This window comes from Moschus berezovskii, chromosome 6, assembly GCF_049115385.1.
Source record: "Moschus berezovskii isolate FMDL1 chromosome 6, NW_MosBer_1.0, whole genome shotgun sequence".
NCBI classification, from domain to species: Eukaryota; Metazoa; Chordata; class Mammalia; order Artiodactyla; family Moschidae; genus Moschus; species Moschus berezovskii.
In genome coordinates, this window is record NC_142465.1 from 109,178,009 (window position 1) to 109,293,238 (window position 115,230).

At 45.4% G+C, this 115,230-nt stretch overlaps 3 protein-coding genes across 5 annotated transcripts; 1 reads left to right on the plus strand and 2 right to left on the minus strand.

The window, feature by feature from the left end:
* Window positions 1–25,127: 25,127 nt before the first annotated feature.
* Window positions 25,128–46,547, minus strand: NDUFA9 (NADH:ubiquinone oxidoreductase subunit A9). 2 transcript variants are annotated; one of them, XM_055395259.2, is made up of 11 exons: window positions 46,403–46,547; window positions 39,684–39,833; window positions 38,710–38,807; window positions 37,269–37,360; window positions 35,890–36,031; window positions 33,424–33,526; window positions 33,033–33,100; window positions 31,782–31,858; window positions 30,003–30,098; window positions 28,034–28,100; window positions 25,128–25,419 (listed from the first exon to the last, which is right to left on the minus strand). In XM_055395259.2, the coding sequence occupies exons 1-11, from the start codon at window positions 46,449–46,451 to the stop codon at window positions 25,240–25,242; spliced, it is 1,122 nt and encodes a 373-aa protein (XP_055251234.1). In that variant the 5' UTR covers window positions 46,452–46,547; the 3' UTR covers window positions 25,128–25,239. The 2 variants fall into 2 exon arrangements, with proteins under 2 accessions (XP_055251234.1, XP_055251233.1); XM_055395258.2 differs by having other exon boundaries at window positions 39,684–39,854.
* Window positions 46,548–46,594: 47 nt separating this feature from the next.
* On the plus strand, window positions 46,595–73,246 carry AKAP3 (A-kinase anchoring protein 3). Of its 2 annotated transcripts, none has more exons than XM_055395255.2 (4): window positions 46,595–47,868; window positions 57,974–58,069; window positions 63,514–65,853; window positions 72,913–73,246. In XM_055395255.2, the coding sequence occupies exons 2-4, from the start codon at window positions 57,974–57,976 to the stop codon at window positions 73,066–73,068; spliced, it is 2,592 nt and encodes an 863-aa protein (XP_055251230.1). In that variant the 5' UTR covers window positions 46,595–47,868; the 3' UTR covers window positions 73,069–73,246. The 2 variants fall into 2 exon arrangements, with proteins under 2 accessions (XP_055251230.1, XP_055251232.1); XM_055395257.2 differs by having other exon boundaries at window positions 63,541–65,853.
* Window positions 73,247–76,710: 3,464 nt separating this feature from the next.
* On the minus strand, window positions 76,711–111,237 carry DYRK4 (dual specificity tyrosine phosphorylation regulated kinase 4). Its single transcript, XM_088836754.1, has 13 exons — window positions 111,148–111,237; window positions 99,636–99,752; window positions 98,202–98,343; window positions 96,528–96,691; window positions 94,594–94,730; window positions 93,751–93,891; window positions 92,469–92,607; window positions 90,613–90,694; window positions 86,394–86,566; window positions 84,237–84,297; window positions 80,455–80,584; window positions 78,227–78,402; window positions 76,711–77,065 (listed from the first exon to the last, which is right to left on the minus strand). Exons 1-13 carry the CDS (start codon window positions 111,232–111,234, stop codon window positions 76,821–76,823), a joined length of 1,794 nt encoding a protein of 597 aa, XP_088692880.1. The 5' UTR covers window positions 111,235–111,237; the 3' UTR covers window positions 76,711–76,820.
* Between the last annotated feature and the right edge of the window lie 3,993 nt (window positions 111,238–115,230).

A 115,230-nucleotide genomic window follows, 5' to 3' on the forward strand; every position in this document is an offset into this window, starting at 1 on the left:
ACGATCAGTAAAAGATAGTATGCCCTAAATAGGTTAAACTGTACTTTTTCTTTACCAGTTACAAGTATCTGCATAATTTCACAGGATTCATTCATTTGACAAGGAATAAGGTTGATGACAGTGGCTAAGAAAAAGCTGATTTGTGGATTGTGAGCATGTGTTGGAAGGAAAGAGAAAATAAATATCTCGTAAGCACCTTCTATGGACCAGCCAGTGGTAGGCACTGGATGCATGTGATCTCATCTGGTCTTCATAATCACCCTGTGATGGGAGGACTATTACTCCATATCCCAGATAAGGAAACAAAATCAAAAGGTTAAGCACTATGGATCAGGTTGTGTTTGTTTCAGTTTTTTAATCATACTTTTTATGCTGTGGGGCTTCCCCTGTGGCTCAGCTGGTAAAGAATCGCCTGCAATGTAGGAGACCTTGGTTCAATCCCTGGGTTGGGAAGATCCCCTGGAGAAGGGAAAGGCTATCCACTCCAGTATTCTGGCCTAGAGAATTCCAAGGACTTGTAGTCCATGGGGTTGCAAAGAGTCGGACATGACTGAGCGACTTTCACTTTCACTTTTTATGCTGTAGTTTTGGGGATTAGTACAGATAAACTGCAGAGTTCTTCTTTTGCACAGATATCCATGTTTTAATGTCCTTCCTGACCTCCTGTACTGGTTTACTGGTTACCTATATATTTGTCATTATGGTAAAGTGTATGTATGATGCAGAAACAAGAGTTCCAAGGCAAGAGTTTTTCACTTCAGCTGCTCAGCCAGGAGTGGGACTATAAGATCATAAGATGCCTCCCCTTCCCATCCCCAAATCATAAGGTGAACAACATTGTTGAGTAAGAAACTCACTTTAAAGATGGCCTTTCCCATTGATAATCAAGAAGCTTAGACAAGTTTTTCCACCAGAACAACAGAGGAAAGAAAATCACACTGCAGAATTAGCACTGTAAAATCTAATGCATTTGTACATAATTAGGAAGAGCCAATGGTGTAATCAATACAATTGATAAACATTTAACTTTGAGAAATAGTAAAGCAACAGGATTCCTTGTGATTAGTTCATCAGTTCTGAGTGCTTATCAAAGAATAGAGTTTGGCCAAGGGAAAAAAAATGGCTTGAAAAATGGACCAATATAGATTGCAAAGCAACACAAAGAAGAGAGGATCTGTACTCACAACCAAAACATGTCTGGCTTTTTTCTTTGTTTTTTTTCTCACACCTGGTTGTGAGTTTCATCAGAGACCTAGCAAGAAAGTCTTGGCCATTATCATCAGAACTAGAGTAGATGTAAGGTTTATGCAGCCCAGACTTGTCCATGTAATTCACTTTCATAAACCTTTAAACTCAGTTCTTCAAATGTTATCTGATGGATGATATTTGAAGCACTATCTTAGTTACCAGCTGCCACCTGCCAGCAACAGCTCAGCTTCTGTTTCGTTTAGGCATTCCAGTGAGACTTTAAATAATTCAAGGTGAAACCATCCATTTGAAAAAAAATGGAAGAAGCACTTAGGAAAAGATATTCAGGAATTTTAGGCAAGTGCTGGTTAGTTTGTTAGGTTTGAGAAAGCAGTATCTCTACCTTACATTGAATTTACTGAAGATTCGGCTGAAAACAAGGGCTTCCCAGGTGGTTCAGTGGTAAAGCATCCACCTGCCAATGCAGGAGACAAAGATATGTGGGTTGGATTCCTGGGTCAGGAAGATCCCCTGGAATAGGAAATGACAACCCACTCCAGTATTCCTGCCTGGAAAATTCCATGGATAGAGGAGTTTGACAGGCTACAGTCCATAAGGTCGCAAAGAGTCAGACCCAACTGAGCACACACATGCAGTTGAAAACATATAAGAAAACACCACAATGCTTTAAAAAAAAAAAAATTCTGGAATCAATGTCTGCTTCCAGCTATGATGGAATATTTGGAATCAGATTGTCCCTCTTGACAAGACTATAAAACTGAACAAAATATATGAGACACTGAGATTCAGGCTGTAGGCAACAATTAACTGTGATCCCTAAGAGAACGGAAACATGAAATGAGCCCTACATTTACCCCATCTCTCAATCTGTAGATAATTTTGCAACCATGGCGTAGAATGGTAAGCCCCAAGCAGAATCAGAGAGCAGAGTTTGGGAGGTGCTAAAGCATCTGTAAATTTCAGGGCATGGAACCAAAAAGTCAAAGGAGCTACATAGAAAGAGGGAGATTTCTGAGGAGTCCCTCCAGATTCCCAGACAATGGAATGAGCCCAGGGAGAAACTTCACAAGGTCTAGTTAGCAAACTGCTACAGGCTTGAGGCATAACAAAGATACAAGAGATCACACAGTCTTGGTAGATACAGGAATTCTGGCTGAGTCACAAGGGAGACATCTTAGTAAAAACAGCCTGAGTATTCTGCTAAGACAGTAGGAAAACCACTGCTTACATGTAAGAACCATGCCCAAGGATAAAGGACACTCTAATCCCATCACTTCATGGCAAATAGATGGGAAAACAGTGGAAACAGTAGCTTACTTTATTTTGGGAAGCTCCAAAATCACTGCAGATGGTGATTGCAGTCATGAAATTAAAAGACGCTTATTCCTTGGAAGGAAAGTTATGACCAACCTAGACAACATATTAAAAAGCAGAGACATTGCTTTTTCAACAAAGGTCTATCTAGTCAAGGCTATGGTTTTTCCAGTGGTCATGTATGGATGTGAGAGTTGGACTATACAGAAAGCTGATCGCTGAAGAATTGATGCTTTTGAACTGTGGTGCTGGAGAAGACTCTTGAGAGTCCCTTGGACTGCAAGGAGATCCAACCAGTCCATCCTAAAGGAGACCAGTCCTGGGTTCATTGGAAGGACTGATGATGAAGCTGAAATTCCAATACTTTGGCCACCTGATGCAAAGAACTGACTCATCTGAGAAGACCCTGATGCTGGGAAAGATTGAGGGCAGGAGGAGAAGGGGACAACAGGGGATGAGATGGTTGGATGGCATCACCAACTTAATGGACATAAGTTTGGGTAAACTCCAGGAGTTGGTGATGGACAGGGAGGCCTGGTGTGCTGCAGTTCATGGGGTCGCAAAGAGTCAGACACGACTGAGCAACTGAACTGAACTGAAAACCCACTCTAACAGAGACCAAAACAAGTCTCAACAGTATCAAGGTAAGTTTCCAGTATATTGATAGCCAGAACAAAACTCAACATTCTTTAAAGGAAAACAACACAAATAAGATGTTTTTCAAGGATTCATTCACAATGTCAAGGATACAACTGCAAATTTACTGGACATATGGAGAAGAAGAAAAATGTGACCGATTGAAACACAAGTCAATAGAAACCAACAGAAGATGACTCAGATGTGGTCATTCAAACACTAAGACTTAAAAATGGCTATTATAAAAATGTCCAAGAACTTAAAGAAAGAGATGAGCATATGAATGAAGAGGTAGTGAACTCTCAATGAAAAAAATAGAAACTCTAAAAAAGAACCAAATGAGAATTCTAGAATTGAAATTTATTAAGTATCTGAAATTAAAAATTTACCAGGTGGACTTAATAGCAGACTGGCAACTTCAGACAAAAAGGTCATAAATTTCCAGACCTATCAATAGAATTAATTCAACGTGAAGAATAAAGAGATAAAATATGATTTTTTACATCATTTTCTTGAGCTGCAGTCTCTTCTTTCTTGTTTCATCTCCTTTCATGCATCTCTTTGGCTTGTCTCTCTTTCCTTTGAATGTCCAGCTCAGCAGAGAGCTTTCTGGTCTACGGTAGACCGCTTATTAGAACATCTTGGCATCATTCTCCTCCACATTTGTAGGTTTTTCTTCCTTCTTTAATTGCCCTTTTCAATCTTTCACTGTGTGTTCCATGTATTATTTTCCTGCCTGAATTATATGCGGGGTCCTTGCCTTATTCTCCTGATCCAGTTGTTGTTGCTAGTTGTTTAGTCGCTAAGTCATGTCCAAACTCTTTGCAACCCCATGGACTATAGTCCACCAGGCTCCTCTGTCCATGGGATTCTCCAGGTAAGAATACTGGAATGGGTTGCCAGTTCCTTCTCTGGGGGATCTTCCCCACTCAGGGATCAAACTAGGGTCTCCCACACTGAAGGCTTTTCTCATTTGGATTTGTTCTTCATTTAAGTCTTGGATGGCTTTATCACCATCTAGGAGGGCCTGTTTTGTGAAATTAGTCAAGGCCTCTACTTTAATCATAATACCCGTTGTCCCTATAGAAGGTACGAATAAGGCAGCAATATACTCATACCATTGAAACATAGACCTTATCCACCTAGTATGTAAGTAAGGTAGATTTACCAGGGCTTGTTGTGGGTTAGGCTTTATGTGCCATGGGCAAAAGTGAATCCCAGTATGCAGCGGCCTACCCAGCCAATTGGTAACCAAGGCCAAAGGTTAGGCCCAAAAAGCCATTGGGTTCCATTGAGCGCCACCCAGCGGATTCCAGGGTTATATTTCCAATCAGAGCCTGGCCAATGGATGGACTGGTTGGGGTGGCATGTGACCTCAAATGTTCGTTTACATTGTTCAGGGGATAGGTACGCCGTATATTTTAGTTCTTTTGGGTCTAATGGACAGTCACCAAACCCTACCCTTTGTTTTTTGTTCCCAGCATATAACTGTGGGAGTAATTAATTGACCCTTTTCTGGGGTCATCCAGAAATATTCATCCCAGACTTGGAAGAATTGTTCAACATACTTAGAGGCTTGTCCTCCCTTGCCAGTCAGGGAGCTTTTTTCTTTTTTGTTCTTTAAATATGTGGTATAGGCTTTAGCTACTCCTATGAAACTTGTGTTTACATCAAATGTCACCCCATGACCCGAGTCTATTGACTGTAGGTCAGGCTTACGCCAAGAGAGCAGGGCAAGATTATGATTGACAAGAGGAAGGAAAGTCTCTTTTTGTCGTTCCAGGAAAGAGCAGAGTGGTTTAAAATCTCCTTGGCGGAGCAGTGACACCCACCAAGGAAGTCCATCCATCACAGACAGAGGCATAGCCCCACACACCCAGCAGTTGGAGGTGTTGGTGGAAGTCTGCGTAGAAATGTGCCCATGAGATGAAAACATTGTCCACAGTTGAAACAGAAGTTAAATTCAAAATCACGTTGATGAGGCCAAGAAGCAGGAGTTGATTATGTGGCTTCTTCCTGAAGGGGCTTGTCCAGGATCTTCTTTTCCTTCTTCTTCTTAAGGATGATCTTAGTCTCCCAAGGGTCAGTGGGGTTCCTCTGCACAGTCCACTCAGCGTTTTTTGGGTCTGCGTGGTATGTTCTCTTCACCCTCGTGTGTTGAATCCATGGAGTGACACCTGCAACTTTAACTGCCATAGGGGTCGCTTGAACAACAGTGCCTGGACCTTTCCACTGTGGGGCCAAGGAGTCATGTTTCTACTCCTTGACCCACACCTGATCCCCAGGCACAAATTCATGAATCTGTTCCCTAAGGGGGAACGGCACCCTTTCTTGTTCAAAGTTAGTTACCTGATTTATTACCTTACCCAGTTGTTCCATCTGCTGCGAAATCTCATCTCCCCTTACCTGAGGCAAATTTGTTGACACCTGTTTTATTATGGGAGGGGGCCTCCCATAATAAATACACAGTTTCATACGGAGAAGAGCCATGGGACCGTGGGGTCATCTTGAGTCTGAGCAGAGCCGTCGGAAACAAGTCCCCCCCACAGTCAGTCTCTATGACCCACTTGAGGAGTGTCTCTTTAAGTGCCCGGTTGGTTCCTTCTACCATCCCAGAACTCTGGGGCCTATATGCTGTATGTAATTTCCACTTAATGTTTGAAGTTTTGCTTACTTGTTGTACTAAATCAGCTATGAAAGCCAGGCCATTGTGCAATCCAATGCTGGCTCAGTTCAGTTCAGTCGTTCAGTTGTGTCCAACTCTTTGCGACCCCATGAATCACAGCACACCAGGCCACCCTGTCCATCACCAACTCCCGGAGATCACTCAAACTCATGTCCATTGAGTCGGTGATGCCATCCAGCCATCTCTTTCTCTGTCATCCCCGTCTCCTCCTTCTCCCAATCCCTCCAGGCATCAGAGTCTTTTCCAGTGAGTCAACTCTTCGCATGAGGTGGCCAAAGTACTGGAGTTTCAGCTTTAGCATCAGTCCTTCCAATGAACACCCAGGACTGATCTCCCTTAGAATGGACTGGTTGGATCTCCTTGCAGTCCAAGGGACTCTCAAGTCTTCCCCAACACCACAGTTCAAAAACATCAATTCTTCAGCACTCAGCTTTCTTCACAGTCCAACTCTCACATCCATACATTACCAAGGGAAAAACCATTGCCTTGACTAGACAGACCTTGGTTGGCAAAGTAATGTCTCTGCTTTTTAATATGCTATCTAGGTTGGTCATAACTTTCCTTCCAAGGAGTAAGCGTCTTTTAATTTCATGGCTGCAATCAGCATCTGCAGTGATTTGGGAGTCCAAAAAAATAAAGTCTGACACTGTTTCCACTGTTTCTCCATCTATTTCCCATGAAGTGATAGGACCAGATGCCATGATCTTAGTTTTCTGAATGTTGAGCTTCAAGCCAACTTTTTCACTCTCCTTTCACTTTCATCAAGAGGCTTTTTAGTTCCTCTTCACTTTCTGCCATAAGGGCCAATGCCGGTAGGAGATCCAAATCTGGGAACTATCTCCCTAAGCAGGCACCAGGCTACTTCTGATGCTCTTTCAGTCCGGGTAGGAAAATCTTCTACCCATCCTGAGAAGGTGCATACCATGACCAGCAGGTAACGGTAGTGTCGGTGAGGTTTCATTTCAGTGAAGTCCACTCCCAGGTGTTCAAGGGGCAGCGTGCCTTTTAGCTGAATCCCCGGAGGTTTCTGTCTGTGCCAAGAGGCAGCATTGACCTGTGAACAGGCAGTGCAGTTCTGAGATTCTGTCCTGCATAGGGAAGAGAGGTGGGGAACCAAGAAATATTTTTGAATTAGCTCTTCCAGTTTATCATGGCCTAGGTGGGTTGCTTGGTGTGTTTGGCTTACCAGAGTGGGTGCCAGCTCCTCTGGTACCAATAATTTGCTACTTGGCAATTCCCACCATCCCTTTTTAGTTTTGATGGCCCCTTCCACTTTGGCTAGTTGGTTTTGGGCTTCAGTGTATTTTGGAGAGTCCAGTGTTAGCTCAGGCAGCTCCGCCAATACGAGAGCTTTAATCGGGGCTCCACTTGTCACCCCCAAGCCCTTGGCTGCTTATTTAGCGGTCTTATCTGCCAGTCTGTTTCCCCAGTCCCTGGGGGGTATCTTCTTTTTGATGTCCTTGGCAGTATATGACTACAACACTTTCTGGTTCCCAGGCAGCATCTAGTAGGGTCTTAATTTCTTCCTTATTTTTAATACCTTTTTCATTAACTGTCAAAAGGCCTCTCTCCTTATACAGAGCCCTGTGTACATGCAGTGTGGCAAAAGCATACCTGGAGTCTGTATAAATGTTTGTCTTCTTACCTTTTGACAGCTGGAGGGCCTGGATTAGAGCATAGAGTTCGGCCTGTTGAGCAGGCCAGTGTGATGGCAGAGAGCTAGCCTCAACGACGGTTTCTTCCAGGACTACTGCATATCCCAACAGTCTTCGTCCTTGTTTCCCCAGGCTGGTGCCACTGGTGTACAGGACCAAATCTGGGTCTGGGATTGGCTGGCCTCTCAAGTCAGGTCTGCGGGCATACTTCCTTGTAATCATGTGAGAGCCCACCTTCTCCCACAGGAAGGAGAGTGGCCGGATTCAGGGCCTGACAAGGCTCAGTAGTAACATGGGGATTCTCACATAATAGTCCCTGGTATTGAGTAATCCAGGATGTTGACAGCCATTTATGGGGGTGTCCTCTTAGGAGAGTGTTGACCTTATGTGGGACTTTTACGATCAAATCTTGGCCCAAAGTCATCTTGGTTGCCTCCCGGACCAGTAAGGCAACTGCAGCAACTACCCGTAAGCATCCCAGACACCCTGTGGCAACATGGTGCAGGGGTTTTGGGAGATGAGCCACGAGTCCATCCCATGGTCCCATAGCCTGGGAAAACATTCCCAGGGCCATCTTGTCCTTTTCAGTCACGAAAAGAATAAACAGCTTAGCAAGGTCTGGCAGGCCCAAGGCGGGTGCTGGCATAATTGTACTGGGTTTGAGTTCTGTTAGCATTGAGACTTGTTTTGCAAGCCTGGGGGGTTGTCTTCCGCCCAGACCTCAGGGAATTGTTGAGTTAACTCTCTCAACTGTTTAGCCCGTCTGGTTTCCCTTCCGGGAGACGGGGCAACCTCCATTTATCTTGAGGGGTTACTGAGAGGAAGAGTGAATAGGTGGCTGAGCCCACTCTGGAAAGGTCACTTGTGCCCCCAATTTAGACAGCAAGTCTCTTCCCAACAAAAGTACTGGACATTCAGGGATGTATAAAAATTCATGAGTCACTTGGTGTCCCCTCATCTGACATTTTCGGGGTAGGCTTGAGACACAAAGGCTGCATTTATCACCATCTGAGACCCAGCAGCCTCTGGATCCATTGGCATATAAAGTCTACAGGCCTCAAACAGTCTTTCGTGGAACTCAGAGGGTGATTTGCTTTCCCTTTGAATCACTTTGGAGGGCTTTGCCCCACTTACCGGTTTTCAGGCCCAGCTCTGGAAACCTGTAAGTGTAAAATAGCCTCCGGACACCTCTCCAGGTGGCCCCGCCAGTTCCTCTGTGTTACAGTCTCGGCTGGGCCTCTCTTCGGGCGTGGCTAGTTCTGCCCCCCGCTGAGGGTTTGCAGTACCCTCAGCTGCCATTTCTCTTAACCATTTTCTGGCCTAGGTTAGGGTCCTGTGTCTTTCCTCAGTGCTGAAAAGGGAGACCAGTAGTTGGATTATGTCATCCCATGGAGGGCAGTGGGTTCGAAAAATAGTCTCCATTAAATGGCAACCCACTCCAGTGTTCTTGCCTGGAGAATCCCAGGGACGGGGAAGCCTGGTGGGCTGCCGTCTGTGGGGTCGCATAGAGTCGGACACGACTGAGGTGACTTAGCAACAGCAGCAGCCTAATCATGGCTTGTGGCTCCCCCGAGTACGGCGGAGCGCGTCTCTGTCAGTTTAATGCATCCATAGAGGAAAATGGCTGGTAATAATAGGCTACAGGGGGCTGATGGTAGTGCCCCATGCATCCTGAACCAGAGGCTGCTGAAGCTCTCTGAGGGGCATCCGTACTGGGGTTCTTTCCCCCTGTTCCTTGGTGGAGCACAGCCTCTAAGTCCTGTGTTTTCTTTCCCTGCCCATCACTACTCACCAGGAGAGGTGGATACAGTTGAGGAGGTCTGGCTGAGGTGGAATCCTGGGGGCATTGACCAGACGTCTCCATCGCTGGGATCGGAGCCTGCTGAAACGGTGGCTCTACGATCTCTGGGAGAGCTAGTGGAAGAGCAGCGGCTGCTGCAGGAACTTCACCTGGCCCTGGGTCGGGCATTAAGGCGGCCCCCGGTCCTGGTGGAGCACTGGGAGGCAGGCGTGTCATTATTCAGTATGGGGGAGGGGTCAGGTCGTCCCGTCCGAATCCTGTAGAATTTCCTTTTTTATCGTCAGTTAATTTTTGTGCCATTAATATTTTTCCCTTTCCCTTCTGGATACAGAACCTTATCCAAGTAGGAGGGTCTTGAGCTAACCCTAGCCATGAGTCAATATATGGCTATTGATCCGGGTGTCCTGGCTCTCCTGTGACTACTGTATAGACTGCTTCCACTATTTTTAAGTTCATGGTGTTCTCCAGTGGCCATGCTACTCCCACTCGACCTCACAGAGTATGTGGAGGCGGTTAGGCGTCATCTTCGCCCCATAGTCTCCTCCAAATCCCGTCTTTAAATTTTTAATCATGCACTCCAGTACAGTTGCCTTAGACTCACTTCCCCCACCTTGTTTACCTTCTCAGACCTTCTTCTACTTTTCCTTTTCATTCTGTCTACAAAGTTCTCGGTCCCCTATGTACTTCTGGTATTTCCACTCAGTGACACTTAAACTGCCATTCTGCCTCCTTGATAATCGGAGTGAGAAGAGCCTTACCTGCCAGATCCCAGAGGGAGAAGGGGGATCGGCGTGTCTTCACCTGCCGGTCAGCACAGCCGAACCAGAACACCACGTGGTCCAAGACTGTTTCTCCCTTAACTTTTAAAGTCCGTTCTGCCTTGGTGGATGAAAACACAGATGGGTTAACTATCCCACGTCCCAGGCCATCTCCGGAAAAGCCAATTCGTACTCACTTACGTATCCCCCCCCTTCCAACCTGACAATTTTGAGGGGGGTCAAGAATTTCACAGCAGATGGGACACCTCCTTGGCGAGGGCAGAATTCAAGCACACAAAGACCAAGTTTCTTCTCCTAACAACCCCTGGCGATTGCTTGGTAATAATTTTCCCCAAGGCGGCGTGGACACTACCTCCTGAGTAACATTCACAAATTCCCTTCCTAAGCCCTAGCACGCTCTTCGACCTGGGTACCAAGCAATCGCCGCCTTCCTGTTCCAGGCGCCTGTGGGTCCCCGCCCCTTCTAGTCCCTCCCAGGGGGGTGCTCAGGCCCCCTTCCCCCCTGCCGGGGGGGCTCCTCCTCACCTGAGCGCTCAGTTCCCCTGCTCCAGTCCACCACCTGCTAACGTGAAAGGTCCGGGCGTTGAGAAGCAGAATCCTTCCAGAAGGGAGAGGCGCCTTCCCCCATCTAGAAGATTCAAGCCGCAAGGCCTTGGAGTAGTCCCAAATGGGACTTGTCTCCCCAAAGTGAGAAGTTTCCCGGCCTGTGAACCAAATGTTGTAGCCACGCGTTCCGGGAAACAAACTCACTCAGAAGGACAGTGCAGATAGTGGAGTGCAGTTTATTACACCGGCGGACCCAAGGCAGAGTCTCCTCTTAGCCAAGTTTTGGTGAAAACCTTATATACCCTAAGATTACGTGCTCAAACCCATCTCCCCAAATTCTCTGAAACTAGTCGGAACAAAGGAAAAGAAAGATACAATCAAAGTTAACCTGTGATTCATATGCCTTAAGCCTAGGTAGTTAACAGTGGACAATTATCAATAGGCCTCTGGTCATACCGCAATAAGCATAATAGAATTTATGCTTCTATTCAGTTACACAGATAATTAGGGTAATTTTTTAGGCGACGGACAGTCTAGGTATGAGCCCTGGGGCTCTTCCATGGCAGGGGTGGTCTGATTTTCCAGTTTGTATGTCGTTTCCATGGATACAGGGAATATAGCTCGAAGTCCACAGTCCGGCCGAAGATGGAGTCCTGCTTTCAAGATGGAACCTGTTCTGTCTGTTTCCTCTTTCAGAAGGACTCCACGGGTTTGTGGTGGTGGTGGTGTGCGTGACCTCCTGTGTGATGGAATGAGTGGACATTGTTATTGAAACCGGGCAGGACCCTCCGGTGCCTTCCGCAGGACCAAAGCCCCTCTGGGTCCCGTTTCTTGTTTGTGGAAAAAGGCTTTAGTCTCCTAAGCCTTTTCTGAGTTCCAGAGAGCAGTCTCAAGCAGTTACTGATTAGGGAAGTGAGGGGGACACGGAAAGAAAGGGAAAGCAGTTAAGCAAGAAAAGTAATGAGAGCCTAAACAATAATTCAAGGATAGAACAGAGCCCTAGTGCCTTCTCAAGAGATGTACATAGCCACTTGATACCTATCTTTGAGTTGTCCTACTGAACCTGAGACTGCTGCCCCCCACCCAGGTGGAAGATGCTGACTACATGTGGACCACCAGCACGGCAATCCCAGATTGGCTGGGACCAGACATCTGATGATTAAGATTCTCAAAACGTCACCTTGTCAACTCTCCAGCAACCAATCAGAAGAAAGACCGCAAGCTGCAACTCTCACCCAAAATAATGCCTTTAAAAACCCTTCGCTGAGGACTTCCCTGGTGGCCCAGTGGTTAAGACTCTGTGCTCCCAAGAAGGCAATGGCAAGCCACTCCAGTACTATTGCCTAGAAAATCCCATGGATGGAGGAGCCTGGTAGGCTGCAGTCCGCGGGGTCGCTAAGGTTCGGACACGACTGAGCGACTTCACTTTCACTTTTCACACGTTGGAGAAGGAAATGGCAACCCACTCCAGTGTTCTTGCCTGGAGAATCCCAGGGATGGGGGAGCCTAGTGGGCTTCCGTCTATGGGGTCACACAGAGTTGGACACGACTGAAGTGACGCAGCAGCAGCAGCAGCAGCTCCCAAGGCAGGGGGCATGAGTTTGATCCCTGGTCAGGGTACTAAGATCCCACATGCCTCTTGGTGTGCCCAACAAATTAACTGATTAAAAGAAACCCACCTCTGAAAGCCATCAGGGACTTTGGGTCTTTTGAGCATGAGTTGCCCATTCTGCTTGCTTGGTGCCTACAGTAAACACTGTTTTTTCCTTCACCCCAACCCAGTGTCAGTAGATTGACTTTACTGCATTGCGGTCAAGGAGACCCCAATCCAGGTTTGGTAACACTGTTTCCACGACTGGTGGAAGGCAGCCTGGCTGTCGAATGCTTCTGGAACGGCTATTGCTAATGATTATTAACTATTGTTGTGATTTCTCTAAGCCATCTTTAATGTTGCCATGATGGGATTATTCTTGGTGGGAGGGGGCAGGTGGGGGGAAGATAGGCAATGTTTGAAAAAACTTTATTAGGGATTTTGTCCCATTTCTAGTTCTTTAGGAATAGACTCTCCCTCCATTTCTCAGGAGCTACAAAATAGAACTTTTCTCATACCTGGATTTCGCTGGTGGTCCAGTGGTTAAGAATCAGTCTGCCCACGCAGGGGACACAGATTCTATCCCTGGTCTGGGGAGATTCCAAATGCTTCGGGGCAACAAAGCCCATGCACCACAACTATTGAGCCTGTGCTTTTGAGCCCATGAGCCCTAGAGTCCATGCTCTGCAGCAAAAGAAGCCACCTCAATGAGAAGCCAGAGCACCATGGCTAAAGAGTAGCCCCCACTCGCCACAACCAGAGAAAGTCCACGGCAACGAAGATCCAACACAGCCAAAGATAAATAAATAAATAATTTTTAAAAGGAGCTCCTCTCCTTTAAAAACCTCTTTTTTTGTTTTTTTCTCACGCCTTTTGAGGAAGGCAGCATGATTCAAAGTAGAAGACGGGGTGCACATATCTCAGTTGTCTGTATGCCAATGATTGTCATCTTGGCTGGTTTAGTGCAGGTTCTAAATCTGGCTGATTTCTTCTGCAAGTGATGGCATGACTTTCAAACTGGTAGAGTGGCTCTTTGAGAGGCTCCAAGCTTCAGGGCAGCAGTGGGTCCTGGGAAATCGCTTGGTTCCCCTTCCCTGTGTGTCTCTTCTCTCTCCCCTCCGCTGTGATGAAGTCCTTCTCGCCTGCTCTGCCTGGTCTGGGCAGTCTGCTATCATCTCACTCTCCTCCCACCTACTCAGGCTAGTTTTACCTTTCCAGGAGCATGGATTTGTTAACCCTATAGCTCTACAGGGTTTTTCCCACTATCCTCTGAGAAGCCCAGGGACCCCATATAGATGCATTCAGGGCTGATTGTAAGACCAGAAGAGGGACAGCAGGCTTGCAGAGGCCCTGACCTTCTATCCCCTTCATCACCTCCTGCCTTTGCAAAGTATGTTTTGCTTTTTGTTGTTGTTTAGTCACTAAGTCATGTCCCACTCTTTTGTGACCCCATGTGCTGTAGCCCGCCAGGCTCCTCTGTCCATGGGATTTTCCCAACAAGAATACTGGAGAGGGTTGCCATTTCCTTCTCCAGGGGATCTTCCTGACCCAGGGATCGAACCCGAATCTCCTGCATTGGCAGGCAGTTTCTTTACCGCTGAGCCACCAGGGAAGCATCTTGATTTTACCTGTTTCATATATTAGCAGCCAGAGAAGGAAGATTTCTATTGAAGAAAGTGTTACAGTTCTCCAAAAGGAGATATTGAAACCAATAACATTCTAATGTTGGAAGATGGTCTTCCTAGAATAATTGTGATGAAAACCATATTTCCAGAAACTTCTGCTTATTTCTCCAACCATATTGTTTCTCTACTTGTTTAAAGAATATTTACTTATTTATTCTTACTTAGGAAGGTCCCCTGGAGGAGAAAATGGCAACCCACTCCAGTACTCTTACCTGGGAAATCCCATGGACAGAGGAGCCTGGTGAGCTCAGTCCAAGAGTTGAAGAGTCTGACATGACTGAACTGACTTAGCACACACTTACTCTTGGGCATAAATATTTGATCCTTATCTGAGGAAGAACTTTTGATTAAAGCTTTCTTGTATAAAATACACAAATGTATATATACATAAAAGCAAAAAATTGTTTATCATTTCAATCAAGGGATTTCCATGGTGGTCTAGTGGTTAGGACTCCTAACCCCAGTTTTCACTGCTGGGGCTTTGGCTCCATCCCTGGTGGGGGAACCAAACTTCTGAAAGTCCCACAGAGTGGCCAAAACCAGAGCAAACCAATCTCAGTCAAATGACAAGCCTTGTCCTCGTGCTTCAGGCTGGTCCTTCCATTTTCAGTTTACCTGGCCCACACTGGCAACAGTGTTTAAATACCATCATGCCCTGGCAGTGTTCTTTAAAAATAACTAAGACAGCTTTTTGCAATTAATTTATTTGCTATTATTCATTAGTTTTATTTTTATCAAAATCAGATATGCTCATTGCCAAAATCTTATAAAATAGAGAGAAAGAAAGTGAAGTCTCTCAGTCGTGTCTGACTCTTTGTGACCCCGTGGACTGTAGCCCACCAGGCTCCTCCGTCCATGGGATTCTCCAGGCAAAAATACTGGAGTGGGTTGCCATTTCCTTCTCCAGGGGATCTTCCCGACCCAGGGATCAAACCCAGGTCTCCCGCATTGCAGGCAGACGCTTTAACCTCTGAGCCACCAGGGAAGCCCTAAAGAGAGAAGCTAAATTTAAAAAAAAAGACTTTAAGACATCTGTAATCCCAACACCTAGTGAGAACCAGTGAGGACATTTTGATTACATCCTTGCAGTCATTTAATAATAAAAATGGGATCATGTGAAGTTTTAACTTGCTTTTCTTTTTCAATTTAATGATATATTTGCATATCTTTCGATTTAGCACTCTTCAGAAACCTTATTTTGAATAGCAGAATGTGATTTTACCACAGCCACTCATTCAATCCTTGAGAGTTGCAATTGTTTCCAATTTTCTACAACTATGAACAATGCAACAATAAATGTCTTTGAAGCACAATTTAATTTTTTGCCTACATCCAAGATTATTTCCCCAAGGTAAATTCTTTGCAGTGTTATTTTCGTACATATTCCCAAACTGCTCTTCATTTCATTTTGTGTACCATCATCCTGCTCTTCCAGCAGTATAGAGAAGTACCCATATCACTGCTCTGTGCCAATTTTGTATAACCATAATAATGCTTATTATTATTTACTGATACAGTACACAGGAAATATATTATTGCCATTTACACTTGTATTTCTTTGTTTACTAAGTATATTGCCCTTTTTCATAGACTAACAAGTCATGAGTGTGTGTGCGCACATGTGTGTGTTAACACTTTCCACGTGTTGGAGCTGGGGAGGTTTGGTATTAACTACCTGATGACCATCAGCACACAGCCCCAGGCCTCCTGGAGCCTAAGGACTGATAATGTTTACCCCTGTGACACCACCTACTGCCTCACCATTGGCCCATTACTTTGCCGTCTAGTCAAAGCTATGGTTTTTCTAGTAGTCATATGTGGTTGTGAGAGTTGGACCATAAAGAAAGCTGAGCACTGAAGAATGGATGCTTTTGAACTGTGGTGTTAGAGAAGACTCTTGAGAGTCCCTCGGACAGCAATGAGATCCAACCAGTCAATCCTAAAGGAAATCAACCCTGAATATTCATTGGAAGGACTGATGCTGAAGCTGAAGCTCCAATACTTTGGCCAGCTGATGAGAAGAGCTGACTCATTAGAAAAGACCCTGATGCTGGGGAGGGTTGAAGGCAGGAGAGAAGGGGACAACAGAGGATGAGATGGTTGGATGGCATCACCAGCTCAATGGACACGAGTTTGAACAGACTTTGGGAGTTGGTGATGGACAGGGAAGCCTGGCGTGCTGCAGTCCATGGGGTCGCAAAGAGTTGGGTATGACTGAGTGACTGAGCTGAGGGACTTCAGAGAAGAGCCGGAGAAGAGGATGTAGGGAGGCCTTTTCCCCCCTCAAAGGCCCCATGGGTCCTGCTCAGGTACAGTTCCCCCCTTTTCTTTGATACTCCTCAATCTTAGGGCATCTCTGGTTGCTCAAATGGTAAATATGTCTGCAATGCAGGAGACCAGGGTTCGATCCCTGGGTTGGGAAGATCCCCTGGAGAAGGGAAAGGCTACCCACTCCAGTATTCTGGCCTGAAGAATTCCATGGACAGAGCATCCTGGCAGGCTACAGTCCATGGGGTCACAAAGACCCCAATCTTAAGAAGAACAAGTTTTGAACAAGGAAAGGAATAAAGATTCAGATAAGGAGGTTGACAGAGGTACCCACAGGGTCATGCTTGGTTACATTATTTTGCATTGATAAATGGAATATTGCCTGCCATGTCAGTGAAAAAAAGGGATATCACTTTTCACGATTCCAGTCGTAGCAAATGGTAAACTTGTGAGCTCTGAAGAAACTAAAGAAGAAAAGAATAGCTGCAAGATAGCAACAGGTTGGATGGCATCATCAATTCAATGCACATGAGTTTGAGCAAACTCCTGACATAGTGAAGGACAGGGAGGCCTGGCGTGCTGCAGTCCATGGGGTCTCTAAGAGTCGGACAAGACTAATTGACTGAACAACAGCAGCCATCAGATTGCTTCTACTCCCCACAGTGAACCCTGAGAAAAGCAGGATGTGAAAACACAGGAGACTGGCCCAGGATAGTTGAGGTGCATATGAAAGGAATGATTTCAAAGACCCCAGACTCTTGCATTTTCCCATACAGAGAAAAGCACTGAATTCCTTGAGATATCTAGTTTTCTCTTATTAACAGCAATCCTTTGCTCCGACTGCCTGCCCCTTTGTTGCAAAACTCCCATATTTCCTAGCTCCCCCTTCACCTCCTTGGAGCAGTTCTCTCAGGGTCACTTGAGATGCTGTTTCCCAGGCTTGAAGTCCTAAAAATTCCGGCCTAATAAAACATAACTGTCAACTTTTATGCTGTGAATATATGTTTTTATGGAGTAGGAAATGGCAACCCACTCCAGTGTCCTTGCCTGGAAAATTACATGGACCAAGGAGCCTGGCAGGCTACAGCCCATAGAGTCGCAAAGAGTCAGACGTGACTGAGCAAGCACGTGTATGTTTTTCATTGACAGCATTGCTGTTGGTTATCTACAGCTTACAGAGTTGCAAAGCAGCTCCCTGGAGTTAGAATCAGCAAAACTGGACCTGTGTGTGCTCATCCAGTCCAAAGTCCAGAAAATGCAGCTTTCCACAGAAGCACAGAATTCCCCACACCCTTCTGCTTCCCCTTGTCCTGTTTGGTCTGCCTGGTCCCAGAAGCGTTTGTCCACCCAGATCGTCTAGAGCTGTCATTTCTCTTGCTTTTACTCAATTTCTTCAGTGATAGAAGATCAGACTAGATAATCTCTAAATTATTTTACAACTCTTTAATGCAAATTTCTTAGTGCAGCTTCCACCCAACACCCTCCAACACACATTACCTACATAAATTATTCATCCTTATTCACTTCCTTATCAGTGAGCAGGAGCTGCCTTCATTAGTGCTAAGGCATTAATGGGTGATGTTTCATTAATATGATACTTATCTCTGGCTTTCCTGCTGGCTTAGATGGTAAAGACTCTGACTGCCATGCAGGAGACTTGGGTTTGATCCCTGGGTTTGGAAGATCCCCTGGAGAAGGAAATGGCAACCGACTCTAGTGTTCTTGCCTGGAGAATCCTATGGACGGAGGGGCCTGGTGGGCTAGAGTTCATGGGGTCGCAAAGAGTCAGACATGACTGAGCGACTAAGCACACATGAGCATGCTCACGTAGGTGCCTAGACCTGTCTTCAACTTTCCCTTCTGTCCCCTCCGCCTCCCACTCACCACACAACCTTCTAGAACGTAGATCTGGGCCTGTGTTTCTCCCGAGAATCCATAAGATTTTCCTAGAAGGTCAGAACCAGCTCAACTACTTGCTAATTGTATAAGGTACTATCATTAAGCTAGTCTTTCCATCATTTGAAAAATAGGGACACTCCCTCCCACAAGAAAGGCGGCTGTTTGTTCAGGAGATGAATGTGTGAACTCAGACATGGCATCGCTCCTTAAAGGATTAGAGCTCGCACTTACTTAGAGTCTCCTGTGGGCCAGGCTCAGCATTTCAGACCCGTTATCTCATTTAATTCCTCGCCACAACCCTCTGATGTAGTGTCTGTAGCTATTATTATCACTGTTTTCACTTGACAGGCAAGGGTATTGAGGTTGAGAAAGAGAGGTTAGGAATTTATCCAAATCTCACAGCTAGAGGGTGGGGTTTGCACAGAGCTTACTTGCTAAATCACTGGGCATCACTCCCAAGGTAAGGGTTAAATTCTTCCCTCCTCCCCTCCCCAACCCCTAAGCCTGTAACCACCTATGCTCCCACACCCCAGGGCATCTCTCGAGACCCAGGGCACTGCTCACATGGTTCTCTTCACTCCCAGTGGCTGCTCCCTCCTCACACAAGCTGGTACCTGCCCCCTGGTCATCCTGGAGACAGCTTTACAGATCCATTTCTGGATCTGTTAGTGTTCCCTAACCCTGTTAGCAAGTCTCTTCTCCACACTCTTCACACCTTTGCCACAGTCCCTTTCCCTCTAGGACTTGGTAACTGTCCTTACGAAAAGTTCGAAGAGCCAAGCAAAGCCAAGGGAGATATACAGGAGGCCCGGGGAAGACAGGACTTTAGAGTCCGGTGTCGGAACTTAGAATAAGGTCACAGGGTAAGTAGATTTGCTGCATTAAAGGTATAATGATTCACACAGGTAAATTGTAAATGACACAGGTAGGAGAAGGCAATGGCAAGCCACTCCAGTACTCTTGCCTAGAAAATCCCATGGATGGAGGAGCCTGGTGGGCTGCAGTCCGTGGGGTCGCTAAGGGTTGGACACGACTGAGCAACTTCACTTTCACTTTTCACTTTCACACATTGGAGAAGGAGATGGCAATCCACTCCAGTGTTCTTGCCTGGAGAATCCCAGGGAAGGGGGAGCCTGGTGGGCTTCCGTCTATGGGGTCACAAAGAGTCGGACACGACTGAAGTGACTTAGCAGCAGCAATGACTCATGCAGGTAAATGGTAAATGGGATGGCTGAAATCAGCTTTGATGATTAAGTCATATGCAGCTTGAACCCAGAGAATGTGGGCTATAAGAGCACCCCTCAGAGAGCAGGATTCCAAGTCCCTTTAGGAAGAGCCCCTACGGATGGACACTTAGCTCATTCTTCTTTGCCATGAAAAGACTCACCCTGGACTTGAGGGTCGAGATCTTACAGCCAGGGCACATCCCTGGTTGCATGCAATCTCCATGCACTAAGAAGGGAATTCCTGGGTTTCCCTGGTGGCTCAGTGGTAAAGAATCTGCCTGCCAATACAGGAGACACGGGTTCGATTCCTGATCTGGGAAGATCTCACATGTGCGGAGCAACTAAGCCCTCTGTAGCTAAGCCCATATGCCACAACTATCGAGCCTGTGCTCTAGAATCTGGGAGCCGCAACTACTGCAGCTGTGCTCCGAAACAAGAGAAACCACTGCAACGAGAAGCCCTCACACCGCAGCTAGCGAATAGCCCCCACTCGCCACAGCAGGAGAAAGCCTGAGCGCAGCAACGAAGACCCAGCACTGCCAAAAGGAATTTAAAAAAAAAGAAAGAAACTTCTAAAAAAAGCTTGGGATGGAACAGTTGTTTCCTAAGCTGATAAAAGTCTTCAACCACCAGACAACTTAAAATTAAATACATGGAATGAATTCAAAGCTTGATTCATATTTACGTTAAATTTGGGGATAAACGGTGTATATTCGGGATTGAAACTATCTGTAACTTTTAAAAATTTAGCATTTTGGAGTCTAACAAATCCAAAATAAAATTCCAATTTCATTCCTTGTTTTCTAAGTAACATCACTTTTGGTCTTTTCAGGGGATTTTGACATCTAGATTGCTCAAGTTTAATTTTATCTTGAATATTTACTGTTTTACTATTAATTCTAGTTTTAAAGTTTAGGATTGGGGCTCTAGTTTTTAATTAAACATTTTCTTTGGGTTTTTATGGAACACAATTTGTCATTTACAAAGCAGCTGTTAATCTGGCAACATAAATTATGGTGAAGAAAAACAGTTTTCTTCATGTCTTAATGTGTGTTCTCACAATAAACTGTGGAAAATTCTGAAAGAGATGGGGATACCAGACCACCTGACGTGTCTCTTGAGAAACCTGTATGCAGGTCAGGAAGCAACAGTTAGAACTGGACATGGAACAACAGACTGATTCCAAATAGGAAAAGGAGTACGTCAAGGCTGTATAACCCTGATTATTTAACTTATATACAGAGTACATCTTGAGGAACGCTGGGATGGAAGAGCACCAGCTGGAATCAAGGTTGCCAGAAGAAATATCAATAACCTCAGATATGCAGATGACAGTACCCTTATGGCAGAAAGTGAAGAAGAACTAAAGAGCCTCTTGATGAAAGTGAAAGAGGAGAGTGAAAAAGTTGGCTTAAAGCTCAACATTCAGAAAACTAAGATCATGGCATCTGGTCCCATCACTGCTTAGCAAATGGATGGGGAAACAGTGGCTTACTTTATTTTGGGGAGCTCCAAAATCACTGCAGATGGTGACTGCAGCCATGATATTAAAAGACACTTACTCCTTGGAAGGAAAGTTATGACCAACCTAGACAGCATATTAAAAAGCAGAGACATTACTTTGCCAACAAAGGTCCTTCTAGTCAAGGCTATGGTTTTTCCAGTGGTCACGTATGGATGTGAGAGTTGGACTATGAAGAAAACTGAGCACCAAAGAATTGATGCTTTTGAACTGTGTTGGAGAAGACTCTTGAGAGTCCCTTGGACTGCAAGGAGATCCAACCAGTCTATCCTAAAGGAGATCAGTCCTGGGTGTTCATTGGAAGGACTAATGTTGAAGCTGAAACTCCAATACTTTGGCTACCTGATGCGAAGAGCTGACTCATTTGCAAAAGACCCTGATGCTGGGAAAGATTGAGGGCAGGAGGAGAAGGGGACAACAGAGAATGAGATGGTTGGATGGCATCACCAACTCAATGGACGTGGGTTTGGGTGGACTCCGGGAGTTGGTGATGGACAGGGAGGCCTGGCGTGCTGTGGTTCATGGGGTTGCAAAGAGTCAGACATGACTGAGCAACTGAACTGAACTAAACTTACAGTTTCTGCCTCTGGGATAAATGCATTTTTCACTGGAGGCAAAGATCCAGGGGAAAATAGCTTCTAGCCTCTAACCCTTGCTGGCCTGGTGGGTAGGATTCCTGGTTTTCATCTGGGCTGCCCAGGTTCAACTCCTGGGCAGGAAAAGAAGATCTCGCTTCACGCCACTGCTCACTGTTGCCTCACAGAGATCAGGCCCACCTGACAGAAAAGCCAAGGAAACTATGTTGTGTTGCATGATTGGTGGGGACGTCAGTGGAATACACTTCTTGCTCAAAGGGTGTCTCATACATTTGCACTAAGCCACGGTCACCTCACCTAAACTCAGCACCCAAGACAGGATGGGAGCACACCTTCAAAGGTGTCCCTGGCAGAGGTCATAGCGGTCATTCTCAGGAGTGGCACAGCCTCTGGAGGGCACCCAGGAAGTCTCTGGGTGCATGTTTGGTTATTGCAGTGATTGAGGGGGACTATGGGCATTTGGAGCGGGTGGAAGGGGACTGGGAGTGGTCAACATGGTGCAATAAGTCAGAACACACAAATGAAGACATGAAACACATCTTTTCTGACTTAAAAGCCCACTTCGAGTCAACTGAAGTGGAAATTTAACTGTTTAACAATTTAAAAGGATTTCTGGCATATACAGTTAATATATGCTGAGATTTCTAAGAATGCAATTACTCTGAAAATCTAAAACAAATCCTATTTTGTTTTGTTCTGAACTTTACAAGAAGGGCTTCCTTGATAGCTCAGTTGGTAAAGAACCCACCTGCAATGCAGGAGGCCCCAGTTCATTTCCGAGGTTGGGAAGATCCGCTGGAGAAGGGATAGGCTACCCACTCCAGTATTCTTGGCCTTCCCTTGTGGCTCAGCTGGTAAAGAATCCACCTGCAATGCGGGAGACCTGGGTTAGATCCCTGGGTTGGGAAGATCCCCTGGAGAAGGCAAAGGCTGCCCATTCCAGTATTCTGGCCTGGAGAATTCCATGGACTGGACAATTCCATGGACCATGGGGTCCCAAAGAGTTGGACACGACTGAGTGACTTTCACTTTCACTTTATGAGAAGCTGCTCACTGATTCAGAAGCTGACGTCACGAAGAACAATGAGGCTCCAGTTATTTAAGGGGCCAAGTCAGCCCTACATCTGGCCAGCATACCAGTGTGCCTGTGTTGGCTGCCCACTGGACAAAAGCTGTTGACCACTTCAGTTTGCCCTCCAGTGCAACTGTGCTCACATGTTATTACTGGCGAGTGTGTGTTTTAGTCACTCAGTTGTTTCCAACTCTATGCTACCCCACGTACTTTAGCCCGCCAGGCTCCTCTGTCCATGAGATTCTCCAGGCAAGAATACTGGATGGGACTGCTATTCCCTTCTCCAGGGGATCTTCCCTACAGAGGGATCGAACTTGGGTCTCCTGCATTGCAGGCAGTCTCTTTACTGTTTGAGCTACCAGGGAAGCCTTTTTATTACTTGCAATATTATTTTATTATGAGAGGGAAGTGGCACCCCACTCCAGTACTCTTGCCTGGAAAATCCCATGGACGGAGGAGCCTGGTAGGCTGCAATCCCTGGGGTCGCTGAGGGTCGGACACGACTGAGCGACTTCAATTTCACTTTCCACTTTCATGCATTGGAGGAGGAAATGGCAACCCGCTCCAGTGTTCTTGCCTGGAGAATCCCAGGGACGGGGGAGCCTAGTGGGCTGCCATCTATGGGGTCGCACAGAGTCGGACACGACCTAAGTGACTTAGCAGCAGCAGCAGTACTTTCCTTTAACTCATTTATATAAGATAAGGCATTGTATTTTGATTGCATGTTATTAGATAGGTTATAATAATACAACTTTCACATTAGGCTAATATAAGATGTATTATAAAATATAAAAGGGGGGCACTGGGTGTGACAGGAAAGCACCCTCTTGGGTGAATTACACTTCCAGCGAAAGCATACAATGCAAAGCACAATACAAACCGATGAGTCATAGCGTCACTGGAACATGCAAATACCTTACAGTTATTGTTTTCAAATCAAAACCACCTTTGTGCCTGATGGCTGGCTTGTGGCCTAGCAGAAATACCATCCAAACCAAGAGCTCTCTCAACTGAAGAAAAAAGCGAGGTTGGGCTCCTTTTCCTAGAACACCAACTCTCAAGTTTGTGTGTGCATGAGGATAAATCCATGTGTTTAATACGTGGGCCCTTTCTCCAGATTATTTTTCAGATTCATCATAAGTATGTTTAGTCTTAGTCGTGTCCAACTCTTTGTGACCCCACAGACTGTAGCCCACCAGTCTCCTCGGTCCATTGAATTTTCCATATTTATCATATATTATTTTCTGTTTATCCTCCGCTTTTATTGAGATCTAGTTGGCATGCAGCACTGTCTCCAGAGACTCTTGACTCAGCAGGTCTGGGGAGGGGCTCAGTCACTTGAATGAGTAACAGGAATTACACTCAAGACCCAGGGTTTCTGCATATCAGTGCTTTTCACACCAGTGTGCATACACATCTCCAGGGATAGTTTTTAAATGAAGATCCCAGGACTTCCCTGCTGGTCCCATTCATAAGACTCCATGCTCCCAATGTAGTGGGTACGGGTTCAATCCCTAGTGGAGGAACTAAGATCCAACATGCAGTGTGGCATGGTCAAAAATTTTTTTTAAGATTTTTAAAAGGCAGATCCTGATTCAACAGGCCAGGAGAGGGCCTCAGATTCTGCATTTCCAACAAGCTTCAGGGGATGCTGGTCCAGAAACCACGTTCTGAAGAGCACATTTCCGTCCACTTGGAGATGAAAGATCACAGAGCCTGCAGAGGGGGCAGGGAAGAGCTCACTTCAGCCCTCATGTTCCTCACTCCACGAGGCTGAGACAGGTGTCATTGTAACTGAACAGAGCTTTGCCCGACCCTCCCACCCCACAGATGGAGGGCTGCACTGCAAGGGGCTGGGCCGTGTAGGAGGGTGGTGACCGAGTGACCAAGCCTTGGTCACCGAGAAGGGCAGTGCGTTAGGTTCACCACAAATCCTAGGGGCCTCTGCTCACACTGTCCTGAGCGATCTGCAGACGTGAAACCAACTCTGGGTCTGGGTCTTGGCCGTGATGTTAAAACTTACACAGTGATCCTAATTCTGAAGCACTGGCCTCCTTTACACCACAGGTGGGTGGGGGTGGGTCCCATCCACCCACATGTATGAAATCACCTGGGTGCTGTCCTGATCACGGCGAGGTGGAGGCCCTGACAAGTTCAGATCTGAGCAGGGGACTGGGGGATTACTGCAGGCAGTCTGAGGATCCATAGGTACGGACAATGTTTTTCTGGGTATGTAAGATATTTTAAGTGTGTGTAGAGATTATTAAGATAATTTTTTTTTAAATACCCAAAGTGTGGATGAATTCAGATTACTTATGGGACATTGCATATTTTTTCAACTAACGTGTGTCAACAGGCAGTCACATACCACATAGGGCCTTCACAATATTCTGACCTTAAAAAGGGATTCTCGTCTTCTAGAACATTCATAAGAAGTGGCCTGATGGAAGGAAATTTAAATCTTCCAGCATTTCAGAGAACAGAGCGGTATGTGTCACTATTATAAATAATAAGGAAATTAAAATCCTCTAGCATTTCAGAGAATAAAAGATGTACATATATTAAATATATAAAGAAAACTGTGCACAAATTCTAGATGGCTGAGTTTCTCCCTTTGTAAATCAAGAAAGAAAACACGCCCATAGAATTTCATCTCAGGTTTTAATAGAGGCTCTCATTCACTATGTACAGGATTCTCTGCCCAAGGTGGCCTGGTGGGTAGCGACCCAAACGACACCAAAAGCCATGGGCGGCTCAGGGGCCACTAGCAGGGACCGTCTTGGCCGGCTGCACGTCCTCAATCTCGGAAGACAGCCAGCGGTAGGTGCGGTGACGCCGCAGCACCTCGATGGCCTTGAGCTCCAGGGGCGTGGCCTGAACGCCCAGGTCTTCCAAGCCTGGCAGTTGAGGCAGGGTCCTGTCTGTGGTGTGAATCTGTGGATAGACGAGAGGCACAGAGAGCACTGAGGGCCGGCCTCGCAGACACTCCAACCCACGAGCCTGCCTGAGTGCTGCTGCTGAGACTTCACTGGCTTCGGTGGATAGGGGGCAGAGACCACCGGAAGCAGAGCACGGAGAATGACCTGCGTGTGGAGGGAAAGGCAAGGCCCCATGGGTCAGCTCCAGGTCTATCCCCGAGCACAGAGCAGGGCCCAGGTGAGGGGTAAAGAGCAGTCAGTCTGGGATGGAGCGGAGGGACTGTCAGGTCCATAAGCTCAACAGAGAGATGGGACCGGCTGGTTCTCTAGGCATGGCTTTCTGCCTCGGTTTTGCTGAATCAAGATCATTCAGCAATAATCCGTGAACCTTGATGCTCCAGCTCTCCTTAACCTGGCTGACTAATGCTGACTATGGATCTCAAAACCCAAACCCACATTGTTTGGAGGCAAAGAGGTTAAGCCCTGAGATTCCAAAAACCCCAGCTCATCCGCGAGCAAACAAGGAGGCTGGGTGTACACCCGCAGCAGCAGCAACCCTCTCCAGCCCAGGCACGTCCACCATCCTTCCCTGAGAGCTGACCTCCAGACCAAACTCCAAACCCTACCAGCCTGCTGCCCCAACACTCCTCAGTGACAAATATATGAGGTGCAGCCGTTAGACATGCTGGAGTGTCCTGCCCACCAGCTCTCCTGCCTGATCCTTCCTGAACATAGAAAGGACACCTGGAAACTGGTCTTGGATTCTAGACCCAGCCCATCGGAGCAGGGAGAACGGCTGCCTGTTCACATCGTTCTCCAAGGACTGTTTCATCTTCTCTTTTAGGTAACATTCAGAGGGCGCTTCCCAGGTGGTTCAGTGATAAAGAATCCACCTGCCAATGCAGGAGATACAGGAGAAGAGGGTTTGATCCCTGGGTCGGAAGATCCTCTGGAGGAGGGCGATCCAGGCAACCGACTCCAGCATTCTTGCCTGGAGATTCCCACGGACAGAGGAGCCTGGCAGACTACAGTCCATGGGGTCGCACAGAGTCAGACACGACTGAGCGATTAAACAACAACATTCACAGGACGATATGGCTGCTGCTTGTCAGTAGGAGGGAACAGGTTCTCAAAGGCAGAGGCAGCAGAGTGCATCTACTTTGTTTCCTCTCTGGAAACACTTCCACGCGCGGTGGGCAAATGACCAGCGAGGGAGACCAGCATGGACACAGGGAGACAGGCAGCAACCAGCGCACTGCAGGGGACGACAGGCACCCGGCGGCGGGCCGGAGGACGGAATGACCTACTGCCTGAACTGGAGTGGGCAGAGGGGAGACAGCCCTCCACTTTTCTAGAACTGGAAAATTATCAATACTGCGGTAAACAGTTCCATAATAAAACATTGAACAAAAAGGTAGGAAGAGGGAGGTGCGAGCTGGCACACTTGAGTGCCGCCCAGCAGTACCGACAGGCCGGTCTGTGCCGTCCAGAACAACAGCCACCAGCCAAAGTGGTGACTTTAATTTAATTACAATTTTACAAAATTCAAATCTTATTTCTGCTGTCACACAAGCCACGTCTCAAGTGCTCCGCAGTAGTGTTGTAGGGGCTGCTTCTCGAGCACACTCGAGGACAGAGCACTCCCAGCCCTGCAGGAAGGAAGGATGGTCCTGCTTACATGGAGGGGGTTCGGAAAGGAAGGACTCGAGGGGGAGCCCTCGATTTGGGTTTGGTGTCAGGGAACAGTGACACCATCAACTGAGCTGAGGTGTCAGGGAACAGTGACACCATCAACTGAGCTGAGAGGCGCTGGGAGACAAGCAGGTTTGCAGCTCTCCTTTTAGACGAGCCAGGTTTCGGATGAAGAATACATAGCCGCTGGGTGGGCAGGGGGCAGTCCAGGTGGGGAACTGAATCTGCCGCCATGAATGCACAGACAGAATGAGGTGAGTCTTCCAGAGAAAGAGCCAGGACAGACAAGGGCGGAAGACAGAGCCCTTGGTCCCCAACACCAGAGGCCAGGGACAGAGGGTGAGCCAGGGAGATCGAGGGAGCAGGAGAAGCAAGAGAACCGGGGAGAACAGAGGGGAGTCAGGGCTTCAAGAGGAAGGAGGGCGGCCTCTGATCAGCGTGGCTCCCCGCAGGTGAGAGGAGGTCAGGGTGCTGACCGCCGGGCCTGACAGCAGAGACCACAGGTGACCTGGAACGAGCAGCGTTTAGGGGGACAGTGGAGATAAAAGCTGAAAGGAATGGATTAAAGCAGGGAGGAGGTGAGAAGCTGGCAGCCCCAGGTACAGCCCACTCTTCCAGGAAGTCTGATGTACAAGGACACAGCCGATCAGGGCAGCAGCAGATGGGATGGGCCGAGGGCAGGACTCCGGCCTTTAACACACAGGAAGGCATGTCTATATGCAGGTGGAGATGATCCAGGGGAGAGAGAAAAACGGAAAACCTCCAAGACAGGGCCTACAGAGGCTGAGCGTAGGTGAGGTTCATGCACATGGGCGGGGCCGACCTGAGACACGGGGACTGCAGACAAGCCCGTGGAGTTGACCCAGGAGGCCCAGAGCGAACCCAACATGCGCTCACCCATCACTCACCCAGCAGGGGCTAATCACCCTCATACTCACCCGCTCCACTTTATCCCTCGTGGTCCAGGGCTCAAACGGACTAATTTCAAAGAGCCGACCAACCCACCTAGAAGAGGAACGAACAGGGCACGTGATGAGCATCTCTGCTCCCTGTTCGCGCCAGGCACAGCATGCTGCCGGGAAGTCGCTGAGTGTGTCTAAAGAAACTAACGAGCACCCAAACTCCCTGGCTCCCAGCCTGGGAGGTCACCTCTCCTTTCAAGTCACCTACCCTGCCTGCCTGCCTGCCTCGCGGCCAGCCCTCCTTGGCCCCACCAAAGGGATAGTCAATCAGGAAAACCAAGAGAGTGCAGCTATCCTGCCCACAAGACAAACAAAACAGATCCACTGTTGAGTGACGCCTGTCAATTTCAACCAGAGTTAAGCCCCAGATATTCACATATGCTTCTGTTAAGGACGCGGGGCAAGGCAGGTGCTGTGCAAGATAGAAAGCGTGAGCCTTAAAGCAGGGGCCATGAGGATCCAAAAGTGAGGAGACGCCTAAGATCTAGGTTTGAATCAGGAAGCCAAGAGAAAACCCAGACGAGAAGGCCACCTGCCTCCTCGGTGCTATCTCTTTATCCTACTGAAACCTGGGGGATTCCTCATCTGTCAACTGAGCTCCTGTCTTCTGTGTCCTTGGGACAGGAGGCATGTGAGGAATTCCTGGGGGTCCCCACATCCCACAGAGGACTGGAGGAGCAGCAAGGAGCATGTGCTCCAGGCAGCAACCATGGGGCCCGCTCTACTCCAATCTGCTTGTCCTAAGGGGCCTTCATGCAAAAAGTCATTGAACCCAGGCTTCTGCTGCTTTTTAAAAGCCTGAAAAACATCATTCCGATGGGAAGTAAGAAAAAAATGAAAAGGAAGCTGAAGACAGGTCAAAATTTCTCTAAGAACTCAGCAAGCCTCAGATTCTGTCCAATCTGCTTCACTGGCAAAAAGGACAGTTTTGGTTTAAAACAAAACAAAACAAAAAAACACCACTTAACAGTCCTCCAACTCTGTGCCCTGGTGCTATGCTAACACACCAATGAATCTTACCACCACACTGCCTTCTAATTTTCTATTTAGGGTTTCCTGTAACATCCTGAGCACCTAGAATATTGCCTAAGACACAGCTGGCATTCAAGAAATGTTTGTAGAATGCCTGAGTGATCAAGCAAATGAAGAATTCAGCTGCCATGTTGGTTCATCAATCTCTGGCAAACTGGACATGAAAGTATCCCTGACCAGGACCTTAGTGTGTGACATGATCATTCCAAGGTGCTAAACCTACAGAGTGCTTCCCTGGTAGTTCAGGGGTAAAGGACCTGCCTGCCAATGCAGGAGATGTGGGTTTGATCCCTGGGTCAGGAAGATGCCCTGGAGAAGGGAATGGCTACCCACTCCTGTATTCTTCCCTGGGAAATCCCATGGACAGAGGAGCCTGGTGGGCCACAGTGCATGACGTCACAAAGAGTCAGACACGACTGAACGACTAAACAACAACAACAAATCTACAGGGGAAAGAGTGAGGCAAGAAGCAGGAAAAACAGACAAGGCAACTGTGGGAAGCGGCTACATCAACCAAGTTCCTTTCCCCAGCCATGTGATCAGACTGCCTTGATGGAGGAGGGTCCCTTTCCCACTCCTGGGCAAGTGGACAAAACAGGGAAACCTAACTGCTCCTTTATATAATCTGCCAAGCAAGACACTGCCAATTACACCCAGGACTTCTGGTGGGAGAATGTGAAGATCTGCAGATTCCATCTCCCATCACGGTGTTTATTCACCCGTGAAGCCACACTCCCCTTCGTAAGCTCCTCCAGTTCTTTCCCTGATGGACGTCAAGAAGGTGTCAGGAGCCCCTCCTGGTTAGAGATTCTGAGATTTCACCACAAGGGACACACTCCCGAAAACCCCTGGGGGGAGCATTACAAAGGGAAGTATCCGGTTAGCTCTTTTCTAGAAGCAGAGCTTTACTTACCGATAGGCAAAGTGTGGCAAAGGGTATGGCAGGAAGGGCCTGTGAGCCACAGCAAAGATGTACTGCACAAGGTCAAAGAGCAGGTACCGACTGGGCCTACGAACAGAAGGTTCACAGTTCTCCAGATTACCTGCTCCTCACATACTTCTGTTTTTAGTTTAACAAGATAACATCATTCTTGTGAAAATGGAAAACATGTATGTCCGATAGGAAATACAGATTAGCACAAGGAAAAACCATCCGCCAAAGATGAAGCTAATAAACTTAATATATCCTTCTTATTCCCTTATTCATTTTTTGCTTTTATAAATATGATTACACAGATCATCCTATTCCGTAATGTCTTTTTCATTTAACATCAAATCCCCATCATTTTGAGTTCCGTTAACTGTGACTCAGCGGTCTAAGTGTCTCTGCTCACAGAGAAAGGTACCGTGAAGGCTGTGTCCTTCCCAGCTTAGATTGCAAGGCTCAGCACCGTAGTCACGCCTCTGTACATGTCCTGAGCAAAACCTCATCCCCCGGCTCCTCTCCCATCCTTGCAGAGCAAAATCCGTCTCTGGTTAATCCAAGTATCTGCCTTCTTTGCACCTGAGCCCCCAGCAAGACAGAGTTGCAGAGAACAAACTCCTGGGCACCCCCCTACATTTCCGATCATGAGCTTCAAGGAGAAGCTCAGCTCTGCTCTGTGGTCCCACTGGGCGCTCCTGGGGGCTGCTCTTTCCCTCTTTTCTCAGGGGGTGCCTCCTACCTTCCTCTCCATCCTCAAATTTTCCATATACCTCTCTCTGCCACCCCATTCTGCCTTTTAGCTGATGATCTTGTTATTTCATCCTTTACTTAATGATGCCTTATGAAGCACAAACGTTTTTAATTTCAATAAAGTCTAATTTATCCACTTCTTTCTTTGGTGGAGTATGCTTCTGATGTCACATCTACAACATCTTTGCCTAACCCCAGGTCCAAATGTTCCTTCCAAAAGTTTTATAGCTTAACCCTTACAGTTAGGTCTCTGGTCTATTTTGAATTAATTTTTTCACGTGTGATGTGAAATCAGAATCTGTGCCATCTTTCTGCATGTGGATAGTACCATTTGTTGAAAAGATGATTACTTTCCCCATTGCAGTGTCATGGCGCCTCTTCAAAAATCCATTGTCCATAAACATGAAGTCTGGTTTCAAGACTTTCAGTTCTGTTTGACCTACATGTCTATTCTTATACCAGTGTCACACTGTTTGGATAATTAGAGCTTTCGAGTTTTGAAATTGGAAAGCTTAAGTGCTCCAAGTTTATTTTTCTTGGTCAAAATGGTTTTCGCTATAGTGGGCCTTTTGTTTTTTTGTATATATTTAGAATAAATTTGTCAATTTCTGCAAAAAAAAAAAAAAAAGAAGAACCTGCTTGAAATTTGGTAACATCAAGTTGAATAGACAGATCAATTTGGGGAAAATTGCCACTTTAACAATATTGACTCTTGCAACCCAAGAACATGCAATGTCTTTCCATTTATTTTGGTTTTCCTTCATTTTCCTCCTCAATGCGATATGATTTTCAGTATACAAGTCTTGTGTTTCTTTTGTTAAATTTATACATAAGTATTTTATTCTTTTTGATGGCACTGTAAATAAACTTATTCTATGTATTTTCAAGTTGTTCATTTCTGAAAAATGCAGCAAATAAACCTGTGAGTGACATGTCTAGAAATCATTGTTGTTGTAAGTCACAATCCTTTTATTTTAATAGGCTGTACGATTTTAAAGTCAAACTCCAGTCACTTACCCAACAAAGGCATAAGTTTTCCCTCTGGCATCTGGGTCTTTAATTGCATTAATAATTCCTTTGGTGACATCCACAATCTACGAGAAATGTAACACACGTTTCAGTAATTGCTGAAACAGAGAGCAACAGAGAGACGCGGGAGAGAATTTAACACAGGGAGGGAGGAAGGGGAGCAGGCCACATCGACCACCACAAAATAATGCAACCAAAATGACATCACCGTCTGCTTTCAGAAAACTCCTAACAGAAGCCACTTCTCAAGGACTCAGATCAGCTCCATGTGGAAGGGTCACTGAAATCAATACTTTCTCCAGTGGAAGCATGTTTATCTCCAGGCCGTGCCCAGGCCTGTCCCACCAGCTCCAACCTCACCCCGTCATCCTCCTCCTCTTCCTCGTCTGTCACCGCGCTGTCACAAACCATGAGGCTGAACCACATGGAACACCCCATATTCTACCATTTTAACTTTTAGAGTAATCTTATGCTATATAATAATATAGAATATACATATAACATAATAATAATCCATATAATATCAGACCCCACAGTTTTCACTGGGGGTGATTCTGGCCCCCAGGAGTCTCGGGCAAATGCCTGGAGTTTTAATCGGCACAGTTTGCGGAGGAGTTACTGCCATTTGGTGGCTGGAGGCCGTCCCACAGCAGCCCCACAACAAAGTGTAATCCCACCCAGAAAGTGCAGTGTTCCAGCTGAGAAACCCTGGCTCATCACCACACAGGATGCACACGGTTCTCACCTCTGCTCCCTGACATCTGGTCCCCGCTGCCTGGGCCGCTCCACCCCACCCACTGCCTTTGACCAGTTGCGAGTCATCTTCAGGGTCTCCTCTAAGATGTCACTTCCTTGGCGGCCTTCCCTGACCTCCAAATTTGTCCTCTGCCATATCTACGTGAAACCCCTTCCCTGTCAGCACTTATCACACTGCCCGACGACTGCCATGCTGACCTGCCCCTGACTGGGGCCAGCATGAGGACAGCATGCATCTGTGTCCTCACAGATATTCCCAGTGACACTGAATATCCCAGTGATGCTCCTCAAACACTTCTCTTGAATGAATGAACAAGTGAAAACGCACAGGGGACCTGTCCCTCTCAGGCACACCGAGAAACAGTCAGTCAGAGCAGCCTGACAGAGACAAAAATGTCAGCACTGACAGGATTAGGATAAGACCTGAAAACTGAGCACGTGAATCTTGAATTCAGCAAAAGCTCCTTTATCCAGGGTACTTACATATACTGGTTGTTTCACAGTCTTCTTGCCCAAGGAAATCAGAGGGACGCCACCAAACCAGCGGATATCTGGCAGAAGAAAGGCAACATCTTAGAAGGCCTCCCCTGCCTGAAGACCCTCCTGTCTCTGGCTGTCCCGAGCTGGCGTCACTATTTTGCGTAGTCTCCTGCCCTGCGCTGCTAAGTGCACAGTCACTCCCAAGACGGAGCTCTACCTGCACCCCACTCTAATCAACAGGCCAGCAACACAAGAAGCCCAGAGAACGACGCAGGTGGAAACACAAGCGCAGTATATGACGAATGCAGCACCACAGACAGACATGCAGAAAACGGAAGGATTTAACAGATGACGCCAAGACGGCCATTCTCCTATTGGAAGGAAGAAAACCTACTTGCGAAATAATTGAGGAATCTGTCCTCTCTGCCAAAGATGTCAGACGGCTTTATGATGGTGGCTTCTGGAAACGTCTCTCTCACTTCCTTCTCTCCAACAGCCTAGACAGCCAGACACAACAGAGCTCTGCAGTAAGTGAGCGAAACTTCGGTCTTTCCACTATCAGAACACACAGGTCCTTCCAGGTCACGTCTGCCTCCAGGTTAAGGGCATCGTATGATAACACTCAGTTACAGGCACCCCCCCCAACCCCGCCTTCTGTGCAGTTTTGCTTCCCACTTTCAGTTACCCACAGTCAACTGTAGCCTAAAAATATTCAATGGAAAATTCCAGAAATACTTGCTGAGTTTTTAAAGTGCACGCTGCTCTGAGTGGTGTGGGGAAGTCTCAGGCCCTCCTCCTCGGGCCTGCCGGCACATGAACCTCGACATTACCACGAGAAGGGTGAGCAGTCAGCAGATGGAGCGAGAACAGGGCGGGGTGCCGTGTTCACACCACGTTATTACAAGCTATTATAACTGCTCGTTTTTATTAGTAATTACTGTTGTCAATCTCTTTCTGTTGCCTAATTTATACCTGAAACTTGACCACAGGCGTGTATGTACAGGATAAGCAAAACTACAGAGTTCTGTACCATCCTCGGTTTCAGGCATCCACGGAGGGTCTGGGAATGTAATCCTGGCAGTAAGTGTGGGGATTCATGTACACAGAATTTAAAAAGAAAATGACACACAAAAGGGCCCTGCGTCATTTAGCTCTTGCTGGGTTTCTTTCCATATTTATTCCAGGGATGTTTATGCAGAAGAAGGAAGGAGAAAAATCAGAACAGATATTTTTCCTGGCCTCCATTTTTCCTTCCAATCACAGATTCTCTGGTTTGTGTCAATTATGAGCAACCTGCCAGAGAAAGGAGGGTGGGGTGCAGGAGGCTACAGCAATGTAAGTGGCAGAAGCACACGCCGGCCCAGAGGAGTGGGCACGGGGCCCTCTCTCCTCACCTCCTCTGCTGCGACACCCTCTCTCGGGATCTTCTGTCCCTTCGGAGACAAGGCCCCTTGGTCAGTGTAGCTGTCAGCACCTCGCTTGGCCCTCCCTCCCACCCGTGCCCGCCAGGGGTGGCATCAGAGCCCCAGGGGACTCAGACCTCAGTTTCTTCAGCTTCTCAATTCCAGAAACCTCGTCTCCTCCCCACTCCCCCACCCTCAACTTGGATGCCGCAGATCAGAGCATCCCTAAGCACCCCTCCTCTGAGATACTCTCTGCTGACAAGCTCCTGGGCTGCCAGCCTGCCTGTTCCCTGCTCTTCTGTTGCTGAGATATAACCCTTCACCTGCCCAGGACCCCAGTCCACTGTTTCTGCCTTCCTCCAAACCAACCCTCACTGACATCTGCTCCAGACTATAGAGTCCATGGCCCACCTCTGCCTTCACTCTCCTGACTTTGGGTTAAACCATTGCTATTTAGAAGTTTAATTATTATATTATGAATTCGAGTAACAGTATGAAAACCAGCTTCTCACAGATAGCTTTGAAATCCTGAGTCAGGTATTCTTAACCAATTTCTAGTTTTTCTTTCCAGGAACACTGATATTGAGGATGTTTTTATAAGATTCCCCAAGCCACTCTGCAACACCTGGTGCGTGTGGAAATATTTTCGTCAATGGATTAGAAACTAGATGTGAGCTAAGACCACGTCTCCCCAGCACCCACTATACCATGGAGCACATGGAAGGTGCTTAATAAATGATTTGTTCAGTTAAAGATTATAGTGGACCCAACAGCTGGAGCCAGTGTCAAGGAACTCTGAAGTCCTTATCAGCCTGACCCCAAGCAGACTCCTTATGACGGGAACCAAATGCCGAAGGCAGCTCCAGGCACTGCAGCCCCTCCTGAGTTCCTGATGATAAAACATCTCTGGTTACAGACCGACTCCAAACCAGGCTGGTCCATCTCCAGGCACAACTGGAACCGCAGTGGGGTTTCTGGGAGTCCAGGAAGGCTAACTACATTGTGAACAGCCATCTTCCCTCGCAAATACTTTTCCTGTTAAACCTCAGCTTTCACATCACTCCTCCAAAGGCGTAAGACATGACTATGCAGGGGTCAGAGAAAGAAAGATGGCCCTTGAGCTTTTCTGAGTGACACGGGTATGACTCTGGTACAGGAATCAGACTCTACCTTTTGTGTTTGCCTGTAATTCTGTTATGCACTAAGAAATTTTACACTCTTGAACAGAGGTAATAGGATGAGCCACCCATCTCAGGAGCCGCTTAGCAGAGTTCCCTGCAAACAGAAGACACTCAACCACGCCTCACCCACACAACAATCACACCCTGGGCATGAGAACTAGAAATCCCCTAATTCTGGACACACTGGTGAAAACCCTTTCTCACTTAACTCACGCCCCTAAGGGGCCAAGAAACCCAAGCTCTGTGAACCACTTTCCAAACTGACTTGTTCTGTACCTTGTTTCTCAGATACTTAGAAGAGCTCTTAATATCAGCATTTAGATGTGAAACGTGAATAAATTTTTCAACTCCAACTTCTTTGGACACTTGAGCGATGGCTTGGGGAATCTTGACAAAAACATCCTCAAAGTCAAAGTTTCTGGAAGGAAAAAACAGGGGGTGCTTAAGAACACTTGACTTGGGATTGCAAAGATTTCTATGATAAGCTGGTTTCCATATGATTGCTGGGATTCATAACAGTTAAGCTTTTAAATAGCAACAATTTAACCCAAAGTCAAAAGTAATAATTTTTTTTTTTTAATTTTACAGACCTGCTCACTGTCATTACCATACATAATGCCAGGCTGACTATAAGTGATCAAACAGCATAGGTATTGTCCTCTGCCCCCAAGGCTTCCCAAGGCTGAGGCCCTTTAACAACGTCTGGCTGCACTGTTTGGGTGGGGAGCAGGGACGTGCTGGGTTCTGGAGGGGAAATCATTTCTTATTCCTGGGCCTTTGTTTCCCTCAGAGGGAAGAAAGGAAACTAAAAAAAATACATCACTCACCAATTTGATGCAATAACATAAACTAAGTGCCTGCTCTGTACAAAGGTCTGTGATAGTCATCTCAGGGGCTAATAAGGCTGAATAAGACTCGCAAGTCATCAGAGAACTTAAAAATATGTGACAAGGCAGACATACCTTAAATACATCTAAGTTACACTTTCATAAGTGCGAAGAAAGGGGCATAAACAAAGTGCTGTGGAAGCACAGGATTAAAACCCCTTTGGCCGTGCACTTGAAACTGTCACAACATTGTTAACCAGTAATACCTCAATGCAAAATAAAGTTAAAAAAACCCCACAACCTTACCTGCTGATAAACAACACACACAAGGGCTAAAATTAACTTTCAAACAGGCACTCATGCTATCCTTGATTAACAACATGGAGAACAGACTGAGAACACTGCTCACACGAGAAAAACCAGTGTGCAGCTTGCCAGTCTGGGGAACAGGAAAACCCTCCTTCCTATCCCATCCCAGCTGGAAAGATCCAAACACAGGACCCACAGTGGGGATGCCGGCAAGGTGCTAACACCCACTGCACTCACACGATTTATACTGGCTTTTCATCAGCAGCATGTCACAATGTCTGCATACTGGACTTAGCACCAACTAAATCCCCAGCTTGGGGGTCGGTGGGTGGGGGTATGTGGGAAGAAGGGAGAGGTCAAGTGGGGAGGGAGGCCCCTGGGTGTGAAAAGGTTGTTCGTCAACACTGATGAACTAACTAAAAATGTCACAGCTACAATCCCTGGCATGTAACGTGCCCAAGAAACGTCCACTGAGCTCTCAGCCCGCTTTGCAAAGAAGAAACAGAGTCCAAGACTCACTTGGTTTCCCACTCTCGCCCGACCAGATTGATGACCACGCTGCTGTGCTCCACAGCTCTTCGGATTGAGTCCTTGTCTCTCCCGTTCCAGTTCTGTGACACAAACATTTTTCAAAAGACGAAAGTGTGTCAGTGGAAGAGTGCAGACCCAGAAAGGATGATGAAAGAGAAGTCAGCTACGTGAACAGCTGAGCCAAGCACCCAGGCCCCGAGTGCTTCTCCACAGAAACTGCGGGCACTGGGACAGCACAGTTCTTCGTGGAAAGGACCATCCTGTGCACTTGAGATTGCTCACCATCCCTGGTCCCCACCTAATAAACCACATGTACGCCACGTGACAACTAAAAAGGGCCACACATTTTTCACCACTCCCTTGAAGGCTATCCCCACCCCACCTCACTGCCCTGACCTACTGGCAAGTATTGGCCTAAAGGAAGAACCTGAAGGTTGAAGAGTAACAACATTGAATGCTCAGGAAGAAGTGTTTCAAGTGAAGTCAATGCAAAGCTAGCCGGGTTATAAATCACCCTATTTGTAATTTTCTCTGTCTAGAGAAACACTGTCCAGGAGAAATATAACATGAGGAACACATGTAATTCTGATTTTTCTATCAGTCTCATTTAAAAGAATGAAAAGAAACAGGTGAAATTCGTTTTAATAATTTACCTTATTGGACCAACATACTCAACATATTATTTCAATATGTGATAAATGTGAAAAATGACTAACGATATATTGAATAGTATTGTCTTTGAACCAAGTCTTTCATTTACAGCATATCTCAATCCAAACCAAGTGACATATTAAGGCCTCAAGAGCCAACGTGGCCAAAGGTTACTATTGGGCATGGGTTAAGAGCAGGGGCTGGCAAACTATGACCCCACGCAAATCCAGCCTGCAATCTAACTTTGTAAATAAAGTTTTATTGGAACACCGCCACTCCCATTTGTTCACATACTGTCTATGGCTGTTTTGGGGGCTTCCTAGGTGGCTCAGTGGTAAAGAATCCTCCTGCCAGTGCAGGAGATGCAGGTCAATCCCTGGGTCAGGAAGATCCCCTGAAGAAGGAAAGGACAATGCACTGCAGTATCCTTGCCTGGGAAATTCCATGGACAGAGGAGCCTGGTGGGACACAGTCCATGGGGTCACAGAGGGTCAGACATGACTTAGCGACTAAGCACGTACATGGCTGCTTTCAAACTACAAGGGCAGAGCTGAGTAATCATGACCTGCAAAGCTTAAAATATTTCCTGTCTGGTTTGTTAGGGAAAAAAGTCTGCTAAGCGCTGGACTAGGGTTTACAAGAATGGCCTGTGAATGGAGGATGCCCTTGGTCCACTTTGGCAGGAAACTGCTGCTTGGTTATACTGCCTCTCTCTCCCAGAAATGACCTTAGCAGTTTACAATAGTCGGCTCCAATGATCAGTAACCCGGGCTCTCACCATAAAGATGATCTGGCCCAGGTCACCCATGGGACGAAGGTGCATGGTGTCATATGGCTCACACCGGTAGGGGACAATCACCTGTGACCCCATGCGACCTAGAAAAGAACGGGTTGAAGCAAGGATCAACGTTAACACAATACAATTACATGATACAGCAGTGACTTTGTAAACACTTCAGTTCTAGTATGACTGTTCTTCAGTTGCTCAGCTGTGTCCGACTCTTTGCGACCCCGTGGACTGCAGCACGCCAGGCTTCCCTGTCCTTCACCATCTCCCAGAGCTTGCTCAAACTCATGTCCATTGAGTCGGTGATGCCATCCGACCATCTCATCTTCTGTCATCCCCTTCTCCTGCCTTCAACCTTTCCCAGCATCAGGGTCTTTTCTAATGAGTTGGCTCATCGCATCAGTCAGCCGAAGTACTGGAGCTTCAGCTTCATCATCTATCCTTCCAATGAATACTCTAGTATGATATGTGAATCAATTCTATGCTTAATTTAAAAAACATATTTTGCCATTATGCTCGAGATGTCATAGGGCTTCCCAAGTGGCGCAGTAAAGAACCCACCTGCCAAAGCAGGAGACACAAGAGACAAGGGTTTGATTCCTGAGTGGGGAAGATCCCCTGGAGAAGGGCATGGCAACCCACTCCAGTATTCTTGCCTGGAAAATCTCATGGACAGAGGGGCCTGAGGGTTACAATCCAAGGGGCTGCAAACAGTCAAGACACAACGGAGCACATAATAGCAACAGAGATATTGTAACTTTTCAGGGTCCCCTATTTCTGTATTAATGTCCTGTATAAGAAGTCTGCACCTGCTCTGAATGTACAGGAGTCCAAAACTACATAAACCCAAGATAGGAGGAATTCAAAACACTGTGACAACGAAAAGAAACAGAGCTCACAGCTTCTCAGTAGGTAAACATAATAAAGGGTTCTGGAGTTTGTTGAACTTGAGGAACTTGACTTACCAAGGTGGTTGACGACATAGCGGCCCAGGAATCCCGTCGCTCCAAACACAGTGGCCACGATCCCACTGACGGAGGAACGCCCACCTTTCCCATGTGGTATGACTGCATGATGAAGCTGGCGCTGGGGTGGGCCGTGAAACACAGAGGCGGCTAGGGCAGGAACAGAAGGACCTTGAAGAAAACCCAGAGCGCTCATAAAAGTGACCATGAACACACAGAGCTTCTTTCCCTGGAAAGGCAACATTATTTTGCTCTCAGTATTTTCACTTACTTGGGTAACAGCGCAAAGTTAACTTCTGAATTACAAGTTATAACTGAAGTGCCAACCGCAATAATAAATGCAAATGACCGCAACAAAGAATCCATAGGACATGAGGAAACTGTATAAAGATTAGAAAGCAAACTCCCTGTCCTATAGGCTACAATTTACCTAGAAAGAGAAATCACCTTGTGAAAAAGAATAACCAATTACAAATGAAGAGGGTATAAACCTCCCCAGGAAAGGAGCAGAAAGAATGCAAACTAAAGGCACCCTAAGTTAGATGACCTTGAGGACGGATTCCTGAATAAAGCACTCTGAGAAAGGTTTGAGGGAGTAATAACAGAAAAGATAGATTTCCACGTGAAACACCTAACACATCTAACAATGTAGGAGTAGAAATGAACAAGCCCAGTGCAGGGAACAGCAAAAGAGTGCTGCTGCTGCTGCTAAGTCACTTCAGTCGTGTCCGACTCTGTGCGACCCCATAGATGGCAGCCTACCAGGCTCCCCTGTCCCTGGGATTCTCCAGGCAAGAACACTGGAGTGGGTTGCCATTTCCTTCTCCAATGTGTGAAAGTGAAAAGTGAAAGTGAAGTCACTCAGTCACATCCGACTCATAGCGATCCCATGGATTGCAGCCTACCAAGCTCCTCCATCCAAGGGATTTTCTAGGCAAAAGTACTAGAGTCGCTTGCCATTGCCTTCTCTGCAAAAGAGTGCAGGGAACAGCAAAAGACGCACCTGGAACAGACTGTGAAACTGATTATGAATGAAAGTAGAGTTGATGATATGGGCTGAAGGCAGAGATAAAAGACGATTTTTTTTTTAAAGAGTGCAATTCAGACTGTGCTCTTGAGTACAACACTACTGAAAATCATCCAAAGTTGATGAGTAAGCTACTAAGAAAGTAAGTCTGTGTCTGCTTACTAGAGACCACTGTTTTTCCCTATCCAAAAGTGTGGAACTGGAAAAAGAGCCTAGCTTACCAAACAGTTACTGAAACCACAGAGATTTAAAAAAACACTGCGGATCAGACACATAATAGTAACAAAATAATAACATCTAAATAACACCTAAACTTACAGAGGCATCCGGCATCGCTCTTAGATATTATTTTATTTCACATTTTACTGCCACTTTGCAGACCAGAAAACCATAGCTCGGAGAGGTTCTGTGACTAAACCAAAGAGTCAGCAAAGGGGATTGAAAAAGAGAGAAAACAAAAGAAAATGGTAATCCAGAAGTCAAATGAAGAAAGTGATGGATGAAGAGAATAGTTAACTCTATCAAATGCTGCTGAAAAGGGAAATAAGCAGAGGGCAGAGGACACTAGGATCTAGAAGATGTTGGCTGTAAGTGCCCTGAACAAGAACAATTTTTCTGGAGTGGGAGTAGGACCTCTGGGGAGGTCCTAAGAGGAGTACTGAAAATTCTTCTTGGGGGATGAGGTGTAAAGGGACTAAGAAAAACAGGACTAGAGGAACAAATAGACGAGGAAGGGTCTGCTTAACATGAGCTATTATAACATATTTATATGCTAACGGAAACACCCAGCCACGGGAAAATGTTAATGACCCAGGAGAGGGAAGAAGAGCTAAGGGAGGAAAAGACCAAAGGCCAAAGGAGGGAACTGACTGGCCTTCCATCAGACCAGGAGAAGCTCATCCACTGTATGAGGGAAAGCAGAGAATCACCCCAACTCAGCTCTTAGATTTTAATAGTGGGGAAAAGATGGTTCCCATCTGATTCCTTTGCATTCTCTATAAAGCTGAGAATAGGACAGGAGCACGTGCTAGAAGTCTTAGGAGACTGGCAACATTAACTAGTCATATGGAAAAAGGGAAAGCAAATTTCCTAGAAAAATATGCTGAAAATTAACTTGACATTTTTATTCATGAATTTAAAATAAGAACAGTCAATTCATGTGGAGTGTTCCTTAGCCTCAGCTTTCCACTGCTCAGGGGCAGGCAGGAAATATGTAGAAACTTTGATTTAATCAGCGTTTTTTTTTTTTTTCTTTTATGACAAAGGGATGCAGACTGGGGAGTTGAGAATGTATGAAAGGGAATGATCAGAATAATGAGTAAGGAAGTTAGGGAACAGGATAAAGACCAGAGCAAACAGAATCGGGAGAATTACCAGAGTCAAGGTATGAACATCTCCAAGGGTCCTAGAAGATTAGAGTCCAGTTCAGTTCAGTCGCTCAGTCGTGTCCGACTCTTTGTGACCCCATGAATCACAGCATGCCAGGCCTCCCTGTCCATCACCAACTCCCGGAGTTCACTCAAACTCATGTCCATCGAGTCGGTGATGCCATCTAGCCATCTCATTCTCTGTCATCCCCTTCTCCTCCTGCCCCCAATCCCTCCCAGCATTAGAGTCTTTTCCAGTGAGTCAACTCGTCGCATGAGGTGGCCAAAGTATTGGAGTTTCAGCTTTAGCATCAGTCCTTCCAATGAATACCCAGGAGTGATCTCCTTTAGAATGGACTGGTTGGATCTCCTTGTAGTACAAGGGACTCTCAAGAGTCTTCTCCAGCACCACAGTTCAAAAGCATCCATTCTTCGGCGATCAGCTTTCTTCACAGTCTAACTCTCACATCCATACATGACCACTGGAAAAACTATAGCCTTGACTAGACGGACCTTTGTTGGCAAAGTAATGTCTCTGCTTTTAAATGTATACAAAGCACGTAGTATGTTACCCAGGCACACATGAAGCATTCCATGAGTTAAAGTTACTTTCATTTATTGATACTATTACTGTGAAAATCCCCAGAAGGTAATGTTACACTCATCTCACACAGTTGTTTGTTTTTTCAACAATTACAGACCAAGCACTATTCCAGAAACTGTGACTAGCACAGTAAAAAAGACAAAAGTCCCTGGCCGCACGGAGCCTACATTTTAGAGGGCTGATATGAACATTAATAATAAACGGGTAAGTACCTTGCACACTGTATGCATGCTCATGGGTGCTCAGTAGCTCAGTCTGCCTGAGTCTTCACGACCCCTGACTCTACCACTGTTGCCCGCCAGGCTCCTCTGTACATGGGATTCTCCAGGCAAGAATACCGGAGTGGATTCCCATTTTCTCCTCCAGGGAATCTTCCTGACTCAGGGATCGAATCGGGGTCTCCTCTGTCTCCTGCATTGGCAAGCAGGTTCTTTACCACTAGCGCCACCTGGGGTCCTCCACAAATACAAGTTATTACCCTCTGACTCCAGGCTCTCCATTTTCTTCCATTTACTGGGAACACCATCAGGGAAATAATACTTTTATTCATTAAACCTAGTTTCCTACTTAATATCTAAACCAATAGTCTCCAAACACATTTGCTGGCACATTGCATTAGTGGGTTTTTTTTTTCAAGCATCATTTGTAAATTACATGCACCATCTACATGTTATACACGTTATGCAATATATATGAAAGCACTTAGAAAAGTGTCTGCTATATAGTTTGAACTATGTGTTAGGTATTACTATTACAGAAAACATTTTTTTTAAGTCCTAATACTGTATTTTTATGTATCATTGGTTCCTCTTACAAAACCCATTTGGATGACCATTGGTCTACATTCTGCTTGGCTTTCAAAGGTCTCCATTATTTGATTCCATCTAATAGGGATTCCCACGTAGCACTAGTGGTAAAGAACCTGCTTAACAATGCAGGAGACGTAAGAGACGTGGATTCGATCCCTGGGTTGGGAAGATCCCCTGGAGGAGAGCATGGCAACCAACTCCCTACCTTGCCTGGGAAATCCCATGGACAGAGGAGCCTGGCAGGCTACAGTCCATGGGGTCACAAAGAGTCAGACACAACAGATGCGACTTGGTGTACATGCAAAGGAGGTATTCAACCTCCTTTCCTACTGTTTCAGATCTTCAGGAAGTCATTTCACTGTCTCCGAAGAATTCTATTTCCTGCTTCCCTTCTCACCCCCTTGTCCTTGCCAGTACCAGGAAAAAGCCCAACCCCTCTGACTCTCCAGATCATAACAGCTCTAAACAAACAAAAATCAGTGGAAGTATTGCAATTCTCCACGAGCCTTCCAATTTTCCCTCCCAATTTCGAATGATCTAAGTGAAAGTGAAGTCGCTCAGTCATGTCCGACTCTTTGCGACCCCATGAACTGTAGCCCACCAGGCTCCTCCATCCATGGGATTCTCCAGGCAAGAATACTGGAGTGGGTTGCCATTTAATCTTTCCCTTTTCTGATTTCCTCTGGTACCTAACAGTCTCTCTGCATTTCACTGTGTTTTACACAATTCTGTAGTGTTTTGATTACGTTACACACTAGACTGAACTCTCCAGAGTTTACTCAAAGGCTTACCTTACCAGAGACAACAAAGCAGAGCGGTAAAGAGCACAAAGTACGGCATCAATTAGGAAAACAAAGGAGTTAAAGGGAAAAAGAAATGTATGCAAATGTCCAGGACTGTGGTTATCTGATAGCAGGTACTCAATAAATTGCAGGTATCTGATTCACAACCTACATTATGTGACACCAATGTAACAGTTTAACAAGAGCCAGTAAATGTCTTTGCAAAAAAGTCAGGCTAAGAAACCATCCATTGTAAATGGTGTGCACCAAGCACCTGCCCAGTGGTGTGGAGCCGTTCTACCCAAGATGGAAAATAAAAAGGAATCCCCCAAATACTGCTGCTCTCAACTCAGCTGAGCATTAGAACTACCTGTGAAGCTTTTTAAAATGTAAGGTGGAAGGAGCCAGTCTCAAAAATTCTGATTCAATAGCTCTTCAGTGAGTCCCTATTTCTGTTTAATATTATAAAGCTCTAAGAATGGTTCTGACATGCACCTAATTTTGAGAGCAAATGATATTCTGTAATAAAGGAAATACACAATGGGAAAATGCAGTTTTTGGAGACTGACACAGGGCATGTTTGTGAAGGATAGGAGAGTGAAATAATGATGACGCTGTACTCCCAATTTCCTTGCTTTTCGAGTCTCTCTTAGTGAGTGGAAGAACAAATGCGTGCTTTCAACTTGAGGACCACAGAAGATCCAATCAGAACAGAAGGAACAATAAACTCTCTTAGACAAATCTTAAGGTATTCCTTTATTCTTCTTCATTTTGATTTGGAAAAGTACTACTATAAATACTACTTCATTCAATCTTCTCAGAAACTCCCTGATGTTGTGGTATGATCATTTCCACTGTCATACACAGAATTTGAAGTTAAGACTGACTCAGAGTTTTCACAAAGTCACAAAGTCAATCTTTTCTCCACTATCCCTTTTTTCCCATCCATTTCAGATTCCTATCCTGCCCCTCAATACTTCTTTTTTTATAAAAATATTTACTGTATATTGGAGTATAGTTGACTAACAATGCTGTGTGAGTTTCAGGTGTACAGCGAAGAGATTCAGTTACACGTATACTTACATCTATTCTTCCAAACTCTTTTCCTATTTAGACTGTTACATAATGTGGAGCAGAGTTCTCTGCACTATACAATGGGTCCTTGTTGGTTGTGCCGTGCTTAGTCGCTCAGTTCTGTCAGACTCTTGCGACCCCATGGACTGTAGTCCGCCAGGCTCCTCTGTCCATGGGGATTCTCCAGGCAAGAATACTGGAGTGGGTTGCCATGCCCTTCTCCAGGGGATCTTCCCAACCCAGGATCGAACCCTGGTCTCCCACATCGCAGGCGGATTCTGTCATCTGAGCCAATCTGCGTTAAACATAGCAGTGTGCACGTGTCAGTCCCAAACTCGCTAACTATCCCCCGCACCCATCCTTTCCCCTGGTAACCAGAAGCTCCGTGTCTATGTCTGTGAGTCTGCTTCTGTTTTCTAAATAAGTTCATCACTTACATTGTTAATTTTTAGATTCTACATATAAACTGTATCATACGGGTATCTGTATCATCTTTCTCTGACCAGTATTTCTTATAACACCAAAGTCAAGGCTTCCCCGGTGGCTCAGTGGTAACGAATCCTCCTGCCAATGAAGGAGACACCGGAAACGCGAGTTCGACCTCTGGGTCGGAAAGATCCCCTGGGGAAAGGAATGGCGACCCACTCCAGTATTCTTACCTGGAGAATCCCATGGACAGAGAAGCCTGGTGGACTACAGTTCTTGGGGTCTCAAAAGAGTCGGACACGACTAAGCAACTTAAACAACAACCTTACAGCCGGATCAGTACTCTGAGTCTCTGGACCCTTTACATGCCCCCCCGACTTTCTCCTCTTCTTTCTCCTCTTCCCTTCGCGTTGCTCAGGTTCTCTCCGCGAAGGCCCTTTCCCAAGGGCACAACTTAATACATGAGCCGGAGGAGAGAGAAAGGAGAAACCGGACAGAGGCAGCAGCGGACCTAGAAAAACCAAGGGGCCCAGGGACTCAGCGCGACCGCCGCAGCACGGCGCCACTCCCCAAACTTTAGATCGCCTCTCGGATTCCCCACCCGGGGCCGCCGTTCCCGGTGACACTTACGTGACATTGGCAGGACCCGGACAACTCGGGGGTGAGCGGCGGCCGCCATCTTCTCCCAGAACCGCCCGCGGCCGGCGCTCCAGCCGACTACGGCTACCAGGCTGGGTCAAGAGGCAGCCTCCCGGGCATCTGCGCAGGCGCCAACCTGGAATGAAAGGGGCGGGTCGGAGGGTGGGGTGGACGGTGGCTCAGAAGAGCGCGTAGGCAACCGCGGGAAGGGGTTGAGGGATGTGAGGGAGACCGGGAGGAAAGGCGGGGAAAAGAGGCGAGTCTTGAGATCCGAGTTCCATGTCGGGAGCTGACCGTAAAGGTGACGTCGGAGTATCGAGGAACCTGAAGTTCAGAGTAAACCGCAGACCTGGTCAAGGGCAGCAGCTCAGTTCATCGCTTCCTGAAAGTGTCCTCTGGGGCGGCCCTTGAGCCCTGGAAGCTTTTCCAGGAGAGAGCTGGGGCCTCAGGGGACTGGAAAGGGCGGGGACGCGGAGAGGAAAGGTGAGGGAGAGAAATACACGTGAGGAAGGATGCGTTCGTGGAGGATGAAGTTCCGTCCCCCCGGGCCTTGGCACTTGCTGTTCCCTTTTCCTGCGGCGTGTCACGAGCTCGAGTCTCTGCTCGTGGGTGACCTCGGAGACGACTTCCCTGACGTGTTGTATCATTCCACCTGTGTTTTAAGTACTATGATTTACCAAAGCCCTTATCTCACCACCCGACATGAATCCAGGGATTCTTAACTTGGACTCTGACACGGGAGCGGGTTTCCAGAAGTCTGTGAACCTCCCGAAATGTCCTGTAAAAGTTAGTAGGGCTTCCCCGGTGGCTCAGCGGTAGAGAATCCGCCTGCAGTGCATGAGACCTGTAGGAGAAACAGCTTTGATCCCTGAGTTGGAGAAGCTCCCCTGGAGGAGGAAATGGCAACCCACTCTTGCCTGGAGAATCCCCATGGATAGAGGATCCTGGCGGGCTACAGTCCATGGGGTGGCAAAGTCGGACATGACATGGTTCGCACACGCCATCTGCACATTTTTCTAAGAAGAAACTCAAGATGGCTCTCTCTAGAGCAACGGGTGTGTAATATTCTTTTAATTGTGGATCCTTGGGAGTTTGCATTGTTCCAGAAAGTAGTTTTTAGAGCTTGCCGAAATTCCAGAAAGAGAAGATAAATCCTTTCTTCGTGGCAGCCTCTCAAGATCCTGGAATAAGAACAGCGATCAGCAACATATCCTGAGACATCTACCTAGGGCATATCAGAAAACAAGCTCCTTTGGGGGAATCTTTCCAGACTTGGTAATTTCTTCAGTGCTTTGTGTTTTCAGGAAGAAAAGAGGGTGCCTTGCCAGGATGAACAAAAGACATGTAGTGAGTGGAAGTGGCTTGTTCCTAGGTTTGCAAGGTTGGTTGGTCCCACTCTGCCTCACCCCCCTACTACTTACTGACCTGTCATCTACCAAGTGAATTGGAAGAGGAAGGTAACTTGATTATATCAAAGATGTTTCCTAATGCTGCACTCATATTTCATGGCTTCATCCTGTGTTCACTCAGCACTTACATTTTGCTAATGTTTGATTTTGGAGTCCATATGAATAGAAACAGTTTCCTGGTTCTGGTAAATTGACAGATCCCACTGTCATCAGTCACAATCCTAACACCTGTGTACTACTGTCAACTATATTTCATCTCCAAGTCAAACAATATGCTCAATACTAGTTTCAAGGTGGCATGATACTGTTGAAAGATCTTCCACTTAAAAGTCAGAATATTAGAGCCCAGTTCTAGCCTACCAGGTATGTGTGGTGAACTGGGTGAGGTTCTACACCTGCCTCCCTGGATGGGAGGAGTGTTTGGGGGAGAATGGATACATGTATATGTATGGCTGAGTCCCTTCACTATTCACCTGAAACTATCACAGTGTTAATCAGCTATACCCCAATACAAAATGTTCTTGGTGTTAAGAAAATAAAAGTTAAAAAAAGATTCTGCACCTGGTGAACAGGCAAAAGAACACCTGTCCTGTTTCCTCAGAACGTTACTGTGAGGATCAGATGACATGGATGTGAAGGTGCCTTGTCAGCTACAAAGTGCCATGCCTGTGTACATGCTTTCGGTTTACATACCACTCAAGTGTCAGGATCATAAACTGTTAGAGCTGGAAGGGATCTTAGTGCCGTGGTAAAGAATCTACCTGCCAGTGCAGGAGATACAAGAGACTCAGGTTCAATCCCCAGGTTGGGAAGATCCCCTGGAGGAGGAAAGGGCAACCTACTCCAGTATCCTTGCCTGGAAAATCCCATGGACAGTGGAGCCTGGCAGACTACAGTTCAAGGGGCCCCAAAGAGTTGGACATGACTGAGCATCTGAACGAACACACAGGATCACAGAATATCAGAGCTGGAAGGGTTCTTAAGAGATCAAGAAGCCAAATTTCTTTTAAAGATAAAGAAACTGAAACATAATATAAAAGGTCATCAATACATAACTTTGTTGAAGGAAGCTTGTAATAAACCAGTAAGTCATTTTAAAACGTATTAACAATTTTAATCTTTACCCTATTGCCATGCTCAGAGAGTCATTAAGCGTACCTAACATTGGAAGGACTGATGCTAAAGCTGAAACTCCAATACTTTGGCCACCTCATGCAACGAGTGACTCATTGGAAAAGACTCTGATGCTGGGAGTGATTGGGGGCGGGAGGAGAAGGGGACGACAGAGAGTGAGATAGCTGGATGGCATCACCGACTCTATGGACATGAGTTTGGGTGAACTCTGGGAATTGGTGATGGACAGGGAGGCCTGGCGTGCTGTGATTCATGGGGTCACAAAGAGTTGGACACGACTGAGCGACTGAACAGAACGGAAGGTATTATAACGTTCCAAAGAGAATGTACGAGGAACAAAGTCTCCTCAAGCCTAGAAATTTGCCAGCTAAATGCTGTTGGTCCAGTTAATCTCAGTACTGTTTTCTCAGGTCAAGAGTTGTAGTACTACTATATCTCTGACCTCACATTTATTATAACCCAGAGGTGATCAGTTTAGGCAAACTATCTCAGAATGATTTTTTAATGAAAGAGGCTTATAATTAAGAGTCCAAGTTGGATCCCACAGAATGAAGTGATTCCATGGGCTTTGCATAAAAAATTTAGTAGACCCTCAGTTCTTTTTTCTCTGCACCCATCTGGATGTGATGCTGCCTAATACTTATTGTTCTTTTTAGTGGAGGAAACTTGGCATAAACTATGCCCCTTGGCATGAACTATGCCCCTCTCCTGTGTGTGTGTGCTCAGTCATGTCCAACTGTTTGTGACTCCATGGATTGTAACCCACCAGACTCCTTTGTCTATGGGATTTCCCAGGCAAGAATACTGGAGTAGGTTGCCATTCTCTTCTCCAGGGTATCTTCTCGAGGCAGGGATGGAGCCTGGGTCTTCTGCATTGGCAGGTGGATTCTTTACCACTGAGCCAACCTGGGAAGCCCCTTCCCCCTCCCATATTCCCTACCAAAAAGTAGAAACTTAAACAAGAAAATCAGTCTGGAGAAAGCAAGCCCAGTTCTTCCAAACTGAGCGTCAGGGCCTTGCAGTGTGTCTTCGCCCCTCCCCTTGTCTGAGGACCACTCACTTTCTGGCAGTGTCACCACTGTTGCTATAGAAGCAGTGATATCACCAGCCGTGATTCTGATGTCACTCCCCAGTCCCAGCAAGGGGGAGGTACATGGAAGGCTGGGGGAGGAAACAAGATCTTGAGCTGAGCACGAGCATCCCAGCATCTTTGTTGACTTTAAGATTATCTTCTGGAGTCTTCTGTGGTTCATTCTTCCAGTGCTGCAGAGGTAGGAGATCCCACTGGACTGACGAGACAGCCCATTTTCTGATCTTCTGTGGTTAAAATGGAGAATTCAGTGACAAGGAATGGGTAACTTAACATTCAACTGCACCTCCCTCTTGTCCCAGTTAATGTCACGTCAGGATCTTCTGGAAATAGATGAGCCTCTCCTTCAGCACAGTGATAGTAGATGGTAGCTACCTACCATCTTTGCTGTTAAAGTTTAAATTTTGTTTCAGATGGACTAGATCTTCTTGGCCATACTTTTGCAGACATGAGGGAGTCTGCTTTTCAATTTCATGATCTAACTGGAAGCTTGACTACCTGCTGACTTTTCCTATTCATGTGTGGACTATTCCAAAAGTTGGGGGTGGGGTAGATTTTCTTTGTTTTTGTTTGTTTGTTTGTTTGATTTTTTCCAGCGCTCTAATAGCAAAATCAGATTAGTATTGCTCTGAGTCCCAATTCTCATCCACTTTCATCCTCTTATTTCTGACTCCTTGGCTAGACAACAGAATATATATAGCAGAGGTATATATAGGGTAAGGCAGAATATATATAGCTATGTGGAGAAAACATCTGTACTAACAGGGCAATGGAGGGAGAAGTTATTAACAAGGGAAAGTGAAAATATAGGAAATCCACAGGAAAGCTTTACACTGAATGGTACCACTGAGAAAAAGATACACACAGAGACAGTCTTCTAATCCTTAAACAAAATCGCGTGAGATTGATTTCATCAACAGCCAAATTTATGGAGTGTCTACTGTATGCTTCACATTTAGAGAAAGGGAATGAGAGAGAAAAACATATTAGAGTATATTCTCCTTTTTTAAAATTAGTAATAAAAAGTGATCTCAGTTCAGTTCAGTTCAGTCACTCAGTCATATCCAACTCTGCGACCCCATGAATCACAGCACACCAGGCCTCCCTGTCCATCACCAACTCCCAGAGTTCACTCAAACTCATGTCCATCGAGTCGGTGATGCCATCCAGCCATCTCATCCTCTGTCATTCCCGTCTCCTCCCGCCCCCAATCACTCCCAGCATCAGAGTCTTTTCCAATGAGTCAACTCGTCGCATGAGGTGGCCAAAGTATTGGAGTTTCAGCTTCAGCATCAGTCCTTCCAATGAACACCCAGGATTGATCTCCTCTAGAATGGACTGGTTGGATCTCCTTGCAGTCCAAGGGACTCTCAAGAGTCTTCTCCAACACCACAGTTCAAAAGCATCAATTCTTCGGCAGTCAGCTTTCTTCACAGTCCAACTCTCACATCCATACATGACCACGGGAGAAACCATAGCCTTGACTAGACGGACTTTTGTTGGCAAAGTAATGTCTCTGCCTTTTAATATACTATCTAGGTTGGTCATAAATTTCCTTCCAAGGAGTAAGCGTCTTTTAATTTCATGGCTGCAATCAGCATCTGCAGTGATTTTGGAGCCCAAAAAAATAAAGTCTGACAAAAGTGGTCTAGTAAATTTCAAAACTTGATCAGATACCTTTCAACTCTGCAAAAGCTTCACATACGCTGCCTGTAATTTGAGTATTTCTGCGAGCTTAGGAACCTTGAATAAACAGGAGCTCTTGCTTATGACGAACACAGGAAACATGTCCTGAGATGGAACTAGGGTCTGAGATACAGCTCCATAATGAAGCCCCTCTATTATTTAAGCCTCCCTGGCTGGCATTCATGGTTTGCACTCCTCAGTTACCACTGAGGTGATAATCACATTGACATTTTAAAGGAACATTTTAGGTCAGTCCTTCTATTGTTCCATTGGGCCCCCCTATTGGCCATAGGAAAAATTCTTAGCTTCCAGAAGGTTAACCTGCAGAGCTGTAAATATCTCAATGAATCTATTGGTTGGTTTTAATAGTCCCTTTATGGGTGTCATTTTCCTTATCTTTAAAATGAGAATGTTACAATAAATGATTCTCAAGGTCCATTTATCTTCACACTGTGTATAGTTAGCCTTCTTTCCTCATCAAAGTTAATAGATAACAGCGTCATTTCTCTCATTTATTTTCCACTTAATTCCAGGATATTACTCACCCACTTTGAAGTTAGGAAATGGATGAATCCACTCATTAACTCAAATCTCTAGATTTTCTTTTTCTCTTTTCCATTTCATTATGAGACATGTGTACATATTTAGAAGTCAATACCACTACCATCAAAAGGCATTTAAGTACCTTGTTATATACACTATTATCCAGGACAATTTAGGGAATTTAAAGTCTAAAACAAACTTCATTGATGCAAACAAACATGCAGAGGATATAGAAAATAGAATAAAAACCTCTGGACATATGTAGGTGGAAGTATTTGCTGAATCTATGTAACGAGTAAGTGTGAAATAATTATAAGAGCACCTTTGAGATAATTGATTCATTTTTATTGTTGGGTTGGGAGATCCATTAATAAATCATTGGATAAATATTTATACCTTCAGTAAGTCTCTGGGGTGAGCATATTAAAAGGAGTCAAGATTTGTGAACGCCTTACCACCCTGTCAAACATGAGCAAGTCACTTCTTTTTTTCAGATTCTCCAGTTTAAGGAAGAAAGAAAAAATGAGGTATCCAGAATTAGCAATAGGCAGTATTCATCTATTTATTCATTCAGCAGACAATTATAAGGAAGATAATTGGTCTGGAAGCTGATTTTGACATTAATTGTGAGTTCCCTTTGTCACAAAAGGACTCACTCCTCTGACTCCTCAGAGGAGAACTTACAGTGCTTTGAGACGCACCAGCTCGGGGCACTTACCCTCCATTCTAGTTACTGAGCTTCTCACTTCCTATTCAAGCCAAGTTTGAGATTAGCTGAAAACTTTCCGCGTCCTTGCTGTTAAATAAGTCTGTCTGCCAATGATTGGAAAGTGGAGAAGAACAATAGTCATTTCAGAAATAATTGGTCAGATGGTAAAACACTTGTTGTTGAAAGGTTGTTGCTGAACCACGAAAAGATGCTGGGATTCTTGGCCTCTGGAGGAGCAGAATTCGATCTGGGGCCAGAGACGAGTCTTGATTGCACAGAGCTTTTGTGTAATAAAGTTTTATTAAAGCATAAAAGGGATAGAGAAAGCTTCTGACATAGACATCAGAAGGGGCAGAAAGAGTACCCCCTTGCTAGTGTTAGCAATGGAGTTATACACTCTCCAATTAGTTATTACAATGAGTCAAAAGAATGTCTGGAGGTTGTAAAGACCTCATTAGACCTACTCCCATAATTTACATTTTAAGATAACAGGATTAGCAGGAAGGTTTTTTCCAGAGACTGTCCTCAAGCAGGATACATTATCGTTATATAATCCTAAGGAATGTAGAGGGGAAAAAAGTTTGTCCTTTATTCCTCCTTGAGAATTCCAGACCCCCCTCTCTCCTTGGGGACCCCTGGACTTCTTATCAACCTGCCTAGGAAATGACTCTCTCATTGTCATGTAGGAACCATGAGACTGTAAGAATGATATCTGTACTTTGAATGTGAATATCATTTTGTGCTCATCATTTGTGAAAAATAATAGGTCAAAATCATTTGGTAATGAGAGTAATAAAGTTCATAGTAATATTAGTCATTTTTATTTGTGTCTTTCCATTGCAGATTCCTTATATTTCATGGAAGGAGGGGTGGGTAAACTTAGGAATAGTGAAGACAGCAAGAAATTAATCCAGAGCTTTCCTCATATCTCAGAACCTGTCCTCAGTAAGAGTAAGTGACCACACAACTTCCCTACTTTCTGTTCTTCATTTTCATCCCTGCTTTTTAATTGTGCAGTATAGCCTAAATAGATGCGGAAACAGTGGAAACAGTGTCAGACTTTATTTTGGGGGGGGCTCCAAAATCACTGCGGATGCTGATTGCAGCCATGAAATTAAAAGACGCTTACTCCTTGGAAGGAAAGTTATAATCAACCTAGATAGCATATTAAAAAGCAGAGACATTACTTTGCCAACAAAGGTCCATCTAGTCAAGGCTGTGGTTTTTCCAGTGGTCATGTATGGATGTGCAAGTTGGACTGTGAAGAAAGCTGATCGCCGAAGAATTGATGCTTTGAACTGTGGTGCTGGAGAAGACTCTCGATCCCTTGGACTGTAAGGAGATCCAACCAGTCCATTCTAAAGGAGATCAGTCCTGGGTGTTTATTGGAAGGACTGATGCTAAAGCTGAAACTCCAATACTTTGGCCACCTCATGCGAAGAGTTGACTCACTAGAAAAGACTCTGATGCTGGAGGAATTGGGGGCCGGAGGAGAAGGGGACGACAGAGGATGAGATGGCTGGATGGCATCACCGACTCAATGGACATGAGTTTGAGTGAACTCCGGGAGTTGGTGATAGACAGGGAGGCCCGGTGTGCTGTGATTCATGGGGTCGCGGAGAGTCGGACACGACTGAGCGACTGAACTGAACTGAACTGAGGTGACGCTAGTAGTAAATAATCCGCCTGCCAATGCAGGAGACACAAGAGATGTGGGTTCGATCCCTGGGTCAGGAAGATCCCCTGGAGGAGGGCATGGCAATCCACTCCAGTGTTCTTGCCTGGGAAATCCCATGGGCAGAGAAGCCTGGTGGGCTGAAGTCCATGGGGTTGCAAAGAGTCAGACAAGACTGAGCAACTGAGCATGTAGCCTAAATAAATCAGTAGATCCTATTGACATTGTCATGTTCCATTAGAAGCCATGCATTAAGATGAAATGTAAATCGGAGATTAAGAGACTTGCACTGTCAACAGTCTAGGCAACCTGTTTCTAAGTCTTTTGTTTCTTTGGCCCAGGAACAGTGCCTTCCATTTCTTAATTCATGGTGATGATTCAAGCATATGAATATTTACATAAAACAATGAGCTGCTGAGAGACAAAACAAGGTTTAACTTCATAGACAGTAAAAACTTTATTGTTAGGGGTTTAAAAAAACATTAAAATAAGGTACCAAGAAGCTTACAAAATCTCAGAAAAAAGTGTTTCAAAGAATAAACAATTGTATTTCTGGAGCTAGCAAGTCTGTTGCAGAGAGGATCTCTCCATATAAGCCCAGGGATTTTCAATTCTAGGTGTCCGTTAGAATCACCAAGGAGCTTTTAAGAAATTCAATGCTGGGACTTCCCTGGTGGCCCAGTGGCCAAGATTCTGGGCTCCCAATGCAGGGGGCCTGGGTTTGATCCCTGGCCAGGGAACTAGATCCCATATGCTGCAACTAAGACCTCGTGTGTGCAAGCATACTCGGTCGCCTCAGTCGTGTCTGACTCTGTGTGACCCCATGAACTGTATCCCTCCAGGCTCCTCTGTCCATGGGATTCTCCAGGCAAGAATACTGTAGTGGGTTGTCATTCCCTCCTCCAGGAGATCTTCCAAACCAAGGGATCGAACCCATGTCTCCAGTTGCTCCTGCTTTGGCAAGGAGATTCTTTACCACTGAGTTACCTGGGAAGCCTAAGACCTGGTGCAGTCAAATAAATATTGACAAGAAAAAAGAAAGTTTTATCCACTTGTTTCCAAACCCTGAAACCAGTGAAATAAGGTTCTCTGAGGATTAGTCTCTCCGATTCGGTATTTTAAAATAGTTGATTCAGGGTTTTTAAGCAAGATCCTTCTAAGGTCTAATCACAATGTAAAGCCCATGGCTTGTTCAAGGAATCTATTGTATCACAGTGTAAGGAAGAGTGAAAGAAGTTCTTTCCCCAGATCAGTGACCTAAGTTAGTGATTGGGGTATAAAACAAGTCCACATCCTTTTGGGAGCGTGAACAGGTAGCTCTTGAAAGATCTTATGCTGCTTCTGCTAAGTCGCTTCAGTCGTGTCTGACTCTGTGCGACCCCATAGACGGCAGCCCGCCAGGCTCCCCCGTCCCTGGGATTCTCCAGGCAAGAACACTGGAGTGGCTTACCATTTCCTCCTCCAGTGCATGAAAGTGAAAAGTAGTGAAAGTGAAGTCGCTCAGTCGTGTCCGACTTATAGTGACCCTATGGACTGCAGCCTACCAGGCTCCTCTATCCATGGGATTTTCCAGGCAAGAGTACTGGAGTGGGGTGCCATTGCCTTCTCTGGAAAGATCTTGTATTTTCTTTTTAATAATTACCCATAATGTTTTGTGCAACGAAAATAATAAATGCACTTATTGTTGTTGTTCAGTCACTCAGCTGTGTCCAACTCTTTGCCACCCCATGGACTGTAGCCCACCAGGCTCCTCCGTCCATGGGATTTCTCAGGCAAAAATACCAGAGTGGGTTGCCACTTCCTTCCCCAGGGGATCTTCACAATCCAGGGATTGAACTGGATTTTTTTTTTACCAGTGAGCCACCTGGAAACTCACATATAAATAAGTTTAAATTGTGTATAATCTATGTTTGAGTTGTGTTGGTTTTGTTTATGGGGGAGATGTCTACCCTCCACAAATAAAACCTAAAGTCCTTTAAAGCAAATATTTTCAGTTAACCAGACGTTCAATCACGAACAATGCTCCATTTATTTCAAGCAATTATTTATACAACATAATTTCACTGTTAAAAAAATTTAAGATAAGCTTTTGGACTTTATTTTGACAGAATTTTAAGCCAGTGTATTTGTTAAAAAACAAGATATGAATATGTGTGTCTATTCACAAAGATGTTTTGGGGGCACTGAGGAGAAAAACATTGGCCATCTCATTCCACCTTGTTTATTGAGAAATATAGGCCTAAGCAACACTTAACAACAAAAGAAAGGAAACTTCAGTGAGGAAGCCTGAAAATGGAATTCTGACTTGACAAAAGAGGGCAAAGCAATGCTTCTCATACTTGTAGGTTATCGGTGGGCAAGTATAATAATTAGTCACATTTCCAAGAACTATCAGATAAGATGCAGTGTTGCAGAAAGTCGATGAGACTGAGCCCACAGTCTAACCCCCATGGATTAGGGGTTGGTGCTCACTGGTGAGATGAAGTAGTGAAAGCAGTAAGCATAAGCAGTTCTTTCAAGAAAAATGACTACAAATAGGAAAAGGGAGAAGCAGGAGCTAGAGGAAGGCTTGGGATGGGAGAATACATGTAAAATAACGATCAGCTTCCTGGAAGACCAGGTAGATGGTGGTGCCATGACAGAAATTAGGAAATAGAGCAAAGGGTTGGGATGGTTATGAAAAAACCAACATCAGCCAGGACATCACTACCTCCAAGGCCCTTTGGATGGTGCATAAGACATCTCCCTTCTCTTGCCATTCAGAAGTTTGGCGGAACCATGGAGGCTGAGAATTCCCCCAGGACTTCTGACTAACTGGAAGAGGGATTACTCTTAAGGAAGCCATCCTAGACTTACTGCTAATATAAGTAAGTTAGTCCTCTAGAAATCAATTACAACAAAGCCTACATTACTTAGAAATGTTGGTGGGGCAAGAGCAGAGAGGGAAAAGTCAGTTAATTCTATTTTGATCAAGTTGAGCTTCGAGCATATACTGAAAATCCAAGATGTGAGAGGGTGGTCAAGCTAGGACACAGAATATGCTCAGGTTTGTTCACAAGCAAATCTGTATTAAGCACCTCTAGAAGACACCAGCCTCTGATCTTGCACTAGAGATACATGTTCTAAGGAAACCTTTCTGTGGTTTGGAGCTGAGAATGCAGAGGTCCAGAGTTCAGTGGGTCTGAAGTAACTCTCAGGACAGATGTCTGTGGAGAGCATCACTCCTGTTTTCCTAATCTCAGCCATTTGTCTTATTACTCCTCACTTCCACGAAACTAGCCCTTTTGATGATCCTTCTCCTTTTTTCTATTTCCAGATGTCGGATAGGGTTGACTGGTTACAAAGCCAAAATGGAGTATGCAAAGTTGACGTCTATTCCCCCGGAGACGGTCAACCCCAAGACTGGAAAATGGTAAGGGTCAGCCTCCTTATAAATACAGAGTTGGGAATATGTGGGGTGCCATTAAGAGTAGCCTTATTCTCTCCACCACCACCTCTTTTTTTTCCTTCATATTTTTGGCCACACTGGCTGCAGCATGGGGTCACAAAGAATCGGGCACGACCGAGCGACTAAGCCACAACAACAACAGGCTTATTGTTTTTGTTATGTGAAACATTATGGGTAATTACCAAAAAGAATTAGTTCCCTGACCAGGTATCAAACCCATACCCCCGGCAGTGGAAGTGCAGTATCTTAAACACCAGACCACCAGGGACGTCCCACCACCTCTTATTTTTGAAGATGAAATTCTTGGGGGGAAAAGGAATTCCTTTAAAACAAAAAAATTCCATGTGTAATTTTGGGGGGTAAAAAATCTTATAATATGATACTTAGTAGGAGAAATATGCCACATTTAATGAAAAAAAAAAAACATGTATAACAGTCATAAAACTTTAGTCTTTTAACAGAAAGAGACTCAAACAAAACGTTCTCAAAGTTTATATATGTGTAGGATACCTCAAAATTCTCAGAATTATAAACTCTCATCTAAGTGATATTGTTCTGCCCTCATCCTTCAACAAACATTTATTCCACACTTACTTAGTATCAGGCATTGTTAAGTCAGAATCCCGTCAGAAAAGGGAAACCACGTCAGTAATTTAATACTAAAAAACTACTCAGTAAGAGGTATTTAACTAAGTTAACTACTAAAAGCTGTGAAAGAGGATTCTAATAAGAGATCCAGAAGTGGTGAATGCAGAAAGCAGCTACTAACCCTAGGCTGAAGGAGTGAATGAGGAAGAAAGTTAAGGCTTTACAAAGTCCCCTTGCCCTCAACCAAGGCTGCTTCAGATCTCCCTGGAGAGCGTGCCCTGCAGCAGGACAGCAACCTGAATCCCAGTGTGCTCAAGACACTCAAGACACAGGTGGCCAGAAGGGAAGCCCCTCCCTCCTGTGATGACCAGGTAGCGCCCCCCCAGTGCCCTCTGCCAACACAGCCAGTCACCCAAGGAGAAATGTTTAAAGGGTCCAGCTGCAGAGTCACAAAGCAAGACCAAAAGGATAGACTTGGACTTGAGAGACAGTAATGAGTGACTGGAGCAGACACTGTGCTGAGTCTTCGGGTCAGAGATGCAAAACTAAACTCACCTGCCCAGAGAGTAAAGATCCCTGCTCCTTCCAGCTGGGCACAAAGTTCCACGCTGATTTGGGCCTTAACGTGAGCAAAAAATACTAGCCAAGTAGATTTTCTGTTGTCTCTCATCAACAGTAAATAGATCTCTATAAACCACTAATCCATTAAAGAAATCACCAAGTGGCGAGATAATAAAACCAAACTTCTCAAGCATTGCTGCCACCAATGATTGCTGGCTGTCGAAGGACCAAAATGAAAACCGAAAACTAGATTAGTAGAGAGGAAAATTAAAATGGCTCCTAAAACACCATCTCTGGGGGGGCCAAGAAAGTACTCCCATGATGACCTTCACCTCTGTGAAGCAAATCTGTTGGACATCTTGACAAAGATTTGCAAAACTGTTAAAAGATCATTTTCGGAGAAAGGTGAAATAATGACTCACCTATAAACATAAAACAGACTCCTGAAAAATTTTATTTAACTTATTAATGATATTTTATTTAATTCATTAATGGTGCAGTTCTAAGGAGAGTCCAAAAAAAAGAGATATGTATGTAGATCGGGAGTATTGGAATGAACTGTGCAAATGGAAGTAAAACTGACATCCTCCAAAGTGGGAGAGAAAGTCAGTAATTCTTTCCTGGTCAGAATTAACGTGTGTAGACAAAAATTATACTGCATTGCTAATAGTTATCTATAGTTTCCAGAGTTATCAGGTATTTCCAAGAGAATCATAATCAGAAAATGTGGAGGAGTATGCTAATAGATTGTGCAGAGTTTTCTACTCAAGTACAAATTTTCTTATAGTAGCTATTATTCAAGTTAGGAGAACAATTTAGAGGACTTTGAACCAAGTTCTGTGGCCCACAAGCAGCTTAAACCAGGCTGTAGAGGTCCAGCTGCTTTTGTCTTCTTCCCAAGTCATCCAGACATTACAGTAAGTAGACTGTTGACTGTAGGGGTGGAGAGTGCCAATTTCATAGTCTGAACTGGATTTGAATCCTGGCCCCCACCATGTGCTAGCTGTGAGATGCTGTATATATATATATGTGTGTGTGTGTGTGTGTGTGTGTATATATGTATATATGTATCTGTATATGTGTGTGTATATATATATATATATATATATACAGGGCTTCCCAGGTAGCTCTAGTGATAAAGAATCCGCCTCCCAATGCAGGAGACACAAGAGACGTGAGTTCAATCCCTGGGTGGGGAAGATCCCCTGGAGGAGGAAATGGCCACCCACTCCAGTATTCTTGCCTCGAGACTCGCATGGACAGAGGAGCCTGGAGGGCTACAGTCCTTAGGGTCACACAGAGTCAGACAAGACTGAAGTGACTTAGCACTTAATGCATATATATGTGTGTGTATACATACACACACACACACACACACACACACACACACACACACACATCCTCTCCCTTTCGGATTTTCTTCCCATTCAGGTCACCACAGAGCATTAAGTAGAGTTCCCTGTGCTATATAGTATGTTCCCATCAGTTGTCTATTTTACACATAGTATTAATAGTGTATATGCGTCAATCTCAACCTCCCAATCCCTACCACCTCCCCCTTTCCCCTTTTAAAATACCAAATTATTCTTTAAAGATGAGCAGTACTTGTGGTTATCCTCAGAGAGATGTAACTCCAATACTTACAGTGATCCCTTACATTTGATGGTAAATAGGGCAGCAGCAGCAGGACACTTTCACATACATTCTTATTTTAGCCTATGTGCAAATGAAGATTATAAATTAGGTCAACATATAAACGTGTGCATATGCTTAGCACAGCTAGCATCCACCAAAGACTCTGCATTCACTCAAAACTAATAAATTGTCCCACAGATATTAATTCCTCATTTACAAATCAGAGTCTTAACCTAAAGCATCCCCAGCAGTCCACTGGAAGCCACTGAGCATATCAAGATTGTGCTTGTGTAGCCTGGCAAAGTGATTAATTATGCACCACTGTCCTTGAATTTTCTGATATTTTGAAAACTATACTTGTAATGAAAGTGAAAGTGTTAGTTGCTCAGTCGTGTCCAACTCTTTGTGACCCCATGGACTGTACCCTGCCAGGCTCTTCTGTCCATGGGATTCGCCAAGCAAGGTGAAAAGACAGCCTTCAGAATGGGAGAAAATAATAGCAAATGAAGCAACTGATAAAGGATTAATCTCCAAATTATACAAGCAGCTCCTGCAGCTCAATTCCAGAAAAATAAATGACCCAATCAAAAAATGGGCCAAAGAACTAAACAGAAATTTCTCCAAAGAAGACATACAGATGTCTAACAAACACATGAAAAAATGCTCAACATCCCTCATAATCAGAGAGATGCAAATCAAAACCACAATGAGATACCATTTCACACCAGTCAGAATGGCTGCTATTCAAAAGTCTACATGCAATAAATGCTGGAGAGGATGTGGAGAGAAAGGAACCCTCTTACACTGTTGGTGGGAATGCAAACTAGTACAGCCACTATGGAGAACAGTATGGAGATTCCTCAAAAAATTGGAAATAGAACTGCCATATGATCCAGCAATCGCACTCCTGGGCATACACACCGAGGAAACCAGAATTGAAAGAGACACGTGTACTCCAATGTTCATTGCAGCACTGTTTATAATAGCCAGGACATGGAAGCAACCTAGATATCCATCTGCAGACGAATGGATAAGAAAGCTTTGGTACATATACACAATGGAGTATTATTCAGCCATTAAAAAGAATACATTTGAATCAGTTCTAATGAGGTGGATGAAACTGGAGCCTATTATACAGAGTGAAGTAAGCCAGAAAGAAAAACACCAATACAGTATACTAACACATATATATGGAATTTAGAAAGATGCAAATGATAACCCTGTATACGAGACAGCAAAAGAGACACAGATGTATAGAAGAGTCTTTGGGACTCTATGGGAGAGGGTGAGGGTGGGATGATTTGGGAGAATGGCCTTGAAACACGTATGTTGTCATATGTGAAACGAATCACTAGTTCAGGGTCAATGTATGTTATAGGATGCTCGGGGCTGGCATGCGGGGATGACCCAGAGGGAGGATAAAGGGAGGAGGGAGGTGGGAGGGGGGTTCAGGAGGGGGAACTTATGTAAACCCGGGGCAAATTCATGTCAATGTATGGCAAAACCAACCAATATAATATTGTAAAATAATTTGCCTCCAATAAAAAATAAATTAATTACATTAAAAAAAAAAGCATACTGGAGTGGGTTGCCATTCCATTCTCCAAGAGAATCTCCCTGACTCAGAGATCGAACCCGGGTCTCCATCATTGCAGGCAGATTCTTTACTATCTGAGCCACGAGGGAAGCCCTATACTTGTCACAAGAGACCTAAATAAAACAGATCAACCATAAAAATAGTAATTAATAGCAATAGATGAAAAATCTGATTTAGTCAAATTTGAACTCTGTAGCTGATGAGGGTCAGATCTTAAGGATCTGTGTTGTTAGAGGTGACACAGTACAGTGGCTGAGAGCAGGATCTTAGGAGTCACTGGTCCAGCTGGAACTCCTCCTCCACCAGTGATTAGCTGTGTAACCTCTGGTAAGTAACTAACTTAATCCCTCAGTTCTTCAATTTCCTCTTCTGTTAAAATGTGGATAATAAGAAAGCTAGCATTTAAGTTTAATGCCAGAATAATAGTGGCTTTCTAGGTGCCTCCGTGGTAGTCTGCCTGCCAATGCAGGAGATGCAAATTCAATCCCTGGTTAGGAAGATTTGCTGAAGGAAGAAATGGCAACCCACTCCAATAATCTTGCCTGGGAAATCCAGGCAGAGGAGCCTGGTGGGCTACAGTCCATGGGCTTGTAGAGTCAGACATGAACTGAGGACACATGTGCACACACAGAATAATATTAAATGCGGCCCTAGTTTTAAAGTACTCAGAACAGTGCCTGACATATAGTAGGTGGTGGTGGTGATTTAGTCAATCGTGTCCAACTCTTTCGACCCCATGGACTGTAACCCTCCAGGCTCCTCTGTCCATGGGATTTCTCAGGCAAGATTACTGAAATGGGTTGCCATTTTCTTCTCTAGGGGATCTTCCCGACCCAGGGGTTGAACTCTGGTCTCCTGCATTGCAGGCCGATTCTTTACTGATAGCCACTAGGCTCATATATAGTGAGCACTCAGTAAATATTGCTTCCATCTGTTGGGTGAGGAGTTGAGATGTGAGAGGGGCGATCATTTTTGTGACTGCTTTTTGAGGTTGTCCTGAATATCCTGTGTCTTTACTTTGTTATAGTCGGATGAATCCTTGTCTATTTTTAAGGAAGCCTCACACGATCCCATCAGAGTGCTCAGCTGGCTCCGCAGAGACCTGGAAAAAAGCACAGCAGGATTCCAAGACGTTAGGTTCAAGCCCGGAGAATCATCACTTGGCAGGGAAATGCTCAGCCCAGGAGACCCGCGCAAAGGTTTCTGCATGGACCACTACAACACCACCTCCAGGGGCAGTCCAGGGAGGCTGCATTTTGAGATGAGTCACAGACAGAACCCGTCCCAGGGCCCCGGCACGCACACCGGCAATGGGAGCTCCATAGATGAAGTCTCCTTCTACGCCAACCGCCTCACAAATCTTGTCATCGCCATGGCCCGCAAGGAGATCAACGAGAGGATTGACGGCTCTGAGAACAGGTGTGTCCACCAATCAGTATACATGGGGGATGAGCCCCCACCCAACAAGAGCCTGAGCAAGGTGGCATCGGAGCTGGTGAATGAGACCGTCACTGCATGCTCCAAAAACACCCCATCGGATAAGGCTCCAGGCTTTGGTGACAAAGCCTCGGGGACATTTCAGAGCCCCCCAAATTTAAAATACAAAAGCACTTTGAAGATCAAGGAGAGCACCAAGGGAGGCAGGGGTCCAGACGACAGGCCTGGCTCTAAGAAGTCTTTCTTCTACAAGGAAGTGTTCGAATCTCATAACGCAGGCGATGCCAAAGAGGGAGGAAGGACCTTACCAGCAGAGAGAAAGATGTTCAGAGGGCACGAAAGGCCCGATGACCTCACAACTTCCATCAGTAAAGGGATCATGACCTATGCCAACAGCGTGGTGTCCGACATGATGGTCTCCATCATGAAGACCCTGAAGATCCAGGTGAAGGACACAACCATTGCCACCATCATACTGAAGAGGGTCCTGATCAAGCACGCCAAAGAGGTGGTCTCCGACCTCATCGACTCCTTCATGAAGAACGTCCACAACATCACAGGGACCCTCATGACGGACACAGAATTTGTCTCAGCCGTGAAAAGAAGCTTCTTCTCTCATGGAAGCCAGAAGGCCACGGACATCATGGACGCCATGCTGGGGAAACTCTACTCGGTGATATTTGCCAAGAAACCCCCTGAGACAGTCAGGAAAACCAAGGATAAGTCTGAAAGTTACTCCCTAGTCTCTATGAAAGGGATGGGTGACCCTAAACACCGAAACGTCAACTTCACCTCCAGGAAATCAGAAGGTAAAGTGAGGGAGAAAGTATGCACCCCCATGCCCAAATCTGAGAAGGAGAAGTCCTGTATGGAAACTCTGGGGGAACACGTTATCAAAGAGGGGCTGACCCTGTGGCACAACAACAAGCAGAAGGAAGGCATATCAGCATGCTTCCAGGACTCACCCTTCGTAACTCCCAAAAGACAGTATAAACCTGTGCCGGACTTTCCCCCGGGGTTCCCTTTTGACCCCTGCAACTGCAGCCTCCCTATGCAGTGCCCAGAAAAACCTGAGAATTTGGTGTGTGACTTGGACTCCTGGGCCAAGGACCTGCTTGTGTCTGCCTTGCTTCTGATCCAGTACCACCTGGCCCAGGGAGGAAACACAGATGTACAGAGCTTCCTCGAAGCTACTGGCACCTCCAACCTGTGTCCCCCTAAGTCCCCGGCCGTTTCCCATGAGTCCAGCCTCCAGTCTTCCCAAGTGGGTGCTGACCCAGAAGAAGTGGAAAAGAAGGACCTAATGAGCGTTTTCTTCAACTTTATCCGGAACTTGCTCAGTGAGACCATTTTCAAGAGCGACCATAGCTGTGATCCCAAGGCAACCAAGGAAGACAACAGCCCCCAGTGTGAAAGACCTGTCACCCCTTCTCCCACCAAATTAAATGAATGTGATGAGCCTGGGGGTGCATTTGCAGGGCTCACCAAGACGGTGGCTAACAAGCTTGATGGCCACATGAACGGGCAGCTGGTAGACCATCTGATGGACTCAGTGATGAAGTTGTGTCTCATCATTGCCAAGTCCTGTGACTCTCCGTTGGCAGAACTGGGAGATGACAAGTCCGGGGATGCCAGCAGGCCGACATCAGCCTTCCCAGAGAGTTTATACGAGTGTTTGTCCACCAAGGGCACAGGGCCTGCAGAGACGCTCCTACAGAATGTTTATCAGGCTATCCACAACGAACTGAGGAGTCTATCAACACAGCCCCCCGAAGGGTGCACAGCACCCAAAGTGATCGTCAGCAACCAAAACCTGACTGACACGGTGCCGAACAAGCAGCTCCAAGCCGTTCTTCAGTGGGTAGCTGCCTCTGAGTTCAACGTCCCTATTCTGTACTTTTCCGGTGACAATGAAGGAATCCAGGAGAAGGTAAGGCAGTAGAGCCAGGGGTTTGGGGAAGATTGATTAGGATCAATTAGGGTTTTAAGTGCTTTTTCTTTCTAAATGGGAAGATAGCCCCAAGAAAGGTAGGATGGGAACAGTAAACATTCAAAGCTTAAAACTCATAGCCTACCCAATGGGTAAATTAAAACTAGATTTTGCCCAATAAGAGGTGTGTCAAAGGTGTGTCAAAAAATATATACATTTTTTTTTCCTCTTTCTTTCTGTGTATCTAGATGGGAATGCACAAATAAGGAGCCTCCAAGTGAGTTGGTAAAAGAATCAGAGTAAGGTCTGGGCTCAGACTGAACCCTGGGTAGGACAGCTTTGGCCAAAGAATGAGAAAGGAGATGCTGGGAAGCGTCCCAGGGATGTGTTGGCTGGGGGCGAAGGGTTTAGATTCACGGTGTTTTCAAGCCTATCATACCTCTTCCTGCTGGTGATCTAGGAGCCACTGGGGATTTGAAGGGATTCAATAAATAGCATCCCTCTTCCCCTCACCCTAAGTTCTGAAACAGTTGATGAGTAAGACTAAAGAATAAGGCAGACAGAAAATCAGCTTATTATTGTTCTTACTGATAAAGGTAAATGTGCTTTCTACCTCCTTTCTTCTCCCAGTTTAGGCCTCAAAACTGCTCATGGCGGGGGAGTTTTGAGTCTGGGAAACTTTCATTTATGTGGCTGGTGCTGCATGCTGATGCGGGGGAATTCGGAGACCAGCCCCAGTACACGCGGTCTCTCTCCCCGTCTGTCTCTCAGGGCTCCTGTTGTTTTTCCAATATCACCTCCTCTCAGTTAAGAGAAGTGGAACAATACCAGTTAAGTAATAGGAGGTGGCACCAGAGGCCGGGGTTATATAAAAAGCATTCATCTTCTTAGAAACCAGAGGATATGGAGCAAGAGGCTTTCTCTGTTTGATGCGTGGGGTTAGTAGCGCTTGTAACTGGGTTACTTGGTGTATCTGATGACCAGGAAGACCCAGGACTGTACTGCACACAGAACAGGCTACACTCAGCCTAAACGAGAAACTGTCTCTCCTGTTGACTTGCTCCTTTTGCAGCAACAGTACTCTGTAGGCTTGTTCCTTGCGTGTCTGTGCACCAATAGCGTTGGCAAGTGCAGAACTTAGGCTCCACTCCTGACCTACTGAATCAGAACCTTTAGCAAAACCCCCAGTTGGTCTGTGTGCCTGTTCCATGTTGGGCCAGAGGACAGAACATGGAGATCCAATCTTAGATTTATCCCGAAGAGTACTTGCTTGGCAAGTTCTGTCTGTTCACAGTTTTTCCAGTCTGTAAAACAAATTATTTTGTGTGTGTGCTTAGTCACTCAGTCGTTTCTGACTCTTTGCAACCCCATGGACTCTAGCCTGCCAGGCTCCTCTATCTATGGGATTCTCCAGGCAAGAATATTGGAGTGAGTTGCCATTGCCTTCTCCAGGGGATCTCCCTAACCGTGGGATCCAACCCAGGTGTCCTGCATGGCAGGCAGATTCTTTACTCTCTGAGCCACCAAATTATTTTTGTAAGTTGCAATGAGCAGAGGAGCCAATGTTCAGGAAAGTTTTAGACTAATTTAAAAAATCTAAAAACAAGTATAGCTTTCACATGTACAGTGTGTGAAACAGGCTTTGTTCTGAAACCATCTTTTAAGTCAACCTCATCCTATGTAACAATCATAATACATTCTGGTTTTAGATTATTTTGAATTAGAATGTCTATGATACAATTCTCTAGAATGAGACAATAGACTTTCAGGTTTCCTTCTACATACACACACATTTTCTTAAAGGAAAAGAGTGGGATACATGGGCAACAGCACATGCAAATGTCACCTAGTGAGTAGATTTGTCCTGAGCAGCAGCATTATTTTTAAGAAAAGTTGGATGGCGCATACATCAAAGAAATTATGTAAATATGAGTTGCGAATTTTTTTTGGAAAGAGACTTAATTAATATAGGCAACTATTTTCATGCTAATGCTGGTGATTAAATCTGGTAATACCAGCATATCCATGAGCCCAGTTCCTTTAAACAAATTTGTATCCATTTTGAAAAACTATTGGTCACGCCCTGCAGCATTTAGGATAATGGCTCCCTGGCCAGGGATGGAACCCAGGCCCCCTGTATTGACAGTGAGGAGTCTTAACCATTGGACCTCCATGGAAGTCCCTGTATCCATTTTTGAACAGGTAATATGTGCATACTTCAAAATCCAAAGGCACACATAAAAAAAGATGCACAATTAAAATAAAGGACTTTTTCTCATTTTTGTCTCCCCATTCCATGGCCCTCCCTGGAGAAAACCATTCTGATCAATTTCTTGTTTATCTTTCCAAAACTGCTTATGCAGCATACAAGTTAATACATATTTGTTGTTCAGTTGCTATGTCTGAATCTTTGCAACCCCATGGACTGTAGCCCACCCAGGCTCCTCTGTCCCTAGGATTTCCCAGGCAGGAATACTGGAATGGGTTGCACTTCCTTCTCCAGGGTGCACCAATTCGCACACCTAATGAGAGCACCTGTTTCCCGCATAGTACCTAACCTACGGGTCCATGCCAGACTTTTGGTCTTTGCCAAGTGTTGCCTTATTTTGCACTTATCTTTTTAGGAATGAGGGTGAATATCTTTTCATGTGTTTAAGAGCCATTTTTGTTTTTTAAAAATATTTATTTGGCTGCACTGAGCCCTTTTTGTGAACTTTTAGTTGTGGCATATGGAATCTAGTTCCCAGACAAGGAATCGAACCCAGGTTCGCTGCCTTGGAAGTTCAGTATCTTAGCCACTGGGCCACCAGGGAAGTTCCTAAGAGCTGTTTTTGAATTTCCTTTTTCATGGATGAATCGTTTGTTTGTAAACTCTGCCCATTTTTTCCTGCTAGGTTGTTGGTCTTTTTCTTATGGATCTGTGAGAGTTTTACATAATACAAAGAAAATAACCTTTGTGATGTTACATATGATTTATTAATCATTTGACTTTTGATTGATGTTTCGTTTTGTTATTTTTGCCATGAAGAATTATTTTAAATGTTTATGTGATCAAATATGATAGTTTATCTTTTATTTTTCCTAGATTTTGTCTCATATTTTGGAAAACATTCTCCACTACAAGAACACATTCCCCATGTGTTCTTTCCTCTAGTACAATTATGATTTTTTTAAAAAAGTTTAAGGCTTTGATACATTTTGAATTCATTTTTATACAAGGTGTGACATAGGGATTCAGTCTTATTTTTTTCCAAATACCTATATGTCTTTGTTTTTTCCCTAAGCTTTCTATTTCCCATGAAGTGATAGGACCAGATGCCATGATCTCATAGGACTAGAGACTCCTTATTTCTCTGTCTCAGAATTTTCTAGGCTATGTTTCTCAGTTTCACCCCCAGCCACTGGTAACCATCAACCTGCTATCATTACAGATTTGCCTTTCATTTTGGAAAATAATGGAGTTATACAGTGTGCAGCCTTTCCCATCTGGCTCTCCACTATGAGCATAAGGTTTCTGAGGTTTATCCATGTTGCAGTATGCATCAGCAGTTCATTCCTTTTATTGCTGAATAGAATTTCATTGTATATGTTTTCTCTATCGACTTACCAATTAATAGACATTGGGGTTATTTCCATTATTTTGCTATTGTAATTAATGCCTCTATGAACAGTCACATACAAGTCTTTGTGTGGATATACATTTTCACTTCTCTTGGGTGACAGAGTGTAACTGCTGCATTTTATGGTAAGTATAATTTCTTAAGAAACTGTTCAACTGTTTTCCAAAGAGGCTGTACCATTTTATATTCCTACCAGCAATTTCATTGATTTCAATTTCTCCATTATTCTGTTCTGTTTTTATTATAACTGTTATAGTTGGTTTTGATTGTGGATTTAATTTGACATACATACATTTTCACTTCTCTTGGGTGACAGAGTGTAACTGCTGCATTTTATGGTAAGTATAATTTCTTAAGAAACTGTTCAACTGTTTTCCAAAGAGGCTGTACCATTTTATATTCCTACCAGCAATTTCACTGATTTCAATTTCTCCATATCCTCATCAACATTATTCTGTTCTGTTTTTATTATAACTGTTATAGTTGGTTTTGATTGTGGATTTAATTTGACATACATACATTAAAATGACTAAGGATGTTGAGAATCTTTTTATGTGCTGATAAGCCATTCATATATAATCTCTGGTGAGTTGTCTATGTAAATTATAAATCTTTTGCCCATACTTTGACTGGGTTGTTAGAAAGTTACAAAAATTCTTGATGTATTCTGGATACAAGTCCTTCACCAGATATATATATATTTTGTAAATACTTTCTCTCAGTCTGGAGCTTATTTTTTTACTTAATGGAGTGTTTCAAAGAGCAGAAGTTCTTAACAATGACATCTAGTTTAGTTTTTACCTTCATTGCTTGTACTTGTGATGTCATATCAAATAAACCTTCGCCTAACTCCACTGTCCTCTACTGGAGGCAGTTTTGCCCCTAAGGAACATTTGGCAATGCCTGGAGACGTATTTTGTTGTCACAGCTGGGAAAGCAGGGGAGTCTAGCAGGGAGAAGCCAAGTGAAACTGTTAGTCACTCAGTCGTTCTCCAACTGTTTGAGACCCCACAGGCAAGCAGACTAAACATAACTAACTGTTCAGTCTCTGGGTTGGGAAGATCCTCTGGAGAAGGAGATGGCAACCCACTTCCCAACCCAGAGATTGAACAGTTAGTTATGTTTAGTTTGCTTTTCCTTTTTGTTGTTTTTTTTATTGTCTTTTTTTGGGTTATTTTTAAACATATTTCAGTGTTCCATTTTGATCTATCTGTTGTGTTTTGCTATATCTCTTTGTGTAGTTTTTTAGTGGTTTCTCTGGGTACCACAATACACATACTTAACTTGTCAGAGTCTACTTAGAGTCAACAGTGACCACTTAGGCTAGAATGTAGAAATCTTCCTGCCCTATGGGGCCCTTCACCCTTCTGCCTGAGCTGCCATTATTTTATGTAATTAGCTGCCTAAAATCTATTTAATTCAATTGCCTAAAATCCTTAGGCAATATTATTTTTGCTTTCAACCATAAAACATATTTTAAAGAATGGAGGCAAATCGTTCATCATTTATCCTGAGATTTTTACCATTTCTGTTGTTGTTGGTTTGCTCCTCATGTTCCCAGTTTCCTTCTGATACCATTTTCCTTTTGTGCAAGGAAACAGAACGCATTCTTCTGGCAATGAATTATCTTAATTTAATCTGAAGTTTTATTTGCCCTTCATCCCTGAGGCATACGTTTGCTGGACATAGAATTCTGGTTTGACAGATCTTCCTGTTAGTGCTTAAAAAGTGCTGTTTCACTCCTCTGTCCTCTGTGGGTTTTGATGAGAAATTTGCTGTCATTGGTATTGCTGTTCCCTCATGTATAATGTGCCATTTGTCACCGGCCACTTTTAGATCTTTTCCCCTTTTCTTTCAGTTCAGTTCAGTCACTCAGTTGTGTCCGACTCTTTGCGACCCCATGGACCGCAGTATGTCAGGCCTCCCTCTCCATCACCAATTCCTGGAGTCCACCCAAACTCATGTCCATTGAGTCGATGATGCCATCCAACCATCTCACCCTCTGTTGTCCCCTTCTCCTCCTGCCCTCAATCTTTTCCCAGCATTAGGGTCTTTTCAAATGAGTCAGCTCTTCGCAGCAGGTGGCCAAAGTATTAGTTTTCAGCAATTTGATGGTGATAGGTCTTGAAGTGAATTACTTCATCATATTTCAAGTTCACTATACTTCTTGAATTTGTCTGTGTATCTGTTAGCAAACTGGGGAAGCTTTCATGCATTATTTCTTTAAATATATTTCTGCACTGCCCTTTCTGTTCTCTAAGGTCATAAATGTAAAACCCCCTGGAACTGTCCCACAGGCCCTTGAACTCTGCCTATTTTCTGAATCATTTTGAAGGCGGCTTCCCTGGTGGCTCAGAGGTTAAAAGCATCTGCCTGCAATGCCGGAGACCTGGGTTTGATCCCTGGGTCGGGAAGATCCCCTGGAGAAGGAAATGGCAACCCACTCCAGTATTCTTGCCTGGAGAATCCCATGGATGGAGGAGCCTGGTGGGCTACAGTCCATGGGGTCACAAAGAGTCAGACACGACTGAGCAACTTCACTTTCACTTGTTCTATCTCTTACACTGTTCAATACGGTTAATTTCTATTGCTCTGTCTTCGGTTTTCCTGGGTTTCCTTACTCATCTCCATCTATTTAGTCTTCATTTTGGATTTGGTATTATTGTTTAGCTGTACAATGACCATCTGTACAATGAGTCTTCGTTCTGTCTCCTCTTTGTGGAGACTTGTCTTTCCATGTTTCAAGAGTATCCTTATGCACGTCAGTCTCTGCCTGGAATGTCCCCTGAAAAAGCACCTGGTATTTGGCCTGTTAATCTGCCTTTTGAACTTCTCATAGTCAGCAGAACGCACAAAATGGAAAGCTGGTTCATTTGTTGCCACACGGATTCCAGATGAATGCAATATACTGGGCTCATATGAGAATACTTGCTTGGGCTTTTCTCATTTTATGCCTGGGAAGAGAATTTAACATAGGATTCAGAGACTTGGGTATGAGCAGTGCCTCCGCTAATTTCTGGCACTGTATTACTGACAGCCGTCACCTCTCGGGGCAACATTTCCATGGGGGCTGAATGCATATTTGAGTCACCTTCCTGCTCTATCATCCCAGGGTCCTCTGGCCTACGGGGCTGAGAAAGCAGCACCTACATTGTCCTATGGCTCTTTCTCTCCTGTCCGTGTTGGTCTCTGTACGGTGATGGGAGCCCATTTTATGATGTTACAGTGAGCTTAAGAACTTCAGAATCCTTAGAAGGCATGAATACCATTGACCAAACAGCCACTGGAAGCAGGAAGTCTTTATCTTTGTGGGACACCTTCCATATTACGGACAGGGGGTTGTCGTTTAAATGAAGAGCAATGAAACCCACTTTGTCAGACTAGCCAGCGAGTGTCCCGGCTCTGCCTCCTCGACTTCCGCTTTCTCTCCCTCCCTCAGCTACTTCAGCTCTCGGCAGCCGCGGTGGAAAAGGGGCGCAGCGTAGGTGAGGTTCTCCAGTCGGTGCTGCGGTACGAGAAGGAGCGGCAGCTGCAAGAGGCGGCGGGCAACGTCACACGGCTGCAGCTGCTGGACTGGCTGATGGAGAACCTGTGACGGGGGCGCGCCGCCGCCCCGCCTTCCCGCAGTGGGCCCCGCCCTCGCCCCGCCTCCACCCTCACTGCCGCGGCCCCCCTCTCCCGCTTCGCAGAGCCCCAACGTCATCTGCATACCGCTCACATCTAAGACATGTCATCGTGCGCTAGTCCCTGGATTTTGCAGATATTCTTGTCCATGCGAGCAAGGGCGTAAAATAAAAATTACAAATAAATTTCTCCGAGTGTTTGGTTTCCTTGGGATCCAATGGGACCAACGCCTGCGTGCTAAATCGCTCAGTCCTGTCCGACTCTTTTGTCAATAGTAGCTATGGTCAATTAAGTCTCTTCAAGGAGAATGTCCTTTATTATTTAACCTATATGCATGCATCCTAAGTCACTACAGTCATTTCTGACTCTTGCAACCACATATAGTCCACCAGGCTTCTCTGTCCATGGGATTTCCCAGGCAAGAATCCCAGAGTGGGTTGCTATTTCCTACTCCAGAGGACCTTCCCAACCCAGAGACTGAACCCACGTCTTGTCATGTCTCCTGCGTTTGCAGGCCAGTTCTTTACTCCTAGCGAGACCTCAGTCAGTTCAGTTGCTCAGTCGTGTCCGACTCTTTGCAACCCCACGGACTGCAGCACGTCAAGCCTCCCTGTCCATCACCAACTCCCCGAGTTTACCTAAAACCATGTCCATTGAGTCGGTGATGCCATCCAACCATCTCATCCTCTGTTTGTCCCCTTCTCCTCCCGCCTTCAGTTTTTCCCAGCATCAGGATCTTTTCCAATTAGTCAGTTCGAGACCTGGGAAGCCTCCATGGGACAACAAGGTGAAGCACTCAGGAATGAAAAAGAGCCCAATGGTTAGCAGAGTAAAAGTACTGCCTGCCTGAGAGCCCAGCCAAATGCTGGTGGACCTGTTGTCTATGGATACACACTTCCCATCGACCCATCAGTGACTTGTGACTTCCCTGCTTTAAAGGGGTCCCTAAATAAGCCACAGTTCATCAGGAGTTAGTTCAGCCCTTTGTAACCATGTACGTACTTTTCAATATCCAGTCTGAATCCTTTAAATTAGGCTACCAGGACCTGGCTTCTTGTCCTATCTCCCCAGAACTGTCCATCTCACCTTAATCCTTGGTTGCAGACTCTCGGGGTCCAAAAAGGTCCAGAGGACCTGGGTTCAGTGGCCAGTCCTGTACCTCTCCAAACAGAAGACGTGGGACAAGCCACCTGTTAGGACACTGCTCTGACTTAATGTCCATATCACCCCACTTTATTTTTTTTATATTGTAATGAAAAGGATTTATTTCTTTTTATATTGTACATCTTTTTTTTTCACATATGACAACATACATGTTTCAATGCCATTCTCCCAAATCATCCCACCCTCACCCTCTCCCTCAGAGTCCCAAAGACTGTTCTATACATCTGTGTCTCTTTTGCTGTCTCGTATACAGGGTTATCATTTGCATCTTTCTAAATTCCATATATATGCATTAGTATACTGTATTGGTGTTTTTCTTTCTGGCTTACTTCACCCTGTATAATAGGCTCCAGTTTCATCCACCTCATTAGAACTGATTCAAATGTATTCTTTTTAATGGCTGAGTGATACTCCATTGTGTATATGTACCAAAGCTTTCTTATCCATTCGTCTGCAGATGGACATCTAGGTTGCTTCCATGTCCTCGCTATTATAAACAGTGCTGCAATGAACATTGGAGTACATGTGTCTCTTTCAATTCTGGTTTCCTCGGTGATATCACCCCACTTTAGAAGCACTTTCTGAATTATATGTTCTCCAACAATTTTACATTCTCCATCCTTCCTTCTAGAAACTTCCTCCTCCTCTGGCTTCTAGGTTTCCTGTTTTTCAGCATCTCTCTGGGGCTCTGCTCAACCCCTTACATGTTTCTCTCTCCCAGGATTTGACCCTCTTGACCCTCCACTGTTCTCAATCATCTTCCCCAGGTGATCTCACCCAAACCCAATGGCTTCAATCACCCAATGTCTCCCTTCATGGACTATTACACAGTGATTAAAATGAAAACTATGAAGCCAGATATATATCCCAGGTTGTCTATGACGTTATGATCTTGTGTTTCTTTTGCACACATTTATCTGTACTGTAATTACAACCATATACAGACTGTGTGTTCACGTAGGCAGACTAGAAGGGCAGGTGGTGGATGAGTGGACACATCCTGTAGTTTGCTCATCTTCCGCCCTTCGGGAAACCTGTCATCCCCTACTCCACGTGGTCTTAGAGAAGCATCAGTCATGGCATTGCCACCACCACACTCTGGGTTTGTAAACCCGGCTGGCCAATTGCAGGACCCCAATATCTCAGACGCAGTGATGGGTTCAAATCCAATCACACCTGAGACTTTCCGAATAGCAGGAAGACTGCTACTTTTGATGGGGTGAGGGTGGTCATCTTAACTCCTGGGCAGAGCTTCTCTTCAGAATGAAGTTAACCATAAACAAAGCAAGACTAAGAGGGGGAGAGAGCGTCTGAGCTCCATGATCTTGCCTGAATTCCTAGATCCTGCTGTGTCTCCGTTTACCCATCCTGATTCCCCAGTCATGAAAACCAATAAATGCCCTGTTGTTTAACCGAGTTGGAACTTGGCTTCTGTCATTCCCAGACCAGAATTCTAACGGGCATGGGTTAACTCGGGCAAGAGGGGAAAAGTTGGTTATATTTAGAGTTCTCCTAGCGATGCTGTTCTTTTAGTACTCTTAGTCATGCTCCCCTGGTGACTCAGATGGTAAAGAATCTCCCTGCAACGCAGGAGACCCAGGTTCAATCCCTGGGTCGGGAAGATCCCCTGGAGAAGAAAATGGCAACCCACTCCAGTACTGGACTGAGGAGCCTAAAGAACCCCATGGACAGAGGAGCCTGGTGGGTATCATCCATGGGGTCACAGAGAGTCAGACATGACTGAGCAGCTAACACTTCCACTTTTACTAGTGATGTTGTAACATTGAGTACTTAGCTCTCTCCCTGAGACAGACCCAGACCTGGGACCCTTAGCTGCAGTGCTTGCACCTGGACATACCTCTCCTCCAACAACAAAATACAAAGAAACTGTATGGGACTAAAAATAACCATGTGTATGGGCAGCTGGGGGCAAATTCTGGACCCAAAAGATACAAAGAGACCAACAAATCCACTGTCACTTTTGAAGAGCCTGGAGTCAAAACAGGGGGTCAGGAGCAAAAGCAGGGTACTGAGCATGCCCCCTGCCCACACCACCATCTAAGAGATGGGCAAGCCACTCCTCCAGCCCAAAACCCTGGATATACCCATACCCTGTACCCTTACCCCACACTTAAGGACAGCTCCCTTCACCCAGGGAGTGAGCTGCTGTTTGTTCTCGCCCCCGACTCCAGCAGCAGGGACTCCAATAAAACTTTGCCTGAATTTCCTCTCTGGCCTCTAGTCAATTTCTAGTTATTGAGGAGGGCCAAGAACTCTGATCAGTAACATCCCCACCACCTGCCAATCCCCACCCTACCCCTTGCACCCATTGTTTATTTGGTTAAGGGCATAAAGAAGCAGCCTGGGTGCAAGGACATTCATTCCAATCTCTCATCACAGAAATCATGCCAACCAGCCAGGTGAATAGAGGTCCTTTTTTTTTTTTTTAAACAAAACTTTATGGGTTAAAAAAAAAACCATCTTAAGTATTGTACAATATAAGCACTGTCTCTAATACAAATCACAGGGGGAAAAGAGCAGACACACCCTCTGCTCAGGTCACACAATAGGAGGTAATGCATTTGTGTTTTGGGGGGAGGACTTTTCATTCTGTTGTCCTGCGGAGGTCTTGGACTCCACTGGCCCAACAGCTGCCTCTGGCTTTCCGGAAGCTTCTGCCAGATGAGGCAGCTGGATCACCTCAGCTGTGTGCTGGCCAGAGCCTCGCTGATTGCCTGGATTCTTATCCTGTTTGGTGGTGCCATCTTTGATTCTGTCTTTAGCCTCTACTTGGAGGACCACATCTGCCAAGGAGAAGACAGTGGGAACAAGTAAGTGTTCAAACGTGAGTTATGTTCTAACTGTCCAACAGGTTCTAAATCACTTCTGGGAAATCCTGGTGGTAACGATACAAAAACGGTTCATTTGTAAAGCACATTCTACATGCCAGACATCCTTCTAAGCACGCGTGCGCAGTCACTCAGTCCTGTCTGACTCTTTGCAACCTCACGAACTGTAGTCCGCCAGGCTCCTCTGTCCATGGGATTCTTCAGGCAAGAATACTGGAGTGGGGTGCCATGCCCTTTTCCAGGGGATCTTCCCAACCCAGGGATCAAGCCCAGGTCTCCTGCATCTCCTGCAGGTGGATTCTTTACCACTGAGCCACAGGGGAAGCCCATCATTCTAAGCACTTGACAGTTACTGATTCCTTCACTCTTTCCTGCAGCTAGACAGAATCAGCCTTACTCTCATTCTCATAAATGGAGAAACTGAGGAACAGAGAGGTTAGTAAATTGCCCAAGGGTTCACTCCTGGTGAGTGGTGGGGCCAGAATTTACTCCAGATATCCTGACTCCAGTGATCAAGTCCAGAACCCCGAGGCTATATTGCATATAGAAGATATTTGCATAGTTTTGTAATCTGTCTGGTAAAAATTCAAAAGGTAATTATAGGGTACGCACAGGAGGACAGATTGAAAGAAAAGGAGAGGAAAGAGAATTGAAGATAGGAGAAAAATGGAAATTCCTAATGATGAGAGGGGATAAAAAGGAGAGCCCAGCCACAACCAAGTTTCCTGAAAGAGGAAAATTCCCAAATGAAGAAACGGCAGGCCAGGACTGCCACTGGAGGTCCAGTGGTTAGGACTTTGCCTTCCAGTGCAGGGGCTGTGAGTTAGATTCCTGGTTGGGGAGCTAGGATCCCACATGCCTCACAGCCAAAATTCAAAACATAAAAAAAAAAGAAGAAAAGCAGAAGCAAGCAATGTTGTAACAAATTCAATAACTACAATAAATGGTCCACATCAAAAATCTTTTTAAAAAAGAAAGAAAGAAATGGCTGGCTGGTCCTGATGAAACCAGTGTAATTAACCAAGGCTGAGCTCAGAGAAATTGACAAGTGATCCTCCAGAGCCACCTGACTCCCTGGGATTATGAAGACAGAATGGGCTATTCGAGGGGCTGTACCTTTTTTGCCAGAGTGATGCTGTGATTGAACCTTGTCCTTCCTGGATTCAGAGGGGAAACAGAGACTCGTTTTCCTCAAGGTCTGAAGCCTGGGCCGAGCTTTGAGGTTCCGAGGCTCATGAATCCAAGCATGCTTGAGCGCCTGGTCAGGGGTCATGCGAAGAGAGGGCTCCCAGCTACACACCAACAAAGCCCAGGACCGGTTAGGGTACTATTTCCCTTTTTAATAATGAAATACTCTCAAAGACCCCAATAAAGAACCTAAATAAAATATAAAGATGGTTCATTTTTACAGAACCCATTTAAGCTATGTTGTAACTCAGAGATACCACAAAACAGAGATTATGACATACAATGTTAAAGTGTATGTGTGTGTATGTCTGACTCTTTGTGACCCCATGGACTAGAGCCCACGAGGCTCCTCTGTCCATGGAGTCCTCCAGGCAAGAATACTGGAGTGGGTTGCCATGCCCTCCTCCATGGGATCGTCCCAACCCAAGGACTGAACCCAGGTCTCCTGCATTGCAGGTGGATTCTTTACTGCTGAGCCTCCAGGGAAGCCCTCATTTTGAAGTACCTGGAAGCAACAAGTAGAAGTGATCTTTTTAGAAAATGTGTATGACAAGCCAAGGAAAATCTCAGAGCCCAAGGCTTCCAGAGTTCCTAGAAATTCCCTTACAAGAAATAGTATAGAACATCTAAATCAATGGACTTCAGGATTTAATATACTAAGAACACCAAAACAAAAAGCTACTTAATTGCTATTCCCAAACTATGGAATTTAGACCTCCAAATACATCACACACAAAAATTAAAGAATGCTAGAATATTAAGATTGTACGGGGGACTTGGTAATAATCCAAACTTCTAATGTAGTAACAAAATATATTTGGCAGAACACCCACCACGGAGTCATCTTGCCTTTCTTGAGTAATTTTAGTGACAAGGCACTAACTTACAGAACTAGCTATTCTAACTTTTAAAAACTCCAGTTCTTTAAAAGTTCTTCATTTTGATTGAGCGTGGATTCACTTCTCAGGAACCTTTTCTTATATCCTTTAAAGTTCTTTTTTAATTTTTATTTTTTGGCCTCACCACACAGCATGTGAGATCTTAGTTCCCTAAACAGGGATTGAACCTGCACCCTATACATGGGAAGCGAAGAGTCCTGACCCCTGGACCACCAGGGAAGTCTCAACCTCTTTAACAGTAGTGACAATAGGGATGTCTCCTGGGGGTCCTGTAATTAGGATTGCACACTCCCAATGCAGGGGGCCTGGGTTCGATCCCTGGTCCATCGCTGGAGCCCACACGCCACAACTGGAAGACCCTGCACGGTCTACGAAGATCAAAGATCCCACGCGCCACAAGTAAGACCCGGAGCAGCCAAGTAAGTAAAGATTTTAAGCAGTGACAATAGCTGGCACTTTCTAAATACCTTCTAAACTAGGTCCTGTTCTAAAATGACTTGTGTGCTGTGTTTTTTTTCCTATGACTTGACTGAAGTACAGAAGTACCTACTTTCTAAGGTTCAAAATATGCCTACAGACACTAAAAAACTGCACATATTAAATGTTTTCTAGATCACCCTTTCCCTAATTCCCTCATATGAGACGATTTAGATTCTAAATCCTAGGGGAATTGGCAGGTAGGGCACTACTGCTGCTGCTGCTGTCACTTCAGTCGTGTCCAACTCTGCGACCCCATAGATGGCAGCCCACCAGGCTCCCCCGTCCATGGGATTTTTCAGACAAGAGTACTGGAGTGGGGTGCCATTGCCTTCTCCGAGAAGGGCGCTAAAACCAGCTTATGTTGTCTGTGGATTCAAACAGTTACAACAGGCTCTGTGAAGACCTTGGCTTCAGTTCATGAAGCAGGAGACACTGAGGACGTGCCTACAACCTTGCTGCCAGACAGTCAGGCCAAGGAAGCAAGAAAGCTCAACCAACACGCTGTGTACTCCAGGGCAATCACTTAATCTCTCTGAGCGTCAGCCTCTGCGTCTCAAAACAGAACAAGTCATCTGCCCCACCGATCACAGGACGACAGGCAGGTGGATGCAGTCAGATCAGGCGATGGATGGGGAAGCACCTTGTAGACTCTGAAGCTCTAAGGTCTGTGTTCACTGTGCTGTCATCACTGCCTCCCAGACTTTCACCCGCAAACGTGTGGGAAAGGACAGAACTGAAGAGAAAACCCCAGCATCAAAGATACCCTGACAAACTCACACCAAGCACCGTCTGAGAAAGTCCAGGAAGCTGGTGTCGCAGGTTTTCAGCAACACGGTGAGATCCTTGGAATCCGGGTATCTCTTTTTCCCCCTGTTGTTGGTTATATTTTTAGGAAAACCTTTGGAATCTTTAGAGATACAACATTCTGTGTTTAGTTCCAGGTGTAAATACTCATTGATCACATCACAGCTGCACACTCGACTGGCAGGCTGCTTCTTGGCGTGGTCTCCGCAGCCTTCCCCTGCTTGGTCCCACACCACCCCTCCCCCACCAACCCCCACACAAACACATCCCGAAGCCCCAGTCAGTTTGAAATAATCACGTGTAAACCAATCCAATGAACACAATTTACAAACAACGTTTCCTACGACTCCATATGTTCTGAGCCTCCTTCCCACCACCTCCTCCCAGAATCAATTAAATGATTTCAATGATTTAACCTCAACCAACGTAAAATAATGATTATGATGATAATGATGATGATGATGATGATAACAATAATAATAAAATAATAAAACATTTAAAAGTAAATATGAAATGACAGAAACATTCAGCTCTGACCGAAAAGGATACTGTCCATTCTTGGCTTATCTCTGCCCCTGTTCCTTTCTTCACTTACCCCAAAATGTGAGAATTTGGGACATCCATGGGGAATAACAAGAAAGTCATTTTAGGAGAAGGAATTTGCTCTTAGAACTCATGTACAAACCACACAAGCAAATTAATTTCATTTCTTTTTTTTTAACAGTCATGTGAACATTTTGTCCATAATTGCAATGATCAGACTTGGCTGGTGACTTAAGACACAGCTTAGAATGCCTTTCTTCAGCCATTTCCACTGTTTTTAAAGCCCTCACCAAATGTATGATCTGTCATTGCTGAAAAGAAGCCCTGGAGACAGCACCAAAGGTGCCCTGAGAACACCTACTGCAGTGCTTTGCAGGTGAGACCACTCGTTTGGACATCCACCAGTGAGCACGTTCAGAAAGATGACCATGTATGCTCACACCTTACAAACATGCATGTAAAAAGGTGGATATATATAAACACACACACACACAATTGACACATTCCATGGGATTCTCACAAAAACTCAGTGGGATTCATAAAATGAAAGGTACACAGTGAAGTGCTTCCAATTATGCAATCCATGCAATTTGCAGTGTGTCCAACAGAACACCTGCTCTTTTTACTGAATTCCTGGAAAAGCCCACAAATGTGTGTTTGTGTGTATACACACATGGGTATCTCTATGTGTTTATACAGATGCAAATGGGCTGGGGGTACTGCGTAGGGCATGGGTCCTGTTTTTGTTGCTGTTCAGTTGCTCAGTGGTGTCTGACTTTGTGACCCTACAGACTGCAGCACACCAGGCTTCCGTGTCCTTCACCATCTTTTGGAGTTTGCTCAAACTCACTTCCATTGAGTTGGTGATGCCATTCAAGCATCTCATCAAATCCCCACTTTCCTTTTGACTGTGGCACCAGGTTCCCACCTTATCCTATAACGTCTTTTCACAGATGATTAAAGAAGAATAAGGCTCACGGGCTTACAACAACACAAACCCTACAGCCATCCTTATGTAACTGCTTTGCTTGTACAAGTTTTTCCACCTCTCTCTTCTCCATTACCTCATTTTCCTCCCCACCTGCTTCTTGCTGCCTGGACCACCTACATCTCTATCCTTGAAGCAGCATCACTTTGCTGCTGATTAGAGATATTAACTTGGAGTGGCTGGAGCGGTCGAGGACCTGTCGACAGCCCGAGAAACAAGAACTGAAGTCGGCACAGTGTTTCCCAAACTCACTTCATCCTAAGCTGCTGTAAAAACATACAGACTCCTGGCTCTCATCTCAAAGCCACCATATCATAGGAGGATGATGGGAATTAGCACTATTTCCAAGAACCCAGATGATTCTCCTAGTCAGATAAAGTTTGGGAAGCACAGAAGACGCGGCTCCCAATAAAGTCCTTTCTTGTGCGGGAAGGGAAGATGCATGATGCTGCTACCAAAACCACATCGCTCATTCTGAAGCCTGGTGCTGATGGTAAAAGTCAGGTTCTCGATGAAACAGACATGAGTGAGCCTTTGCTATCCTCTTACCAAAATGCCCTCTATTCCCTTCCTTTTGATTCCCCCAAATACAATCTCCTAAGTTCAGGGTTATAGGCTTGAGAGGTGAGTCTCCCCACAATGTCTTTGTCAAGCAGGAGGGAACAGCACGGGCCTACTCATCTTTTCCCCAAATCCTTTGACATCCAAAAGGCTGAGTTAAAAGTGGTGGATGGGAAAAGTATATTTGGCGTCAAACAACCAGTTCTGTTGTTCTGCACATAAGTTACACCAGTGAGTCAGCCAGACCTTCTTTCAAAGAAGGTCTGCTTTCATCAGACTACTTTCAAAGATCTAGCCTGTGTGCACTTCCTCAAGGCAGCCAGGACACCAACACTGACCCTATTCAGAGAGGCAGTCTTTACACCTCTGGCCATGACTACATGCTGACGTTTAAAAGATGTAACCATTGGGATGGCACAGGACCAACCAATCAGAGTGGATGACAGCTTTGGCATTGGAAGGGGATCCTGGAGGACTCTTTCTTTCCAGACCCTAAACTTTTAGTTTCTGGCTCATGGGCTCCAAGGAGTGCTGGGAGAGATGCCAGAGAATCTGTGGCTGTGGCAGGGGCTCAGGGCCATGACTTTTTCACCAAATGATATAGAAATAGACTACATTTTAACCCCCACATGGCTGAACCAATACACATGGACTGATCATTGATATGACTGCAATCTTTTTGTCCTGGAGGATCCCCCAGGGCAGTGTTCTTTTGACTGTGCTATTGATGGGAAAAGAGGTGTCATTCAGATGGCAGGGAGTCCCTTCAAGGAGCCCTCTTCTCTCACACCTGGCTTTGCTCCTCTTGGCTGTCACTAGGGCCACTATGGCTTTTGCTCCATGGGAATCCCTTAGGAAAGGGACTGTAGACCTGGGACTGGCTTCACCTTCAGGTTCAGAGTGGCCCAGAAGCCCTGCCTCAGTTGCACCTCATTCATTCATCCGTCTGTCCTGCACAGCACGACTTGGCTGGAAGGGCAGAGAAGCCTAAATCCAGAGCCTGGGAACAGTGACAGGAGGTCAGCCTAGGGACCGTGGATGAGGCTGAATTCCAGCAATTAGGCAGCTGTCCTGTACCTAACTGACAAGCCATCACATATCCACAGCAAAACTGTTTTGACAGCCCTTGCTTATCCGTTTTATAGCGAAGTCTCAGTGAACCTGGAACAGTAAGGGACTGTGCAATTAAGAAAATTTCAGCAGGAAAGAATAGGGCTCCATTAATGATGGAATAGAATGATGGAATTTTCTGCTGTTCTTGTGAGGACTCTTCTGCTCTTTGATTTCCCTTCATAGTGCATCACGTGAGCGGGCAGGCAAGCTGCTAGGGGAGGTGGGGAGAGTTTATAAAAGAGGGTAGAGTTCTAATCTTTGAGGGTTTCAGACCCACTGATGGGTCTTCTAAGCAAGAACCTGGTCACTCTCAGGCACCTGCCAAGACCTCATTCCTGGTATGACTTCCCCACCCACCTCCATCACGCACCTGGTACCATTCTCAGCATCTTTTCACTTTTCTGAATGAAACCTCTAAGCACAGCCTGCCCTTTGGGGTGGGGCCAGAGGAAGAGTATCTCATAGGGTACAGAGCATGGAAGATGTCTTCAAGGGCTAGGGTTATCTTATCAGCCACTGTGGTAAAAAGAGAGTCAGACCCGGGACTCACCAAAGAACATCTGTCTCCTGGAGGCCGTCTGGATGAAGCGGGATGGTGGCAGGCCCAGCACCTGCAATAAGGGCAAAGTGGTGGATTCACCCTCCTGGGGTCACACTTGCCAAGACTGTTGGAACCGGGTGGGACGCTGGCCAAACTGGCTTCTCCAGACAAGGACCCGAGATACGAAGTTAATAAAGCTTCCCTGGTGGCTCAGCAGTAAAGAATCGGCCTGCCAATGCAGGAGATGCAGGTCCGATCTCTGGGTCAGGTAGAGTTCCTGGAGGAGGAAATGACAACCCACTCCAATATGCTTGCCTGCGAAATCCCATGGACGGAGAAGCCGGGTGGGCTAGAGTTCACGGGGGTCAAAGGGTCAGACCGGACTGAGTGAGTAAACAACAAACAGCAGCATGGAGGGATAACCTTGAGGCAGTGGTGGGGCAGGACCACAGCCTGAGGCTCGGCTCCTAATCCAGGGCCGTTCCAGCACCCTGAGCATCGATCGGCATTGCCCACACTACCCTCAACAGGCACCAGCACCAGCCAGGCGGGCACTCGGTGTGGCTGCCAGAGTGAGTACACGAGTGCAGCTGCGCACCACCCGTGAATGAAGAACGACACCTCCCAGCTCAGAGCGTCAAAGGGAAGGGCGGGAAAAGCAGAGGGAACCACCAGGTGGACGTCAGACTGCAGGACGGCCTTCTGGAAAGAAAAGAGCAGCACCTGCCTGGTCACCTTATCTGCACAGCAACCCACGGGGCTGCACAGAGAGAAAGGGTGTCCCCATCAGCCCTGGGTTCCTGGCTTTGCAGCCTGCTCCCCAGCCATGTCCCTTCCCTCGTGCTCCTCAGCTTGAGATCAAGAGGAAGCGGAATCAGTTCTGGGGCAGTGGGAACCTCCACTTGGGTCTGTTGCCCCCTCCCCAATTCTCCTGGAAATTGGAAGATGATTGGCTCAGGGATGCTTCATTAAATCACCCATCGTCAGCCTCAGAAGCCACGGACTCTGGTCCCCTCACTTTACAGAGACCCAGAGCACGGAAGTGAATTGTCAAAGACAAAGGAGTAGCTTCCGGGTTTACTGATTTCCAGGGTAGTGTTCATCCCACCAGAGCTGTCATCATAGCACAAAGGCTGAAAGCATTTGAATACTCTGTTATTAGTTTCAACCACAAGATGAATCTCTATACTAATTCTCAAGGCTATATGTGTCTCTCCAACCATCTTTAAGAAAATCTAGAAAATACAAAGTTGGGGTGGATGGATAGAAAACCAGGTAGACAGTGAGAAATTAGCTATACCTTTGTTCAAAATATCACTGGGAAAATCCTAAAATGTGAAATTTCCACTTTTGGGGATTACTTTTTCCCATGCTGTCTAACTTGGCTTCATAGTGAAAAGAAAAATTAAGTGTTAGTCACTCATTTGTGTCTGAATCTTTTCAACCCCATGGACTGTAGTCCACAATATTCCTCTGTCGTCTAATTTGACTTCATAACAAGATGCCTTTAAGTAAGAGAATAGCAGGCATAATACATGATTATATGAGAGTCTTGATAAAACCTTTTCACTGGGAGATATTCTTCCCAGAAAGTTAAGCTGATAACTAATGACTGAACAGTATATAGATTTTGTTGGGTGTTGTGTCAGTCTGGTTTTTAGATTCTTTTGAGTATATAGGAAAGTTGTTTAGTTGCTAAGTTGTGGCCAACTCTTTTGCGACCCCATGGACTGTAGCCCGCCAGGCTCCTCTGTCCATGGGATTTTCCAGGCAAGAATACTGGAGTGAGTTGCTATTTCTTCCTCCAGGGGATCTTCCCGATCCAAGGATCAAACTCGCATTTCCCATGTCTCCTGCATTGGCAGGAGGAATTTTTTTTTTTTACTACTGAGCCACCTGGAAAGCCTGGAAAGACTGCTTAAAGTTTAAAGTCTTAAAAAACATGATTCATAATATGCTGGAAATTACATCCTTTGCAACTAGTTAAATTTCTGATAAAAATGTTAAATGTCAACTCAAACGTGTACATAATTTCAAAACATCCAACCCTCCCCTGTTACCAGATGCCGGCCACCGCTCTAGAGCGAGCCAGATGCCACCTGGCATCTGAGAACAGAAGTTACCAGCCCTGAGGGTGTCGGCTGGAAGGCAGCCCGGCCCCCTCACCTCCATGATGCAGGCCAGCTGCTCCACCTCGTTCTCCCCAGGGAACAGTGGGTAGCCCGTGTACAGCTCGGCCATGATGCAGCCCAGGCTCCACATGTCAATGGCCATGTTGTATGGATGGCCCAGGATCACCTCTGGGGATCGGTAGAACCGGCTCTGGATGTAGGTGTAGACTGAGGGGGAGAGAAGAGAAACCTCACATGGAAACCTCCTCCCAGAGCACACTGCGCCACATATCTGCAGCACTTATGACTATCAATTGTTCAGTCGCTCAGTCGTGTCTGACTCTTTGCAACCTCATGGACTGCAGCACACCAGGCTCCCTGTCCTTCACAATCTCCTGGAGTTTGCCCAAACTCATGGCCATCGAGTTGGTGATGCCATCCAATCATCTCACCCATTGTCATCCCCTTCTCCTTGTGCCTTCAACCTTTCCCAGCATCAGAGTCTTTTCCAGTGAGTCGGCTCTTTGAATCAGGTGGTCAAAGTATTGGAGCTTCAGCTTCAGTATCAGTCTTTCCAATGAATATTCAGGGTGAATTTACTTTAGGATTGACTGGTTTGATCTCCTTGTGATCCAAGGGACCCTCAAGAGTCTTCTCTAGCACCACAGTTCGAAAGCATGACTTATAAGTCTATTCCATATCTGTCTCATCACATCATCACAGCAGCCTGATTATCATGAGAGGTTGTTATCCTCAAGTTGTTGATAAAGAGCTCTAAAGAAGGCATTGTTCTAAGGAAGTAAATTTGTCAGGCAAGCTTTTTAAATGATCTCTTATTGGAGTATAGTTGCTTTACAATGTTGTGATAGTTTCTGCTGCACGGCAAAGTGGAGCAGCTATGATGTTGTTGTTCAGTCACCCAGTCATGTCCGATTCTTTGAGACCCCATGGACTGCAGCATGCCAGGCCTCTCTGTCCCTCACCATCTCCTGAAGTTTGCCTAAGTTTATGTCAGTATGAATCAGCTATACATATACACATATCCCCTCTTGTTTGGATTTCCTTCCCATGTAGGTCACCACAGAGCATTGAGAAAAGTTCTTTGTGCCATACAGTAGGTTCTCATCAGTTATCTGTTTTATACCTAGTAGCGATAGTTTATATGTCAGTCCCAAACTCCCGATTCATCCCATCTCCTTCCCCCTTACAGAGCGAAGTAACTCATAAAGAGACAAAGAAGTACCGTGCATTAACGTGTGTACGTGGGATCTAGAAAAATGGGATGCGTGACCTTATTTGCAAAGTGAGGCAGACACAGATGGAGAGAACAAACATACGGGTACCAAGACGAGCTTTTAAAAAAGGAAACATAAGGCAAGTGTGTGTGTGTGTGTGTGTTCTGGCATGTGGGATCTTAGTTCCATGACCAGGGAACAAACCCAGCCCCCTACAGGCGGGTTCTTAACCTCTGGACCATGGAGGAAGTCCAGTCACTTCTCTATTGTTTGAATTGGTTACAGTCAGGATGTAATAATTTTTTGTAATTTAAAACAAAGTGAAGATCTAACAAAAATGACTTTTATAGCCTGTCTGTTTCCAAAATGGACTTGGGGCACTTTGCAATTGAAGTACATATAGACGTGAAAGTAGAGGGCAGGGGTGGGGGGGCGATGAATGAACTAGCTGAAGGGGATCAAGAAGTACAAACTTAAGTCTGAAAAGTTCTAAAATAAATAAGCCACAGGATGTAATATACAGCATATGGAATTCGATCAATAATATTGCAATAATTTTTATGGGGACAGATGGTTACTAGACTTATCATGGTGATCATTTCGTACACACGGGCAAAAGTCAAATCAGTATGTTGTACACCTGAATCTAACTTATCCTGAAGGTCAACTGTACCTCAATGAAAAATAAGTCAATAAGAGAAAAAAAATTAAAAGTAAATCTAATGGATGCTCACATGATGCTTACATGTGTCAGGCTCTGTTCCAAGTGATCTATATGGATTAACTCTTCGAATCCTTATAACTACCCGACAACAGTTATCATTTTATTTTAGTTGTTTTCAGTTGGAGTATAATTCTTTTACAACACTGTGTTGGTTTCTGCTGTACAACATGAATCAGCCATGTGTATACATATATCCCCTCCCTCTTGAACCTCTCTCTCACTCACCTCCCCACCCGACCCTCCAGGTCATACAGAGCACTGGGCTGGGCTCCCTGTGCTGTGCAGAAGCTTCCCGCTAGATGTCTATTTTACACATAATAGTGCATATATGTTAGAGTTACTCTCCCAATTCGTCCCACCCTCTCCTTCCCCCGCTGTGTCCACAAGTCTGTTCTCTGCATCTACATCTATATTCCTGCCCTGCAAACAGGTTCATGAGTACCGTTTTCCTAGATCCCATGTTTATGGGTTATTATATGATATTTGTTTTTCTCTTTCTGACTTACTTCACTCAGTATGACAGGCTCTGGGTCCATCCACATCATTACAAATGACTTGATTTCGTTCCCTTTATATGGCTGAGTAATATTCCATTGCGTACAGATACCACATTTTCTTTACCCATTCCTCTGTCGATGGACTATCAGGTTGCAGCAGGTAGTTTTATCATACCCATTTTAAAATGAGGAAACTGAGGCATACAGAGATTCAATAAATTCCCAAGGTCACTCAACTGCAGGCGGCAGAGCTGGGATCTGAACTCAAACAGTTCTAATTGTGGAGAAGGAAATGGCAACCCACTCCAGTGTTCTTGCCTGGAGAATCCCAGGGACGGGGGAGCCTGGTGGGCAGCCGTCTATGGGGTCACACGGAGTCGGACACGACTGAAGTGACCTAGCAGCAGCAGTTCTAATTGAGCCTCCATTCTCTCTACTGTTTTGTGGTTAAAATAAAGATCGAGGGAAGTCAGAAAACATAAAAGTGGGAAAAAACACCTGGAAACCAAGGGTAAGATCATTACAAATTCAGTTCTGAGCATCTTGGCAGCCAAGATAAATCTTAAGTAATGGGTTACAGAGAGTTCATCTCCAAGGAGGGTGAGCATATTCTTTCTTTCGGAGGAATAATGCTTTCTAGCTGGAATTTATTATGGCTTCCATACGTAAACAATAAAGGACTTGTGTCTCCAAAAACGGTTTTGGAGAATATTCAGAAACATCCATTTAATAGTCTTTCCTCCAGCTTCAGGGGACTTCCACTGACTCACCCTGCCCCCATGAAGGCTCGTTCCAAAGCCCCTTTCCTATGTCTTAGCTCAGTCCATATATATAGTTCTCCTCCTTGTACACATCCTTGTACACATCTTCCTGAATCCTCCATTGGGCAGTAAGCCTGCAGAGGACAGAAAATGCTCATGTTTGGTTCCTGATACCCTATACCAGGAGGAGGGCATGGCACCCCGCTGCAGTATTCTTGGATGAGAAATCCCTCTGGACAGAGAAGCCTGGTGGGCTACAGTCCATGGGATCACAAAGTTGGACACGACTGAGGAGACTTAGCACACATGCCACATGCCCTAGACAGTGACTGACACACAACACTCAGCAGATGTTTACAGAATGTACAAACCCGACAAAAGCCAAAAGAAAAGACTCTTGAATCAAGTTCAGTGATAGCTGTAGAAATGAAGTGGCCAAAAAGTTCGTTCAGGTTTTTCAGTAAGATGTTATGGAAAAACAAGAAAGAAATTTTTGGCCAATTCAATACTCTAGGACAGCTTTCTGGATTCTAGCTTGAAATATATACATATACATATATATTTGTTTTGTGACTATATACATATATATATAATATATACAACATTAATATATATATATATATAAAACCAGAGAATCTAGGGCCGTGAACCCCAAACTTTAGAATGGCTGTGTTTTCTAAAGTACAGCCTCCCAGGTACTGTCCCAGAAATTTCAATTTGGGACAGCTGGGGTCAGCCTTCAGAAGCTGTCATTTTGCAGAGGCCCGGTACTCTCTGGACCCTAAAGATAATTTGGATAAAGGTCTTTGGAAAATTCCAGAGTCACAGAGTATGAAGGCAGCAGAGCAGCCTCTCCATATTTGAACCACCCTTTGCATTTTACAGGTGAGGAACCTTAGGCTCAGAGACGTGAACCAGCTTGGTTCAAAATCAAATCAGCAACTATGATGGCTGAGGCCAGAGGAGAACCCAGGTGACTGCATGTGGGAACTGTTTGTTTCAGGAAAGGAAAGAATCACAGTGGGGAAATTCGGACAGAGGACTGGCATGGCCCTACCTTTCTGGTGTTCATAACAGCTTGATCCAAAGTCAATGACTTTAACGGAGACCTGGCCTTTCTGGTACAACACTATATTTTCCTAGAGGGAAGACAGACACAGGTCAAGTTTTGACAACGTTGGTCAAGGCACACTATTTACCTGTCCACCAATCTTCTGGAACCTCCTTCAAGTGGGCTCCTTCCACAGCTCCAAACCTCCCTGGTCTCCCTCCTCTGACTTCTGCTTCCAGGGTTGCATCTCTTGTCTGGCCCCAGTATTTGCTGCTCTGCAGTATTGCTTTTGCATCGATACTGACTCTTTACTGATATAAACGGTGTGACGCCTGAAGATGGTGAGTTTCTTTTTAGCTCCTTGGTACCTGGTTCTATGCCTTGCTTGCATAAGGCCTTAGAAAGATCACTGACTGGGACTTCCCTGGCGGTCCCATGGTTAAGAATCTGCCTGCCAGTGCAGGGGACACAAGTTCGATGCCTGGCACGGGAAGATTCTACATGCCACAGGGCAACTAAACCCATGCACCACAATTACCTAGCCCGTGCTCCATGCTTCGCAGCAAGAGTGGTCACGGCAATGAGAAGCCTGCGCTCACCACAACTAGAGAAAGCCTGTGCAGCAATGAAGACCCAGTGCAGCCAAAAATAATAAATTAATTAAAAAAGAAAGAAAAAGAAATATCATTGCCCAAATCGGATGCTTCCATTAAGTGCCCCAGCCACATGTTGGTATGACAATCGAGGACCGAAACAGAAACAAAAAATTCCCCACTGATTTGATCAGAGTTGGGACCATTATGCTGACTTTGCAGAAACTGTGAAGCCAGGTGTTCCAGCAGAATCCTGGATGAGAAGGCAGAGCTCTGGGCTCTCCTCTCAGAGCGTGAGAGTGGCCCACCCGGGGCTGGAAGGTTAGAGTCCTAATTGTATTTCCAGGGGTCTCAATATCAGATGAATGGAGGGATCAGATGTATGAGGCCATCACAGCTCACTGAGACTAACCACTAAGTCCACAGGAATAACTGCCTGATTCTTGAATCCACACTCACCGAACTCTCCTGCTTGCATGTCTATTTCCTATTGAGCATGTATACTCCTGTCCACTAGGTCTACTTCTCAAGCAAATCTATTCGCTCATATCTCAGCTACCACCTATCTTGTGGGTTCCTTGATGAGAGTCAGGCCCCTAAGTCCAAAGACCATGGTCGCTTCGGAGGTGCAAAGCGGAGGATTAGGAACTTGGATGTGGAGAATAAATCAGAGTACCACTGTCCTCACTGGGGCTCCACCAGTCAGCCCCAAGAGAACATCTCTATCTTGACCATCTTTAATTAATAGAAGTATCCCAGATCTGGCTCAGTGATAAAGAATCCGCCTGCCAAGCCAGAGCCTCGGGTTCAATCCCTGGGTTAAGAAGATCCCCTGGAGAAGGAAATGGCAACCCACTCTAGTATTTTTGCCTGGAGAATCCCATGAACAGAGGAGCCTGGCGGGCTGCAGTCCATGCGATCACAAAGAGTCGGACATGACTGAGCACACACAGGACAGGACCAACTCAGAGGACAGGGTGGATTTAGGACATCCGCCTCCCTGCTTGACGCACGTCTCGAGTACTCCCCAGGGCGCAGTCATCGGGCCCCAGCTGCCGTGTCCCAGTACCCCGTCTTCTCTGTGTCCCAGTACCCCATCTTCTCTGTGTCCCAGTACCCCGTCTTGCTACATCTCATGTGGTTTACACAGCCTGCAGACACTTGGCCGCCACCCTGGGGCCCTGCCCAGTTACCACTGGGGACGGGTACCTGGCAAACCCTTTATGAGGGTGGAAACCAGCTCCCCAACAGGACAGAGGCTGTACTCACGGGCTTGAGATCACAGTGAATGATCTTCTCCATGTAGAGCATCTGCAAACATTTCAGGACAGAGAGGGTGAAGCGCCGAACGACGGAGAGACTGAAGCCTTGGAAACTGTTGTTCTTCATCAACTCGTACAAGTTGATGCTGGGACAGAGAGAGAGAAAGCGACATGAAGCAGCGTAGAAGGTATACAATGGCGAGTCTGACCCAGGAACATCAACCCCCTTATCACCTGGTTGCCCTCTGGCAGAGCCAAGACTCAGACTAGGAGGTGGGGCTTTCGTGTCCTATAAACTTGACTTTTCCGCTAACGTCGATTCAGGGTGACATTCAAATGCGCTGGCCTCTCGGATGTCTGTTTCTTACATGTAGGATCCTTTCATCACTTTGCTACACATGTGTGTGTGTTAAGAGGTTAGGACATCAAACTCCTGATGTAATCACAGTGCTTCACCCCCTTGAGAGGGATCCAGGGAGCCCTCCGGTTACTCAACCAAGTGACCGACCCTGCCCACACAGAATAAATCCGTCTAAAGACGGCAGCTTCCTGATAGATGAGGGGACGAGGGAGTGGGCAGACAGGGCCTGAAGAAGGAGCCCTACCCCGTCTAAGTGAGCCTGCCTGCCTGGTTCCGCCTCTCGCCTTTCAGAAAGGACTGAGGGCTGGCTCTTGCCAGATAAAATAAATATAGAATCCTTATTAAGGAATCATATATATATATATATATATATATATATATAAGAATCCTGAGTGTGTGTGTATATACATATACATACAGGAATCTTATAACTCTCTATATATACAGAATATATATAGAATCCTATATATATATATATAGAGAGAGAATATATATTGAATCCTATAGAATCCTGCTATATTAAGTGACATACGCTGACTTATAAATGTTGAAAGCTAATATAAAGCATTTTAACCAGAAAAGCTTATGTGTGGGTTGCCAGTTCATGGGTGCTTAGTCACTAAGTCGTGTCTGACTCTTTGCGACCCCATGTAAGTAGCCTGCCAGGCTCCTCTGTCCATGGGATTCTCCAGGCAAGAATACTGGAGCGGGCTGCCATGCCCTTCTTCAGGGGGTTTTCCCCACCCAGGGATTAAACTTGCCTCTCCTGCGTCTTCTGCACTGCAGAATGATTCTTTAAGCCACCGGGGAAGTCCCCCTATTAAATAGTCACACACAGACAAATCTAGTGCTCTGGCCTCCAAGGCTCCCTTTCATCACTTACACAACTCATCAACACAAAGTGAATTAAAGAGAGGAAGCAGCTGACCCCAGGAGTTCAAAGGTGATGCAGAGGTGATTGCGGAAGTAAAAGAAGTCCTTCATGTGCACCACGTTGTGGGTGTTGTCTTTGTCCCTCCGTCGGAGAGCTTCCAGGATCTTCAGCTCCACCAGGGCCTGGTGGTGAAATCTGGAGAGGTTGGGAAGCGGAGGGGACAGAAGACATGGCGTTGCATCAGCTACAGCAGGTGGCCCCTTCTCAGTCCTCCCCATCATCCACACAGGACAGGAGGTGCTGAACACTCTAGACTCTTGGCTCCTCTCTGTGCCACCATGGAATCGAACAGGCAGAGAGGGAAAGAGGGAAAGAAAAGGAAAAGCAGAGAAAGAAGCAGAGACAGGAAGGGTTGGCATCAAGGAGCGGCTGATGTCACACAGAGTGAAGTCAGCCAGAAAGAGAAAAACAAGTATCGTATATTAACACATATATATGCAATCTAGAAAAATTGTACCGATGAACCTATTTGCAGGGCAGCGATAGAGATGCAGATGTAGAGTACAGACTTGTGGATACAGCAGGGGAAGGTGAGGGTGGGACGATTTGAGACAGTAGTGTTGAAATATACATTACCATATGTAAAACAATAGCTAGTGGGAAGTTGCTATATAACAGAAGGAGCTCACCTTGGCGCTCTGTGACAACCTAGAGGGGTGGGATGGGGCGGGGAGTGGGAGGGAGGTTCAAGAGGGAGGGGACATATGTATACTTATGGGTGATTCACGTTGCTGTATTGACGAAACCTACACAACAATTAATTAAAAATAAAAAAAAAGAAGGGGCCAAAGTCACGTGGCCCTTCCTCCACGGCTGATGCCTTCCACCAAGCCACACCTCTTCTTGTTCCTGATGATTTTCAGGGCCACCAATTCATTGTTTTTATGATCCAAGCACTTGGCCACCTGTCCAAAGGACCCTTTTCCAATCATCTCCAGAACCTCATAGCGGTAGGCGATGTGGTCGTGCAGGACCTGCAGAAGTCAAGTAGGGGTGAGGGAGGAAACCATGGTTTCCAGGTCACTTGGCGTTTGTGCATTTCTTGTACATATCATCCGTGTGGCGGTGTCATAACTATTCACTTTCATGTCACCATTCACATTGATTGTATTGACTTGAGGCCAAGGGCCAGGTCCTATTCATTTCTGATAGCTCCCTCTGTATTTCAGGAGTCCAGCAGGGGCCCAAGCATACAATAGGCTCTCAGTAAATAGGTGTTCCGTGAACTCTTGCTGACAAAATAAATGTGGAAGTACAGCTGTGTTGGGGATGTAGCTATGCGCACTGCATGCTGTGCATTTGCTGAAACACAGAAGCTGGAGATTCCGAGCAAAGAGAAAGCACACATCGTCCCTGCCCCGTGGAGCTCTAAGATTTGAGATAAACATCCCTGGGGAACGTCCCAGAGACTCCAGACCCTGGTGGGAGGGAGATGAGAGGAAGGAGAAGTTGACAGCCTCTGGCTGCCGTGGAAGTAAGGCTTAGAGCAGAGGTTCTTAACCAATGGCCCATGAATAATCCCCCGCCCTTGAAATTTTGTGCATGTGCAGTCTCTTCTGGGATAATGATTTTATAACTTTTATCAGATTTCCAAAGGGATCCTTGACCTAAAAATGTTGAGAACCAGGGCTCTAGGCCATTAGTCCCCAACCTTTCTGGCACCAGGGATCAGTTTCATGGAAGATGGTTTTCCACAGACCGAGGTGGGGGAAGATGGCTTGGGGATGAGCCAAGTGCGTTACATTTATTGTGCACTTTACTTCTATTATTATTACATCAGCTCCACCTCAGATCATCAGGCATTAATTAGATCCTGGAGGTTGAGGACCCCTGCTCTAGACAGAAGATGTGTGCCAGAAACTCTAAATCCTTGCTTCTCAAGATCTGGTCCAAGGATCAGCCACGTGGGCATCCCCAGGAAGGTTTTTAGAAAGGTAAAGTCTCAGGCCCCACCCCAGACCTGCTGGCTAAGAATCTTCATTGGTAATGAGACTCCCAGGTGATCTGTGCTTGGGAAACACATCCCTGAATTCGATTAAGAAAATCCACTTCTTTTATAAAGTCATCAGAGATCAACTGTGTCTCCTAATCTAAGAGGAAGTGTCCAGAGGAGGAATTTCCCAGCAGCCTGCAGGGCTAGAGGACTAAGCATTACCCATTTGGACATCTTCAAGGTAGAGAGGAACACCTTGTAGCCTCCAGATGCCCCCTGCAGACTGGGGAAGAGGTAGCAACCCTGGACACAGAAGACAGGGAGAAGTCTCTGGGACTCACCTTTGGGAAACTGAAGGGAGCACTGTGCACGAGGGGACAGTGGGAAAACGTTTTTTGTCTGTTTGCAGGAAATGACTTCTATTATAGAACAGAAAAAGGTGCTGCATGGACTTGTATGGAGGAAACAAACAAAAAAGGGAATCTCAGAAAGACTGCATTTTAGTCCATAGTCTGGCCTTCCCAGTGGGTCCAGGCAGCACTGGAGAGGAACCTGAGAGAGGGAGGATTCATCCAGGATGCAAACCTGTCACCTCTAACACTCTTGAAAATTAATATTCTGTGAACAGAGTGCTTTGTTTACTAACTGTTTTCCCCCGTTTTTATACCTGGTATTTCTTTGATTTAGCACCAAATAGAATCCTTCAGGACACCCAGAGTTCCAGATACATCGGCACCAAATGCTATAATATACCCCACGCTCTTTTCCTTTCCAGATTATCTCTTGTCCCTAAGCCCCAAACCCCAAAGTCAATTTCCACAACCCCCTGCCCCATCACCTTCATGTAGGAGCCGTGTTCATCATCGAAACTTGTTTTGCTGAATTTTTCCGGAGCCATGCGGAGCTTCTCGGCTTCCAGACCCAGGAACCACAGCTCTGTGTAGCCCAGGATCTCGCTTTGCTCGTAAGAAGACAGCTGCTTCTTAAAAAACTTTAGGGCCTCTGTGTGAAAAATACTGCAGATGTTAGATAAGATGCGGTGATGTGCCCAGGTAGAGACCAGAGCATCCTTTCCTATTCATGAGCCAGGTGGCTCTTTCCTCAACAAGGTGGCTAAGACCCTCACTAAAGACCGTACATCCTGGATCTCACAGGATCCAAGTGGAACAAGGATGGATGTGTCAAAGTGTGGTACTGATTTCGACCAACCAGGAGGAAAACACACCAGAAGGGTCGGGAGGGGGATTTTCCTGGTGGTCCAGCAGTTAAGACTTCACCTTCCAGTGCTGGGGGTGCAGGTTCTATCCCTGATCAGGCAGCTAAGATCCCACATGCCTCACAGCCAAAAACCTCCAGAACATAAAACACAAGCAATATTGTAACATGTTCAATAAAGACTTAAACAAATAAGGAAGCCAAGGGAAGATTTAGTCCCCAAAGAGCTATGGTGCAGCAGCTTGGGTAGAAGATTCCAGGAGTCAGCATTGTGTCAACAGAAGTGTATAGTTAAGGCAGAAATCACCCAAGTTCATCTGGCATTGGGCTACACCAAATTTATCCTGAGAGAGTTCGCAAGCTATGATGTCCTCTAGGGAGCAGGCAGGTGGCATAAATTTGACTCTCAAGTCCAGGAGGTCTTCCCACTCAAATCGGCAGAGAGCCAGGAGGTCTCAGTCTGGGAAGGGATGTGTGTGGTGTCTTATCTGCTATACTGGCCACACTGCATCGGGGGCCGATGTCTGGTCTGGGGCAGGCAGGGTGGGATTCAAGCTTTAAGAGAGATGGTGAGGGACTTCCCTGGCATGCTTCCACTGCAGGGGTGGGGTGGGGTTCAATCCCTGGTCACAGAATTCAGATTCCATATGCCAACTGATCCCAAAGCAGATATTAGGTAAAACCAACATCAGCCAAAGCATCAACTACAATGATGCAAAGCAATACAAAAACACAGCCACTTGGGAGCAAACTCTCTCCCCTAAATCTTGGATCAATGCAAAATCAAATGTGTAATTACAGAAGGTTTGGAAGAAAAAAAATATATGAATATCTCATATGAAAACAAAGCAATTTGGTGGGATTAAATTGTGTCATATTAAAAAAGAGAGAGAGAGAAACTGTGTTAAGAGCAGATGAACCAGGATGAGGGGTGAGGTGGGGGGATACCACATTCTTTGACAAAGTGCTGACGAGTCGGAGAAGGAACTTCACAAGGAAATGAAGAGGTATGGGAGACCGGGCCTACACGTGAAGTGCCCGCATTACTTCTGCTCTTTGTTCTTAATAAACTCACCCCCTTCTGAAACGCTCTGTGTCTGGAAATTCTTCTCCAACCCTCGCTCAGACCACCCTGATGTATTCAGTTGGCAAAAAAGTTGGTGTTTTTCCATAACCTCATAGAGGAAAACCCGAACAAACTCTTTGGCCAACCCACCACCCATTAGTGAAAGTGACAAGGCCCTGATGGACGTCATAACCACGCCCGCCCCACCCCACTGCTGCCCCAAAGCCACACCTGCCGCGGTCAGAGGCACCTTGTGTCTGGGCTTCTTGGGCAGCTTCTCCTCTGCTTTGGTGTCTTGGGTTTTCACGTTCGAAGGGAAGATCGTCTCAGAAGGCTTGATCTCAGAAGACTTCTGACAGTGAGCTTGATTCTCCTGTTCAGGGAAAGGCACTCGCAATCAAGGCCTCTCTGGGCCACTTCTGGGTGTCCTAAACCATGGGTCTGACCAAGAATAGCCCCAGCCAGCCAGACTTTGGTTCCTCTCCAGGAAGAAAATGGTGATTGCAAGACAGCAGGGGGACTTGCCTGGTGGTCCAGTGGTTAAGAATCTGCCTGCCAACGCAGGGGATGAGGGTTTGATCCCTATTCTGGGAAGATCCCACATGCCGCAGAGCCTGTGCCCTGGAGCCCTGGAGCCATAACTACTGAAGCCAGTGCAGTCAGAGCCTGCGCCCTGCAGCAAAAGGAGCCACCACAGCGAGAAGACGGAGCGCCACAAGGAGGAGTAGCCCCTGCTTGCCACAACTGAAGAAAACCCTTGCACAGCATCGGAAACCCGGTGCAACTAAAACACAAATTAAAAAGAAGTGACAGTAGGTTTTCACACTCTTTCTCTCAAAGGAAGGATCCATCTGGCTCTCCATATTCTCTGTGAAACTCCTGTACATTACAGTTTGCAGCGGACAACCCCAGGGACATCTTCCTGCAGGAAGGATGGGAATGGTTCTTTCCTATTGACCTGGAGAAGGCCAGTTCCTAACTAGATAGAATGACCTGCCAAAGGGCACAAACACTTGAGCATCGGTGCGTATACAGCTCCTTAACTCGGCACTTTCTCACGTGATCTCATTTGGTCCTTACACAAACAGTTAGGGGACACGGAAGGAAAACCAACATTTTGTACTGTTTATACATGCTTCTACCATTAACACACTCGACACTTCACTTTTCAATGAATCCTCATGACAGTCCTACCATGAGTCTGTTTAATACAGAAAGTCAACAACTTACTGTTCAACTTTACATTCATTATAAACATTACATTTATCGCTTCTCAGCCTTTTGGCTAAGATCAAGTGTAGTATGGGAGCTTCCCAGGTGGCACAGTGGTAAAGAATTTGACTGCAGTGCAGGAGATTCACGAGATGGGGGTTCGATCCCTGGGTCAGGAAGATCCCCTGGAGGAGGGCATGGCAATCCACTCAAGTATTCCTGCCTAAAGAATCCCATGAACAGAGGAGCCTGGCAGAGTACCGTCGATGGGGTCACAAAGGGTCGGACACGACTGAGCACATTCATTGTAAAGAAGGTGAACAGGACCAGAACCCGACTCTTCAGCTCAATATGGCCTTTTCCCTCCATCCTAGACCTCTCTGAACTCGGACTGAAAGCAGAAAGGTCTTTTCATCTGCCTGCCCCAGGCCACACCCACTGCTCCCGACTCACCTGATACAGCAAGGGCTGCTTTAGTGGGAGTTTACTGCTGATGTGTGGGAAGTTCATCATGGTCTTCTTTCCCTTGGTGTCCACGAAAGGCAGCGACGTGAAGCTGGGGTTAGTGTTCTACAGGAGAAGCTGGTAAGTTACAGACACCTTGGGGGACCCAGTGTTCCAAGCACCCTCCCCAGACCAAGGACGAACCAAATCCAGGGCAAAATCTGCCTTTGAAGTTCTTGGAGAGAAAAGTGCAGTGGTCCTGCAGATGGACTCTGGGCTCAAATCCCTGCTCCTACACCTTCTAGCTGCAGACCCTGGACAGTCACACTGACCTCTTCTGTAAGCTTCAACTACCTCAGCACTGCCATGGGGATAAAACTGGGACTTACCTCACAAGGCTTTTGTGAGGTAAACCAGACAATCTATGTAGAATATTCCAGATGCGTTAGCCATTATTATCATGCCAACATCTTACCACCCTGACCAGGGGAAGTTCTTCCTGCTGTACAATGCAAACCTTCTTCCGGGCAGTACAAGTGCCCAACTCCTCTAACAAATATATATACTTCTTATGGCCATGCCAGACAGCATGTGGGATCTTCGTTCCCTGACCAGGGATCAAACCAGGTCTCCTGTATTGAAAGCTCAGAGTCTTAGCCACTGGACCACCAAGGAAGTCCTCCAGCTCTTCTACACTACTGACTTGACCTGTCCACCTGGATCCCTGCTCTCCCCCACATTGACTGATTGATTAGGAGACAGGTAGTCTGATGTTCTCAAGGCAAGAACACTGGAGTGTTCTTGCCTTGAGAATCCCAGGGATGGGGGAGCCTGGTGGGCTGCTGTCTATGGGATCACACAGAGTCAGACACGACTGAAGCGACTTAGCAGCAGCAGCAGTGTGATGTTGGAGCTTCCCAGGTGGCACTAGTGGTAAAGAAACTTCCTGCCAACAGAGGAGACATAAGAGACGCAGGTTCAATCTAGGTTGGGAAGATCCCCTGGAGGAAGGCATAGTAACCCACTCCAGTCTTCCTGCCTGGAGAATCCCATGGACAGAGGACCTGGTGGGCTCAGTCCATGGGGTCGCAAAGAGTCGGACACAACTGAGGTGACGGCATGCACGCACACAGTCTATCAGTGAAGCAGCATTTAAAGTTGGGCAGAGATGGGGTGTGGTGATGAGGGTAGAGCATGTTCATCATGTTATGCTGAGTTGGTCCAAAAATGCCTGTTAAAGGCCATGCCCCGCCACCCACCACCCCTCACCCTCTGCTAGGGAAAAGACCTGAAGCATCACTTCCTACCTTATTCAAGAATTGGGTCATCCTCAAGTTCTTGACCTTGGAAGGTGGTTTCTGGATTTGAAGCAAAGGCTTACTCTCAACCCGGGCCCAGTGAGAGAGAATCGGAATAACATGTGACTTGGTGTCATTGTCGGTGCCCAATGCTTATTTTGCTTCATTACAATAAGTGGGACACACACAAAGCCAGCTCTCCTGACCCCCAAGCTAGGAAAAGCTGAGAGGCTCAGAGAACAGAATGATTGAATGAATGAATACCCAAACAAATGATCTTTCTACCAGTGCTTATCCTGAACTGACTTGCCCAGGAGTTTTCACTCTTAAACATTTCACAGGATCCTTTCTTCAAAAGAATCTTGCCTTGGACACGGGAAGACATAAAAGCAGAACTGCTCTTTCTAAAGAGAAGAAAATATCTATAATCTTGCCCAGAACCTCTTTTTCCCTCAGAGTGGCTCTGAAGGTACCTTAGCAGAACCTACCAGAATATAGGAGCCCAGTCAGGACACCAATGACCTGATCAGAGTGTACCTCACCTCTAGAAAGAGGTGGAGTGGGAAAGACCAAATAGCAGAGATGTGACCCACTAAAGGGCAGTAAGCTCACAGTGCAGGTGTGTGACATAACAAATTTTTGTTTTTTCAGTTACTAAGTTGTCTCTGACCCTGTGACCCCATGAACTGTAGCCCACTAGGCTCTACTGTCTATGGGATTTCCCAGGCAAGAATACTGGAGTGGATTGCCATTTCCTTCTCCAGGGGATCTTCTTGACTCGGGGATTCAACCCATGTCTTTTGCATTGGCAAGCAGATTCTTTTACCACTGAGCCACCAGGGAAGCCCAACATAACAGATCACAGTTACCTAAAGGTTATGCATTTACTTTAATATTCATTTAAAAAACTATAGCACATTAAACCTGTAATTTGGTGGTTGTTATTATATAACATGGAACTAAAATTTAAGTGAAAAAGAGAGTGTGAGGACTATGTAGATATGGCAAAAAGCATGACGGTGGCACCAAAGTGACTCAAGTTTAGCAAAGACACATTACAGCTTGAATCAAGGTCCTGCTCTTTGAGCCCACGGGTTCTGATTCCAGCTCTTTCTTAGGGAATGACAATTGTCCAAAACTGAGACACAGCCTGTGCCAGACCCACATCCATAAAACTTGGTATCCAGGCCACAGTGAAATAGAAACTGGGTACAATACTTTAACTTAATACCACCCAGCACAGCTAATCCCTCCCCAGACTTGTCATGATGGGGACTACTTTAAAAAAAAAAAAATTGGCCATGCTGCATGGCATGTGGGATCTTAGTTCCTCATCTGGAGACTGAACCTCTCTGCCTGCTCCATTGGAAGTGCAGAGTCTTAACCACTGGACCACCATAGAAGTCCCCGATTTAATTTATTACTATTATCTTTTTGCCACACTGTGCAGCATTCAGGATCTTGGTTCCCTGACCAAGGATGGAATCCATGCATCCTGCATTGGGAGTTCAGAGTTCAACCCCTGGACCACCAGGGAAGTCCCTGATGGGACTATTTAGAACAGTCCATCTTGATTTCCTAGAAGAGGGACGTGGTCTAAAGGAGAGCGGGCTACATAAAGCATGGACCATGGCCTCAGACAAAGCTAATTTAATGGGCTAACGTGTACCAGATGCAGGATTCGGTTGTCTACTGTGTGGACAGTGATGCTATCTGAGTAAAAACTGCAGCTACAAATCTGAGTCCCAACTTCTCACCAAATAACTTCGTGGGGATTAGCCATCAACAATGCTGGCAAGTTGGCTTTGAGGATGAGCTGGGGAGAAGACTGGACAAATTAAAAGAACATTACAAGGGCTTTCCTGGTGGCTCAGTGGTAAAGAATCTGCTTGCCATCCCAGGAGACACAGGTTCGATCCCTGATCCAAGAAGATCCCACATGCCTCGGAGCAGCTAAGCCCAAGCACCACAACTATTGAGCCTGTGCTCCAGAGCCTGGGAACTGCAGCTACTGAAGCCTGAGTGTCCTAGAGCCTGTGCTCTGCAACAAGAGAGCCATTGCAATGAGAAGCCCACCCACCGCAACTAGAGAAAAGCCTGTGCAGCAGTGAAGACCCAGCGCAGCCAAAAACAAATAAATAAAATTATTTTTAAAGTACATTACAAAACGCAACCAAAACTAAATGCCAACCAAAAAGCATGGGCAGTGAGTGACAACAAAGCAGCAAGTGACCACTGCGCATGCGGTCCATCCCGGAAGATTCCATCCAGGGGTGGCTCTTGGGAGGGGTGTGGCTTGACGTGAGCCTTCATTGGAAGGGAGGGTATGGAACATGCTCATTGGCTTAAAGAAACAGTATCTGGGCATGCTCTGAAGGTCTTCACGGCTCACGCTGGTTAAGCTGGAGCAGAGGGTGGACTGTGGAAGGCGCTGAATAGCCAAGACACTTGACCATTATCTTAAGGAGACAGAACTAAATGTAACGTGATATCATGGGTGGGATCCTGCAACAGACCAAGGATGTTAGGTAAAAAGACAAGGAAACCTGCCCCAAGTATGGATGGAGTTTTGTTAATAATGTATCAGTATTGGCTCCCTGTTGTGACTATGTACTATAAGAACATAAGATAATAATAATAGGGGAAACTAGACATGGGGTCTGGAGTGGCATAGGGGAACTCTGTACTATCCGCTTCATTTTTCAGAAAACGTAAAACTGCTCTTCAAAAAGACTTATTAATAAAACACCCAAAATCTCTGAGGGGAGGGACAATATCAGAAGGACTGTTACTTAGGACACAATAAAAGCTTGTTACATGTGAGCCACAGGACAGAGTCAGGTCAATGTGTGGCATATAGAGGGAAGTAGTTTCTGGGACAATAAAAGGAAGGATTTTCTAAAGTCACGAGCTCATGAGCGAGTGAGCGCCCCATCACTGGAAGGAAAGAGTCCACCTGGTGAGCATTTGTGAGAAATTTGCATGGACTTGGGGTGGGTGGGTAGGTGTAACCTCCAGAGTTCCAAGCTGTCTATAAGATTCATTCAAGTGACCGCTGGGAGTGTGTCTTAAAGGAACCCTTCATCTTTTTCTGGAACCAAGACTCAAAACCACTGCACAAAACAGGGCTTCTCAATCTTTGTCACAGTACACCACACATAAAAAATGATATTTGCAAGACAGGTCAGGTAAAGAGAGGAAGCAGTTCACAGATGCCATCCACCCCGGGTTCCAGCTGCTCCAGGCCTGACCACCCTGAGGACCGCTGGCATCTCTGGACACCTGCACCCACTCACAGGACTGGCCGGTTGCACAAGTGTGTGAACCTCCTGCTTGTTTGTCTCTGGCAGTTTCCTCAAGAGGCACCCATCGCCCATGACAACCCTCATTGTACCGCAGCATCCCCAGGCATGTGATCGCCTGCATCCACCAGGGCAAATAGAAACTTTCCTTTAAGACTGTAAGCTTAATGCATTATTCTGTGGCCCCTCACTGATCTCTGCTGCTGCTGCTAAGTCACTTCATCTAAGCCAATATAACAGGAGTCTCTTTAATAGTCCTGAGTTCTGAGTCCGGATTAGGAATCCGCAGTGTAAAAAAGATTTTATTCAAAGGGTACATGGCATTGGAGAGGATTCCTGTTTTGTCTGAGACGTGGGTCCTGGAAGGTGGCTGGAGAAAGCCTCTGGGGGATGGAGGTGGAAGATAAAAAGATGGGGCCTTGGAGAAGGCCATCAGGCTGTTTTCAGGACCTCCTTTTATTTCATCAAAGCTCTAGGAGGACTGCTCAACAGTCAAAACTCAACTTTGAGACTCCCTTATTTCCCAAATGTTTTATATGAACATGGGCTGCTTTTACAATTTAAAAATACCACTATTGGTAAATCAGTGCAGCCAATGTGGAAAACAGTTGGGAGGCTTCTCAAAAAGCTAAAAACAGATCTAACATATGACACAGCAATTCCACTCATGGGTATATATCCCAAAAATCAAAAACACTAAGTCAAAAACATACATACACCCCAGTGTTCACAGCAACATTACTCACAATAACCAAGACATGGAAACAACCAAAGTGCCTATCAAGAGATGAATGGGTTAAGAAGAAGTAGCAAATATATGCAGTGGAATACTACCCAGCCATTTAAAAAGAATCAAATTTTGCCACTTGCAGCAACATGAATGGATTTGGAGGCCATTATGCTAGGTGAAGGCAAATAGTATTTTCTGAGTACCCATGTGCTGTGCTGAGTCATTCAGTCGTGTCTAACTCCTTACAAACCCAGGGACTGTAGCCCACCAGGATCCTCTGGCCATGGAGTTCCCCAGGAAAGAATACTGGAGTCGGTTGCCATTTCCTATTCCAGGTATTGGCTGCAAATATAACTGTTCAAACTACTGCACAATTGCACTCAAGCAAAGTAATGCTCAAAATTCTCCAAGCCAGACTTCAACAGTGTATGAACCATGAACTTCCATACGTTCAAGCAGGATTTAGAAGAGACAGAGGTACAAGAGGTCAAATTGCCAACATCTGTTGGATCATCAAAAAAGCAAGAGAGTTCCAGAAAAACATCTACTTCCGCTTTATTGACTATGCCAAAGCCTTTGACTGTGTGGATCACAATAAACTAGGGAAAACTCTGAAAGAGATGGGAATACCAGACGATCTGATCTGCCTCTTGAGAAATCTGTATGCAGGTCAAGAAGCAACAGTTAGAACTGGACATGGAACAACAGACTGGTTCCAAATAGGAAAAGGAGTACATCAAGGCTGTATATTGTCAACCTGCTTATTTAACCTATATGCAGAGTACATCATGCGAAATTCCAGCTGGATGAAGCACAAGCTGGAATCAAGATTGCTGGGAGAAATATCAGTAACCTCAGATATGCAGATGACACCACCCTTATGGCAGAAAGCGAAGAAATGAAGAGCCTCTTGATGAAAATGAAAGAGGAGAGTGAAAAAGTTGGCTTAAAACTCAACATTCAGAAAACTAAGATCATGGCATCTGGTCCCATCACTTCATGGCAAATAGATGGGGTAACAATAGAAACAGTAACAGATTTTATTCTGGGGGGGCTCCAAAATCACTGCAGATGGTGACTGCAGCCATGAAATTAAAAGACACTTGCTCCTTGGAAGAAAAACTATGACCAACCTAGACAGCATATTAAAAAGCAGAGATATTACTTTGCCAACAAAGGTCCGTCTAGTCAAAGCTATGGTTTTTCCAGTAGTCATGTATGGATGTGAGAGTTGGACTATAAAGAAAGGTGAGTGCCGAAGAATTGATGCTTTTGAACTGTGGTGTTGGAGAAGACTCCTGAGAATCCCTTGGACTTCAAGGAGATCAAACCAGTCCATCCTAAAGGAGATCAGTACCGAATATTCATTGGAAGGACTGATGCTGAAGCTGAAGCTCCAGTACTTTGGCCACCTGATGGGAAGGACTGACTCATTGGAAAAGCCCCTGATGCTGGGAAAGATTGAAGGCAGGAGGAGAAGGGGACGGCAGAGAATGAGATGGTTGGATGGCATCACTGACTCAATGGACATGAACGTGAGCAAGCTCCGGGAGTGGTGATGGGCAGGGAAGCCTGGCGTGCTGCAGCCCGTGCAGAGTCGGAAAGGAAACGAATGAGCGAATGAACTGGTGATAACCGGAAAAGCATTAGTAAATACTTTAAATAGTTTTTATGTATTAAATAAATATATGTATATTTTATTTCTATTTTATTCACGTTTTATATATTATATATAAATATTCTACAAATCAGTAAGAAAAAAGAAAAATTTAAGCAAAAGCAGGCACAGCCAGGCACTCCACAGAAGAAACACCAATGGCCAATAAACACATGAAGAGAGGTTCAATCTCATGATAATCATCACAATGCAAATTAAAATAGAAGAAAATATTGTCATGTCTTCTAAACTGGCAAACTAAGAAGCCACACTGAATCAAGGAATAAAAAGGGTATGTGCCAGCAGAAACGTGTACATCCTACAAGAGGCCAGGTACATTCATGCTGATGCTTTAGAAAACACTGGTGTCATCTGGTAATACGAGGCATTCACATACCCTGGTACTCAGCAAACCCCTCCTAAATGCACGCTGTAGAAACCCCTGCACGTATGCGCCAGGAGACATGCAGTGTTTTTAATGGCAAAAACATAAGGAAAAAAACACTCACCCATCAAAACTGATAGGAAGTGCAATACACCCAATACCACTGAATATGGCAGTGAAATTGATTCATAATCAGGTTCCCAAGAACAATATTCACATATCTAAAGGGCAGGCACAGGCACCGATCAATCAGTGTGAAGACCTGATCAATCCAAGTGAAACAAATCAAATGCTGTCCAGGGTTTGTTAGTGCGGAGCTACAAAGTGTGCTTTAAGAGAAAACTGAGCAGTACAATTCAAGACATATAAAAGCATGCAAAATTAAACAATACATGGTTCAGAGTTTTAGAAAAACAATGAAATGATAAATGTGAAACTCAAGAGTGGTTATCTCAGGGGGGTCAATGAACAGGGTGAAATAAGATGGGGTGGGACACACAGGGGCCATCTTTCTTAAACTGTGCATTGGGGACATGCAAGAGTGCCTACTGTATACTATCCTTTAGACCTGACACATACACTTAGAAATTGCTCGGGTTTTTTTTAACTTTTTAAAGATTTTTTGATGTGGGCCATTTTTAAGGTCTTTATTGAATCTGTTACCTTGTTGTTTCTGTTTTCTGTTTCTGTTTTTGTTTTTTGAGCCACAAGGCATGGTGGGATCTTGGCTCTCTGACAAGGGATCAGACCTGCACTCCCTGTGTTGGATGGTGAAGTTTCAACCACTGGACCGCCAGGGAAATCCCTAAATATTCTTTTATACATACTCAACATTTCATAATAAAAAACCATTTTTAAAAAAGTATGAATGAATTACAGAATAAAATCTGAATTCTGATTTCAGGCTTTATTAGCAGAATTACTTTATTAGGTAACTTGCTTAATCTCTTTAGTTCTCAGTTTCCTCCTCTGTAAAATGGGGGTGCCGACTCACTCAGTGTTGTTGAGAAGAGCAAATACAGAAACACATATGGGATTGGGACCGTATTTCTGACATCAACTCATTCCACCTCCAATGTCAAGCAGATGGACGCTAATTTCCATGGCCTAAAGAAGTATTCAACAGGAGTTATCTACTTGCTCTGATTAATTCTGATACTCAGAGACATGCCCCCATGTCTGCTTGCCCCATGTCCTTGTTACAGCGGTGGAAAGTAAACTCCAATCTTTGTCCTTCTCTCTCCCCAAATTGAGAGCACCCTGGGAATGCAGAACAAAACAACTGGTACTTATTAAGTAGATCTCAGGAGGAAGAGTGGGGTTCTAGGAGAAAATGGGAAACAGCAGGTAAGCACTGTACTTCAGAACCCCAAGTCCACCCAAACACCGATATTATATTGTGTGATGTGCTGATGTTTCATGGAACCATCAGTTCTAGATTGGCTGCTATGGTTATATTCAAAGTTCACCCCATAAAAAAATCAGTTCACTCCATAAATATGAGTTCACTCCATAAATAATGGTGAAAGTGAAGGTGTTAATCACTTAGTCATGTCCGACTCTGTGACCCCATAGGATGTAGCTCACCAGGCGCCTATGTCCATGGAGTTTTCTAGGCAAGAATACTGGAGTGGGTTGCCATGCCCTCCTCCAGGGGATTTTCCTGACCCAGGGATGGAACTCGCATCTCCTGCGGCCCCTGTATTGCAGGTGGATACTTTACCACTGAGCCACAGGGGCAGCCCAAGGGTAGAAAAGAAGTAACAGAATGGGTGCCTACTCTCCCAAGGCTCAGCACATGTGCTGAAAAACTCTGTGGCACCCAATCAATTGTCTGGGAAATTGAAGTTAGCAGAGCTCCCTTGCCCACACCTCTCCCAGGTAAGTCCCCTGGGACAGCCCCACCTGAGAGCTCAGAGTTCTGAATCTCCTCCAGCAGTGGCTGTGAGGTTGTTTTCTTTGAAAGGAATGAACATGAGTTTGAGTAAACTCCAAGAGTTGGTAATGGACAGGGAGGCCTGGCGTGCTGCAGTCCACAGGGTCGCAAAGAGTCAGACACAACTGAGTGACTGAAATTAACTGATTACTATCTAGAGCATCACCCATTTCTCAAAGACAGCGGAATCAATTTTCTAAAAAAAGTCATTGGATTACACTTGATGTACAGTGTGTTAGCTTCAGGTATACAGCCAAGTGATTCAGTTATACATATATTACACTTTATATGTAAACTTACATTTACACATATACTTTATTCATTCTTTTTCAGTTTCTTTTTACATACATTCTTTTCATATAGGTTATCATAGAATATTGAGTAGATTTCCCTATGCTATACAGTAGGTCTTTTTTGGTTATGTATCTTATATACAGTAGTGTCTGTAATTAATCCCAAGCTCCTGATTTATCCCTCCCCCCTCCACATTGTCTGAAATCAATTTTAAAAGCCACATTTTAAAAAAGTTTCTTGGCTGAAATATTATCAAGATCCACATTTTAAAATACTTACATATTAAATTATTATAATACTACCTTTATAACATAATATTAAATGTCATGAAATAAATATATATTATTATTAATTTAAATGTGTAAATCCTTTCAACACTTGTCTGCATCAGTTGTTAGGCTACCCTTATAAGTTATAAATTTAAATAGTATTTTTAAATGATGCTGTCAATTTGTGAGTTAACAAATGACAACATACGTGAATTTATCTTGAATGTGATTATTTTATTTTTTGACTGTAACTGCAGCAGAATTTTCTTTCCTTAAAGTTAATGTAAATAAATATGTAAAGAAACATATAACAGAGCTGCATTACTCATCAAAGAGGCGTGGGATAGACTTGCTAAGAATATGGGCTTGAGTTTATCCTCCACTCACTTGTTCATGGCCATGAACCAGTTAACTTCACCTGAATCTTAGTTTCCCCATCTGTAAAATGGAGACAAGAACAGTGCTGGCCACTAAGACTTCTGTGGGAGCCATCTAAACACTCCACAAGCTAAATACTCAAGCAGCTAAAACGAAAAATGCAAACTGCAAAACTCATGATGACTTTGCCAAAGTAAAATCACAACCAAGATCATTCTGTTTGCATATTTTAAAATGTGAACAGAATGTTACCTTTCTTATATTGTCATATTTGCTGTAGATTTACAATTTCAAATATGTTATATTAATTTTTGTTTTATCAAAAGAGATGTTTTCAGTATTCATAAATCTTCTGCAAATGTGTATACCGCAAGATGTTTTTTGTTGTACATGATAATCAGGGGTAGGGATGGGGAACAATGGATTTTCCATTAGGGTATAGTTTTATGAAGTATAATTCCAAGGGGGGAAGGCCAGGGTTAAATCTGGAAGACTGCTTGGAGGAGGTGGCCGAAAAGTAAGAAGGAGGTAGTGGGTGAAGAGAGGAGAGTTTTCACTAGGCCTTGGGTAGCTGCTGGACTCGCTCCTCCCACTCAGTGATGCAGGCAGGATTCAGGAAGTCAAACCAGAATGCTCTGGGATAAAGTCTGCTGCAAATTTTTCAGAACAAAGATCCCAGATAATATGACCTTGTGAGTAAGTGATAAAACCATACTAAAGGCATTAGACTAGAAAATACACCTGATTTAGCAGTTGACCTTACAGAGGGCAGTCACAGCGTCACCGCATCACAGTATTAGTGCTGTGGCATTTTGCTAGTTTTAGAGGCAGAGTAAAACAAAAAACAGCATGACCATGCTAGGAAAAACAGAAACAGACCTGTTCTGAAAATGTTCTTGGCTATTTGATCGAAACCAGGACACTTCCAGTATTGAGCCCAGATAAACAGGGCAGGGCTACAGTCCATGGGGTTGCAAAGAACTGGACATGACTTAGTTACTAAAATATAACATACAGAGCAGAATAAAAGGTGCTGCAGAAGAGATATTAACCCAGGACTCCTCACATGCAGGTCACCTGCTAGATTATGATCTTGACGTCCTCAAGTTCAAGAAACCACACCCTGGCCATCCAGCTTGTTTTCCCTCTGGCCCACCCAGACCTGGCTCTGCCCCATCCCCTCCCCCTGTCACCAGAGATGCTTGGGGCACAACAGTTCCACTGTTCAAAACAAAACCTTTCTTCTCCCAAATGAAATGCAAGGGTCCTTACCTTCACAGGGGTGAGATTTTGTTTCTTTGCTGCTTTCAAAATTGGGAAGGATGTCAAACTGCCTTTCCTTGGCTTCTTAGCATCCATTTCAGTCCTGCAGAAGGAGACAAAAAGATAAACTGGTATTAGAAGTAAAACACAACAAGTACCCTACACACGAACCTTCAAGTTGCAAATTTTCAAAGATGCAAACGGGTGTTCACATGTCCAATCACAGAAGTTAGTTCACGTGTACGGTGTCCATTGCCACGTGCATGCATCCTCTAGAGTCGGGTGTGCTCTACCTTGCAGGACTATTGCATACAACATGAGAGCCTTTAATGAAGACCTGATGGAACTGGAGGCCCAGAGAAGGACATAGACAAGAGGAAGATGAACAAACTGAAGAACAGAAGGATACATGATGCAGAAGATGACACGGGGACTTTATTTCAGGAGGCTCTGTTAGTCTTGGGGGGCTTAGGACCTGAATGTAGAACAGTGCATGAAGGTTGCAGCAGCCATTCAGAATGAAACCCAGTGCTACCGCATTACCTATGATGAGAAAAAAAGAGCTACTTCCCAGAAGGCACTGGATCGTTTTTCCAAGAGGGGCAACAGAATTGAATCCGGCAAGGAACCAGAAGCTGTGCCGTCAACATCAGGCGTGAGTGAACGGGCAGCTCGCCCTCCGTCTCCTGCTGCTGACGGCCCTTCGGCTCCACCACCTCCCCGTCCTCTCCCTCATCCAGTCAGTAACTCTTCTCGCCTGGTCACTTGATGCCAGCCCCTGTGTGCCAGCTGTTGTACTGTCCTATTGTACTTTTCAAGGCACTGTACTGTATGCTTAGAAATGTTTTATTTATTTTTTTGTTTGCTTTTTATGTGTTATTTGTATGAAAATATCATAAAGCCACTGCAGTGCAGTACTATATAGTCCATTGTGTTAGCTGGGTGCCTAGGCTCACTTTGCTGGACTTACAAATAGGTTGGACTTAGCGAACGCGCTCTCAGAAGGCAACTCGTTTGTATGTAGGAGACTGTATAAGTAATTGTCCCCACCCCAAGGATGGGAAGAATGCCGGGAAGCCTTGGAGAAGAGAAGGTGGCAGGTCTAATTACGGCTGAGGCACCACTGTTCCTCTTGTCTCCCTTCTGGTGGCCCACGTGGACACTGGGTATCAGTCCTTACGTGCTCATGGCAGAAGGAGACCAGAGCCAAGGGAGGACCAGGAGCTAGGAAGGAGGGTAGCAGCTCAGGACATCAAGCAAGAAGCCCCACCTCCGTCTGCTGACTGCAGAGTAAACCATTCTCCTGCCACCAGCATCTTTCCCCCTAAAATATGGACCTATTCATGGTCACTTAGTAGCTTAAGTGATCCACACTTCTTCTGGATTTCACTGGGTCACATTTGCACCTTCTTCCTTTCGAGCACAATTCCTTGAATAATTAACTCACAGCAAGATGAAAAACTAACTCCTGTAAGTTTATGGACTCTAGCTAAAGTGGTGACTTGAGGAAATGGATGATCGAGTCATAGAGGGTTCTCATGCCACCATCAATCTCCTGTCATGTCAGCAGACCTCCGCTGAGACTCCACTCCATCTCTTGGAAGCCCCCTTTTCAGCCTCTCACTCTAGCAAGAGCCAAGGGAATTAAAACAGATCAGGCACCAAAGCAAATGTTATCACAGCTTCTGCAAATCACTCCAGCCAAAAGTTCTTGAAGTGAAGTGTTAGTCACTCAGTCGTGTCCCAACTTTTTGCGACCCCATGGACTGCAGCCCACCAGGCTCCCCTACCCATGGAGTTCTCCAGGCAAGAATCCTGGAGTGAGTTGCCATTTCCTTCTTCAGGGGATCTTCCCAACCCAGAGATCAAACCTGGGTCTTCCACATTAAGGGCAGTTTCTTTAGCATCCGAGCCACCAGGAAATAAGCTCTTGAGGACATGCTAAGAAGTGGTGACAGCATCATGACTGTGAAGTTATTCAGAGGAACACTGCTTTGAGAATTGAGATTTAAGTACCTATTATTTTTCATGGGTCAGAGTTTTCCTGTTTCTACAGCCCTTTACTACCTCCTTCCTCTGCATTTCAACACTTTTGCATATAGAGACCTTTTTGTCACTTGGTCAACAGCGTTAAGTGTTAATTATGTGTTAGTGCTAGTGCTAAGTCGATTCAGTTGTGTCTGACTCTTTGTGTTCTTATGGACCATAGCCCACCAGGCTCCTCTGTCCATGGGATTCTCCAGCCAAGAACACTGGAGTGGGTTGCCATTTATATGTGTCTGTCTGTACCTTGTCAATCTCCTGGGGACAGGAATGGTGAATTGGTATTTTATGTTATGTTTTATATTTATCATGGGGACAAGGACAGCAGCTTGCATTTAAAATCTCTTGGTACAAATTTTCTGAAAGGAAAGACATCTAAAACAGCCTAGGTTAATTTATCTGAAATGTTCAGATCACTGTGTGACAGGTATTGTGCCAACCACAGGAGAATCACATATAATAAACCAGAATCCTCGCTTTTAAGAGTTCAAAATCTGGTGGACAAGACAGACTGCAAACAGTGGGACCGCATTATTGCAAGCATAACAATGTTATACATAATGTTTCCTCTATGTATGTAGGTGGAAGTGTTAGTCACTCAGCCCTGTCCAACTCTTTCCGACCCCACCAGGCTATTCTGTCCATGGAATTTCCCAGGCAAGACTATTAGAGTGGGTTGCCATTCCCTTCTCCAGGGGATATTCCTGACCCAGGGATCAAACCCATGTCTCCTGCATTAGCAGGCAGGTTGTTTACCACTGAGCCACCAGGGAAGCAGTTATCTATCTAGACCGAACTTCAAAGCCCAGAAAGGAAATACATCTTTTGAGATTCATCTGTTGTAATTTCAGGATTTCTACTGCAGTAGATCTTTATGCCCGGGGACCACATTCAGGGCAGAGATTGTGGCAAGATACAATTTGCAGGGACCCCCTTTACAGTTCTGTGAACAGGAGATGGTGTATTTAACACACTTCTTCTGCCAAAGAGAACTCCTTAGCTTCTGTGCAATTTTCCCTGATACTTTCCATGGTACACAGATTCATAGATGCTTCAGAGCTGGAAGAAATTTTAGAAGCTATCTCCCCTCTCATCCCACCGCTGGTGTGAATAACCTTCTCAAGAGGATTCCAAGTAACCACTCATCTCTGCTTGAATATTTCTGGAACAGAACTCACTGTTTTCCCAGGCAACCCATTTCATATCCACCTGTTAACTTTCACATGGTTGGACCTCCATCAATGTCGATTGGAGAAAATGACCTTGAACAGCATCCTCCATTGACACCTGTTCTCCTCTGCAGATACCTATTCCCTGCTGGCACCTGTTCTCTGCTGACACCTGTTCTCCTCCACTGACACCTGTTCTCTGCTAACACCTGTTCTCCCCTGCTGGCACCTGTTCTTTGCTGATACCTGTTCTCCTCTGCTGTCACCTGTGCTCCTCCACTGACACATTCTCTGCTGACACCTGTTTTCTTCCACTGACACCTGTTCTCTGCTGATACCTGTTCTCCTCCGCTGACACCTGTTCTCTGCTGACTCCTATTCTTCTCTGCTGACATGTGTTCTCCTCTGCTGACACCTGTTCTCTGCTGATGTTCTCCTCCGCTGATACCTGTTCTCCTCCACTGACACCTGTTCTCCTCTGCTGATACCTGTTCTCCTCCACTGACACCTGTTCTCTGCTGATACCTGTTCTCTTCTGCTGACAACAGCCTGTTCTCTGCTGACACCTGTTCTCCTCTGCTGACAACAGCCTGTTCTCTGCTGACACCTGTTCTCCTCTGCTGACAACAGCCTGTTCTCTGCTGACACCTGTTCTCCTCTGCTGACAACAGCCTGTTCTCTGCTGACACCTGTTCTCCTCCACTGACACCTGTTCTCTGCTTACACCTTTCCTCCTCCACTGACACCTGTTCTCCTCTGCTGACACCTGTTCTCCTCTGCTGATACCCATTCTCCTCCTGTTCTCTGCTGATACCTTTTCTCCTCTGCTGACAACAGCCTGTTCTCTGCTGACACCTATTCTTCTCTGCTGACACCTGTT

What these genes read in the sequence shown, in the direction of transcription:
- NDUFA9 (XM_055395258.2), bottom strand. Translation starts at nt 46,451, where the DNA reads ATGGCGGCCGCCGCTCACCCCCGAGTTGTCCGGGTCCTGCCAATGTCA. An exon ending in CTAAGTATCTGAGAAACAAG is followed by an intron (nt 33,527 to 35,889) that starts GTACAGAACAAG and finishes CTGGCTGTCTAG; the next exon opens with GCTGTTGGAGAGAAGGAAGT. An exon ending in TTGCCACACTTTGCCTATCG is followed by an intron (nt 28,101 to 30,002) that starts GTAAGTAAAGCT and finishes TTCCTCTTCTAG; the next exon opens with GTGGGTTGGTCGGCTCTTTG.
- AKAP3 (XM_055395255.2), top strand. Translation starts at nt 57,974, where the DNA reads ATGTCGGATAGGGTTGACTGGTTACAAAGCCAAAATGGAGTATGCAAA. An exon ending in AACCCCAAGACTGGAAAATG is followed by an intron (nt 58,070 to 63,513) that starts GTAAGGGTCAGC and finishes ACTTTGTTATAG; the next exon opens with TCGGATGAATCCTTGTCTAT. An exon ending in ATGAAGGAATCCAGGAGAAG is followed by an intron (nt 65,854 to 72,912) that starts GTAAGGCAGTAG and finishes TCCCTCCCTCAG; the next exon opens with CTACTTCAGCTCTCGGCAGC.
- DYRK4 (XM_088836754.1), bottom strand. Translation starts at nt 111,234, where the DNA reads ATGGATGCTAAGAAGCCAAGGAAAGGCAGTTTGACATCCTTCCCAATT. An exon ending in AGCAGCCCTTGCTGTATCAG is followed by an intron (nt 98,344 to 99,635) that starts GTGAGTCGGGAG and finishes TTCCCTGAACAG; the next exon opens with GAGAATCAAGCTCACTGTCA. An exon ending in TTCACTGTGATCTCAAGCCC is followed by an intron (nt 90,695 to 92,468) that starts GTGAGTACAGCC and finishes TCTTCCCTCTAG; the next exon opens with GAAAATATAGTGTTGTACCA.